The sequence below is a fragment of the Gobio gobio genome, assembly GCF_949357685.1.
Source record: "Gobio gobio genome assembly, chromosome: 1".
In the NCBI taxonomy this organism is placed as follows: Eukaryota; Metazoa; Chordata; class Actinopteri; order Cypriniformes; family Gobionidae; genus Gobio; species Gobio gobio.
Genome location: NC_137097.1, coordinates 45,270,275 through 45,394,760, shown reverse-complemented (window position 1 = coordinate 45,394,760; position 124,486 = coordinate 45,270,275). Strand labels below are relative to the sequence as shown.

Here is a 124,486-nt window from a genome sequence, read left to right as displayed (position 1 = left end):
CGATCATCTCTTCCTTAAGAATAAACATGAATGAACATCTAAGGTGTGTTGAGGATACATTACAACTTACCGTCACGTATCATATGTGGTGTAATCGCTCAGTCAGTGTTTCAACGGCAGAAAGACCTAAATATAACTGCTGTAAACTAAACGGTCATGTAGCATCACATTTACCTCAGGCACCTCAGTGTCCTCAGCTGTTAGTTCACAAGAAAAATCAACTCTTTCACTAAATATATGACCTATATTAGCCGTTATATTCATTATATTCTACTTAACCTGTTAATGATATCTTGATTATTTCATTTATGTTTAAATAAAATGACAGACACTGTGTTTAAATGATTATATTTCAACAACGAATTGGAAAAAAAACTATTTTATAATTAGATTTAGAAGTTATTGCAAAAACTGCCTTATGTGAAGTGTACATGTTTGTGTACTATGTTATTTGAGTGTTGATTATTAGACCTAAAAATACATAGCAAATGAATTTAGGCTAATAGTTTGGGCTCTGTTGTTAACCTTTAATATTAATGTGCAAGTAAGGGCTCCCTATATAGTTTACAGAAATATCTTCAATAAACTTTTAGTTATAATTTAATTAATTTAAGGACAGATACTTTTTTTTTTTCAGTAAACCAATAAAAATAAATTAAAAGCCATTTTGTAAAACTGCTGTACCAAGCCGTCAGTTTTGTGTACCGTTACACCCCTATTCTACAGTTAACATATGGGCTATGGCAGTCTTTGCTTTGATACACTATTATGTTGAAGGCCTACAGAGAAAATAGTTGTATCCTTAAGCAGTTGCACTTGTTCTGAATGCACTTTCTTGTAGTAGTCCTACAGAGAAAATTTTTAAATGCGCTAGACCTAAATGCACTTTGTTTTTATGAGAGAACATTTAATTTAAAAACCTTTCTGTAGGCCTGTACATTATTATTTAATGTACAAATGAGTGGGGTCAAGTTAAACATTTTAGTTTGAATTTTATTTTATACTGTGCATTGTTGCAATGTGCTAAATAAATATTGGCATAACTTGTAATTGATTTATTCTTTGAAACTTTAATATTAATGTATGCAATTGCAATGCCTTGATTTTAGTAAAGTTAGTACACAGTCATAGCCATAAATGCAATGGTACTAATAATTGGCATAATTTCTTTCGGTGTTTCGGTTTTCGGCTTTCGGCCTTGGTTTCCTCTTTTTCGGTTTTGGCCAAGAATTTTCATTTCGGTGCATCCCTAAAGAACAGCTATATTGGTTCCATTTGAAGCCTTTTGTTTATCATGCAGTATTATTTATTTTGGTGATCAGTATCTGCCAATACTGCTTTCAGTGATCAGTAATCTGTGATCTGCCCCAAAAAACATGATTGGAGCACCCTTTATTATTGTTGTTATATAATAATAATTAATAATACATTTCCCCTGTGGTGAAAATCAAGTTTGTAAATGTAGTTTATATGTCTATGTGGGGTTTTTAATATGCTTTAAGGCAAACCATGTGCAAATTCATAAGTCAACACCACCGCTGAACCAAAGACAGTCTCAAAAACACAGTTTGAAACCGCCGGTTTCCTACCATTACAAACATGTAACCAATCCCGTCAATGTGCGGGGCGGGGTTTTTCTTGATGTTCAAAGCACTGCTTTTTAGAAGGCAGCTGTCTGACTCTGGGATGTCAAACGGGATCATGGTTTGTGTAACATTAGCAACACATTATTAGTTGTTTGATACCGTAGTCAAGCCAAAGGCTAATCATAATACATAACGCATTACCATTCTGATACATTGACACAGTTACATATATGGCTGAATTAAACCAAAATATTAAGTTGCGATTATTGTTTACTACAGTTGACAGTGCGTCAGGTAGTTCGGGCTGGTGTGACAGTGGAGGCCGGGACTATTTAGCATATTCACTAATATTGGTTATTATTACATATTTTGATCTACGGAGGACACAAAGGCTTGTGTCAAAGTTCAGCAAAAGCATACTCTGAGCCATTATTGTGACCAAGCAGGTCACTGATGGATGCATTTCAGCTTTTATATCAAATAATTAATCTGCACCATCATGCACTCCAGCACATCAGTTTCACAGGAATCCTGATCTACATGCTGTAAACAGCTCTGCCTCATGAATATTCATCAAGCTCATTACCAAGTGAGGAAACAAACCAGATTGTAGAAATAGAGAAAGAGAGAGAGAGAGAGAGAGAGAGAGAGACAGAGACATTTTTCTGCCCCAAATCATTCTACTAATACAAACATGATTTCCTTCTTTTCTTACCTCTCCTTGCTCTGCAGACTGAAATATACTACTACTAGTCTGTGTTTGAAACATGCAGAATATACTGAGTTTTCTATGATATGAAGGCATGTCTGAATCCACCCCGTCTACTAAGATGCCACCATCTGGACGATTTGTGAAGGCAGCATAGATCTTTGATATCCTATGTGTGTGAGTCAGTTGTTGGTTTAAAAAAGAAAAAAAGGAATAAAAATGGCGTCTGTTGGAGCGGTTAAAAGTAGTAAATTCATTTATGAACATCAATTTTCTATTTTTGTTTTCAACGCTTGATTAAATTTCTACCGACAAAGGAGCATTGAAGTCATTAAATAAATTCCCTTGGAAATTTCTAAAGCTCACTTCAATGTGTTTTAGATCATTACACGTGACACTACGGTGCCTGGGAAAGCAGTCTGGTGCCTTCATTCAAAAATGTTGCCCAACAAGTCAATGACTGTCTGGACAGTAAGGCAACTGCTTTTTTTTTTAACACAGCTTTAAATGTCTTGTACAAATATCTGATTTGTGTGTGTGTGTGTGTGTGTGTGTGTGTGTGTGTGTGTGTGTGTGTGTGTGTGTGTGTGTGTGTGTGTGTGTGTGTGTGTGTGTGTGTGTGTGTCCATTAGTGAGCTAGAATCTAAATCAATGGTTGCTTGAATATCAAACAGCCGCGGCTCGTCTGTATGGGCAAATATTCATCCAAACATAGACCTCTATATACACTGAATTAATAAATGTGTTCAGCATTCTGCAACAAATATTTTTTCAGCAGGATAGGCTATACTAAAATGTAGCGCATGGATTCGGCAGGCATGTATTTATGATACTAGGTGGGGCAAGCCGTTCTCTAAAGGCCTTTGCACAGTGAGTTCTGACATTTTTGCATGCGTTTTTTTGTATTCATGGTCCGAAAAATTCGCCACGCACCGAGACCTTGCACACTGAGTCTGATACGTATTAATGAATGCGTTACGGAAAAAAAAACGGAAAAAAAAACGCAAAACAATACAAAATGCCGTCTTCAAGTAGTGAGTAGGGCTGTAATTTCCCAGTCGACTCGTCGATAATTAGTCGATACGTACTGGCTCAACCAAAATTCTGATTGGTCAATTTTTTTGCCGTGTTCATTTAATCAATTTTGCCGCACCACGTTAATTTCATCAGTGTGCAGATCTACTTGTCCGTGCACGCTGCACTCCACTTTTTCCTATCGGTGACGTCAAGCAACTTAAACGCGCCCGTAAAGCATTCCGGGAAGGCAGCGCTGCACATATTAAAAAGAAGACCACCAATTTCCGTTAATCAATTGATCCTACGGGCACGTGCGCTAGGGCTGTGCTCAGAATATCGATACAACGATACATCGTCATGAACTCCTGACGATGCGTGTATCGATACAGCAGCTGCCGTATCGGTACTGTGCGCTTTTGAATATTGCAAGTGCAAGATATTCAAAATGGAGAAGAGGTTTTCAGTTAATGAATGAACGGAACATTGCAGTGTGCCTCACATCCATTAAATAGCAATACTCTTTGTGCTTTGTTGCTATTGATATAAAATAAAGTCTCAGATTTCAAATTACGTCTATTTTATTACGAAATTCAAAAACAAATACCGTTTGGCGCTGTGGCGTGAGATCACTTTGGCGCAGCTCAGCTCTAGAGAAGCGGCCGCACGCAGCGCACGTGAATGGATCTTTTCTTCCGCCATAATACTTAATATCAGTTACAGCGCAAAATAAACATGAATGAACATCTGAGCGTGTGTTAAAAGACACAGCACAACTTACTGAAACCCGTATCATGTCACATGGACTCGCTCAATCAGTGTTTCAAACGCGGAAATGCATCAGTAAAACAGCTTGTAAAAAATGTCATGTAACGTCACATTTAGCCTACCTCAGAAAAAAAACATATCCAGTGTCCATAAACTCATTAGTCAGCCAGAAAAATTTACTCTAGAGAGGAGCAAGTCTATTGACTGATTGACCAATCAGTATCTTGCACGTGACCTCACGTAAACCTCCAGGCCAAGACGATATCAGTCCACTTCAGCTGTGTGTCTGCATCAGGTCAGTAACTAGTTTGCATGTCTGTTCTTCCTAAGTGGAGTAGCGTATCAATTTAATGAGATTATAAATCCTTTAATTGAAAAATGCTCATGTGAATAATTTCATAGAGTAGTTCTGTTGTGTTTGTTTTATGTTTGTTCTGAGAATAGACATGACTTTGATTTCCTCTTGTACAACTTGTAATATTCTAAAACAACATTCAGACGCAATAAATACTAGGAAATTCTAAGATGGCATTCTATGCGTTTGTCATGTGTAATAAAGTCTGATTCTGTCAAAAGTGTGTCTGATGTGTTCAGCGATTAGAATATAACATTTACAAAACGGTTATTATAAACTAGCGCCAAAACCCAGAATCTGCCCTACCTAAATGAATGGCCGGGAGCCGCTACTTCTATCAAATAGTCCAACAGCCGATTCATACTCCCAATGCTTCCCCTCTGGCAGCCTCCTTTTCTGTCCATCACAAATGGCTTTAAAAAATAATATCCAACCTTCCTTTATACCAGGGGTGGCGAACTCCGGTCCTGGAGGGCCACTGTCCTGCATAGTTTTGCTTCAACCCTAATCAAACACACCTGAACAAGCTAATCATGGTCTGAAGGGTTACTAGAAAGCTAAAAGGCAGGTGAGTTTTATCAGGGTTGGAGCTGAACTCTGCAGGACAGTGGCCCTCCAGGCCCGGAGTTCGCCACCCCTGCTTTATACCATCATCTCATTCTCACAGAAAACAGAAGGTACAAGCTTTTGAACTGAAATGTGTTTAAAAGGACATGAGAAACAAGATATTCCTTCATCTGCAGAAATAAAAGTGAAATCAGATAACCAGATCAACGGAGCCACTTTTTGAAAGTTCATCTCATCATCATTCATCATACATCAGGAATTGGCAACTTCGGTCCTGGAGGGCCACAGTCCTGTAGAGATGAGTTCCGCCACTAATCAAACACACCTGCCTTTAATTTTCAAGCAATCCAGAAGAGTGGTGTGTTCTGGCCCAGAGTGACCATCAAGAGAATATGGAGAATTACCGGTGGGCCGCTCATAAATTGGGCCGGTAGTACAACTTTGATATAAAAGCAGTTTCACGCGGGAGGTGGACAGCGTAAGTGTGTAGTTGATTTTCAATGAGAGACGCAATGAAAGTGGAAAATCGCAGGCATTTCTAAAGGCAAAATCCTTTAATTTGCCTATGCACAGCTCTTATCAAATAATAAATATTATTATGGTGTGTATATAAATATTACGCATGCAGTAAGGCGAGCCACATGACTACTCCTCCTCTGTACTTCACACACACACCCAAGGAAAATGCATGCATGTTACATTATTGCTTGACTGATAATTTAAGTTACTAATCACACAAGCACAGCGCATCAGTTTATGCTATGCACTAAAAAGTGTTGTTTTCTCATGTCACTTGGCAGAGAGCATACATGCTCACTCTCACACTCACACACCAGAGAAAAAGAGTGAATCTGCACAGGCCTATCTATCATGGACAGAACAGATAATAGTTGTAAAATAAAAGTCTAGATGCAAGGTTTATATACAATATGTTCTTTCTTGAATTCTCTGTCAATGTTTTAAAAATGAACATTTTTGTGAGGCAATCAATCCTCCCTACCAAATAAAAAAAAGCCATCAAGACTATATCAAGGTTTATACAGCGGTGTAACAAGACATTTTATAGAGGAGCTTAGTCGAATCTATATACAGCAGTCTGATATTTATTTGAATGTATTAGACTTTTTATGTGTGTGTGCAGTATTTTTCAGCTGTGCCTATTTATAAGTTTAACTGTAGAAAGTTTGCTTAAAAGCTTTAGCATTTTATTTGTTATTTAGCATATTCCTGTTGAAACATGAGTAAAAACAAAAGATTTGGGGGTCTTGGGCATTCAAATCCCGGGCTGAAAATGGACCCTACTCCAGCCCAGGGTGCGTATTTGATTGGGGATGGAACTTATCCCAAATATACCAAAAAACAATATCAGTGGGACATCGAAGGAAAAAAACATACAAGCCCAAGTAAACATTTTATTGGACTTTTTTTTTACAACCGATAAGTCAACTAGAAATAATGGTGGAGGCTGCAACAACAATGTGAAGCAACAAAAAAAATATTACATCACACCTTCAGTGCAAGTAACCTTGACTAAAGTTGCAATTGAACTTCAGAGATTAAAAAAAAAAGAGACAGAGATGGTAAACTACAGTCCAATCTGTTTATGTTTTCAGTGCATTAGGTCTACATGAATACTAATGAGGGCAACAAGAATTCAGAAGGCAAGGAAAGCGTGGGAGACAGGAAGAAACTGTATTCTAGAGTGTCTCTATAAGAAAGATGGAAATATTCATTACAGAGATTGAAATTCAAATACTGGCACAATAAGTCAAAGCACACAGACACATACTCAGATCCAGTTCATACCTTTCTGTGACTTGCATCTAAATATAACCGGACGCTGATGTGTGCACAGACACAGCTCACACACTTGGATGAGGAGCAGGAAAATATTTGAGCAGTTATGGAAGCTCACGCAAGCATTTGCGACCCCAATTTCCATATTCTCATGTAAACGAATTCAATCACCACTACGTGTCCTCAGTGCAACTGTCTATGTGAAAAATTAGCCTATTCTCTCCCCCCCACATCCTGACACCTTCTTCAATCCCATAACTTTAACATGTGCACACTCTAGAACTGGCCCCTCTCTTCATAAACTGTCAAATCTCACGTGTCATCTTACAACAGTTAACCTCGAAAACAACACACTAAATAAAAACCAGGCTTAATTAAACTTCTGAATGACCCACTTCAGCTGAAATACAAGAAAAAGAGAGAGACTATTATCAGTAAGCTCCTACAGTAATGGGTACACGGCATGCTTTCTGTTACCCATAACACCCTACCACTGTTACTCAATGAGGTCTATAATACCTGGGAAAAAATAAATTCGTTAAAATTCATATTCAAACAATTAGGCCGTGGTTTAAAATATTAATGTCTCTATTTCAATCGATTCTCGCTTTGATAAATTTTTGAGATTTAAGAATCGATATCGGTTTATCTTTTGGTCTGCTGTTTTCAGCTGATGAATGAACAGAATTTAGTAGCACACCTCCCAGTGTTTCCTCACGGATTTTTTTCGGGGTGGGGGGGGTGGATAGACCTCCCGAAACTACTAGTGTCACGGAGCGGATATTTGGTGTTGTCAAAGACGCGTCGCGCAGTATAGGCGGTTGATTCTATCGGTGCATTTCTAGAGAGAGCTGAAATGACAAGTGCACATAAATGTGAAGAAAAAAAAAATGTTTATATTTATTTATCAAATCACAACTATTTACTAGGGATGGGCAACAGTGATCGAGTACTCGAGTACTAGAACGTGACAGCGACGATCGATCATGAAAACGATGATCGTTTCTTTTAAAAAAAAACATTTATGCATCATAATCTAGCAGTTATTTTTTATTATTATTTTTTATTATATATTATTTATTATTTTATTATTTTTTATTAGTTATTTAGTCATGTTCATGTTTTCATAGACATGTGATGTTTGTATTTATCAACATTCATTTTCGTAACACTCTAAAAATAGTTTCATATCTCCATGACGGAGACGCCCCGCCCCCCCACACAAGCCCCGCACCCACTTACTCGAGTACTCGTTTTTGAGACCTATCGATGATCGAAATGAGAAATTGACAAAAATTCCCATCCCTACTATTTACAACACAACAGAGTCTGGCTTTGCTTGAGTTGTTTCTCCGGATTTTGTTGCTTTCAAGAAGAAAAGAAAAAAATCTTTTTGAGCCATGTAATCTTAATAAATAAGGTTATGACTCTAAAACTAATATCCTAACTCATACATTTTAAATATTGTTTAAGACAGTCAGTAATAAAATAAGAACAAATAATCAAATTACAAGCAAAAGCGCAAATAAATACAGCAGAACAAACATATACAAATTAAATAAAGAGTTATTTTCATGTAGGTCTAAACTAGATTGTCAGGTACAAAAATAGTAATCAAATGTAAAATATCACTGCATAGTCTGCATAAAATTATGTCACTGCATTTAAATATAGATTAACCTTAATATGTTCCGGCTTTCCGTGTTTTCACTGTTATGTGGTAGGGGACACTATTGCACATCTCCTGAACGAGTACAGAATCTCCTGATCAAAACAGTGGCGAAGAAGCAGAAACGATATCACATGTAAGCAGATGCATATGTAAAATAACGCGATCATCAACATTAAACAGCATATAAATCAAACCTGCCTAATTTTACTGAATGAAATGTCGACCCAGGACAGGAGCTATAGGACTGTGAAGCTTTGGGGGTGTTGATGGACTCTATCTACTCATCTGTGTTTGGATCATTGCTCTGAATCCCATCCGGACATAGTCTTTTATAAAAATGTTATTTTCTCAGATTTATGCTCAAAATGTTGCTTTAACTTTCAACATTCAAGTGTTGATTAAAATAAAGAATGTATGAAACTAGAATAAAACAGAGGGTCTGTTCTTTCTTTTGACATATTGCATGTTCAGATAATAATACAAGACGGTGGTGACTGGCAGATTTCATGTTTACGTTAACGACATAACCGACTATGTTTACGATGATATACGACAAGACAGGCATTTTGATATAATTTTGTGTGAATATTCGCGCGCTGTGAGACACGTGGTCACGCTTATGCGTGTTGTTGCGCTTCGTGAGTACCAAACTGAGAGAGACACTTTCTTCACTCTTTCATGAAATAGTTCAATCAAAGTTTCAATCACAGAAAGACGTCAATTAAACAGCTTGTAATGAGGAATATTTGTGGGTCCTGATAATAAAAAAAATAATATAGTTTTATTATTAATAATAATAATAACAATAAACCCTTTTCTTTATTTTGGCTGAGTTTAGTATCGTGATTTGTATCGAATCGTGACATGAGTGCATCTTTACACCCCTATTTATATTATAGTAATGCATCAAATGGGGTTCCCTGTATATTTTAAAGCATCAGTTGAGATTTTTTTTATCCCCTTGAGAAAATTTGCCATGTATACCTGATACATATCCCAAATAATCAATATCGAATCAAACTACTAATCGAACGCTGCCGGACTCTGACCTGAAGCGCATGCACACCTTTCACTCAGACAGATCGCAACATCAATTTCAGAGATTATTGGGTTTGAATGGTCAAAAATATGTAAAAATGCACGTCCTGGCGAGTATTCAGGTAAACGCAGTCGGATATGTCTTTAGTGAATGTATACAGAGTTGAATGAGAAATCGGATATGTTACAATGAATTTGGTCCTTGCAGCTCTTAAAGGGCCGGACCTAACATTCTGTGTGAAGCAGGGCAGGAACATGCCGGCCAAGTGAGTTTTTAGGGTTTACTTTTTTTTTGATAAAACAATGAATAGTAAGTTCTGTCATATCATTCAATGACTTTTACTGTTTTTTTGCCATGGTATCGATTCAGTATCGGTATTGAGGCATTTTAGTCTGGTATCGCATCAAAGTCCTAATTTAGGTATCGTGACAACACTATTCTATATAAAAAGTACTTGCTGATATTCTCTTTTTTTGTTGGTTTACAAATTTTTACCTTTTTACATTTGTACTCTTTTAGTTTTACATTTTGTCAAGGGCTTGTTTACATTTATACTTTTTTATAGTAGCCTACACTACTGAAGGCCAACGTAAATTAAATGTTTTTAAGTCAAATTGTTGAAAATTATTGTGATAAATTAGTCGATAGATTAATCGATATAAAAATAGTCATTAGTGGCAGCCCTAAATCGAACTGAATAGAAATTGGCACTGAACCGCAAGCTTGTGAATCAAAATCGAATTGTGAAATGTGTGTCAAATACCCACCCCTACAACCAACTACAATAATGATGAAATATTCAACATTTATCAAGAAATACAGAAAGTCAAAACCTGATGCCTTAAAATTAATGCAGCTCCACCTGCCAGTTCACATACTGTTCTGCCAAGTTGTCAGTTTGTTGTGTTCTATACTACTTCCTCTCTCAAGGGCACCAGCTGTCTTTTAGCATACGATTCAGACATTGTAAATATGTGGATGTTCATTGGGTAAATATAAACAAACACTTTATCAAGGACTTATTAAACAAATAACGATCCATGTTTATTCCACCCAAGCAAGCCATTTACTACTGTTAACATTACTGATTATTTAAAAACAACAGCTTTTTAAAAAAATTATAATAACAATCTGAATATTTCAGCACAGCAATCTCTCTCATTCGCAGCCTGCCGCCTGGTCTCGGGTTTGTTCATAAATTACAACTGTTCATCATTCGAGGCAATTTGGTGCGTAATATCTTGGCTTTGATGGAGCTGCTGACTAATTGATGGATTACTTTATTTTCGAATAGCGGAAACTGCCAAGCCGGAGTTGCGGTAGTAAATCTCTCCGCAATGAAAGAAAGCATCACATTTACACTGGACTTTAATCAGCGCCTAATGCAAGAGTTTATTCAGAGACGCACCATCAGCCCCATTTTACACAGCTGATAGTTACGGCAAATAATCTGTCATTTCTGACACACCTGCTGAGCAACCCCTGTCAGACACATCATAATCCATAACAGCCACAGATTTAAGAGTGTTATTAGTGTAAACAAAATTGACATGTAAAGATTCAGAGGGATTTGAGCTGATCAAGAAAAGAAAAATCTAGTAGCATGAATGCTATTTTAAATGCCAGGGAATGCTCAAATGAGCCAACTTTTTAGGGATAAAATCTGCAGAATTATTCAAAATAGATTTAAAGATGCAAATACAAGTGCGCTTCATTGTGCTACTGTATAAAAGGAAATACAATGCAGAACATGAATATAAGTCTAGAATAGACAGACTAGAGCTCTTTAAAATTCTTAAAACAGTGGGAAGTGGGTCAGACTCTTTCAGGTTTCAGGACATATGCTAAAAATGCCAGAATAAATAGGGAAATACAAAAAGTGTGTGCAACAACAGATGGGAGAAGTTTGACATGTTTAAAAAGAACAGTATACTCAGAGGAGTTCCACTATTTCACTTTCATTATTATTTCATCACTGGGTAAAGAACTGGGCATCAGACTGATTAGAAAAACATGTAGAACCGCATTAGCCGAGCATTCTCACACAATCTGTGTCTCCATCTCTCCAACACACTCAAGAATTGCTCTCTGTAACTGTATATGAAGCCACTAGCCAAAAGTGAGAGGGCATTCCTTCTCTATGGGAGATGAACGGCACTGGATTGACAACACAGAGCAAGAATCAAATCAAATGTTGAACTTTATGCAAATTATGAGAAAATATTGTGACATCCATCACTTCATCACATGTTCCTGTGATGTCAAATCTGTATTTTCAGCATCATTAATCCAGTCATCGGTGTCACATGATCCTTCAGAAATCATTCTCATGTTGATTTGACGCTCAAGAAACATTTATTATTATTGCCGTTATTATCATCATCATCATCATCACCACTATCATCAATGTAGCCAGATGTCCGGTTTAATATTTTTATGGTACATTAGATACATTTTTCTAGAATTCTTTGATGAACAGAAAAAAAATGGATTTATTTGAAATAGAACTCTTCAGTGACTTCAACTGAATACGAGTAAACTTTCTTTTTTTACTGACCCAAAACGTATGTTTACATAAAACATAAATATAGATTTTAATTATGAAAGATATCAAACTAACACAATTTCTATATCCAGTAAAAGCAATCAGGTTCCATAATGACAACAACCACCTGAGCTGCACATTTACACCCCCAAAGTGGCAGAGCAGGTGTTTTTGAGCAGATTTCTTCCATGCCAGTTGACATATGGTTAGTCACATTAGATGTGACACAGGTGCGTGTACAACACTGGGGGTTTCTCCAGCTCTGATGTGTTAAAGTGAAGTGTGTTCCTACGAACTCAACATAACATCACATTCTTCCCGATTAAAATGACCAGCTGGGGACCCAGAGCTGATCTGAAACCACCCCCTCAAACCATACATGAGCACCTAGGCACCGTTCCGCTTCACAACCGCCACGGGCACACCAACTTGTCAGCTGTGTGCCTAATTCCTGCAATGCAGCAACCCATTCAACACGTCTGCGTGAACGCGATCCTGAACACGGCTCGGTTTCTGGCAAAGAGCGCCCCTGCATGCGCACAAACACTTCCCACTATCTGGCAGGATGCGGGCGGTGTAGAGGGCGCGTGCGCGGCAAGATCCTTCCATTCACAGGCAATGCGGGATCAGTATTTCGCAGGGCTTGTGTCACTGATACCCAGGCCTCTGCTACAAACATTTACAACAATACTCAAGTACTGCATTGAATATGACAGGGCACCATCACCTAAAACACATCTTTCAAAGCCACTCTGGGCGTATGGCATCACAAATGCCCGTGCAAAACATATTTAGTAAACATAAATAAACTAAACACAACAACCTGAAGCAGGTGGAAGAGCCAGTCTGCTCATTGATAACATGACAGTTGTCAAAAGAATCACTAATATGACTACAAACCCTCAGTCGTTCGTAGATTAAAATGGTTAACTTCCAAGACACCAAAAAGCGTGCTGCTAAAATCACGTTAGATAGCTGATTTTGTGTTATATAAGAGTCATAAAGTAATAAGGCTGGCAAGCGCAACAAGAGGCTAAGCTAGTTAGCACTGCAACAGCAGCCTGAAACAAGCTCAAATATTACCGACACAGATCCTCTAAACGCGCTCTCTTCACTCTTACGAAGCTAATCGAAGGCTAAAACAGAAATACATGACATCCCCTGCTGTGTTGTGGTGTGTTTGTGTTTATACACTTACCTTTTTATGAAGGTAAGCTGTTTTACCGTATCGGATATTTTTCTATGGAGCAGCTTCACGTCCGGGTTAAATGAATGACGGGGGACGGGAGTGCGTACGTTCTCGGGTGCGCGCACTGTGCGGTAGCTGTAAAGCCAGTGTACATCAGAGTTTACATCTGAGTATAATTATTATTTTAAATCACAGAATCATGTAGCCCACTTTGAATATGATCTCACATTATTGTCCCTGTCATCTGTGGATTTCGGGGAAATGTATAAGAGCTGTGTGTGAAATGCCCTTTCATATATTTTTAACTCTTTATAAGTCTTTTTTTTTTTCGCTTTTACGTATTATATAAGACTAAGAGCACCGTATTTGTTATTCTTACTGTTTATCTGTCACAGTTTGTTTTGTTTGTAGTCTATGCTCTGTAATTATTGCATGTAAATCAATGATGGTGACAATTATGCCTATATTTTTAAAGTTGAATTTAATTTAAATTTGATCCCCCTTTATCATGGCCATAACTGCTTTGTGATAAAGTGATTTATCAAATCAATTACTATTTTTCCTTATGTTTATATTATTATTGTTATTATTATTAGTAGTAGTATTATTAATGTATCTATATATTGTTAACTGACGTTTGGATGAACATCTGAATTTCTTTCAATTAACAGATTTTCTAGTTACAGTTGGCAGTGTTTATGAGGGGAAAGATTTATTGCTATGCTTGATTGCATGCAATAATTATCACAAATGAATAAACAAGCAATCTGTCTGTCTCTCTCTCTCACTCTCTCTCTCTCTCTCTCTCTCTCTCTCTCACACACACACACACACACACACACATCTCAGCGTATCATTCTTCCTATTTCACACCCATTGTGTCATTATTTGAAGGTCATTAGTGTGTTTGGCTACAGGTTGTGTGTTTTTCCCCTAATCCTGTGAATTGCATAGGGTGTGTTGTTTAGGTGTTTTTGATGCATGTGTTCTTTTTCCAAACTAGGCTCTAAAGGGAGACATGAACAGCGCCAGCAGATGTTCATGAAAAAAAACAGACTCTGTAAAAAAATAAAATAAATATGAAAAAGAGTTGGAAGGAAGAAAAAGGGAATAATGTTTAAAAACACAAGGGAAATAGAGGAAAAATATGCAGAGCTTCACAAACCATGAACGCCACTGTTTGTTAAACCTAAACAGCAAGATTAAACTCACTATTTGTTGTAGAAGTTTTGCAAATGTGTCTGCTAACTTTTTTTTATTCCTAGAAGTGAATTTTATTTTTAAATATCTTGGCTAAGTAACACACTTTGAATTGCAATATTGTACTCAAATCTATTTTTGACGGTGAAAAAATATAGACATATGGTATGTGCAATTTCAGTTATTCATATATATTATGATATAATTACATGATAAAAGTTTATTTAAAAAGAAAAATACAGGGCTGGATTTGGAAGTGGCCTCGAGACTAATATTAATAATAAAACATTTCTGAATGGCAACTCAACTGTGTCTATCTTAGCTGATGGCAACAAGTTGGCCTTCCCTCATGATCCCATTAACCACAGTAATTGTGTTGAACTAGAGTTCTTGATGTCTGAATCCTGTTTAGAGTTCTCTGTTGTTAATATGTGACACCAATTAAAGCGTGCATTGCCAGTGTAGCCCATCCACAAATGACAGTGTTGACAAGACTTGACATTCTCGCAGCATTAACTGAGGGTGTTTTAATCACGAGTGAAAATCACATGTGAATGCAGAGATCAAACATAAAGTACACAGCTGAAATATTTTCATGCTATCAAGATGAATGTAATAATGTTTTGATATTCACAATATTCAGTCATTTTTATCATTAAGCATCTCTTTGAATCAACATGAATCAAACAGGTCTCCATTTACTTTAATAAATTCCTGCCCCCTGGTCTTATTGTGAGCAAATCATCTGCGCATATTATTCCAAAGAAAACAATATCTGTCTTCTTAGCGTTTCGTAAAAATATAATAACTTGCTTTGTTTTTCAAATGACTTTCCTTTTCAGCTGACATCACCAAGGAGGTCTATAATACTGAGAAAGCTCTCAATTGGCATTCCCATTCATCTCAATGGCAGTTCCTTGGCTGTCTGCCATCTTTGCTCATGGGCACTTAATTCTGGTGAATTTTCTTTTGCCAATCAAACAAACAAAACTCATAAATGTCACATGACTAATCACATTTTTACTTCACTTTCTTTTAAATTACTTCCTGACATGCTACTCTGATTAGTTGACGGCACCACATGAAGGAACATGGTCCCAAAATCATCATTATAGTGACTTTCACAAGCTGTGATATCAACGGCAGCAAGGATAGTAAAAAATATAAATCCATTTCAAGGGAAAATTCACCCAAAAATGAAAAATCTGTCATTAATTGTTTATCTTCAGAACACAAATTAAAGCTTTTTGTACCTCCATTGACATTGACGCTATACCACTTTCAAGCCCCAGAAAGGTAGTAAAGACATCATTAAAGTAAGTTAATTTTGTTTGTTTGTTTAACCTTATTGTTTGTTCAGTTTTCCTGGATAGAAATTCATCTTTTACGCTGGCAATACTATACATCCACAATCTATCACATAATAAAACACATAAAACACATTAGAAAACATGGACACAAGGCCAAGTAAATACCATTACAATATATATCTATACGCATTTAGCATGCATTCTCTCATATGCTTACAGGCACCTACCCGTATAAATATACCTCAATACCTTAATTAAGAATTTGGTTTAACACAGACACCACCAAAGGAACAAACTATCTTTTATATATTCTTTTTAGCCAGCGGTACGCGCAGCCTGCGCCCGAAGGAAGGGCCTCAAAGCAGAAATGGAGCGGATAAGTCTGAGTTTAAAAAGCAATGCAAGTGCTATGTTTGCACAAGACAACCCCTAATTTACCACTTCATTTACCAAATATTAATCTTCAACGCTCATTCACAAGAGCACCACGACGCATGCGTGTTGTGTTGACGCAAGCACGATCGCAATTAACTGGATTTGCAACCAATCATTCCATAATGTGATTATATTCCATAATGGGATTCTATTAATGTGAACGCACGTCAAATTGTGTTGTTGCGACTCGTGATGCTTCAAAAATTGAGGTTAAACTACTGGAGTCACATGGATTACTTTAATTTACCTTTCTGTGGTTTGAAAGTGGTAGTTGCGTATATATATAGGCTGTCAATGGAGGGACAGAAAGCTCTCAGATTCCATTAAAAAGATCTTTATCAAACAATTTAACAAATGTCTTACGGGTTTGGAACGACATGAGGATGAGTAATTAATGACAGAATTGTAATTTTTGTGTGAACTAACCCTTTATAAAACATTTTCAGAGCCCTTTTTGTTTTGCAGACAAAAATAATAAATAAATAAAAATCATCAGAATACAAAGCCACTTCTGAATGACCCCCAATATAGTGTAGTCCTGGCATTACGCAAAAACAGACAAACCTTAACATTACCAAACCTGCTTATTTTCCCCAAACCACTTGTTTCCATTCTGGCATTCATGATCCAATAACAAAAAGGAAAAACTGGGATTCGATCAATTCCCAGTGGACAAAATCAAGTCCCGCCCTACATTTTTTTCTAATTGAATATTCTGTTTCACAGAGAAATATAATCACATTATGGCATGATTGGTTGCAAATCCAGTTTTATGCTGACCGCAAACAACAAGGTTCTTTCTTATTCTCTGTTGGTCACCAGTCCCAGCTACACCATTAAAAGCGACCTTTTGGCACAATGTTATCCATTACTATGTGTGTGTGTGTGTGTGTGTGTGTGTGTGTGTGTGTGTGTGTGTGTGTGTGTGTGTGTGTGTGTGTGTGTGTGTGTGTGTGTGTGTATCAGTGTGTCTACAATTCAGTGTTGTAATGTAATCAAACATAAATAAGCATGAGGAAGTCACAGCTCAACGGGGGAGTGGAGGAGAGAAAATAAAGGCAGTGTAATTAAAGCAGCCGTACCCTCACACATATTAACCAGGGAATATGTGACTGAGTGTATGATTTACACACACCCACCATTTCCAACCCACGTGTCTGTGTATCACTTACCATTCCATTGCCCCATGCAAAAAATAATTAAGCATCTTCAGAGAGGAATTGGGTTACCTGCACATTACAGTGAGAGATGTAAGGCTAGCTCACACTTGGGACCTGGAGGAATGAACACTGGGCGAGATGAAGAAATTAAGGGAAGAGAGGGAGGTAGAGATGAGAAAGATGGCTCATCTCTGATGCATGGCCCCACCTGTGCATATTAGCGCCATCCAGTTACCATGGTAATTTTTCTTCTAGTTTGTCTTTTTATGGACCTTGGTTAGTGACACCTATTTATTTTGAATGACAACAAGGCTGTTATATGCCGTTACAATGCATTGTATATGGTGGTTTTGCAATATACAATTAAAATGTGAGTTTTGTGGCTTCTAGTCCATCGCTGTGTCCCACAAATCGCATACTGTATCGTAGGTATTGGTTTGAAACTCAGTTCAAAACTGTTAAAAAGTATGTTCTATATAGTATGAATGAAATCCGGATGTATTACATTCGCCATATTTACAGTGTCAGTAGCAGCGCTTCACTCCATTCACAATTTCTCTCCCGTGGCCTAGTTGCCTAGTAAAGTGGGATAGTAAAGTGTCCATCGTATGTGCACTTCAGAATCTCACTGGAAAAGTCGGTCATTCGGGTACTTTTAGCCTGTTCAAATAGCCTATATTCAGACATAGGCCTACTGCTCTTTCGGATGCAGTGCATGTCTTGTATGAGGAGGTTATTTTGTGAAAATGACCAAGTGACTGTACATTTTGGCTACATATTAAATAATTAAATAAATAGACATGACATGTTGATTTGACTTAATATTATTTTGTAGATTTAGGCTACCTGTATATGTGTCAAGCAACAGAAGGGACAGAGATGGTGGGTCAAGCAATAAGACTTTATTATTTATTGCAGAGGTTAGTTGGGAAGCGAGAGAAACACAGGTGAGTGGATACAATGTAGATGAGTTCTGGATGTTAGCTGGAGAATGACTTGTGTGTTTGTATGCAGATGCTGAACAGGAGAGGAAGGCCTTCAGATAGATACCGGGAGATGGACGACGGGTAGCGTAGTTCAGGTAAGTACCACGGGATCTGTTGCGTGCAGTCAAGACGAGACCAGACAATGAGGTGAAGGGAATGGTGGTTTATAAAGGGTGTCTTGATGAGGGTGTGCAGATGCAGGTGATTAGAACTCTGGTGACTGGGAACGAGTGGACAGAGTCTGGTGATTAGGGCAATAGATATACATAATTAAGGCTAGATGTCTTATCCGCGCTGCTGGCCAATGGAGGGCGACGTACGCACCTGGCGGCCATCTTGTCACAGTCAGCTCGCTCACTCGTAACATTGTGTTTTAATGGTGCATGTACTTTTTAAATAACCATAACTTGCTAAATTTTCTACCAATTTTCAAACGGTTTGGTTTGTTATAAACGTCAGAGATGTAGTTATGACACTGCATACTTATGAATAATTATTCATAATTTGTTCAAGCATCCATAATTATAGCCACGTTAATAACGTTTGTTATGATGACGCAAGAGTTGCAACCATGGCAGCTGAGAAGGCCATTCTTTGTGTTCTTTTTGAGGAATTTTCTGAGCCTGATGAAATCGATATAAATACGTGTTTAGTACTGCAAAATACGCTCGATGCAGTCACTGCCCTTGCCGTCCAGAATAAAAGAGAACATCCCCATCCCATTTAGTTAACTTGGTAATCAATTCTAATTTAAATAATTTTATTTCTAGTTCTTACTTTTTTAATACCTTGTATTTTCTTTCTCATTTTTATGTAAAGCACTTAATTAACATTGTGTATGAAATTTGGTATATAAATAATATAAACAACTACATCATCATGTTGATTACAGAGATATTAAAGTCACCATTAAATCAAAATTGACAATTCTTATTTTAAATTGCAGTTTATTTTAAATGATTTTTCTTGCACATTTCATTCTTTTTTTCAATTTATGTGCCTTCATAATCCTTTTGCAGCAACATATTTTCTCTTCTCTGATGATGTGATGATGATACTGGTGATACTGATGATACTGGCGTGAGGGCGGGACAATCTGTCACTCACATGACATCACAGCAATTGCAAACCACAACCATCCAACAAATTCCCGCTGGACAAAATCAAGCCCAGTCCTACTTTTTTTTTTCTCATTCGAGAAGTCGTTCACTCTGATATACGTCATAATAGGGAAGAAAATACTTTCACAACTTCTGTTGCAGACTTTAATACAGAAGTCTATTTTTACTATCACTAACTGAGATACAAATACTGCTATATTTGTTTTTGTATGAAACGAGAGAGAGTGTCTGCAATGTTATACGAGAAACATGGAAGTACACTCTAAAAAATGCTGGGTTAAAAATAACCCAAGTTGGGTTGAAAATGGACTAACCCAGCAATTGGGTTGTTTTAACCCAGCAATTGGGTGGTTTAAAGCAAACATTTAACCCAACCGCTAGGTTAAAACAACCCAATTGCTGGGTTAGTCCATTTTCAACCCAACTTGGGTTATTTTTAACCCAGCATTTTTTAGAGTGTAGTCTTGTGTCGTGAGAAATCGGGTCCTCCCTCGAAATCGTGTCTCCATCAACTATCAGTTAACATTAAGTATACACAATGATATTCATTCAAAAAATTGTATACAATTGCTTACCTTATAAAGTTGCCATGGACGACAGCATATTACAAAATATCTGACCACTGAATTCAACTGCAGTCGACCAATCAAAATAGACCTTATTCACAGCTCTTTGATTTTTAACTGAAATGAAAGTGAAGCTGGGAGGGGTAGACATCTCTTCAGTGGGTTGAATTGTTATTTAATGTGTTTTTGGATTGTTCTGTTGACAAAACACTGCAAAAAATATATTTCAAAGGAATTTCAGTAGACAAAAAAAAACACAGACAATATGAGCTGTAGAAAATTATAAGTGATCTATGAGCTTTATACAGCTTTTTACAGTGGATGCCATTGGAAACACGGTAAGTCTATCCCTCACAGCCTCGCTTTCATACCTGTCATGATGTATACAAAAGAGCCGTAATATGCAATCTTAACATGAGACGACCCACTCCATGTAAAATAAAACCGATTTTATTAGGCTACTTTGAGTGTACATGATTTAAAATATAAACTATTTTTAAAAGATACTATTAATTTATTTATGTATAAAACTTTTTAATGAGGAAAATTACTGAGTGGATCTTTAACCAGAGCAAAGTATGAACAACCAGAGAGCGGAACAACCAATTATATCCAAATAATTGGAATATGTTTCTTGGAGGGTTAGTTGATTTATAATTCTAGTATGGTTTGTCAGCTTTGGTCACATGATGACCATGATGTCTTCTCCACCTGTTGGAAAAAGTCTGCAAGCCAAGACAAAACAATCAAACTTACCATGAAGAGGACATCATCCTTGAGAAAATGTACACTCGATGTGTCTCACTGGAATCAAACCTTCTCTAGAAGAAATTTACAGTTGTTTATAATGAATCGTGTTTGATATAAAGGGGATGAACTCAATGTCAGGTGTTTGTTTTATCTCTTCTGCCCCTTTGTGAGTGATTTTATAGCAACAATTACTCTTAGAGAGAGGATGAGTGATAAGTAAAGGAAGTGACATGGTAAATACAATGGATTATGAACACACTAACAGAGAATAGCAGGACATTTAGGGAGGATTTGCCTGTGAGCGTGTGATAACTGCCGTCTTGTTTTTCCCTACTAAAAGTACTAAAAGAAGGGCCGTCGAAGGACATGCTTTTTAAAAAAAAAAAACAGTAAACCAGACGACGTGGCAGAAGGGGGAAGGAGAACAAATAAAAGAGCGAAAGAAAAAACTAATTTGATTACTTGGCTGCACTTTAAAACACAATGGCAGATAATATGAATAATTAATTGTAACAGGTTCTTCTGACGAGGCGCTCGCGGTTTAATTACCGAATGTGTTGTTTGCACAAGCGCGCCGTAGATTAGGGCATTTCAAAGAGAAGAGCTGAAGAGGGCGAGAGAAAGAGAGAGAGAGAACAGACTGAAATAGTAGAAAAGAGGGCTGAAAAGTCTTTGAAAGCTAAACTCAATTGGTTCCACTGTCCGGGTTCTAAGGATTTTGAAACGAATTTGTCGCGACTCTTGTTAACGTGTCTTTATCAACCCTGCTCCAAATGTCAACATGAGTCCAAATGTCAGAGATGTCAAGTTCGGTTGAGGTGAACACTCAAATGCCTTTGTGCCTGCTGGATCAACAGCAGTGTGTACGTGTGCAGTGCTGCTATAATGTGCAAATATGCCTTGTCGTCCACAGAGAACTGGATGTTCACAGAAAATCTGCATAATAATTAGTTAGGGAATAGACAGCAGCCCCTTATCAGTTCTAAGTAAGAGGAACTCAGAAATAAACACACACGTACAGTGACACCAATGCATGCAAACACACAATAACATGCATATAAAATACACCAACAGAGCTAGAGAAGTATTTTCTTAAGCATTGTGTCTTTCACCCACACAATGTATATTAAGTGAAGAATGTGGGCATACCAGCAGATGCCAGTGAAATGTTTCTTCATATGTGTTGTACGCTGGTGCTTGTGCACTCTCTTCCCCTCGCTCTTGACTCTGCTTCTCTGTCCTCCTACCAGATACATGACTGGGTCATAATACTTTTAAGGGGGTCATATAATATTTAGTAAAGTTTTTTGTAAGTTTTAGTTTTTACCCTTTTTTACCAGACTTTTTGTCTGGTTGTTGTTGTTGTTGTTGTTGTTGTTGTTGTTGTTGTTGTTGCTGTGCCTTTAAGACTTATTTGTAAATAGCGTGCCACACTAGTCCTGAAAAGTGAAGCCAAAAGGTGGCTGGATGCATTATAGGTCATAAACCCCGCCCTCTCCATGAAATGTAATGGGACATAAACTAAACAATCAAATTACACATCAAATATTTTTTTTACAAAGAGGGTTTCTGTCATTTTAGGCCGTTTTTATTCACGCTGATGTTAGTTTGTTCGTTCTTGAAATAAATATGGTTTTAGTTAGTTATTTGATGCTATGATTTGGTTCTTTATATTTGATCAAATGTTATTTGACGTTATTTGATGCTATAAAAACGGGGGTGTGACGTCATGATTGACAGCTGAGATTGACAGCTTGTGTGCCTCAGTGAGCCAGAGGTCTCAGATACAACTACAGTGTTTGAGAACAGGTCAAAGTAAAGCCAATAAAGACCATAGGCTGGCATAATGCAAATTTGACACAAACCTACTTAAGTTCGAGAAGTAGAACTGGGATATCTAATGACTTTTAGGCAGTTCAGCATCTGTTCTTTCTTTTGGGGGACAATAACTCCATTTATCATGCACTTTGATCTTTGAAACTTTGCAGACTTGTTACTTTCACAAACAGCTATACACTACACGGAAAGTATATCCAAAACAGCATAATAGAGGCACTTTAACATGAGGCTTATTTTTTACAGACTTTTACTTATTTAAGAGTTAATTTGCTACTCTTGCCTTAAAACATATTTACTGTCAATCTCCAAAAAGGGCAAAAAATACCATTAATGCATGTGTTTATGTGAGCGTAAAAAGTAAGTGTAAATTCTGGAATGTTCTGCTGAAGATGAACCCATCTCCTGTCTTTTGTTCTCTTCTGCCCTGAAAATCAGTATTCTATCTTTCCACACAACGATTAGAATTCCACGAGTGAGACTCTGGAAACAGGCTGCATCCTTCCAGGCAGCTTTCAGATCAAATACCTCAAACACACTTTTCATGTTTCACTGGCTAATTAAGATATTAATAATTGACACTTCTGAGAGTCGACACGGGCTGGAAACTCTGAAATAGCAAACAGGGCATTCATCTGGTAAGTACTGCAGGAACTGACTGAGCTGTTGTAACATATTTATCTCAGACTGTTCAGAATGCCAATACTTCTGAGTGGCGAGTGTTTCTCTTGTTTAGTTAAGCAGTATTGGGATAATAAGACTTGAAGGGTTCTCCTAAAAATGAAAATGTTGTCATAATTTACTCACCTTCATGTTGTTTTAAACTCAATAATATTACAGAATATCCAGAGTTCTCTTTTTCCTTTTGGGTTATTAACTAAAACTATTAAAAACCATTTCCGACAACTTAAAAATTATATATATGAAAATGTTACTTAAAATACATTGAAAACTAGAAATGTTGTCCACCACCATGTCCCTTTAGGAGCTCCGTAATATTTCATTTAAATTTAACATTAATGTTTCTCTTTAAAAATCTCCATATGCTCTCCTTTAATTGTCATTGCTGCTGTGGAGAAACCATTGAGATATTACAGAGATCTCATTTGTGACCCCCCCACCCCCCTCACCCCTATGAAGATGAGGATCTCATCAGCCTGTCATTAGAAAGGGACGTCATGCACACATGGCACTTGCATTTTCTCTCCATATAGGGTAAAATGGACCAACCTACATAAAAAACATTTGAAGATCATAAGACTGTCTTCCAATTGCTGCCTCTAATTGGTTGGAACCTGTGTTCATTTGTTTGTATTCATATTGGTGTAAGTCAGAGCTGTCTTGTAAAAAGAAAAAAACTAAGAGGAGGCCTTTTAAGGATTAAAAGAGTGAGGCAACATTAGAAGCAGACAAGAATAAATATCTATCTAATTTGCCCCTGCAGCAGAGCATTTAACTGGTCGTCTCTAGCACACACACATTTTGTTTCTATCTCACTTTGTTGAGAGCTCTTTTCCACAGAGAGACCACAGAGATGCAGTCCTGTCATGGAACTTTGGCACCATATGGCCTGATGATGCATTTGAACATAGCCAGTAGTTTTTGTTGTTCCACCTTCAATGATACTCTTTCTTTCTCGTGTTTTTCCTGTTCATTTGTTCAGCAGTTTGATTTGTTCACTGAGGTTCTGGCTGCTCCCAGAGGAGATAGGCTCAAGCTAAATAATCTGCTGTGATTATGTGTCTGTTTGTGAGTATGTGCCTGTTTGTGTAAATTTCACCAGAACTTCAGAGCTGGTCATGGGCTATTCAGCTTACCACAGTCATAAAAGTTAACAATAGATGAAGAGAGAAACAAATTAGAGGGGCCACATTACAAGGAATCTACTTTTCCTTGATCTTTTTGAACTAGTTCATTGTACTATAAATAAATTCTGTAACTTTAAGAACTCGGAGCATCAGTGAAAAAAACGAAGCTGCAAAAATGGCTCGTTCTGAACTTTAGATTCTTTAGATTCGCCATTTAAAGGGCGTTTAGTAAAGCAATGCTATTCTGATGCTTTAGATTGGCTCTCTTGTTCGAATTTGCAGCGCAACACATCTGCCAATTATATCAATCCACATTGCTGCTGAAAGCTTTAGGCTAACCTGTCTGAGAGTTGCCAGCATGGCGAGTGATAAAAATGCATTCCAGTGCTGTAAATTTAAAAATCATTTAATCCAGAAATCGGTATTTAACCTCAGAATGATCTCAAAGTAAAAAGAGGTGCTAAAGTATGATTTTGCCGTGGCTGTGCTTTAAAATAAAATTATTATAATCTTAATTCAAGTGATGAAGGATTTTGAAAGTCTGGGTTCGGGCCAAATACCGAGCTCGGAGCCCTCTCCTCGGACAGCACACCAAATACGCATACCCTTTATTCTATCTGACTTATTTGTAAGTGTGAACTACATTTCCAAATTAACCTTTCCAACACTGGCTATTCAGTAGCTTGACCCACCTAATCAGATGAAGCAGGATAGATCCTGTTATTTCTGAATAAAAGTAAATAAAATGCACTTTTGTGTTCTACTCAAAATCAAAAAGTTTAGCATACAGAACGACATGCATAAAAAAAACTGGAATGTACTGTTCCTTTAACATACTTACTTAAACCAGCCGAATAAACTTTGCAAGTTCTGAAGTACATTTTTTGTCACAATTTCAACTGTCAGCGATCTGAAATGTCTGTCATAGATTATGCATTAAAATTTCACACACTGGCAGCCGCAAGTCGATGAAACAAGCACTCGCTCCTCACAACGTTTCGTCAAGGACTGACACCTCAGTTGCGGTTGCATACGATGACACAATGGACCTAGAAAAACTCATCCAGCTTGCCATCTGAGTTTCTCATCATATGCAGGTATGCGCGGAGATCTCCCAGGGTCAGCAGTCCTCCCTACAACACCAAGAAGATAATGTCAGCCTTCCAGAACCAGAACCAACTGGAAACCACTTGTTTATCTCTGGCTGAGCGGCGATGGTGGCTGACCCAGGGCTTCTGTTTATGTTGCGGGGCTTCTGGACATGTCATCACCACATGTCCCATGGATGTCAAGATTTCCTGTGTTAGTTCCACTCCTCTGACTTCTAAAGTCCTCATTGCTGCCTCCAATGCATCTGTTTCATTTACAGCCTGACTCAGGGTCAGTCGGAAACTTAATCTCCGGGGACCCTTGCCACCAGCTTAGACTACCAAAGACCATCAATGAGACAAGTTACCAAGCGCATAACTGGGAAACCTTTGAATGAAGAGAATGTGCACTTCTGAGTGGGACCCATACAGTTAAGATTTGGTCAGTTACATCAGGAGATCCATTTTCTGGTTCTGGAAAATTCCACCGCTTGCATCATATTAGGGTGCCCATGGATAATACAACACCAGCCAGTTCTTTCTTGGGTCTCTGGAGAAGTTCTGAAATGGGGATATCATTGCTTCCCAATGTGTTTTCCTGAACTTCCTCCAAAGTCTCCAACTCCAGTTCAATCTGTGCAAGTTTGCTCCACTTCCATCGATAGTCCCATTAAACAATGATCTATGGAAATTCCTGAATGCTACGCACACTTCGGAGACGTATTTTGCTCTAAGAAAGCTTCCCGGTTACCACCAAACTGGCCGTGGGAATGTGCAATCGACCTCATTTCATGTGATGCCCCACGGTAAAATGTATCCATTGTCCATACCTGAACAGAAGGCCATGGAAGAGTATATCCAGTATCAATAAGGATACATTCGACCTTCAACCTCCCCTGCTGCTTTGAGTTTTTTTATAGAGGCATATGTATAGATGTATAGATTGCAGAGCCCTCAACAAGATCACCATCAAGTTCCAGTATTCACTTCCCCTTGTCCTCTCGGCCTTGGAACATCTCTGTGGTGCCACCGTTATCACTAATGTGAGGGGGATGTATGAAAGACAGCATTTGTGGTGGCTACTGGCCACTTTGAGTACTGCATTATGCCATATGGGCTCGCCAATGCCTAATCTGTATTCCAGGATTTCATGCATGAGGTGCTTCAGGAGTACCTCCACTGGTTCGTACTCGTGTATATTGATGACCTCTTGGTGTACTCCCAGGCCATGGTCAAACATTGGCAGCATGCCACGGAGGTCCTAAAACGACAAAGCTGAATAATGTCAGTTCCATCAGTCTGAAATCCAATTCCTCGGATATAACATCAGCAAGAATGGCATCACGATGGATGAGGGGAAGGCCATTCGTAACTGGCCCACACCCGCTACCAATCACAGTACTGCAAGAGTACACTTGGATTTGCACATTTATCTTGTTGCTTCATCCTGAATTTCAGTAACATTACCAGTCCACTCACCACCCTCCTCAAGGGTAAACCCAAGTCTCTGTCTTGGTCCGCCTCCGGAGTCGAAGCGGTGTTCTCGCAGCAACTTCTTTTCACGCAAACTCAACCTGGCAGAGAGAAACTATGACATCGGGTATCGAGAATTTCTGGCCAACAAGTTACCACTCGAAGAGTGGAATCATTGGATGGAGGGAGCTTTGCACCCAATTCACTATCCTCACAGACCATCAAAATCTGCAATACCTCAGAGAAGCTAAGCGCCTCAAAACCTCTCACTGCTGAAAGATGGCTTCTGGTGGTCAGACATGGCTAAGGACATCCAAAGGTTCGTGCAGGGTTGTACTGAATGTGCCATCTCCAAGTCCCATCGTCATCTGGCAAGCTCCGTCCTCTGCCCATTTTAAATCACCCTTGGTCACACCTAGGGGTGGATTTCATTACTGACCTGCTTCCCTCCGATGCTTACACTTGCATCCTGTTTATAGTAGACCACTTCTCCAAGTCCTGCCGTTTAGTTCCTCTCAAGGGATTACCCACCACAATGGAGACAGCAGAAAGCATGTTCAACTATTTCTTCTGCAACTTTGGCATCCCGGAGGGCATAGTTTCTGAGCGTGGGCCCCAAATTATCTCCAGGATGTGGAGAGCCTTCCTTGCATTCCTGGGTGTGACCGTAGTCTATAATTGGACGTTTCCTGAGAACTTTCTACCATAGCCACCAGGGGCCTCATTTATAAACGTTGCGTACGCACAAAAGAAGGCGTACGCCACTCTCTACGCAATAATTGGTATTTATAAAAAGCAAACTTGACGGGAAAATGTGCGGTCCTTCACGCAAGCTCTGACCCAGGCGTACGCACAAAAACGGGTGAAATGAAAAATGGCGACACTGTCGGCAGATGGAAGAAACACGTGAAAGTGTGTGAAACTGTAGACCGTTGTGTAAAAGAAATGGCAATACTGCCTCTCATAAATAACATGAAGACTTCACAAAGCAAGTCTTACAATTAACAGCCTACACGAACACCCGTTTGATCGATCTGCCGTGTAAAACAAACAAAATCTAACGAAAATAACAACAGAAATGCAAATTAACACATATTTGCAAAAAGAAAAGTGAAATATGTTATGCAATTCATCCTCATAAATAATATGGTAAACAGAACGAAATAATGTACAAAACTGATATTCTCGTCAATGTGTCCATCTGGCGGAGCAGATATAGATGCAATTAGATAGACAGATAGATAGATAATTAGGGAGATATATAGATAGATAAATAGATAGATAGATGTATTAATTGTCCAATGGGGAAAGTTGTTTTCATAGTAAAATTTCTTCATCAGCGACGGAATCATGGTATTCATGCATATGCCTTTAGTTTTATTTTTGATAAAATAACGTATGACGTGTGTCTCAACCATTCAGAAAGCTGCAAGACATTACATTTGCACTGAACTATTTCCCATTTCCACGTAGATTATAACGGACATCTGTAGCTTGTCAGATGCAATTAAATGGATGGAAATAAAATGCCCCATCACAATGCATAATGACACACAATGGCTGATCTTGCGCTCTTAGAAGATGTGGCAAATGGAAGGATTCGGAGTAAACGCATCTTCAGACAGCAAGAAGACTTGCTGGCAAACGAGGACACACTCTGGCGATGGAGCGCTAGACGCTTTTTTGCCTCGACTTTGATGTCCGACCATTTCTTTTTTATTTCGGCCATGGTCCGAGGTTGTGAGGCTACAGCATTTAGGCGTCTGCAACCTTTTGCCACTCAAGTGCCTTTTTGGCATTAGTAATGCCCACACTGTGCCCTCCAAAACAAAAATTTTCTCCTCTTTTCCACCTCACCAAAGATAACTTCTACTTCACATTGAGTGAAGTTACGTTTTTTTAATTTCCTCTCTGTGTTTGCCATGATTTTGCAATCGATGAATATTAACTTGTGGGCGTTTCACAGACTATTTATGGGCAACTATGGGCGTGACATGAAGCCGTAAAAGCTGCGCTACATTTAGAATTGAATGTGATTTATTAAGGGAAAACTGCGTAGGATGTGCGTGCGCACGGTTTTATAAATCCAAATATTTCTTTGCGTACGCACGTCCTATGTTTCATTCGTATGCCCCTTCTGATGCAAAGTTTTATAAATGAGGCCCCTGAACTCTTGGAACCGGTTTCTGGCCCGGTCCGAGTATGCTCAGAATTTTCAGTGTCAACAAAGTACCGGTCTTACCCCGTTCCAGTGCGTACTCACACTTAAGTAACTTACCTTACCTTTCCTCCTCGTCATTGTATCAGTTTCAATGTCCCCAAGCTCTGATCTCCAGTGATTCCTCAATATAACCTGTAAGAAAGATAAAACATTTATTAGACTACTGTATCAGCGATTTCAAAGTGTGTGTGTAGTGCTGTGTGTACCTCTTCTCAAACACTAATCCATTCCTCACCAGTTATTCAATATTCAGCAGTTGTTGTCCACATCATTACCTGATGTGAATAGCCTATACCTGCTATTCTCTCTACATCTGTGAAATAAACTCTGTTCTGTGATACTCACCATCTGAGTCACACTGTCTGTGTTTCCTGACAGTGACCTTATATCTTGCAATTACAAATGAGATGCAAACATTCTGGTCTGTGCAAACACATAAGTTCTACCTATTAGTAGAGATGAGTAAACTACCACACAAACAGCTCAACACTGGACTCATTAAAGATGGCATCAAATTTTTAATTAAACCTCATTAGAGGTAAATGTGCATACGGCGCTACCAGCACTTGTGTGGGTGATTGAGATAGAAATAGTATCAGTATGAAAACTTTAATACAACACCGCCATTTTATCTTTCTTTCTACCATCAACTCACTCTGTCTATCTATAGCGTCTTTGGCCTGTTCATAAGACACTCAACATTTCACACAAAGCTGTGTCCTAGTACTTCATCAGCAAAAACGAAAAGCCCACAGCCTGTTGCAGAACAATATCTATTCATCCATTACATTCATATCTGGGCAAAAAAAAAGTTGTCCATGTTGTGATGGAAATGGGGAGGGAACAGTTTTGAGATGAAAAAGGGATGTATCAAAAAGCTGAGCGGGAAAGCAAGAGCGATGGAAAGAGGAAGAGAGAGAGAGGTTAGCAATGCATGGCCTGGATTTGATGGTCTTAGGTCGGAGCCGTTTCTGCCTTCAAACACAAATGGGGTTTCAATCCCTCTTATTCCCTCTGTAGAGGAGGTCCACTGAGTGGAACGCACACACATACAGCGTCAAGCAGGTCGTGGTGACCTCCAAGCTCCAATACAAACCCTAAATCTTTTGAAACTCACATTTGATTTCTGCACACAGAGAGGGCAAGCAGTACATTTCACCAATTGCGATGCACACACAAATCTACACAAAAAACACAAAACTGACCCAAAACAGAGTATTGCATGGAAATATAAAAAATGTCCAATATAATAGATCACATTGAATTTGTCATGTTTAGCATTTGCGATTTTAAAAAAAAGTAAAAAAAACCCCAGAAGGTAAGAACAAAGACACCAACTATAAAAATACTGCCATCGGATTTTTATAGTTGGTGTTTTTGTTTTTGCCTTCCAGCGTTGATATTTATATAGATGTTGCTCCAGCAAATATTAATTCATTATTTACCTCAAGACGTTAAGCTATGAGCTTTCTTTTAAGGTGAATTTATAAAATGATAATTTTTGTACAGCTTCATAAAGCTTTTGGAGAATAACTCTTGATTCTAGGTAATGTTTTAACCTGTTAATTGAATTACACCTTCCAAAGTACTTGCAACTAATATGTAGCCACGTATGTATATATGGAGAATTTTTCTTTATTTTTAATATTATTAATTATTATCACTTATTACAAACGTAACAAATAAGTTGTTCCCCACAAAGAAGAAATTAATATTCACGTCAATTACACTTTGTCAATTAATATTAATTTCAATGTTAATGTTAATTTGATTAATTTTGGAATTAATATTAATTTAAGTAATTTATATTTATCCTTTTGGGGATAACTTATTGTGTTTATATTTTGTGTCTATATTTTACTGTAACTAGTATTTATTGGACTAGTGAAAGTGTTTTTATTATGTTTACATTTAATTCTCATGTTTCAAAATTTTTATTTGTCCCCTTTAAATGCAAATTAACTGTAGTTAATAAAACGTCTTCACACCCTCTCAGGTCCTGGCATCAATCTCACCCCCAGACTGCTGAATGAAAATCAAAGGTCAAGCATTCGGACTGACTTATCACAGTGTTTGATCTTCATGGACAGACAATAATCTGCAGTCACTCGGCAGAAATGAGCATTGCCGGCTAACAGACAGAGTGGAAATGGAGAAATACAAGCTGATGCGCTTGGCCACTTGCGCACGTTGCTGTGGAAACTCTATTATAGGGAAGGTAATAGAGAGCGACGTTTGTTTGTAAGCTTGGAATTTGTTTAATTACGGAACTGCGAGCAGAGCTGGCTCTCATTTGCATATGTAAATCCAAAGCAGGATTGGATGGAATAATTTTGGCACAGATATGGATATCATTTATCTCTCTCTTTAATATAAGAGAGACATTTTGTATTGTATATTAGTATCTTCTAACATTTTATGACCTATTTGTGTTTTATAAAACACAAGTTTAGTTAAAGGTGTTTTTACATTTAATAACACATAAAATGTCCCTATTAGTAATTAATATAATAAATAGGGAGGATAGGGAGAACAAAAGATCTCAGTTCACCAAAGACCCCTTCCGATTCACTAGAACACTGTTGGGTGAAGCAAAATCTGGAAGGCTGACCAGCCCCAGAGGAGATGTGGAGGCATTCTTGAGGGAGACCCACAATGACACCTCCAGAAACCAGGCCCTGGATGCCAACCCAAACATCAGCAGTATGAAGACCCCGGAAAAAGAGCTCAACATCAGTGAACCATCCTGGAGGGAAGTCCAAGAGGTGGTGAAGAAGGCCAGAACAGGGTCTGCCCCCGGACCAAGCTGTATACCCTACAAGGTATATAAGAAATGCCCAATGCTTCTCCGGAGGCTGTGGAAGCTTTTCTGGAGGATCTGGAGAAAAGGTACCATCCCATCAGGCTGGAAGAAGGCAGAGGGCTGTTTTGTGCCAAAGGAAGAGAACTCCTCAACCATTGACCAATTCAGAACAATCTCACTGCTAAGTGTAGAAGGCAAGATCTTCTTTTCTGTACTGGCTAAGAGGATGACCTCGTACATGACAGAGAATGGATACATCAACACTGCCATCCAAAAAGGTGGAATTCCAGGCTTCTCTGGATGCCTGGAACATACCGGAGTTCTCAGTCAGATGATCCGTGAGGCTAAAGCCAGTAAGGGCAACCTGACTGTTGTCTGGTTGGATTTGGCCAATGCCTATGGATCAATCCCTCACACCCTCATCAATGCAGCACTAGACCACTACCACATCCCGCAGCACATCAAAAGAATGATCACCAGCTACAAGAGGCAAGGTGGGTGCTAACTGTTCTGGGCCACATGGCAACGTGGGCCAGAATGAAGTTTAAACCAAAGAAATCAAGGAGTTTGGTGATCAGGGACGGGAAGTTGACCAACAGGTTTAAGATGCATGTGCAAGGGGAAGTGATTCCATCAATAGAGGAGAATCCAATCAAGTGTCTCGGAAAGTGGTTCGACGACTCACTTACTGATAGGAATAACTTAGCCAGTACGGAAAAGCAGATGGAGGAATGGCTGAGGAGGATCGAAAAATCAGGGCTCCCTGGGAAGTTTAAAGCTTGGCTCTATCAACACGGACTGTTGCCAAGACTCATGTGGCTGCTGACTGTATATGAGGTCCCGATGACATGCGTTGAAGGAGTGGAGAGAAAGATCAATAAGTACCTCCGAAAGTGGTTAGGAATCCCTCCAAGCTTCACTTCAGTAGGCCTCTACATAAGATCAGGGCAGCTCCAACTTCCTCTGTCATCCGTAGTTGAGGAATTCAAAGTTGCAAAGTGCAAAGTCGTAATGACATATAGAGACTCACAGGATGATCAAGTCAGACATGCAGGCGTCATCACAAGATCAGGTCGCAAGTGGGCAGCTGATTCATCTGTTGCACAAGCTGAGAGCATGCTGAAGCTACGTGATGTCATTGGAGCACCCTGCTCAGGAAGACAGGGTCTTGAAACCTCACATTTTCAACAGTGGAGGAAGGCAGGAACCAGTGAAAGAAGAGCCATGATTCAAGAGGAGGTTCGGAACCTGGAAGAGGAAGAACGAAGATCAAGGGCAGTGGACCTAGCTTCTCAGGGGGCCTGGACCAGATGGGATCTTCCCAAGAGGAAGATTACCTGGGCAGACCTATGGAGACTGGAGCCGTTCCGCATCTCCTTCCTGCTGAGGTCAGTGTATGATACACTCCCAACCCCAACAAACTTGCACAAGTGGGGCATGAGAGAGGACCCATTGTGCAAGCTTTGTGGGGAGAGGGGCACCATGGCACACATCTTGGCCGGGTGTAAAAAAGCACTTACTCAGGGAAGGTACAGGTGGCGCCACGATAGGGTGCTCATAACACTCGCTAACACCTTAGAGCAGGAGAGGAAAAAGAGATGCCAGCCTCTTCGGAAAACAACTTCGATCCAGTTTGTAAGGGAGGGGGAAATTCCACCAACCACAGCAACAACAAGAACCAGTCTGCTACAAAAGGCCCAATCATGGGAAATGAAGGTCGACCTGAGAGGAAGGCTGCAATTCCCCCAGTTTGTCCAGACAACCCTGAGGCCGGATGTGGTACTGTGGTCAGAAGAGGGAAAAAAGATCATCCTCATAGAACTTACAGTCCCATGGGAAGAGGGGTGTGAACAGGCCTTTGAAAGAAAGAGTGCCAAATGTCAAGACCTGCTGCACGACTGCAGGGGAAAAGGATGGCAGGCCTGGCTTTTCCCGGCCGAGGTCGGCTGTAGAGGATTCCCTGCTCAGTCAGTGTGGAGAATGCTCACAGCCATTGGAATAACAGGGAAGGAGAGGAAGGCAGCAGCTCGCAGGATGGGGGAGGCAGCGGAAAGAGCCTCTTGCTGGTTATGGAGCAAGAGGGAGGAGTTGAGCTGGAAGCCAGGAGGGGAAGATGGGCAGTGACTTGGCCACCACTGCCGACCCACCATCGGGAGGGTGTTGCGGATAAGGGTCGAAACACCCAATGAACGATGGGTACCGCCTGATGACATCAACCCCTCCTGGCCAAGGCTATATTCACTTAAGGTGAACGAATGGGAGAAGCATTTTCGAATGTATTTGTAATTTAATGATAGGATATATAATTTCCTATATTAATTTAATGTATATATATGGAACTCTCGGTGTGAATTGCCCTGGAAGCCTGTTTGAAAACAGTCACAACTGTTACAATTCTATTTGATGTCAGATTTTCTTTAAAGCTGCAGTCCGTACATTTTTTGGGCTAAAAATTATCCAAAATCAATTTGAGCAAGTACATAACTAGCCAGTGTTCAAAACTATCTCCTTACCATAGCCCGATTCACAATGGTAAGCTTATAATAATGTGTTGAGTGGTACTGGTGGCTTTCTGTGGGAAATACGAGCTTTCGCCGTTCGTCTTTGTGTCATTACATCACGTCTATATACATAAAGAAGGATTCCAGCTAGTGGGCTATCGCATTTGAGGATGCTGCAGGTGGCGGATCATTTATAGCCTTTTCTCACAGCAGCTGGAATAAATTTAACGTATCATTTTGAAGGTGGATTGTAATCCAGAAAGGTCCAAACGACAATTATAAGTGACAACTGGAGATTCACCCGTAGTCACAAGCAAAAGATTAGACTGTACAGAAGTCTACAGAGCTGATGCACATAAAGATGATAAATCCGCAAATAACTGCAATTGCAGGTTTCACACAGAGATGGCGACACTTAGGGACTGCGGGCCCTAATTTAACGATCTGAGCGCATGGTCTTAAAGCGTATGGCGCAGGTGCACTTAGGGCGTGTTGGAATCCACTTTTGCTAGTTTAACAATGGAAAAAACGCTCTGCACACCAGGCGCAAGGTCCAAAAGGGTTGTACCTAGTCTCTTAATGAGTCATGGGTGTGTATTAGGCATAACATGCAATAAACCAATCAGAGTGCATCTCCCATTCCCTTTAAAAGCCATTTGCGCTTGAACCAAGGCGGATTCACTATTTACATGGTGGAATATAGACACCCTCAACATGACGAGTCAGTTTAAATACGTGTGTATTGCCACGATTGGTTATATAAGTAGCAAGTTGAATTCGTCATTACTGCAAATAGGTAATTCTGATACATGCAATGACTATCCATTATGATATGTAAGCATTTTTATCTTTAATAATCTTTTACATTGTAATCCTTTTATTTTGAATATTTGGCATGTTTGTGTGTTGCTGCAAAGTTTCCCCGTGTGTATAATAAGCAGAGTGTACGCGCATTGTGCACCCGCCAATAGGCGCATATTACTAACGCGCCCTTTAAATAACACAAAAAATACTGCGCTATTGACTTTAGACCAGGATTTGGTTGGTCAATGTCGTTTTCAGTTTTCGAGTCAACAATGCGCCTGAATACACCATGTTTCCAGACCAGCACGCCCATGGGCGAAGAGATGGGCACGAGTGCATTTGCTATTTAAACAACGTGCCGCTGGATGTGTAAATGATAACTGCGTCGGGTGTATGATAGGGCCCTGCAGCTTTAAGTGCGGCATGAAGTGCAGAGTGATATCATCAAAATCATTGATCCATATTGGTGGAGACTGTACGCTTTTAACGTTTATATCATCTAAATTAAAATGTTGTCATTGTTTTGGAGCACACTTGCTTATAGATAACAGTAATGGTAACATATTCGATACTATTCTATACTTTATACTAAAAGCCAAAAAACGTCCATTTTGATTTTATGGGATGCACCGGTAAATAATTTATAATAAATACTGCAATATCCATGTTTCGATTTTTAACAATGACTTTAAATACACCTAAAAAAAAAAAAAGGTATCATGATTTACAAACGTGTCTGCATTTCCGCTGACAGTGGGGAAAACCCCAACCCTTAAATTCCATCTTGCACTTTGTCTTTACTCTTTCTCCCTCTCTCTCTCTCTCCATCTGTCTCTCGCTGTATGTGGTTTATATGGAGGATTCATCAACAGTAATTAGCCATCTTGAGGGGTTGACACTCAGCCCTGTTCCTCTGGGACGTTTTTTCCGCACTAGGTTGAAGGGCCTAAACGTGTCACCACACAGGTGTGCACAGGCTTTACCCATGTGTTTGTGTGTGTATATGTGTGTGTTTCTGATTAGTCACATTAGCAGCACTGCATGTTACTAATTCACAAGGACAGACGAAATGCGGCAGCAATATCTCCCCCAGGGCAGTGAGGAAGGCGTGTAGCAGGGTTCAGAACTCAGGTTGTGTTTGCAACATTTTAGGTCGTGAGGCAAAGAAAGCTCCACTCCTACTTGAGCGTTAACCACACCATTGACAGATGTGATGCATCTCTGCAAATATGCCCAGGGGCAGATCTACACAAACACACACAGAAGCACAAACATGCATATGGTTAAGAATCTATTCTGAAAAGAATGTTCACATGGTCTATAGATAGGCCTATAGAAATATTCCTGTATGGGGGGGGGGGTAATACTCAAAATTGTGTACTCAATTTTGTGTACTCAAAACAATAGTACTCAAAAGTGTGACAAACTGCAAAATAGGATTCTTTCAAGTATAAGCCTTTAACACGAGAGTAGAAGAATAAAGTCACTGACAAACAGGGGGACAGTAGAAGTATTTTTACTAAGTACATTTTTTCAAGTATATACTTAATCAGTGTTTTTCTTTGGAAAACTTTTACTTCACAACGTTCCAACGCATAATATATAATGTCATACTTTTTACTGCACTACATTTCATAAATAAAAGTAGTTTTTTTTACCTTTAATACTTAATTACATAAAAATATAGTACTCTCTTACTAAAATTGTAATTACTTTTACTTGAGTAAAAGTACAATACTGCCTTTTAATGTAATTAAGTATTAAATGATATTCAATATGGAAAGTAGTGCAGTAAAAAGTATGACATTATACTTTGGAATGTTGTAAAGTAAAAGTTTTCCAAAGAAAAACACTTTGATAAAGTATAGACACTTGAAAAATGTACTTCAGCAGAGTAAAAATACTCCACTACTGTCCGCCTCTGCTGACAAAACATGTCGCATAACTTTACCTGCCATTCATTTTGAAAGACATATCTACTATGAAATTCATCAGAGATGAAGATCACTAAATTTGACTTGCATTTTATTTTATCATATAGATTAAATTATATATTAAGTAAGAAAAAAAGAAGAATTGCTTCTTTGTGCTAATAGAAAGATGAGGTTAATTTAAAAATATGAATTTATTTCAGTGGAAAAACATTCGACAAAGGTAAAAAGGTCATTTTGCTTTTTATTACCATCAAAACTGCTTGCGATTTCCCTAATTTTCAATAGGTCCTATTAGTATCTAGCAACACTACAAACTAAACGGAATTTAAATTAATGGAACTGGAATTCAATTCTAAATTTAAATCTTTTTTTTAAATTAAATTCTAAATTCAAATTCACATTTGTGATGTGCAAAATAATCTGACTCTGGTGGTAATTTAATTGAGTTGAAAATCAGTTTGAAACCGTGTCCAGTTTTCATATTATTATTATTATAAAATAGAAATACTACTTATTATCATTATAAATGATCATTATATTTTCATCTCATATAGCATTACTCGTTTTGGGTGATAGACAAAATGCAGAGATTGTGAGATTGCACCCTATAACACACAGTAAAAGAACACCTCAGAACATCAACAGATTAATTCCTTGATGCAAAAAAACTTTGATCTTGCAGTTCTGAAACCCGCAATGCTTTGTATCCTGACTTATAGCGTTTATCATATGAATATGAATCACACACGAATACACTCTAACCAAAATGGACACACAACAGACTGACCGCTTGTTTGATGTGAGCAGTAAAATCTCACTTGGACAAGACCACATATACACTTCCACACACACACAATCCATTAACAAGCATCCATTTGTGGCCCCAGGTCTTTTCCTCGTGCTTGTGTTCCTATCTCCCTAACAGATGTACGGATTCATAGCATCACCAGAAGTACCCCCCACCTCTCCTATGTCTTTCCCTCCACACTGAACACCAGTGCTGGGCTGAGACTACAGCTACACATCACCAATTAATCTCCACAGAGGACGTGTCCAAGACCAGATGGTCCTGTCTTTGCTTGTGTGCGGGTGTACGTGTACATGTTTTATTGCATTATTAACAGCTTTCCTATGACCTTGCTGCACTTTGCTATTTTTTCCCCCACCCTGTCTTCTCTATCTGATAGACTCGTGTATGTCTGTAAATCCTCTTGTGGGTGAAGCTGCGTGTTCGCTTCTTGTTGCTTATGTTGAGTGACCTGAAATCACCAGGGTCAAAAAGCATTCCTCCTTCGTTTTCTCTCTATTTCTTGCTCTTTCTCATTCGCTCTCTTGATTTCTAAACCACGCAATGTTTGAAACGGATTAATGAAGAGAAAAAGTTTCAAAAACAGGAGGATGTAGATCACTCCACTGTGCTACAGCAAAAAAAAGAGAATATATCTAGGGATAGTTGACTCAAAAACAACATTTCTTTTCATCATTTATTCACCCTCATGTTGTTCCAAAATTGTATGACTTTCCTGCACTTTCTGTGTAACACAAAATAAACATTATTGGACCCCATTGACTTTCACTGTATGGATAAAAAAACACAGAGACACTTTTCAAAATATCTTCTCTTGTGTTCTGCATTAGAAAAAAAGTCTCACAGGTTTGGAACGACATACGGGTGAGTAAATTATGGCCGATTTTTTATTTTTGGGTGAACTGTTCCTTTAAGCGAGTCAAATAAAGACATGAACATAACAGCAGAATGAGACTTGGTGCTCTGGTGTAAAGGATGACAGGTTACAGGAGAAGGTGATTTCAGAAAGCCCACTCTTTCTCTCTCCCCGTTTCCATTTCTGACACATGGCACGGAGCTCCACAATTCCTAAAATCAATGACCCAATATGTTCAGGCACAGATAACAGATGATAAGAAGATGGGCATAATGGTCCCCACGCAATCGGTGAATGTCCATCACCAGCGTGAATATTAGATGTGAATCAGATGGGGAAGGTGAGCAAGCTGAGAAGGAATCTCGTGGGAATGTCAATTTCCGTTAAAGTAAAGACAATGTGGAAGACAAATGAAGGCAATATCGGGAAATGGAATTAAACTTGTATAAAACGTGGATATGGGAGAATTTGAACATTTGTCACGACTATTGCGCCAGATGCGCCAAAGTTCTTACTGGAGAAAGTGAGGATAAAACGCCTGGAAATAGCACGCCATGGATTCATTTTAGGGATAACTTCCTGACAGCAGGGGCAAACCCATTCAACACCTTTTTTATTTTAAGGTGCGATATTCCTTGAAATCTTTGGGTCTACAAAAGACTTAAATATATTACACAAGTTAGAGCAAAAAGAAGAGAAAGACATCTATATAACATTTAATATATATATACAGGGATACATGTAACTTAGTTACGTATTTAGAATACAGAATTTGAGTAACTGTATTTCATTACAGTTACATTTTAAATGGGTGGTAATCAAATTGCAGTTACATCCGAAAATTATTTTAGATTACCAAAGTGATTTACTTTGATGTTCAAATGAAATAAATGACGTTACAATTCAATGTAAACAACAATTGGTGATTCTCAGGCTCTGACAGTCTGCAAAAGTATCACAAGATACATTTCTGCTCAAGTTTCATACCCCTTGCAGAATTTTAACAAAATTAGAGGGATCATACAAATTCCATGTTACTTTTATTTAGTACTGTCGTGAATAAGCTATTCCACATAATATATGTTTACATGTACTCCACAAGACAAAATGTCAAGTCAAGTCAAGTCAAATTTATTTATATAGCACTTTTTACAATGCAGATTGTTTCAAAGCCGCTTCACAGTGTTAAACAGGAAAATAATGCAACAGAATTTGATTCGGCCGTACAGCCGCTCCGGAAAAAACGGTGATGTCATCAGCTCAGTTCAATTATCATACAGTGACAATGTGGGCATTAGATCAGTAATTTAGTTTATATGATTAATTTAGTTTACTAATTAGATTTATTTGGATATTTAGTTGAAATTTTGTGTCCCCAACTGAGCAAGCCAAGCCAAAGGCGACAGTGGCAAGGAAACCAAAACTCCATCAGGTGGAATAATGGAGAAAAATAAACCTTGGGAGAAACCAGGCTCAGTCGGGGTGCCAGTTCTCCTCTGGCCAATTAACAAACAGCGTATGATTATTATTCTGGCATCTTTACAGGTCAGGGGTCATAATAGATCGGAATATTCGAAAGATCGGAGACGGGTTTATTGAGGATGCCGTATTGATTAAACAATTATTGAATTGCAATATTCGAAAATATATAATACAAAATGACTGAATTTATACACATTGCCACATTAAAAAAATTTACATCTTTGAATCTGAACTGTCTGTCATTACCTGGATGATCCACGACTGTTTTCATGTTTCATGTTAAGTCATTTGTTTAGGTAATTGCGACTTATCTCAATTCTGACTTTTTTTATTGCAATGGCGAGATTATATCTCACAATTCGGACTACTTTTCTGAGAATTGTGAGATATAAAGGGGGGGGGGGGGGCTGACATTTTTTCTCAGAATTGGGACTTTAATTTAAAAAAATTATAAAAAAGGTAATTGCGACTTTTATCTCCCAATTCTCACTTTAAAACATGCAATTGTGAGTTTAAATCTTGCAATTGTGAGGAAAGAAAGACAGAATTGCGAGATAAAAAGTTGCAATTACCTTTTTCATATTTAGTGGTGGAAACAAGCTTCCATATAACACAATGAATTCAAAGCAGAAGTACCTTCAGAAGCTAATAACATGTTTCCCAGAAGACAAAATAAGTACAATTTACCGATTAGATCGATTTACATCCGATTAAAAAGCATCAGGGTTTTTTTTTCTAAGATTGTCTAAATTTTTTGCTTCAAGAACGTTGGTGGAAAACTGATTTTTTTTTTAAATAATATGCAGAGGAAAACCCAGACTTATGTTTGGTGTTACATGCCTTATTATTATTCCAAAGTATTCTAAAGTATTTCGATTAAGTTACAAAACTTGTGTAACGAAATACATTACACATTTCTTTTTAAAGCATGTATTTTGTAATCTGTAGTGAAATACATAAACTAAATAAAAGTAACTTTCCGTTAAGTATAAAAAATATAATATTATTAATTAACAAAAAACAACTTTTTAAAATATATACTTTTTAAGTTGCAATTTTTTCCTGGCATTTAACCTCTGCTGTAGGGATATCACAATACTTATACTTAATACCTCATCTTATACTTTAAACTTGGCTTTGTGTTTATTATGAATATTGTTGGCTCAAATGAAAAATTGCATGTACACCATTTGTAGGCTGCTTTGGATAAAAATGTCTGCTTAATAAATATAAACTTGCAGTTAAACCAACATTGTTGAAACTCATGCAAAACAGCACTAACCAGCATAGGAAAAACAGGAAATTCACAATGGACTGGGCTGGTCTTTTTCATCAGGGGAGTCATCAAAGAGCTCAGGGAACTGTATGATTTTAAAATAAGATCCTAAATCTTGTTTTCCACCAATGTTGAAATGAAATTGTTCACCCCTGCGCTTAAGATGAATGATGAGGGATTCCTTCTAGCTATTAGAAAAGCTTGAAATAGCATGGAATGGCTATTGATATTCAGACCACAACGTTTCACTACAAACCCTGAGTGGAAAGTCACAGGTTCCGTGGTAATCGCCTCGGTTACTGGGCCAGGGCCATTTCCAGGCTCTGATTGTGAGTTTAGTTCCTGTTCTCACAGGTATCTCCCATCCCATTACAAGCTGTCGAGGCGGAAAATGAACATTTTTCCCCCAACAATACTTTTTCCCACATGCAACACTTTCTTCACCCATCTTTCAACACAAAAACCCCTTTACCTCAAATAATACAACAGCCTAAACCGTTTATGTCTTCATTCCATTTCTGTGTTTTACACATTCGGGAAGACATCCATCTACTTGACCACATTCTCAAATGGCTACGAAACATGACTGGCATCATTAAACAATGTGGCCGGTATAATGTTCACTTCTATTGAAGGTTTACGGGCTTTGATCTTGTATATGATCTTCTTAAAGATTAAGACCACATTATTGTGTCTGGTCCATAATCTTTGTAAGTGATTTGTAGCTTGGGATCTCTCATACAGCCATCATTAACATTATTTTATCACTTCACCATAAGTAACACATGATTTTTTTGCATTGCGGAGGAGGAGACAGACATGCAAAAGGCAAACGCTCAAACTCTGTATTCCCCTGGCGCCCACCCAGAATGCACCTAGACTCAGATGTCTTGGTAAATTTTATGTATAAACACTGCGAGTCTGTTATTCCAATACGAAAGCGTGGGTAATTGCCAAGACTATCTAATATTTGTCTTAACACGTTTCCTCACCCCTACAACAGAAAAACAGGAAAGAGAGAATCGCTATGTTTTAATATGACACGATTTTAAAATGCTCGTTATTATCGCCTCAAAACTTGGGCCTAATGACTTGTCTGCTCCAATGCTAAGGTTTCACGTAATTGTCTCTTATACACAAATATGAACAGTGTCGTCTCATTATATCCGACTGGTGTTCTTAAGTTTCAGGCCTGAATGAATTATTCCTCGCCTCTCATCATGACCGTCTTTCACCGATAAGAAATGAGAGTATAAGAAAGTACAAGCTATATTTCTTGTTCCATTGTAAATGGAACAATATTTCTATTTGTAAAACACACTGGAAACCAGAGATAGTAAGTTAAAAATGCACAATGAAAATAAATGTATGACAAAAAATTATAGTTACTAAATTAAAATAGACAATTGGTCAAGAACGTTGGTATCCAGACAGTTGATGGGCCCCACTGACTTGCATAGTTGCATGGTTACCCATATTCGTACAAAATATATTTTGAAGAAAGAAATGAATCTAGGTTTAAGAGCAACTTGAGGGGGAGTTAATGATTACAAAATGATCATGGGTGAACTATCCCTTTAAATTAGCTATACACTATACACCTAGTATGGGGGGGGGGGCACTTGACTTGACCCGAGAAACCTTAGGACTTCTTAATGTCTTCAGAAAGTAATTAGGAGTTCATGATAATAAATAAATGTGCAAAACACCCAATGTAGGGCTAAGTAGTACCTCTTTAATTTGCCTTATTATCTCCAATACCCTTATCGAGAAACATGGATTCGCCTTGACTGCCATACAGACCATATTTCTACAAGGGAATGGAGCAGTCAAGCTCATGATGACTGTTTGCAACACAGAAGCAAGATTGTAATGGATAATTGGCAACACAAAGCCTAATCAAGCATGGGTGATTGCCTGTTTTTTAAAATTCTCGTCCAGTCCTTGTATCAATTTACAACTAAATGGAAAAGGCCTGTTCATTGGAATCAGTAATGTGGGCTCTCTCCTTCTGCCTCCCTCTCTCTCTCTCTCTCTCTCTCTCTCTCTCTCTCTCTCTCGCTCTCTTTCTATGGGTCAGTGGCAATCTTGAGTCCAGGGCTAGATCGAGCGTGGAGACTGAGGGGGTGGTAGTGTATAAAAATATAAAAGGCCTTGCGCTTTGATTCCTGCGAGGACCAGTCAAGAATAATAATGCATTACACCCCACCACCTCGCAAAAGACGCTGAAAGCAGCCACATGTCTCAATGCCCCATTGGAGGCCTTGAAGACTCCCCGCTCAGTGTAATAGCGCCCTCTATGGGCTTTAATGTTAAATGCAACCCAAAATATATAAACACGCTCATTAAACAGACCTGTTTGACTGATGGAGCTGCAGAAAGAGATAAAGAAAGTTTGTCCACAGCATCGGCACAGGTGTTTGATGTCACGGCAGCTGGTGGGGTGGGTCCACCTGTCTTCCACTCGTCCCGCAAACCCCCACCCTCTCTGCTGTCTTCATGGTGACAGATGGAGTCCAGAGGTTCTGATGTATTCTCACCGCTCCTCCCCACGGTCTGTCCCTGCGGTCCATTCTGGCCTGCTCATTTGGACCCTTCACAGTAGCACAGGTTAACTGCTTACAGAGAGGGTCAAGACCGAGTGAATGACAACAGAGATCCTCACGTGATCAATTAAGAAGCGTAAAATTGATTTGTAGTCACAGATAGCACAAGGAAGTGAAATCCTCAAAATGTAAAAGTCTTAAACAGTCAATGAAATGAAAATGATGTTCGCCCAAACCCATGACTTTCTTTCTTCTGTGGAACATAAAGGGAGATGAGAAAGTAAATGATGTCTGAGGTGTTCATTCTGCCAAAAAAAAGCTCCTTTTGTGTTACAGTTATTCAGGTTTGGAACAACATGAAGGTGAGTAAATGATTTTATTTTTTTGGAGGTGATCTATCCCTTTAATATTTCAGTTGCCTTAGTAGATATTAAATGGTGAGTCAATGCTTCTCTTGGGAAAAATTCACATTTGTCTCCTTGACAATGTCTTAAACTAGGCTCAGATTTCCCAAGATACCAAAGTCAATCAAAAGTCAGATATCAATATAAAGCGTGTGTCTCACCAAAATCTCCCAAGAGAATTGTTTTTGTTCTTGAGACATTTGTTGTATAGCACTATACTCCCATGTCAACATTTGTCACATTTATTTCATGATCTAAAAATTAGGTGATCCAATTTGTCAAATGAGAGTTTCTTTGATTTTTTTTTTTTTTTTATATATATATATATATATATATATATACACTACCATTCAAAAGTTTGTGTTCAGGAAATCTTTTTTTTTTTTTCTAATGCTCATCAAGGTTGTATTTATTTGAATGATAAAATGAAACATTTTTACAATTTTAAATAGCTGTTTTCTATTTTTATACATTTTCAAATGTAATTTATTCCTGTGATGCAAAGCTGAATTTTCAGCATCATTACGCCAGTCGTCAGTGTCACATGATCCTTCAGAAATCATCCTAATATGATGATTTGATGCTCCAGAAACATTTCCTATTATTATCAATGTTGAAAACAGTTTTGCTTCTTAAAATATTAATGGAAACCAAGATGCATAGAAAGTTTAGAAAAGTTTTAGAAAAGAACATTTATTCAAAACAAGATTATTTGTAACATTACAAATGCCTTTACTGACATGTTTGATCAATTTAATGCATCCTTGCTGATAAAAAAAAAATATATATATATATATCTTACTGACCCCAAACTTTATATATAAGATTTCACACACACACACACATACTTTACCTTTGGTTTTACAAATTCTGTGCCTGTTCTCAACTATCTGAGACAATACGTTGATACCTAAACAAAACTAAATAGAGACTCCACTAACTTTTATATAAATGATAAAAAAGAGCAACCAAGATTCTAAGAAAAATGTACATTTCTCTGTGTTAGTTTATTTTAAAAAAGCAGGGGTTGTGTAATGGTCTCTGTGTGTGTTTTGCCCTGCAGTAAATTCTACAACAAACTCCACACTGCACAAGTATATTAGATAGTTCCTGTATTGCTCATCCTGTGGGCGACTGGTCCAATCTGACTCTAATCCATGAGAATGGATCTGTCCTAGAGGACCTAATGATGTTAATTTGTTGAAGTTACTGCAAACCGTATGTTGATTTTCACCGATCACGTTCATGTCGGCTAATATCACACATGTGAGGGGAATGAACATCAATAACTGCTGCCTCTATGGGGACAAAACAAGCGCCGACACAGGAGGCAATATAAAGCCCGTAATAAACACGAAAATAAATAAATAAATAATTAGGCAACTCTAAAGGGTCCATGAGACCTACATCTGTCTCATTCCCTGTCAGGGAGTATCTCAGTTCAGAAGTGTTCCAGGTTTTTTGTTTTTTTTAAATCACACGTGTTTGTAAGCACGCGCTTGTTACCAGTATGTCTGAGTTATGACTAAAGGAAGATCTTCCACAACCTCCACGAAAGTGCATCGTTTCGCCTTGCGTCCGTCAACATGGCTCCCGCCGGATCCACAATGGCACATTAAGCAATTCTCACCCGTCCCATAAAATAGACATACTGCAGTTCTGGCTGCAACAGTAGACACTTTCTTCATAAGCGCTGTGGGTTTGCAGCCAAGAGCAGAATACCCTTAACCCCTTTATGACGATAAAACCAGATAGTCAGCCATTTTGGATCAAATGGACTCGATTCTTGAGCATGGACTGATTCAGCCAGCTCAAAGTCTCCCGCTGTGTGGAATGACAGCCTGCGAGACTCAGAATGACCACTGGCTTCGGCAGCAGGGCCATATCACCATGACAACAGTCAAAGGCATTGCAAGGCATGATGGGAGGTCAGCACCAGACTTCTTCCCAGGGGTCCAGAGAAACAGTTGGAGACCAGGCTTTCACGTACCACAGTGCAAAATTAATCCTGTAAAATCGAGATTTAAAATGCATTTTCCGGGGGTTCTTTGTTTTCATTTCACTACATATTGATTTGAACACTGCAATGAACACCATAAGGCCAAAAGTATAGACACATGAGCATCCATTTGTGCTTGCTGAACATTGAATATGTCTATTAAAAACGATCAAAATCTTTGTTATTGTATTATTGTTGTTAGCATTGTTAGTCTATTGTTATTATAATTAATCATTTTATGTACATTTTAGTTATTTATTTTAGGTAAAGGATTAATGTGGAGGAAAATGTATTAGGCTTTTTTGTCAAAGCTTTGGAAAAGAGCTTTTTCTTTTTTTTTAATATCAAAATCATGACGTTTCTTACCAACCCTTAAATGCCATTCTCCTCATTTACCTTCAAATGTCAACAGATCAGTCATCCTATTGACACACCGTTCTCACAAAAAATATCACACCTATCTGATTTAGAAAGAGAAAATGATGCCATAATTACAAAGCCTGCATAGACACGTTGTCAAGATCGTCATCACTCTTTTTTCCTTCTTTCCTCTCTGTGGAATGAGTCAGGGGACTCTCCATCATCAGTGAGTGTGTAATGAATCCATAGAGACACGTTTGGGCAAATAATTGAACCGTTATCATTCACGACTTAATTACACACTAAGGGAGTAGCTATGAAGTATGAACGCCAGCCAACACAGAGAGTAGAGGGATGCAGAAAGAGCAGGAAAAGCAATATGGTCAATCAAGGGATAGGTTTAGCCCCAAAAAATGTAATTCAGTCATCATTTACTCACCCTCACATCCTTCTAAACCTGTATGACTTTAGTGCTTTTTTGGAGAATATTCTGGTTGCAGAAGAGCACCAAAAGAGGCCATTCATGTTTAGTAGAAAAACACTTAGAAAGCAATGGAAAATTAAATGGAAAAAAGTGTGAACCACCCTTAAATGTATCATAAAATGCCTTGTATGTTATATTTCAGGTCTAGCTTTGTGTTTCCATTATGTTCAGTTTAGCTAGTTTCATTTTCATGGACTTTTAGTTTGTCTTCAGTCAACTATTTCCTTTGTTCTAGTTTCCCGCCTATATTCATTTCATTATCTCTGTGTATTTAAGTTCCTCCTTAGGGTATGTTTACACAACACCATTTTCAACTGAAAACTGAAAACGTTTTATGCGTTTTGGTCGTTCATTTACACGACAGCGGTGTTTTGAGGGCCTAAAAACCGCAAGCTTTTGAAAAAGGGGTTCAAAGTGAAAGGTTTTGAAAACGATGCCTTTACCGTCTCCATGTAAACACCAAAAATGTGAATTTGTGAAAACGGTGACATGTTCACTTATGTATATCACATGTTCGCGGGGTGTTACTTTACAAAGCGACAAAGCTGGTTTATGCTGGTCCTGAGCTGGAGCTAGCTTCTTAGGACCAGCACTTGACCAGCTCGTGATCAACTGAGGACCAACATAAACCAGCTCAAACCAGCTGCCATGCTTCAAAACAACAAAAACAAAGTAATTGACTATTACAAAAACAAAGTAATTGACAAAGTAATTGACAAATTGTCTATTTGAATCTTCTTCATCGTCTTTGGACTGAAAATGTGACACTTTGAACGAAGACGAGGAGAAAATTTAAGTATTTATGTAGTAGCTCGGTGAAATCCAAGAGGAAAGACAGAGATGAATGATTCGTTTAAGAATCAAATTGATTTGTTTCTCGAGTCAGTGACTCAATTATCCATTTTTAATGGATAACAGCTTTTGTAAGGGAAGATTATCAGTATCATATCACTTCAGAAGATCTGGTACACAAGTTGTACAAACTGTACTTTTAGGAAACTTTCATGGTTGTTTTACCAGTACATTATTCAATTCATAGTTCACTAGTCAATTCACTAGTCCCTACATTACTACATTCGTCCACTTTAAGGGAGTGAATGAAAATGAGTGAGCGAAGGCTGGGGACACAATCTTCCGGCGAGATATGGGAATTTATTCTGTGCAACATTCACAGTGCATGCCTTTGCAACATGTCGTAGGCCAGTAAGAGCAATGCGTGTAAACCTAATTCCCCTGATCTCAAGAGGTGCTGCTGCGGTCTTTAGCCTCCTTGTTAGAGCGCCCGCCTCCCATGCCGGAGACCACGGTTCCAATCCCGCTCGAAGCAGGTTGAGAAGGACCGGTTACACCTTCTCTAGTGGCTATGTGGCTGTACACTCATTATTAAAGTGCATTATGGGATTGAAAGAGTGCACTTGATAATATCCTCAATGGCTATTTAAGGATTTGGGGGGATGATTTTGGACACTATTAAAGGGTTAGTTCACCCAAAAATGAAACTTCCGTCATTAATTACTCACCCTCATCTTTTTCCAAACCCGTAAGACTTTCGTTCATCTTCGGAACGCAAAAAAAGATCTTTTTGATGATATCTGAGACCTCTCTGACCCCTCCGTAAACAGCCTACACCATTACAACTTTGACGCTTCAAAAAGTTCATAAAGAGATCGTAAAATGAATCCATAAGAATGGAGTGGTTTAGTCCAAATGTTCTGAAGAGACTTGATCGCTTTTCGAGATGAACAGATTTAGTTTTTTCTCATTTACTCACATATAAACATTCAGTGCGTCTGAAATCGAATTCTTTTCTACAATATAGTATGCGAAAAACAGTACACCAACAGAGGAGTATGTCTGAATACATTATTCAGGGAGAGAGTTTATGAATGGAGGTGAAGGGACGCAACTGACGCAGGTAGTTGACAACATGGCGGATGTACTACGTCCGGATTACATTCATACTACACACATTCATACTATATAGAACATATTATTTAACGGTCTCAAAGTTCAAATTCAAATATAGTACCTCAGACAGTACGCGATTTCGGACACAGCTATTGATCAGAAAACATAAACAGAAGCTCAACCGAATTTCAATGACGCGCGAGAACAAACTTGCAGTTACTCATAACACACGAGAATGAACCCCATTGGTTACGCAGCACGTCTAAGCTTTGTTCTTGCGCGTCATTCAAGTTCAGTTGAGTTTCTGTTAATGTTCGCTGATCAATGTTTATATGTGAGTAAAAGCCTAATTTAAATCTGTTTAATGCTGAAAAAGCCACGTGTCAAACTCCGTTCCTGGAGGGCCACTGTTCTGCAGAGTGTAGCTCCAACCATCTCTAAAACACCTGCCTGGAATTTTCTAGTAATCCTGAAGACCTTGATTCAGCTGGTTCAGGTGTGTTTCATTAGGTTTGGAAATAAACTGTGGAGGGGTCAGAGAGCTCTCAGGTTTCATCAACAAGATCATTATTTGCATTCCGAAGATGAACAAAAGTCTAACGGGTTTGGAACGACATTAGGGTGAGTAATTAATGACAGAGTTTTCATTTTTGGGCGAACTAACCCTTTAAGATTTTATTGAGATCTTTTTGTTTTATATTCCACAGAAAAAAAGAAAGTCATAAGGGTTTGGAATGACATAAGGATGAATTTTCATTTTTGCGTGCACTATCCCTGTAATATCGAACAGAGAGTGAGCTAGAGTGAAACAGAGACGATCATGGTCACTAAATATAACGTATGACGCATGTTCATGCCCCCTTAACATCACAAATACTTTGTTAGTGTGCCCCGTGTTCAGGTGAGCAGTGGTGAGGTGGGACTGCTATAGCATGACGCTAATCAGTTGCTGGCAGCACTGGCCAAACGGGTGGTCCAGGTCTGGCACGGCGGTACCACGGCTCGGTTTGAAGTTTAATGATGCCAGCTGCCGGCTCTGCCAGCCTGGAGGCACTAACGATCTGGCAGTGCCAGCACAGAGGCACCTGGACGCTCGGCACGCCACAGCACGGACGGGGAGGTGGGGCCGCAACGAGCCCATGGTGGGGCCGTGTGCCGCGGAGGGGCTCAAGCTCTCTTTGAAGAGTAACCCCCCCCATTTCCATATTTTATTACACACGGCTGAGCGACAGAGCCCCAGCCAGATGTTCTATTTTGAGCTATTTAAATTTTGACCTGCTTTTTCCTGCTTCTGTCTGTGAAGAAGAAGAAAAAGATGTAGGGGTTTCAATCAACAAAAAACGGCACTGATGCCAAGTTAGTCGGAAAGATGCTGGTGTGGATTATTGTACCTTTTTTCCACACAGTCAGTTGATTTTAATCTTGGAACAGACTGACAAAATACAGAGAAATGTAACCCTGTTTAACTCGTCAGTCTGTCCAGATGTCCGTGAAGAGGTGTTTTCACACACATACAAGCATCTTATTTCACAGAGCTATTCACGGAAATTGTTTGATAAATGTGTTTGTTCACTCATGCCCAATTATTTTAAATAGTTTATTGAGTTTTGTTTATTCATATTCAATTTTAAACCTATTTAGTTTGTTGCTTACTCACACCTTCATGAATCATTGAACAGCATATTTCTTCAGTAATTAACATTATTAGCCTAGAGTAGATTTTTATTGCTCAGAGTTTGCTCTTTCATAGCTCCAGATACTTAATTGAGCTCTAAATTAGGCATCAATTTTGTCTCAGACATTTCTAAAAATCCCTTAGGTGAAATAATAATAAACAAAAAAGTAAGAGAACAGAGTTATACAATGAATGCAGATAGGGTAGCTCAGATCATTTGGAGAGTTTGATGAGAAATGTTTGAGTTCATATTGAACATTTGCAGAATCTTGACGAATCTGAGAAAAGTGTGAGACATATTTTAGACAAAGACAGAGATCATGGAGTCTGTAGATGCCACTGTCAAGGAGAAACATTTGGGATAAATAAATATCTAATCGTTTTCAGTTATAAATTCAGTCAAATTAATATCAGTGTTAAATATTAAAGATCAACTGTTAATTGGTTTGACCAATATTTTTGTCACGCATCTACACTGAATGGGATTCCACACCATTTAGAGTTGAATGAGAATTTTTTTTTAATTCAAATTGAAATTTGATCTGTTGGTTTCAAACAGGAAATATAATCTGAATTTAAGGGAGAAAGAATAAAAAATTCAAATAATACCAATAAATGTCATTTTTTTATTAAGAAAAATATTAATGGAAAGACTTGTTTGAACTGCAAATAAATAATTCCTCTTCCTGTCATTCCAATTTACATTCCAACTCAACTTCATGTGGAGTGAGATCAATTCATAATTCAGTTTCATATTTCAGCCAATTTGTCAAATCTGTATTTTGCACAATGGCATGATTTCGAATTTATGGAGCCCTGAAGAGAAAATGCTGGTGTTGGAAATAATAGGTGGGAGAGAAACTTCGAAATGCAAAATGCAATACTTTTGTGCGAGAACACTAAAGTATTGTGATCAAATACAAAGTTTCTCAAGGAAATGTAAAAGTTTGGAAGTTTCATTTAAATGTAATTTTCTCCATACTTAATCAAATATTGGTTCTTAAATATCGGGTCAACCGATAAACTTCTGGTGGGTCTCATACCAATCTGGGTGCATTTCCCAAAAGCGTTGCTAGCCAATTATGGTCACAAGTTCCATCTGTACCAGCATAGTTCAATGATTCAATGTTTCCCGAAACCATAGTTCCAACAAACATCCAAATGCAAAGTTGTGTAGCTGAGCAAAACAAGCATGCAACATGCAGTACATTCTATTCATTCCAAATATATGCAAATTCCATTTTACGTCTTTTAGTTTGTAAAGAGAATTAAAGCAACGTTTTTGAAGAGTGCATATTTTCATATGTGCTCTAGTACTAGTTTTTCGTTATGAATTCACTTTTTTAACTTTAGTTAGTGTGTAATGTTGTTGTTTGAGCATAAACAACATCTGCAAAATTACGACGCTCAAAGTTCAAAGATATTTACCTCTACTTCTATTTACTACTTTACTATTTACTATAAATTTTCTTCAAAGAAATCAGTTTTTAAGGATTACAGCAACAAACGGCTGGTAGGGACTACAATGAGCTTATTCACAGGTTAGTGACATCACTAACCCTAAAATGTACATACACCCCGCCCCTAGGAACATGCAACAAAGTGGGTGAGGCCATGTTGAGCTGCTTTAGAGAAGAGGAAGAGTTGTTGTAGTTAAGCACATTTGGGAGTGTGCTCAAGCTGTTGCATCCTTCTTTTCACATTTATTGCGATACAGTACGTAACACAAATGCAATAGCATGTCATAAAACAGAAGTTTTAACCGTAATTAAACTAAACATTACCTGTTCTATCTTCATGCAGTATAATATTCTCTGGCTCTGATGGCATCTTACAAGAGTTCCCACACATGCGATTTATAGATTATCATGACAGAATATGCTAATCAATGACTTGAAGATCTCTCTACATCAGATACATAAATTCATCAACTAACCGTTCAGAAATGTCCTGTTGCATTCCACGTGTTGTAACTTTTTCTTGAGTCTCTCCATTATTGTCCGACTCCGGTTTGAACATAAAAGGCTGAACAGTTTCAGACATATTCAGCATGTGGCTGCAGATCTGTAGTGCTAACATGAGCTCTTGAAGCTCCGCCCTCTTCTAGAAAGGGCTGGGAGCAGCAGCTCATTTGCATTTAAAGAGACACACACAAAAACAGAGTGTTTTTGTCTTTTTGCTCATGCTCAAAAAGTTATAGCATGTTAAAATTGTGGGGTATTTTAAGCTAAAACATCACATACACACTCTGGGGACATCAGAGGCTTATCTTGTAAAAAGGAGCATTATAGGACATTTTTAATGCTTAAGTGAGATGTTACAGAAAGTAGCATTATACAAACAATAATGTTTATTATTAAAATATTAAAAATGCTTTCATTGTAGTTGAATCATTATTTCGTTATCATTTTTAAAACAGTTAAAAATGGTCCTGCATATCAGTTACCAATCTCTAGTTACAAAAACTCTGAATATCTATTTTGTAGAAATAGATATTAAGTTCAGCTCGCTCACAGTGCCTTTAAACACGCACACGCACACACACACACACACACACACACACACACTGAACTCTGATATCATTCTCAGGCTAATGTCTGCAGGCTAATGTACTGCACCGCCTCACAACTATTAATATGGATTTGATCTTAAGATCACGCAGCCCCCAATACAGCTCTAAACTGCAAGGACACGGATGACCTTTGTAGGAGTGTATGTGAAAGATGGAGGGAGGGGGACAAAGAGAATCTCATTTCCATGAAATACTGTTGTCTTCATGATTCAGCAAAGAAGTAGGCTACTGTCCCTCGAAATATCACATCACGCATGCCATCTCCTCTTTTTCTAATAGCCTATGTCGGACATCTGATGTTCTTTTGATCCAGACTAGGCAGAATACTATGTGCCTGAAACAGAGATAGGTGCTGTCAACATTTGAGGCCATCCATCACTGTAACCCAATCGACTTTAAGTGCTCGCTTTAATCCAATCAGTCACAAGCACACTCGGCTCATAATCCAATCGAAAACAGGGCCATTCCCAGACGACAATCTACTCCACCTGTCAGCACCACTGAGCATGTGTCAGGCGAGGCATCTGATTGGCCTTAGTAGTGTAAGGCTATTGGACAGTGGGTTAGGTCATGTCAAAATTAATGACAAAAAACGAAATCCACTGACAAACCACAACAAGGGGAAAAGCATACATATCTTTTAACCAGCATGTGAAACTAGAAACAATGTGGTTTGGTATCTATACAAACCCTGTATTTATATGCATGTCTGGAAAAAAATGTATCTTTAATATTTCAGGATTTCCACACCTATTGACCAACAAATTTCAATGATTTGTCATTTGTGATTACTTAAATTTTTCCATTTTTTATTGCACTCACAAACAGCAAGTTCTAACTTAGTAATATTTTTTAATACATATTTTAAACCTTTTTAAATATTTTAAATTACCATTTTTATTTTATTAAAACTATTTTACTTGTTGAATCCCCTGATAGTCTTCCATGTTGAAAGGCTGATATTTTGCAAATGGTTCATGCAATAGTTTTTCTCTTGAAACACTGATGTGATGAGTGTATAAATAATACAAAAAAAAAAATCTTGTTAATTATAAATACAGTGCCAATCATCAGAACGTTGCCCCAAGACTCTTTCGTGATAAAATGACAAAACCCAATTAAATGTCTCTTTCAGGAACAGATGTTTTAACATCCTTAAACTAAAGACAAATTGTGTTGATTATATTATACTTGGGTTTGGTTTTGTTCACATAAACAATTTCTAAAAATATGTTTTAACGCTGTGAGGCAGTTGAACGTTGGACTCATGCAGCACAAGTATGCCTTAATTAAATGCACATCGAGGATGAATAAGAGATAATATCATCGTTTCACAACTAATTATGGATAGTAAACATAGTTGATGCTGATGTTTGTTTAATGAACTGTGCCTCGCAAGCTTTGGTGGATACAGAGACTATAAAACTTGTCATTTGATCAATCAGATTTTTTTTTATTATTCATAGCAACTTTAGCTACACTTACAGCTGATGTTTATTCTAAGATAAAGTTCCAGGCAATATAATAAGTTATTTTGTGAGCTGAGAAAACGAAAGCAATTACACATTCTCTGAGAAATATACAATATTTACCCATCTATCCTCCCTTCTCTCATCAAGACAATCAGAATCAACTTAAGCTCAATAAATAGACAAGTACAGACTCAAATAAAATAAAAGTTAAGGAAGACAATAACATAAAACTTCCAGGGAAAATGGTAAGCAAACATTTAATGAGACTGATGTGTTCTTTCTATAAAAAATATGGCACAGTGTGCAGCTGATCACTGAATTTAATAGCTGTAGGCTTACTCTGAGAGTACAATATGAAATTACATGTTAAACGCATGCTAATGTTGACATTTATAGTGTGTAAAAATATGATTTAGTCTAAAGGTAAAGTCTTCAATTTTTCACTTGTTCTCTACCATATTCATTGATGACTAATATTTTATGATATCACTGGACAAAACTGTCAGTCTAAGCAGTAAACAATAATTATATTTTTATACTCTCTGAAGAAAATGTGAAGAATGTTTACCAGCGCAAAATGTGATGCATTAATATGGGTGTTGGAGGTGGTTGCCAGGGTGATGGTATGCAGTTGCTGGGTGGTTGCGAGGTGGCTCAAGTCAAAAGAACTATATTATATGTGATATGTAATATACTGGACTGTAGATATGGCTTATGTTCCTTCTTCGGAGCAAGTTTATGAGATTTTTTTTTTTTTTTTTTCTTTATCATCTGCAAAGCAAAAATAAATCTGATTGCTTGGAAAAGTAATAACATTCGTCTTTCCAACAAAAATACATGAAAAACATATTGAATCATGCCAGACTTCACAAAGTACTTCTCAAAAGTAAAAAATATCAAAACAAATATATATTATATCTATTTTTTGCTAACTAAATGGCTTATTTCCCATTTAGGTCAGCGTGGAAGTATTGGTATTGTACTATTATGAACACACCTGCTATATCGATTCCTCTAAATGCCTTCCATTTACAGATATCGCAAATTGCAGACAGGCAGCACTTCTGTTGATAGTGGCCAGTGTGTGTGACACCGTGAAAAAAAGAGAAGTTTTGACAGAGAGCTAATAATTCCCTCTCATTGTGTGTGACTGTTTCTGTTACAGACCACGCTGATCCCTCGTCTGACCTGCAGTAGATCTTCTTCAGCACACTGACACTTTCTCCCTTCACACACTCATTATATTCTACCTGCAGTTCGATCTGACACAAAGGCCCACATCCACGGGGAGGTCAGAGGTCAGGAAGAAGGAAGTCTGATTTGTGAGGCTGACCCCTGGGGTGACGGACAGCCTGATCCACCAAACATCAGTCTGTTTTATAGTCATCGCTCCTGAATACAGCATGCTGTCACTCAAATGTGACCAATCATGTCTCTACAGGAAACAGGTGCAGGAATAGCATGGAGTGAAGCTCCACACACACACACACACACACAAAAACACACACACACACACACACACACACACACACACACTCAAATATACAGTTTAAATCATTGTTCATTATGTTACATTCAGGAGGGGTCTAAGTTTGCCAAAACCTCTAGGCCTGGTTTCACAGACAGGACTTAGATTAAGCCAGGATCAGGCCTTAGTTCAACTATTTAGCTTTTATAAACTTACCTAATAAAAAAAAAAACCTTACTGGTGTGCATCTTGAGACAAAACAATGGCCACTGACATATTTTAAGATCTGTAAGAGCAAGTTGCTTTCAGTTAAAACAGCTCAAGTATGCATTTTAGTCAGGGACTAGTTTAAGTCTTGTCTGTGAAACCGGGGGCTAATGTTTCATCTCAATTAACGGTCTCAAAAATTCACAATACTGCACAAAAGGTGTCAATCCTTTGCGCGATTGGGTCCGGTGGAGGTTAGAAAAATGGCTGGTCCGGCTTGGTGAACGTGATTTCAATATCTTTGTTGATCCTGGAACAACATTCCAATCAGCCAATCGGATTTGAGGTAGGTTTAGGCTTACAACCAGGGTTAGGTGCTTCTACGTCACCTATAATTACACTCTGGTTTTAGGTAAAAGTTATGGGTAGGGATAGGTTTAGAGATAGGGATTGGACAACATTTTTTCTAGACCAGAATGTTGTTCCAGGATCAACAAAATATGTCGATCCAGGAACATGTCTTACTTCAGTGAGGCAAAATCCTGGTGACCGAAATGGCTTACAGCTCTTTTAACTTTTCTGATTTTCAGCTCGTCTTTTAAATCACAAGGTGGGAACAGTCTCTCATCTCAACAGCCATCGTAACAATTCTTTCATTATCAGCGAAAATGTGAAATAACCTTTGCGAAGGCGGGTGAAGTTTTAAAGCCGCAGGCACGCGAAGGTCTCCTTGACATTTTGCTGCTCATCTTCTCGAACGCTTTCTCCTGTCTGCGGGAAGAGATGTGCGCGCCACCAATGACATTTACCAAAGTCATCAAGCACTGAAAAAAATGATATTAGCGAGGAAGAAACAGCTAAAAGCAGCTTGTTCCATTCCATTCAGGGTACCGGATTTATAAAATAGGCCTAGGCTTATATAAGCAACTGAACTGCAAAGTTTGCATTTGAAACTAAAGTTACACAGTTTCAGATGAGGTATAGATATGATGGAAAGAATCATTTCTCTCTCGCTCTCTAGATAGACTATATATAGGCCTGTATACCATGTGAAATTAAAAAGGACTTAACTCTCCAGAGTTTGTAAATTCATAACCTGAATTCATAAAACCCCAACGCATATTCCTTCCTAAATATAGACATTTTTTCTGAAACAAATAACTAGCCTAATAATGCTATCTCAAACTATAAACAAAAAAGTAGAGTAAACCATGTTAAATGAACAATGTTGCGAGAAATAATTCAAAATCTATAGTTTTGTTAAACATATTTCCCAGATTTGCAGCAAATTAATGCAAGAGTGGAAAAATAGATACAGAATTTGCATCTTTCTTTAGTCGGGTCAGTCCATACACATCAGGTTTTAGCCCCTGTATGCCTCGTGCACTTAAAATAGAAAAAAACTAAGTATAGTATTCTCACAATCCACCTATATTGCCTGGAGGGTTTTCCCACTCGCATATATCCTCCTCCTCGCTTGGAGAAAAACATGGATTACAAAATCATAGAGCCATCTCATCAGAGACTTCCTCTTACATGTTATGTAGGCCTACTGATAGAACATCCTATTCAACCCAAATAATTCTAGTTACCAGTTGTCGTCTTCCTTGCATCTGCTAGAGGGCACTACCGTGCAGCTGCGATGTTTTGCTATCAGCCAGGAAAAGAGAGAGGGGTGTTGATTAGCCTACTATCGTTCATTCACGGAGCAAAGTGAGGAGAGAAGGAAGCCAGTCTTGATTTTCACTTACACTCTCAATTAGCTGCAGCTGCATCACACACAGGACCTCCAAAGTTTAATTCCGGAGGTGTTTTATGGAATTCTCTTCTGGAAAATTGATTGTCGAATCACATTTTTATCTATCTGTGGGGAAAGTCTCAGAAACAGTGACGCAAACACCAACATCATGACACGAAGTTTATAAATGCAGGAAAGCAGTAGTGAGACTAATTATTTTAAGGTCACCATCCATTTTAATTTTGTTATGGAATATTATAAATGATTGATGCACATATTTTACATTCATGTACGAAAGACTTCATTTCAGGCCAACTTTAAAGAAATTACTTTCTAATCTTGCTTTCAGGGGCTTAACTGTCACCAATAGCACCATACAACTAAAATTATTAGGTGAATCTCAATGTAATGTAACTGTTCAAACAGGCAGCAAAAATTCGATTCTTATAAGAATATAAGATACTTATATTCTTATAAGATACTCACTACTTATAAGATATATATATATATATATATATACACACACACATTATACATCTGACTCACGTCTGACTCTGCCTCACGAGTTTAGTAACACGGCTAGCTGACATGATGGACATGGACAAAGGCAACATTTCTCCATGTTAAGACCTCGCTACTCTCAGATGTGGAAGAAAACATTGTGCTCACTACTAGAGCAACCATATAGAAGTGGCTCCTTTGGAAGGTTGCCAAGGTGCCTTAGTGGGCCCCGGACCCTTGAAGTAGAGATGTTGACTTAATTTTACTATGTATTATTTATATATATATATATATATATATATATATATATATATATATATATATATATATATATATATATATATATATATATATATATATATATATACATATTAAAATAATCCAACTTGAGTAAAGTGCTAAAAAAAAGAAAGAAACCTACAATTGAGTTTCTCTCAATAACTATTGTTTATTGAGGAACGTAGTCCTGAAACCTTCTGGAATAGTGTTTAAAGCTGGCAAAAACAAAAATTCACCTAATTTCTTACGTTCATCTGCAATCAAAAATGTTTTAACGGCCCCTATCAAAATCATATCAACAACTGATGTACAGAGCCAAATCCCCACTCTACATTTGTTCTTTTTCAGTAATCCGTTCCACTCAGATGTCCGTCACAATACAGAAGCTCTGTTGCTACTCTAATCATAGTGGATATTGACTACCCTGACTGAACAAACCAGGGGCCTATACCATGAAGCCGGTTTAGCTGGCTAGCCAGATATGTTTAAGCTTAGTTTGTGCCAATCCGGGGTTTTAGGTACCATTAAAGTAGTTTGGCTTTTAGCAGTGTTCATCTCCATAGTAACTTACTCTCCACGGCTAACCTGCTCCAGGGCAGGTTATGTTCTGGATAAGAAATCAAACTGAAATTGGACCAATCAGCTGTGAAGAAAGTGACACGCCTCTGATGCAATAAAGTCACTCCCTCTGTTTCTATCCAAATTAAAGGTCACTATAGCAAATGGGTTTTAAAGACTAAAGCGTCTGGCTTTTAACAATGCTTATTTATAATAATAATACTTTTGAATGATTTAGATATCATTTATGTAATTATACCCTTATATATTTTAGTTAATCAATCATTAATAGGCACTTAGTTAAAATTAATATTAATAGCCTATATAAAGGTCATACAAATAAGCTTTAAAATCAATAAATAAAGTTATAAAAATGACTACATGTGATCTTAAATGTTCAATTCTCTCTATATATCAACTAAACTAACTTCATAACTTTTACTTGCATTGACGTATAAGATATTTCTTTAAGTTATCCTCTTTCATAGACAGCTCTTTTCTTCCTGTCTATTTGTTTAAATTCTTAATATTTTTCAATCATGTAATATTCTGCAGAAGAGAGAAGTGAATCTCAGTTTTACTGACCCACAGCGTGTGATTGGCTGTTCACTACTGATGTCACAGCTAAACTCCTAAACTCAGGATCAAAGCCTGAGTTGACAGAGAAAGCTGATGATCAGCATCATGGGACCAACAAAGCCTGAATAGATTGGTTTGGTTTTGTCAACTCAAAACTAATCCTGTAACCCTGAGTTTGTTAAACTACCATCATGGTACAGGCCACAGATTGAATCGCTTGCAAAATAGCAATATGAACAGTGAATCAAAGATTAGATGTGAAAGCTGAATCAGTTGTGTGCAGTGTGAACATAACCTTCAGGTGCAGTTGCATTAGTGAGATTTCATGTGCAAAAAACGATCCATGTATGGAGCACAACTCATACAGAAGTCGGTTTAAAACCAAGAAGCTTTCTGTTGATCAGCACGGAGAAGCTTGTTCTGAATTTCATACACACACCCAAACAGGTTTTTCAATGTATGTGGGAGAAAACCCTTTATTTATAGTTTCTGACTACAAAGAATGGGAAGAAAATACAAGAATAGATGTTAAAAGGGATCCAGATAAGCAAAGACAACATTTGTGCAATTTAGTCTCTTTGCATAAATTCATTTAGAAACAAGGGCCGTTGAGAAAAAGTGGGCGGACATCTTGTTCTTTAAATTAAGCCTTTGGTCCAGCATTAGCGTCTGGATTCCCAGGATACGTTTAGTAGTCAGGACGGTCCTTCTTCAGCTTGCTGTAGTCCAGGTTCACAGAGTAGAACTTGAAATTACAAAAAAGTGAGAAAACAAAATAAGCAGTTTAACAACATGCACTCGGCAAAAATCCATTAACTCGGCTGCCTGTTTAAGTATTGAACTTGAACTCTACTCCACATCAAATACACATTAAGACACAAGCTTGATTAGATTTGTACCAACTAACGGCACATGTAAAATGAGCTTATGAAGCACTTAATGAATTCAACTCATTAAGATCTGAGATTAGGTCCTGATACGGTCCTTCAGTCACATCCTTTAATAGGATCCCCTTAGGCGCTCCAACAAACAACACCGTTCTCAAGTGCTTTACTAACACCACGCTGGTCAGTTAGATTTCAAACTCAAAATGACTGTCGTTTACTGGATGCTAAACATCTCGAAAAAGTGCTGTCGTCATCAAATTAAATAGAATGTTCTGAATCGAAGCAAAAAGTTTTATTGATTACCAGATTGTCCCCTCAGTTGTCAAAATTGTGTTTACGGTAATGAACACTATGGGGCAAGGTGCGCAGATAATTGTTCTTAAAGGTTCAGGTTGTAGTATTTATGAGGATCTATTGACAAATGCAATATCGCTTTAAGAGCTCAAACAATTAAAGCTGAAGTCGACCAAACAGCACCACGTGCTTAGAACAAACAGAACAATATCATCCACTGGCGTGAACGCCAATATAGTTATCATTATAGTTATCTTTCTTGGTGTGGACAGGCCTTAAAAGGTGCAGTGTGTAATATTTATGAGGATCTATTGACAGAAACGCAATATAATATAAATAACGATATTTTCAGTGGAGTATAATGACCTAACATAATGAACTTTTGTGTGTTTTTATTACCTTAGAATGAGCCATTTCGATCTACATACACCGCGGGTCCCCTTACAGTGAAGTCACCATTTTGTGGCGTCATGTTTCTACAGTAGCCCTAAACGGACAAACTGCTCTACAGAGCGCTAGTCACTCTCTGCTCTCTCCGACAACGACATTGTTGTCCTGTGTCGGCCACCGTAGCTTCTCCATGCACTCCGAAAGGGAGGGATGAGCGGTGGGTGATGCAATTCACAACCTCATCACTAGATGCTGCTAAAATTCACACACTGCACCTTTAAAGCAATTATAATTCTTCAGTACAAAAATGTGCTGTTTGAGCTGTAAAGCTCTTAAACATTTAGCAGGTTCACCTTGTGTTTTTTTTTTTTAATCATGCTAGGGTCATGTTAACGTTTCTTTTTTTTAACATTGAGTTTTTAATGTTTATCCTAATGTAATGCAGGGCTCTACAGTGGGACTGTGAAGAAAATATTTAGATGCAGCGATGTGACCTGATCAAATCTCATAGATAGTTGTATAAAGGCTTCAAAATGAAAACTCTGGAAGCATAAAATCCAAGTAAAAATAGCAAAGGCTGCGATTTAATGCAATGTACATATCACTTTTATATTATTGTATTTATTACTATTGCATGTATGGTCATATTGAATGGATTCTATAAAAAACAAGTCAGGACTCGCACAATGTTCCTGAACTGTCAATTGATAAGCTCGGTTTCCTCATGCCAACTTGTGAATACATTATATTGTAGCACATTAACATTACTCTCACTTAAATGTATGAGTCGAGCCTTGCATTGACTTGTTCAATAGGCTTCCATTCAAAAGTGCTGCACTGTGAGAATGCAACGGTTTCAAACTGAAGGACAACTCCAAATTATTTTCTGTGGTATTCAATAGAAGTCCACAGATGCTGTCGATAGAGCTTGGGTTGGACCCAGAAAAATCTTTTATAGACATGGACAGAGCATGTAATATGTTGAGACGCAAGATGCATAAATGATCATGGCACATGCATCATACCTTGTACTGATCAGTGGGCCCCAGTTTATTCCAGGGCTCTGGGTTGTTCTTTCTGTCCCAGCTGTGGATACGAAGCAAATGAGTGCACAAATAAACATGCATGCATGATAAAACTAAATAGAAAAGTTGAAGTTCTCTCACAATTGATTGGGTCAAGGTATGAAGAAATCGCAAGTTACTATGGCGTTGCGCCGCAACAGCTTGAGGCGGTCTACACTGGACGCGACAAAGCGCTTTGTTCTTTGTGTCAGAAGTAGCACGAGTGCTTGAAGTACGTCAGAATTAGAACGAGGCATCAGTTTATTGTTGGGAATTTGCCGTGTTGCATCCAGTGTAGACAGTTCTGTTAGCTTTTGTTGCACTGCGCCGCTCGTGTCTGGTGTAGACAGTGTTAGATCTTAATAGCAATCGTTCTTCAATTTAAAAAGGAATAAGGCCTTTCAGTTATGTTTTTGTATCCATTGTGAGAGACAGATGATTAATGGATCTTTTATATAACACATGCTTACCAGACATCTGGGTTACGCAAGGCCAGACGAGCCAGATATGTCAGAGACATGGTGCATCCACCGCCAATGAAAATAAATAGCGGGATCAACTATGGTGAGATGACAAAAAAATTATAAAGCAACTGTCACTTCAAGTCAAATGACTTAAGAGTGACGTATTAAAACTTTGAAATCATGGTTGATGACCATCTAGTCTGGTGGTTCCCAACTGTTTTTGCTTCATATTATGTATATCAGTTAGCAACCCCACAATATATTTATTGTCCAAAACCTTATTATAGACCTCCAGGTGAGAACCACAGATCTAGATTATACAGTAATGACTGACATTACTGCTACATAAAACTGGCCACAAATGACAACACAAAAGCCTTAAATAACACAAATACATCTGCTTAAAGAAATCCATGAGCTTCAGAACTTTACATGCAAATGTCTTCTCAGTCTTCAGAAGCTGTAAATGGTTGGATATAAAAGCCAAGACATAAAAACAAGTCATGAAATTAAAATAGAACACGAAGTAAATAGATCTTATAGTTTAAAAGTTAGTGTATTTAGGCCAAACTACTCAGTCTGTCCTCAGTATATCAAGCTCGTCCTTGAGCTCCAGTGGCGTCGCGTGACACGCAGGCCTCTGTGATCGTTTAAATGCGCACATACAATAAAACTCGTTTCAATGGCATTTCATTTCAACTAAATGTAAGGTTCACCTAATTATTCGTATAAAGACTCGGAATAAACATATGCGGTTGGTCCATTACAATGGGAAAGCGTGTTTGTTTACTCGTGACGGTCACGGTCGTGACTGTTTGACACTTTGACACGTTCGTGTTGGCTACCCAATATTAACATTTTGTGAGCTTTATATTTTTATATAGCCGACTGAAAACTTATTCTGGTTTTAATGTTATTAATTGTAAAAATGGTCAATATCTTCAAATGAACGTAAGTGCGTGTATAATATTCATATTTACTCAATAAAATAACTAATTTTAATTTAGAATTTCCATACTTTATGACAGGGATTCATTTTCACTTTTCTAGTCGTTTGTGATCATTTGACAAACATTTATTTAAAAAAAAAAAAATAGATATTTCTAAGAACTTTTACTGTTTTAATAATTTTCATTATTCCACGTCTGGGAACCACAATTTTAAAATTCCTGATATTTCCAGGATTTGCCGTGTAGTTTAAAACCATATTTTACGATTGATTTGTGTTTATTTAGCGGTATAAATAGCTAGACTTGTGGCATGTCTAGCATTCCGCCGCAGAGACGCTAACACGCTAGCGTTAACGTTTGCTCAACTCGCTCTTGCCATCGTCTTTTACAGAATAAATCGTCCAAAATTCATCATTCACTTACGGCAGGATGGCTTCTGAGTTGCCGGCTGACCGTGCCCAGCATTATGATTAATGAGATGATTTAAAATCTCCCAAAAAATTCACAGAAATATAGGACGTGAGCGTGGCTCGTTCGAGATCTCTTGACTAGCAGGACCTCCTCAGCACTGAGAAATAAAGGACACAGTCCGCGGGGATCTTATTGAGTTCGCCTGATTTGCTATTTTATAGTTAGACGAACTTTGTAATCTTATTTCAGTACGTTAATACGTATATCAGTGTAATAATTGGGATGTTGATCAATTAATGATAATAAAAAATGATAAATGAATGATAATAAGATTTTATGCTGAGGTATTTTGTAAAGGCGGTGCCGTGGATACCCATTCGAAGCCGTGGTACTTGTCGCTGAGTCTGATCTACGGTCAGTTTAACACTGTAGTGTTATGTGGAGCGATTTTAGATATCTGATCCCAGATAAGAACTAACTGGGAGAAAGGGAAGGTCGTTCTAGGTCGTAATTGTGTTTTATGTTATTACTAATGAGAAATATAAATTTAAATGGGCAAATTTAACTCACGCATATATTTTTTTTCTCTTTGTCATACAATATTATCTGTAAATAGTTTTAAATTGTTCTCTGAGCACTTTTTAAAGGACTTATTTTTCCTGAGTTGCTCATGAGTTGTGTTGTTGTAAATAATATGTCTGGGTCATATTTCACCTCAGAGATTAAATATAATAATGCAAAATTAAGGTTATTGATGAAACGAGATTTGTGTTAAAATGTTACATTTTGCTATTTTGCATTGTGGCATTATTATTTTCATGACAATCAAGCACATTTGTCCATATTTTGCCTATTAATACTACTATTTTGGCCTGTAAATATAATACACTAGACAACAGGGAATACTTATATATATGAAACGAAGAGTTTAAAATTTTAAAATGACAAGAAATTGTATTGTGCATTTTTTTTCTTAAATGACTTAATCTACCTCATGTTTTGATATTTTTGTCATCCCTGTTGACACAAGCATTAGGCCTACTATATTTTTAATTAGAACCATGTTATATTTTTCACATATGAGCAGTATTTGTCACTCTTTTCACTCGGATTGTTTCAAATTTAGACCCCCCCCCCCCCCCCCATATTGTCATTCAGATGACCAAGAATTTACAAACTTTAGAGGATGATCATGTCAATTAAGGAAAACGTATATTTTTACAAGAGAGATGTTAAAAGAAGGGCTTTGTCCAAAATACAATGTAGGGTTAGAATGGAAAAACGTGGAAGGCCGTTTCAAATATAATTTTAATATTGTTAAAGAAATGAATGCCAGTAACAGGATTGACTTTCCAAAATACAAAATGTTAGTTTACGTGGATTTATGTTTATGATAGCACTTTTCCTGAAAAGGGCAGGTTTTTTTTTTACACAGATTTCTGTACTTTGCTCTGAACTAGCACAACCACTATCACCCTGCTTTTGCTTCTTTATATTCATGGCATGCGTTAAACAAAACCACCTTTAATATTCCATTTACACAGCCTAAAAGCGTTCAGGTTAAAAATGAGAACGAGATTAAAATAACAGAGGGAAAGAGGGAAAAAAAGAGAAAAGCACTTCATCATCGTTTTAGCCAGGACACCCTCAGGGCAGCTTGTTCAAACGGCGAGTGTGGAAATGTAGTTTTGCTGCACTGCCAGTTCTCCTCTGCTGGCTCTTTTAATCAGATTGCCTTCCTGACATCCGGGCGTGTTTGTTTCCCTCCAATTTCATTTTCTGCTTTGAATTGCACATTAACCTTTCCTCAGAGTTCCTGTTAAGCAAACGGCGACTGTTCTCTATTGCGATCACGATTATGAGAGGTGGATGGCTGGCTCTCGTCAGGTACATTTCATCCATTTTAACTGCATCTTCAGCTCCAGTCCATTCAAGTCAACGCGTTCTCTACGACACTGATGTGTTTTCCACCAACTATATCTACCGCAAGACGACGAGCACTTTAAAAGGTGCGATTGAAAACACAAAACACAGATCCACTCATGTCCAGGGTGTGTGTTTAATGTCATTTGGTTGTTTTTCTCTCCCCAAACAGAGCGAAAACATGATGCTGGCAGACACGAGCAGCGTTTTTTGGCAGACGTTCCTCGATGACAGCTGGTCAACAGCATCTTCTTGCAACCTGATTGAGTTTCCCTTTTATTTAAACACCCGTTATGATTCCAAACAGATCCCTTCATAGAGATACAGAGCAGAATTAATCTATAAAATTCCATTTTTATTCTGACACAAGGATAAAGTACAATGCAGATGATATTTTTTTTGTAAAAAATGTCAACTTTCTAAACATTTTCTTTTATGATTTCCAACAAGACGAGACACATGAATATAAATATGACATCTGGTATGAAAAAGCCATGTTTTGACAAATAATTCATCTATACAGGTGTTTGTGCATTACATACACAGAGTAAACACCACACACACACACACTTCCTGGGGAATGCAATGACAATAGTCAGACGTTTAACAGAATTCACCACCTAAATTAAGACTAAAATTAAGGCAGAACTCACCTGTCTGAATCAACATTTCTCAAATTATTTGGAGATGTATATATAAATGTGTCAAAAGTACGAATCGGGGTACTTCAAAAATTCTGTGGTTGCCTCGCTGGAGGGAATCTTCCAGGAAGTACAATCAGCGTGTGCATTTTTCAGACTGCAGTTTTAAATAGGATCTTCAACTTTATCCAACCTTACTCTTTTGATATCGCCTTCTTAGCATTATAGATTATGACTAGGCACAGACACACATTTGCACTGTCCCTCTGTTACCATGGATACCATTTTGAGAGATGATGGGCAAATAGATCCCATTATGAAATGTTCAGATCAGAACATCAGCATAATAACAATATGTTGAGTGCTAAAACGTCATCTCTGAAGTACACCAATGATGGAATTAGTATGGTAAAGCGTTTAAAGAATAAATGCCTATGTTTGTCTCAGGGGTTCAAATGCAGGCAAACACACACACACAGGTTCCAGTCTTCAGTGTGTCGTCTTCTTAGGAGACTTTCCAAATTTGGCATCCAGTCCAAGGCCTGAAATACAGAGCAGAGCCATGGTTGAGCGCATCTGCTTATTATAACCACACAGCTCTGGACTGATTATTAGTACTGCTCAACACAGAACTCAACTTTCACAAGCTCAGATGTACACGGCCAGTAAAAAGTCTAAAAAGTTATGCTTAAATTCTTCAAATTAATTTTTGTGAACAAATATAAAAGTATACCCAAGTTTGAACTTTTTTAAAATGTATATATTTAAATTATATATACTATCGTTCAAAATTTTGGGTCAGTTAGATTAAAAAGAAATGAATACATTTATTCAGCAAGGATGCATTAAAATGAACACAAGTGACAGAATTTTGATCAAAGACTTTTACATTGAAAAAGAAAGATTTTCTTTTGAACTTTCTATTCATCAAAAAATCCTTTATATATATATATATATATGTGTATGCATGTATGCATGTATGCATGTATGCATATATATAAATAAATAATATATATATATATATATATATATATATATATATATATATATATATATATATATATATATATATATATATATATATATATATATATAAATTTTTATATATATATAAAAGAGGCTGAAAATTCTGCTTTGACATCACAGGCACGTTTATATATATATATATATATATATATATATATATATATATATATATATATATAACGTGCCTGTGATGTCAAAGCAGAATTTTCAGCCTCTTCAGTGTCTTATGATCCTTCAGAAATCATTCTAATATGATCATATGTTATGACCTAACCTGCTCAGGAAACATTTATTATTATTATTATCTATGGAGTCAATATAATGCCAGTATTATTGTAAACAAAAATAAAGTATTACAAACAAAAATAAAGAATTGCAAAAGAAAAATAAAGTATTGAGAGTAGGCCTGTCGCAATAATCAATATATCGCACAATACATACACATGACCTCAATCATTTTTTGTGATGCAATATATCGCCCATTATGTTTACATGATAATGAATGTCACCAACATTTTACTCGATTGTGCTGTCATCTTGCATGTTTTCCGTGACGGAGGCGAAAGTGGTTCTCGGGCAGTTCCTTCATACACAGAGCGGTAATCGACAGGTGAAAAAAAGGCACCATTTGAGGCGTTATAGTGTTTTTCTGACAACTACTGACAGTTTTTTTAAGAATAAGCCCAAATGGACTCAATTTCAAAGCCGCATTCCCCTGTTCCGGTGCACATATAAATGTCAACGCAGAATGACGATTGTTAAAGCCGTTTCACAAGTGAAAATGTTTATTTACTATTTATTCAATTTTTTTTATTTAGGATACTATATTTTTTACCCTTAATTTCCATGATTTAAAGAATTAAAAGGTTGTCATTTGAAAGTGTGTAGGTAGCAAGTAGCATAATCTACTTGCATTATTATGCTGTTATATTAGGTATATATTCAGTGGCATAAAATAGTCTTAAAATTACAATAATATCGTTTATCGCAATTATTTCTGGGACGATATATCGTGAAACAAAAAGTGGTTATTGTGACAGGCCTAATTGAGAGAAAAAAATAAGTTTTGCAGATGCTGGCTATTTACAGACAGTTCACGTTAGCCAGTAGTCCACCGCTAATAATAAACACCACTTTAACATGATCTCTAACTTAAGCAAACGCTTTTAAAACACATTTAGTCGTAACAAAACAAAGTCATGCCCATTTTAATGCTAGTAAAAGTGTGATTACAAGAAAACGATCCACCCGCATGCCTCTCAACCATAGTGCCTTCATCTGTGCTGATCTGCGTCTCGAGGAGATGTCACACGGAGGGAGGCATGACCATGTCCGCTGAACACGCCCCAGTTTCTTGACTCCACCCCCACATGTCAAAACAGGGCCATGAAGTGAAACGCAAAGGGGAAGCAGTATTGCAAACTCACACTTGACTGAAACGCAGAATAAAAGGAGCGTTGCAAATGAAAACCCTTTATTTTCCTTTTGCAATTCTTTATTTTTGTTTGCAAAACTTTATTTTCTTTTGCAATAGTTTATTCTTTTGGAAATCTATGTGGCATTTATTGACTCCATAATTATCAATGTCGAAAACAAAAACAGTTGTGCTGCTTTTGTGGAAACAGTGATACCTTTTTTCAGGTTATATATATATATATATATATATTAAAAATAAAACATTCCACAATATTTCTGTTTTTTTTAATCAAATAAATGCAGTTAGAGCTGCACGATTCTAGATAAATTGAGAATCACATTTTTTCGCAAAATAACTAATTTATAATGCAATTTACTAGAGGTTCTGACAAAATGTAATGGCTGTAGTCTATTTTAAATTAATCTTAATTCATCTGAATGAATAAAAAGTTAAACAAAAAAGAAATCGGTTTGAAAGAATGATTCATTGACTCGTTCATAAATACTTCACTTGTTTTGATAAGTGTGTTCGACTTGATCCGACACGGTGCCGACCAATCGGTGTATGACATCAAAGCACAGAGAGCGATTCAAAAGCATACTCGCATCTGCCCTCTGATCGCTCTCATGGTACTTTGATATCATACACTGATCGTTGTGCAGCGCCGCTTCAAGTCCAACACACCTATTACTGGATGAATCAGCGTTTTTGAACAAATCTCTTGAATGAATGATTCAAAGACAAATAATTTTTTAATAAATGTAATCAATACAATCTTTAATTGAAGCACCAAGTTAATTTCAAAAGGAATATCCGAACTATACACTTTTATCCTAGTACTTATGTGATAATATGAATATTTGTAACAGAAATAATCAGGGCAGGACTGGTAATCTGGCATACCTGGCATTTTCCCGGTGGGCCGACGCACTTTGAGGCCGATTTATATATGATATTTGAGGCCGATATAAAAGGTTATTTATATAGGTTTTGCCACGGATTGGCCCATCATGCAGGGACAGGGGCCATTGGTTTGTCTTCTGAATTCACCCTTCGCCGCAAGTTTGATTGTCAGGCGATCTGACCAATCACATCGCTGAATCTGTCGTTTTGTCCGACAAAGCAGTCAGGAGAGTTAGTAGATTAACGTCGGTGGACTTGAACTTGGAAAAACGGTGTGTACTGACGTTTTTCCGCGGTTGAAACAACATTTCTTTTTGTATTCATTCATGTTTATTTCGTGCTTATCAATGAACCACATGGAAGAGATAATCGGTTCACTAGCAGCTTTAACTGAAGCGCTACAGCGATCACGACACATTAAAGAGCCACAAAACGCTATTTATTGTTTACATTTCTTAAAAAAAAAAAAAGACAATTTCTAAGTTGAAACTTTGTTTCATATCAAAAGTAACTTGCTCTGTCCTGTCTGTCTGCGTGTTGTCAGTGTCCTCTTTGCTCCGCAATGTATTTTCTCTTCGTTATAACACGTGTGGCGTGAGAGCGCCATGGCTTGTAGGACATAGCAACAGTAACTAAAGGAGGCGGGTCTTTGCGAACAATTGACAGGCAGGCCAAAGTGAGAGAAGCCTCCCCTCGTCCATATTAGGCGCTGTTTTGATCTCTTTTTTTGAGCGCATGGGAAACTGCAAAAAGCGAATATCCGCACAGCACTGCCGCTGACGAACATGCGCTGCGTTTCTGCTGCTCTATGAAGTGATGAACGGATTTTGTTTTATACATGTGATATGGGTCGTGTGATATGGGAACATTACAGGTTCTGTGGTGAATCTAGCTGAAAACAGCCGCGACCATCTAAATACATGACGAGGTAAATTGGAAAACCTATACACAACCAGTAGCCAGGGCTGGACTGGGGCTAAAATTCGGCCCTGGCAAATCCAGCCCAATCGGCCCATGAGTCCCTCTTGAATGTTTTAACTGGGGTTAGGGCCTTAAATTGGAGTAAATAAATAAATCTAGGACAGGGACAACTAATGATGGATATTATCGAATTTACTGCAAATGCAGATAACAAACGTAATATTGCACTTTTGTCACACAGAAATGCACTTGACAGTAAACCACTGATTTTGAGCTAGGATACATTAAAGTGAATTTACTGCTTTTAAAATCTGTCATCATTTACTCACTCTCATGTCGTTCCAAATCTGTATGACTATCTCTCTTCCATGAAACATAAAAGAAGATATTTTGAAGAATGTTTGTAACAAAGCAGATAGAGCAACTATTGACTAGTATTTTTTTCCTACTATGGTAGTCAATAGTTGCTCTATCTGCTTTGTTACAAACATTCTTCAAAATATCTTCTTTTGTGTTCAGCAGAACAAAAAAACTCATACAGGTTTGGAACAACTTGAGGGTGAGTAAATGATGACAGAATTTTTAATTTTTGGGTGAACTATCCCTTTAATGCATGGGATCCAGGCTTTAAAGCTGTTTTGTTGAATTATAATTTAATTACTCTACACTCTAAAAAAAAGGTTCTATATGGCACCAAAAATGGTTCTTGGCTCGTAATGATAGGGGAACCTTTTTTAGTGCTATATAGCACCAATTTTGGTTTAACTGTAGGTCAGTTTCATTTAACTGGGCATGGTAGTCACAGGTAAAATCATGCTCCTCATTGCCATAGGTATAATATGGTTTCGAAAATAAATAAATAATAATAAACTATTGAATTTGGTTGTGCTAGAGTGACAAGTTTGTAGTTGTGTGTACATTGCTGTTTTGCTGTATTGCTGTTTTCCAATTTACCTCGTGATGTATTTACATGGTCGCGGCTGTTTTCAGCTGATTCACCACAGAATCTTTAATGTTCCCATATCACACGATTGTATAAAACAACATTCGGAGTCAAAGTGCCGGTTCATCACTTCATAGAGCAGCAGAAACGCAGCGCACGTTCGTCGGCGGCAGCGCTATTGCGCCAATATTCGCCTTTTGCAGTTTCATGCGCCCAAATTTTTAAACAGCGTCTAATATGGACACAGTCTATGGAGGAGGGAAGGTCTCTCTCGCTTTGGCCTGTCAATTCAGAAGACAAACCAATGGGCCGCTGTCCCTGCATGATGGGCCACTCCGTGGCAAATAAATAACCTTGTATCGGCCCCAAAGTGCGTCGGCCCACCGGGAAAATGCCCGGTATGCCAGATTACCAGTCCAGCCCTGCCAGTAGCTACACTAGCACCACCACACCTTTATAATAATTTACCTTGCAGGTAAATTAATATATTTTTTATTACAAATTCAATAGTTTATTATTATTTATTTATTTTAGAAACCCATGGTAATGAGGAGCATGGTTTTACCTGTGACTATGATCTTACAGTTAAATGAAACTACAGTTAAACTATAAATAAAATGTCATTGGGGTAATTAAGGGATAATTCAACAAAACATCTTTACAGCCTGGATCCCATGAATTAAGAACAAAACTTTTTGCTTCTTTAAATGTTTTATGAACTTTTTAATAGTTCTAATGAAATTTAACTAAACGTTATTTCAATGAGAGCCTCATGAAAGATAGATATCAGTGTCTTACATAAATTAGGTGTTAATTCGAAAATATTTTTGTTTTTAAAGGGGTAGTTCAACCTAAAATGTGATCATTTACTGACTCTAATGTCATGACAAAACTGAATGAATTTCTTTCTGTGTAACATATGAAAATCATTTGTCTTTTTATTTGTCCGTACAATATTCAATGATAGCCAAACCAAAATGGTTTGGTTGCCAGCATTCTTTAAAATATCTTCTTTTGTGTTTCACAGAAGAGAGTAAGTTAAACAGGTTTGGAACAACTTGAGGGTGAGTAAATGATTATAGAATTTAATAGCAGTAAATTCACTTTAATGCATCCTAGCTCAAAATCAGTTCTTTACTGTCAAGTGCATTTCTGTGAGACAAAAGTGTTTAAATTTGTTAACTGCATTTGCAGTAAATTCAATAATATCCAGCATTATTTGTCCATGTCCTAGTTTTATTTATTTACTCGAATTTAAGGCAAAAACATTCACAGGGGAACTCATGGGCCAGATGGGCTGGGTTTGTCCAGGGCCGAATTTTAGCCTCAGTCCAGCCCTGAAAATAAATGATACTGTGTGGTTGAAAAGAAAAGCTGTTTCATACCTATATATTATATCTGCACTGTCTAGGTCAGTGTCAACGCAGATTTGAATATTCTGCTGTGATTGCACTTGTCAAAGGTTTACTCGACACTTAGGAATGAGTAGTGTGGATGTTTGAATCGAGATCATTATCTTTTAACGATTAATCGTGCAGCTCTAAAATGCAGCCTTAGTGAGCATTAGAGACTTATTTTTTACAATTTAATAGAAATATTCAATACAAGACAAATAAGATAGTTTCACTCACCAACGAAGACGAGGGTGGTGCCAAACCACTGCATAGGGCTGATGACGTTCCCAAAGAGCAGCACAGATCCCAGGATGGTGAAGAACTTCCTTGTCGTTGTGATGATGGAACATGTGAGCGGTCCAAAATACACCACAGTCATGAAGATGAATGTCTAGGGGAAGAGAGATGGAGAGAATAAATGTTTCAACTCTGGATTATCAACTATTATTTACTATTTATGTGTTAGAATGAATTAATGATGGTGTTGTTCTGTTGTATGCAAACAACAAACCCACCTGTCCAAGAGCGCTAGTGATACCGAACAGGACGATATTATAGATGATGCTAGGATAGCGGTCAGTAAATGCCCAAAACTCCCACACCTCCCCGGTCCACAGCACAGCTATGCAGAAAGAGAGAGAGCAAGAGATGTTGTTTCTGTAGTAGATTGTGTGTGTGTGTGTGTGTGTGTATATATGATGCCATAATGAGGTTGGCAAGTGCACGTTCTCGCTCACATACTCTCCAAAGCCAAATTTGACTCTCATTTGGGCTTGGTTACTGTTAATTCTGGACTCTGTATCATTTTGCATTTGCCTAGTTAAAAGAGAAACTTGACAAAAACTATTCATTATTTCTGATAACTTCAGAGAGCACCACAGGACAGCTCTGGTTTCATAATGAGAGGTTTGGAAGGAAGGAAGTTTGCTGCATGTGTGATGAGATTAAAGATTAAAAGTGAGGAACAGATGCCTTTCAGAGCTAAGGCAGAAAGACTGAACAGCTGCTGGAGATCAGCAGGGTTGCTTCTGTCAACCCTCAAATAATAACAACACCTAGACTAATCATAGAGCCAGAGCTCCCCCTGCTGGAGGAAGATATACTGACAATGAGCGCTGGTCTGAAGGAAATACTAACATGATTTATAAACCATGGAGATATACACGTAGTACAATAACTATGGGGGAAAAAAGGAAGGGTACTTCCTTAAGGGTACTTACTTAAAAGGGTGAATGATGCAACAATTTCGTATTAATTTCCCCAGGATTATTGGATAACAGAAAGTTCAAAAGAACATTATTTATTAGAAATTGAAATCTTTTGTAACATTATAAAATGTCTTTACTGTCATTTTTATCAATTGAATGCCTAAATATATTAGTAAAAAAAAAAAACATTTTAAATGTAGTGTATTTATAAAAAAAATTCTCCACAAAGGGACTTCCGTAAACACTTTTGAGTGATAACACAAATTAATAGATAAATACATTTTTTAAATGATGAACTGAATCATGAATCAAACTTAGATGTTTTAACCTCATTATCAAAAATGGCTTGTCTTGATACAAATAAGCCATGAGACAAGGATAAAGTTCCTACAATACAAGTGGCCATCTATAATTTATGCCATCTATAATAACCAGTACCTTTAATTTAACAGGACCCTCTTTTTAACAACTCACCTACTCCCAGGACCAGCGTGGACCACAGGTTGACGTTCAACATCATGTGATTGGCTCCCGTCTGGTACCGCGCCCTCATGTGGTCCTGAGATACACCCGTCAGCCCATCCAGAGTCAGCGAGAGCAACTGTGACCAAAGAAACACACCTTCATCATCATCATCATCATCACACAGAGGACTAGAAATGCTATACAAGGCAGAGAACAGAACAGATTCAAACAGAGACCGACCAGCAGCATCTCTCCAAAGCCAAACGAGTGTTCATCTGATGCGCTGGAGCCTTTGTTGGGTTTGTAGAGGAAGAGGGCGACCCCGGTGACGATTAGAAACACACACAGGTACTTCGCCATGGGATATTTCTTCCTGAGGATTGTGACACCCAGAATCATCACTGTGGAACCAGAGAGACACAAGCACAATGAGAAGACATGACTAATATCATCAATCTGCAGAGGTTTCTGTTGTGTGGTTAAGAAGAATGTGCTTGAAAATAGTTTGCCAAATGGCCAACAAACCAAAAGCCAAAAAAAAAAATGGGGATATACGTTTTCTTTGAACATGTGAGGCAAGCATAAATGTTGTACTCTAAACAAAAATACATCCAGATGTGATGAAAATGACCGCTACATTGGGCCAAAAAATATTGGATACTGAAGTCTCACTCAGGGTTTCTGCAGGTTTTATGAAGGTACATTTAAGGCCAATTAAAGAAAATGTAAGGAATAAATTAAAGGAAACATAACACGTCAATATGTCCAAGCAAACAATGAGTTGTATTAGTGACACATCAAATTTTGAAAATACAATTTCCAACAGATCTCAATAACTTTTTTAATTAATTTGACAAAAAACAGCATAAGATTTGAGACAAGAATTCTTGTGAAAGTGATTTTATGATTAAAACGAACAAATATCTGCCAATGGGTTCATAAAAATCAACAATTCAAATGTAAGTAATGTTCATACCCAATGACAGACGTTTATTCAATTTCCCAGAAAACAAGACTTCATTTTGCATGTCATTAAATGTATCTTGATCTAAGAATGTTTTGAATTTGTACGGGAAAACAAAAATCCTGAGGAAGAACATAATTTTTTGCAGTGCATTCAACTTAATTTTGCAATTAAATGTAGGGCTCTATAAAATCTGTTGTATTTTTTTGTGTGTTTTATAGTTTATTCTGTTTTAATTTTTCTGGACTCTCTGCTTTAATGGTTGGATTAAATTTGATTGACTTTCGTTCATCTTCGGAACACAAATGAAGATATTTTTAATAAAATCTGAGAGATTTCTGTCCCTCCATTGACAGTCTAAGCAACTACCGCTTTGATGCTTCAAAAAGCTCATAAAGAGATCCTAAAACGAATCAAGCGGTTTATTCCAGATGAAAGAAAGTCTTATGGGTTTGGAACGACATTAGGGTGAGTAAATGATGACAGAATTTGTATTTTTGGGTGAACTAACCCTTTAAGTGTACTGACTTACTTTTGATTTATTCCTCCAAAATTTGACAAATTCTGTGACATTCTGCATTATACAGTTGATTCCATTTTTATGAATGGATTCTGCAATTCCGTGCATCGCAGAAATCATAGGGCCCTAATTTAATGCCATGATATTGAATTCAAGACTTTCTGCTCCAATTTAAGAAATTTTTAGGCCTTAAATTGTGGAAGGTCAAATTAAGACTTTTTAAGACTTTAAAGGTGCAGTGTGTAATATTTATGAGGATCTATTGACAGAAATGCAATATGATATACATAACTATGTTTTCAGTGATGTAATGAACCATTATGTTTTTATGATGTGTCACTAAAACACTTAATTTCAGAACATGTTGTTGAGTGTTTGGATTTGGAGACATCACACACCTCTAACTGCGAGTGCAGTAACTCCAGCTTCCAGAGATGAAATGTGGATCGGTCTTCCATTTTATTTTTATTATATTTTATTCATTTTATATTTTATTTTACTGAAAACCCTAAAGACTGGTATGAATATTGCCTGGACTGTTGTCTGTACCTCTCACTGAGAGAAAGCACATGCTATCTGTATGTTTTGGGAAACGTTTTCTTGTCAGTACTAGAGCTCACCAACTCCAACCTTGGAGAGACTGTGTGTCTGTGCATGTGCGCTGTATTCTGTGTTACAGATCAGTTTTGGAGGTGGATTACGGCCATCCTAAGAGATGGGTGGACTTGTTGTTTTGGGCAAGCTGGCGCCTGCTCCAGAATCTGGAAGGTCATTACGTGCCTAATTCCGGGGTGAAAGCGTCAACAAGTGATCTAAGGACACATGAATCTGATTACCGGTAACTGACAATGTGTGGAAATTTACCATGACAGTCCATTTTCTCTGAGCCAATCAGAATCATTCACCTGGCAGTAATGACGTGGCTAGAACTTGATAACAGTATAACGGTTTAGAAATTGTATGTACGATAGGCTGGTAGAGGGAGCGCGGCCTACAAACTCCTTGTGTGACTTGAAGCTGGCTTCTGCTTATGAAACTGCAAACTATTCTTCAGTACATTTCTCTTTAATTAATTACACTCCTGACTCTTGGTCTTCATTTTTCACTACTGGTCCTGGGTCCTAAACTGTGAGCGGTTGCAGTTCAAAACCTCACCGCTAGATGCCGCCAAAATGTACACAGTGCACCTTTAAGACCAGTGGAAACCCTGCTCACTTTAAAATGTCTGAATGTCATTTAATTGGACTTTTTATTATGTTTGATAACCAGTAAGTGTCCACATCATTTTATGCAAATTTGTATTCATTTTATATTATTTGTTTTGCTGAAAAGTGTGCTTGTGCTATTATTTTTAAATGCATGCCATTTGGATTGATAATTGTATCTATTGCAATGACTCTTGTTCCTCATTTAAGTATCCAAATGCATTTTTGGCCCATTTTTGTTTAGTCTCTTGTACACAACTGTTCAAAAGTTTTTGATTTTTTTTTTTTAAAGCTTTTGAAAGTCTAATGCTTACCAAGGACGCATATTATTATTACATTTTGAAATATAATTAGAATTTAAAATAAGTGTTTTCCATTTTAAAATGTAATTTATTCCTGTGATGTCAAAGTTGAATGTTCAGCATCATTACTCCAGTCTTCAGTGTCACATGATCCTTCAGAAATCATTCTAATATTATGATTTGCTGCTTAAGAAACATTTATTATTATTATTATTATCAATATTAATGATGAAAATTAATTCATATTTTTGTAGAAACCGAGAGTTTTTCAGTAACCTTTGATGACTAAAAAGTTCTAAACGACAGCATTTATTTGAAATAGTAAAGATACTTTAAAGATGACTTTGGTAAATATGTATGTTACCTTTGATCAATGTAATGCCTCCAGCTGAATATAAATTAAAGAAATATAAAAAAAAAGAAAATTCTGCTGACCCCAAACTTCTACCTGACCCCAAATGAAACTGCATATCTCTGAAGTCGTGTGTGTTTTGATCATGAACTAACAGTAAAACAAGACCAGCATGTTCTACATTCTTGACTGAAACTTGAGAGCTTTGTTTACATGCTTCAAACTGATAAAGATGTCGTTTTCTCACCTGGAATTGGTTTACAGGACTTTCCCAAAACCTAGAAAGAACAAAGACTCATGAACATGATGTTGTGAGGGACAGAAAGAGAGATACGGGAGTAAAGAGCTGTGCTGACCTGTGTGGGGTAGTTGACATACTGCAAGGCGGAGTTACTGGACACCATGGCGCCAAGGTAAGACAGAGAACACACGCCATAGAGCCAGCTTCTCGTGTGGTCCTGCTTTGAGCCCTCAAAAAACTGAATTACTACGAACATAAAATAGAGAGAATGCAGAATTAATTGCAAGTCGGATTCAAACACATTCAGCAACACATGCAGGCAAATAAGTGGTGCCATAATGTGATACCACCCATTTATTACGTAAAGCACTAAATGATCTCCACAAATGCAATCAGAACATCCGAAGGTTTGACTCACAGAGTCTGGCGAAAGCAGCACTGATGACGCACTGGATGAAGACTAGGGTGGTGGCATAACGAAACTTCTCCTTCTTCCCCGCATGACTGTAGTCCCCTCGCGTGCTGGACCAAAAAGAAGACAGAGGTATTGTGGGATTGAAGGGAACAGCTGTTTGGAACAAGGATACTTAATGATCACTGGCGATAAAAATAACCAACAGTGGCTGGGGAAGAAACTCTTGTTTACCGCAGCAACTAATTTTAGCGCTTGATAATTTTTTTTTTTTAAAGTCTTCATTGACATTGAGGTCAATACATCTGAGAGGTTGACATGTACTGTGTAGATGTAAAATGGTTAAAAACATGGCAAAATAATTTGAAAAGAAAACTAGGACTCAAAAGGAAAATAACTTTGTGTTGGGTTGTGTTACTTAGAGACCTTCTCAAAGTAAAAGGGAAAACCTTCTGACCTGAAACTTAAATGGTTAGTTGACCCACAAATTAAAATTCTGTCATTAGGCGTTTCTCAATGTCAAGGAAGGATCCTCGGAAGCCAGAATTCCGAGGATGCTACGTCATCGACGTCCGAAGGGCTGTTCCAATGTCGAGGATCCTCGGAATTTCAACCAAGGTCTGAGTCCTTCGTTCGAAAAATATGCCATATACAGGAAAGGATGCTTACGAGTAGACTTCGCGCACTTAGCGTTCTCAAATCACCCACAATCCTATGCACGCAGCTTTGCTATCTTGTTCAAAAAATACAAAATATCGGACGTTGGCGGAGTCGGAGCGTTAACGGGGCAATATGCTTTCAAGTGTAAGTATTTACGTTACCAAACATTTGCTATAACCGTAGTAAATATAAGTAAAGTTTAACTTTTAAATGCCAGTACAAATTACAACCGTATTGATATTATACAAATGACGTTATTGATGGCTAACGCACCTTTTCACTGACGTAATGAGGCTGACGTGCACTTGCTAGCCTGTTCCATTTACGTGTTCTCCGAATGCTAAAGAGGAGCCTCGCCTAGCCTCTGAAGGAAGTGACTTGGAAGGACCAGTCCTGCAGAGGAAGGATCCTTGACATTGAGAAACACCTACTAATTCCTCACCCTCATGTCGTTCCAAACCCGTAAGACCTTCGTTCATCTTCGGAACACAAATTAAGATATTTTTGATGAAATCTGAGCCCTCTCTGATCCCTCCATTGACAACAACGTTATTACCACTTTCAAGGTCCAGAAAGGCAGTAAAACATCGTTAAAATAGTCCATGTGACTCCAGTGGTTCAGCCGTAATTTTATGAAGTGACAAGAATACTTTTTGTGCACAAAAAAAACTAAAATGTCAGTCTCCTGCGCTGTTGACATAGTAAACACAGTGCAGCGCTTTTTAGTTCTGACAGTTCCACGTCAGAATGTCGCTCATTATTGGCTAGCTCCTGCGTCAACATCACACGCATGCATCGTTGTGATTACGTGAACAACGTCAGCCAATGGTGAGCCAGCTTTCTGACGTAGAACCTGGAAGCTCTGCACTGTATTACTACATGAACAGCGTAGGAGACTGACATGGAAGAGAAGAGATTGTTGAATAAAGTTGCTGTTTTTGTTCGTTTTATTGCGCACAAGAAGTATTCTCGTCCCTTCATAACATCAAGGGTGAACCACTGGAGTCACATGGACTATTTTAACGATGTCTTTACTACCATTCTGGGGCTTGAAAGTGTTAATAACGCTGCTGCATTTGGGTGGTTCAGAAACCTCTCAGATTTCATCAAAAATATCTTAATTTGTGTTCCGAAGATGAACGAAGGTCTTATGGGTTTGGAACGACATGAGGGTGAGGAATTAATGACAGGATTTTCATTTTTGGGTGAACTAACCCTTTAAAGGGTACTGCAAGTGATTTTATTTATATAAAACAAAATATCCCTACTACCTGACAGATATCACAGAATTTGATCATCACAAATGTTGTTCCAAGTTCCTAAAAACAGTTGTCATTAGAAAAAAAAAAAAAATCGATAGTTTTGCTGGTAATGGAACATCAATACTAAATAGACCAAGAATATAAAATAAATCACCATTTAAAATGTACAATTAACTAAACTAAGAGCTAATATATCACATATCACAAAACATTTAGAATCTTAGATGAAAGGACTTTAAAATTTAGTTTTGTTTAGGGCTGCAAAATGTATCGAAATATAGCAAATGTACATAATCGCAATATGCATATCGCAAGGGTACACAATATCTGAATGATTTTAATAGGCTACTTCAACATTGTGAAAAGTGTATGTTTTAGGTTGACGCATATAGCAGAGAATGGGTACACAACTGTTACTTATGTGACTTGCTTGACGTTAAAAAGAGTTATTAAATGTAATAACTTGTGAAAAACAACTCTGCAGTCTCGTGCTCTCTACTCTCTAAAGTGCGCACAAGCCGTTCTTTTTTTCGTGTCACACACTCGAACAGTCAATACACACACAGTTATGTCAAAATGGCATTCTTAATGAGTATTCAAGTAAACACAGTCAGTTATGCTTTAAGTGTCATTGTCGTTGGTACGCATTTCAATTTTAATAACCATTACGTACTAGGGGTGTAACGATACCCTCATGTCATGATTTGATACGATATTATTGCGATATTCAAAGACATATGGTAAAAGCTTAACAAAAATTTTACTGTTGATTAAAATGCTAAATTTGGTATTACATTGGGAGTGGAAATCAATAGGCTTGGACTTGGTGCTGGTAACCCAATGCACAGGGCAATGGTGACACCAGAATAAAAATATTCATGATTCTGAAGCTGACAAATATTCCCCCATTGCATTATACATTATATTCAGTACTTTTAGTTTACATTTACTGACACTAAAACTCTATAAACTTGATTTTTTTTGTTCTCGCAAAGTAATTTTCATTTTGGGTGAACTATACACAACATATATTGTCACCATCCACAAAACATATTGTTGCATTTTTTTATTGCGATATATTGTGACAAATCTAACTAGTCAGATTTTTACTAGTAGCTAACAATTTGGATAGATATAGTACCAAAAATGGGAATGAATATAAGCACAAATAATCACTAGTAACTAATGCAAACATACTATTCAGGCGTTCCCCTTAGAATTCAACCAGTATGTAATTGCAAAAGAGACTCTTAGATTGCCTACTAGTAATAACACTAATACTACATTATATTATATTTAATCGATAGTAGTGAGTTTAAAGCAGTGGTTCTCAAGTAGGAAACTTCCAGGTAGGACAAAATAAGCCCTGCAATTATTTAAAATGAATTACAGTAAACTGGCAAGTTTATATAATTTTATTACACAACACCAGAAGTACACATCAGCTTAGAAAAGCCTTCAAATATTGTCTTGGACAAAGCTGGAGTCAAAAAAGGTTGAGAAGCACTGGTTTAAAGGATTACAGCTTGCCACATATAGAGAACAATGAAACACTGGGCGATAAATCAGAGCTCTTTTTCTGCGAGGATGACAAGTGAGCGGTTATCAGGCTTAGTATACTCTACTGTCATATACTGTAAGAATGCAGAGTGTCAACCAGCAAGGTGAAATAGCTAAAGGGTCGGACGTTTCCACTCTCTATTTACTATTCCAACCACATGTGCAGAGACTAATTCCGTGCAACAAAGCAAACGTATGATGATTAAACCGTTTTAATTGAAAATAATTCCATAATGCAACAACTTGTTAAATACATCTAGAAAGCTATGAAGGTTCTCTGTTTTATACTCACATTGTCTCCTGCAGTATGCCATAGTAAAAGTAACACACGAACACCCCGCTGAAACAGACGATGAACCGGAGCCGTTCGTTCTGCCAGAGAGACGGTTTGCTCGTTGCCTTCCCGGCGGCCATATCGTCCAGCAGTCTCGGTATGGACACGGACACCGCTCCGCTCCCCGTACCCCGCGCACCTGCGTCCAGATCCACTCTACCGGCGATCGGTAGCCCGGAAATGATAGCTCGCCTCTAGACCCCCCCTTTTCTCTGTACTGATGATGAGGCTCTCCTCCGTCTGATATTACATCTATAGTCTTAAAGCGACGTACAGTAACAACGATATAACACTTATTACAGTCGTATTACTTAGTTTATGTTTTATTTTATTTACAGCTCAGTCATGTAAATGTAACGTTACCGCGCGCTAGCCGCGTCCAAATAGCCGCATCCTGATAATAACGAGTGAGTGAATGCGGTTAAAAATCCGGCGTTTGTTTCCAGATATTGCGAGGAAGCCCCAAAAGCTTAAATAAAGCGGTACTCGATGTGTCGAGTTAAAAGTCTGTTTTAGACATGTAGTGATAATTACTGCTTGAGCAGTCTCTAATAAATGTTTTCATTTGACGCGTCAAATGACACTAGAGGAGAAGGACCCGATGTAATGCCTGGAATCTTTTGATATGCCTGCAATGATAACAGAATTAAAATACAGTATTAAGCCAAGTGCATGCCGTTATTTGTTAACCACGGTGACTTCCCTCCCATCATGGGGATTTCTGTCCACTCTTTGTTTTTGTACACGATTGTACAAAACGTTGCCTGCTACTTTAATTTGGGCATTATATACAACTCCCTATAAATAAATCTCTGGGGCCTTTCTTGAAAATAAGCAGTTAGGATTTTACGTAGTAGTATGTGTATTACTTCAATTGGTCCAAATAAGCAAAAGCCGGCGACATGCAGCGAATCACAGTGCTGGAATCTTTAAGAGGGCGGGGCATAGAGTTTGTCTCGTGTATGTCTCATTCAGCAAATACACTATCAACTAGAATTCCTATTGCAAGTTAAAGAGGTATTCGATTTAAATGCAAATGTAAAAAGTTTTAAAACAAAACAGTAAACACACTCTTATTTCTCTGAGATTTTTTCTCATTTATGACAGCCAAAACGGAATAACATACATTTACAATATATGGGACAAAAAAGGTTTGGTACTGTACTCAACAAAATAATAACAGTAACAATATGAGAACAATGTCATTAAAACAGCACCCTTAAAGAACAAGGTAACGAGCGAGAACTTTAAAAAAAAAAAAACTGAATGGATGATGCCAAGACACAATCCATGTACAAATATGGGATAATAACAGTGCAGTGTCAGCAAACAATAATTTGCTGGAAGTTTCGTTTCTTACGATGTGCACATATTGAACCTGAATGCAGCAAACTTGCTTGTGTCCTGTGTAAAGTGTTTGTATAACTAGCTTGGTGCTCAAATGAACTGAACAATATGACCACTGTGGTAAAAATAGTAGTCAAGTCTGAAGTGAAATTCAGTAAAACATACAGCACACTAATCAAGTGTGTAGCAAAATAACCCCTTAATGGGGTCCTGTCGGTATTCGTGTCTTACACTGGATGTAAGTGTGAGCGGCCCACAATACATGAACACCCCAGAATAAACGAGCAACAATGGCCAATGCATTCTTTCCCTCATTAAATTACAACTGTAAACACAGTTACTCTGGTTCGGTGCATCTCAAAGAATTCATAAAGAAAATACCCCCGTCATATTTCAATCCAAACTCGAAAGATAAAAAAAAAAAAATATGATGTTTATTTTAGGACCTATTTATTTATTTATATATATTATATGTATTTATTTTTACTCTAGTAACTAAATGTACTTAATTGTCCTAAAGAATATGACACATTGCAAAAAAAAAAAAAAAAAAAACAAGCAAACAAAAAAAGTTCTCTTTTGATTGGAGGTAATGTATGACCGGGACATTTTCTTGACAAGCTTTGTAAGATTCACCCTTTTTCTCTCTCTCTGAGCATTTGTTGGCATTCATTGAACACCTACAGTTCAGAGCTCATCTTAATGTCTAAATGCATACATTTTTAACTACTAAATCGACATGCTAGAGCATATTCAAAACAAACCCAGCCTTCAAAAACCCCTGAAAAGATCAGTTGTCAAGACGAAATGCCACTACAACAAACAGCTGATGAGAGACTCTCTGAACTATTAGTCTCTTTCGTGTTTTCTGTAAATACTGAATTAAGAAACTGATCCACAGCCCTGTATAATCATCATGGAGTGGGTCAGGCTTGAAACACATGTTTGATAGTGTGTCCGATAGACAAACATTTAATAATGACCATTTTCTGTTGTGACAGAGCTAAAAATATATTCTTATACAGATGATGAATAGTCATCAATATAGTTCTGTAGAAATTATAGGAAACATACCAATAGGTAATTGCTATAACGTGAAACAAAATGATCACAAGTGCCAAGTGGAGTGTCCTTTAGGTCAAAAGGTCGTCTGCAAATCCCATTGGAGAGAGTCCACCATAGTTTTAGATGACGAAAAGTTCTCCATTTCGTTCTTCCAACATGATTTCTTAAATCTCTTTGCCGATCACAAATCATTTACCGGGTGGATGGCATGAGCTGTTTCTAGAAAAGTTACTTCTCTTTGAGACGCTTTAATGTCAAAGTCTCTGATAATAGGAACAAAGGCACAACATTCTTTTGTTTTGTTTTCTTTTTGCTGTGAATGCCCTTATTCACAGAGAGGTAGTGGTAGGGTCTGGGAGGGCGCCGCTCAAATAACCACCCACACCATGTCCCGGTGTCTGGCAGGGGGCGGCACTTTGAGCGGAACAGCCAGTGACGGGTGAAACAGACAGGCCGCGGAATAACAGGTCCATTGAAGGGAGGAGAGGCTTGAGGAGACTGACAGGGCAGAAGGCGGAGCCACCGTGAGGCGTGAAATTCACCTTGTTAGGATCAGGGCAGGAAGGCTGAAGAGGCGCATTTCCATGACAGGCGAGGCTGAAAAGAAATGATGTTTTGAGAATGGTTTATATTAGGATCGGTTGATGAAATGATTGATTTAATGCAACGAACTGCAGATTAATTAACAGGGTATCTTCAGGGATTTTAAAATCAAATTTAAGTTGTTTTAAGCCCTGCGCAAATGAAATGAATACCGGGATCTATAGTAACATCCAAACAATACCATGATACTTTACAGTTACAGGTAATAATACAGTTTGACAAAAACAAAAAGTTTTATTAAATGATAAACCTCACATTTCAGCCTTTAAACAATGTTTTAAGAAAAGGGATGAGTCAAATTATAAATCATATTTCAATTTTTGGAAAAAAGCATGTTAGCTTCTTTTTTATCCACTGGCTGAATGAAAATGCAATTTCACTCTTTGACAGGTGGTGGAGCTTATGGGACAGCAGAAATATAGCGGTAACCCTGATAACCCCTGTATATTATGCAGCTGCTTTAGAAATGTGATGAATTTGCAGGTATCATGATATAAAATCAGAAGGTAAACAATGTTGTTAATTCATCAAGAGTAGATCAATAAGCAATCGCTTGGCATAAATGCACGGAACTTTCTTCTTTAAGACGAATACAATCAGGGTTATATTAAAAAATGTCCTGGCTAATCCAAGCTTTATAATGGCAGTGAATGGTAGGCCAAAATTTGAAGGGCAAAAAAGTGCATCCAGCCATAATAAAAGTATTCCACACGGCTCTGGGGGGTTAATAAAATATCTAGCTTCCGGCAGACCGCCTTCCATATTCAATTTACGAAGAAATGTTAACGCCTCTCGCAGTTCAAAACGCTTGCGCTACGTCCAACGTCATCGTCGCACCTGTTACGCTTTTTCCATAAGTTGAATACGGGAGGTGGTCTGGCAGATATTTTTACTTTCTAACATGTTAAATAAGGATTTTTTTCTTACAAAAACCCATCGTTTCACTTCATAAGGCCTTTATTTACCCCCCGGAGCCGTGTGGAGTACTTTTATAATGGATGGATGCACTTTTTTGGGCTTCAAATTTTGGGCTACCATTCACTGCCATTATAAAGCTCGGAAGAGCCAGGACATTTTTTATTACAACTCAGATTGGGGTCATTTTATTTTTTGGGTGAACTACCCCTTTAAGATATTTGTAACTTTTTATGGCCTTAAATTTGATACAATGGAATTTAAAGGATTAGTTCACTTCAAAATGAAAATTTCCTGATATTTTACCCCCCACCACCCTTTCAAGATTTTCATGTCTTTCTTTCTTCAGTCGAAAAGAAATTAAGTTTTTTGAGGAAAATATCAGGACATTTCTAAGTGAACTAATCCTTTAAAGAGCACCTATCATGGAATTTTGAAATTTACCTTTCATGTAGTGTGTAACATAGATCTAAGTGAACAAAAACATTCTGTGATAGCTTGAAATATGACAGTGCACCGTATATATAGTTATTTTCTTTCAAAAGTAAGAGTCGACTCGGAGTCATTTTTAAGAATCGTTAGAAGACCGAAGCTTTTTCTCTGACTAGATGACGTCAACTTGTCAAGTTATTTGAATACGATACGCCCACTTATTGCGCTCCAAGACGCCAGTGAAAACTAGAAAACATCATGGCCACGAGACGCTGTGTTCTGAAGTGCGACTCAAAAGCAAACTTTTTTTCATCTGCCCAAGGATGAGCATTTGAAGACTAAGTGGCTTGAAGACAAACCATACATCGTCGCGATTGAGTGTTTATTATTAGTCGTCAAATGTATGTTTCGCGATCTCAGGAAGCTTTTATTATGGACTTTTATTATGGCACATGGTATCTTCTTCGTCTGTCTGTACCATATATGGATTACATGTGCACAGAGCGCCCTCCGGCTGCCAGTATGAATTGAAAACAACACATAAGAGACTCAATCGCTCATGATTAGGCTATTTCTGCCCATTTTGAGGAAGTATTGAATAAAAAATACTCCTCTGTTTAGAAATTTGACACAGACATATGAGAATCTATCAATATGTCTCCTCATCTGCACACTTTTGAACTAAAAGCCCTGAGGGATGTTGATTTGTCGCGAGTCTTCGTGAGGAGAATAGAGGAGTTTTTTTATGAATGAGATCAGCTGAGGCTCATATTACAATCAAACAGTACCGACGCGGTTTTCATATTCATAACTCCTGACACATATTAACAAATTACTGTCATTATAAGACTTTGATGGGCGTTCCGTTTCCGAGAATATCTGCACAGACTATACCAATCACAACTGACTGGGTCATCTGACCAATCACCGCAGATTAGCGTCACGTAAAGGCGGGGTTTTGAAAAGTGAATCACTAAAGGAATCATTTGAGAATCGCTGTCAAAACAGGTAAAAATAAATGCATATTATAAGAAAACTAAAGTCTTTTTTGTCATTGCATGCATGCAAAACTGTTGTTGGGGACTTCTAAAACAATATTTGGAACATTTTAAATGCCATGATAGGTGCTCTTTAAGACTATCAATATCTGCTGACGAAGAGCCCCTAATTCAAGATAATGTAATTTTAATCATTGTGGCAGACAAGAATATTGATTAGACTATTAGAATATTTATTATTTTCTTAACACTATATTAATGGGTTTAATTGACATGCCTCGTTTGTGTTTTTGAACACATACAGCGGTGTGTGTTTGGGCTGAACTTACATGGCCTCTTCAGACACACGCACTCTCTCGCAGCCCTCTGGAGGTTCTCTCTGGAAGACGTACGTCTTGTTGGGACGAGGAGATGAGGATGGTGGCTCAGACATACATAGAGGAGGAGAGGAAGGTGGACAGAGTGTCCCGCACACAACCATATCTAAACACAACACACATATTACGCAATTAACAATTTTACACAGACTTACTGTCATGTGTTGATAAAATATGAATGACATCCCTAAGAGCAAGTTCAGTTAGTGCTATTTTTTAATTGTTAGTGTACATTCTTGCTGAAAATGGCAAAAATAGGCCTACTGTATATATTGGTAGGGTTGGGAATCGTGAGAAATTTTCCGGTTCCGGTTCCGGTTCCGGTTCCGCCTAACGATTCCGGTTCCGATTCCGGTTCCATTAAAAGTATTAAACAAATAGTGGTAAAGGAAAAAGGCACAATACGCAACTCAAACAATCCATTTTGTGTTTATTACTTGCTCTAAAATTTATTTACAGGTTGGCAATGTCAAAAAAGTCCTGTACTGTACATATATTACAGTTTTAATTAAGCCATTCTTGCAACACATTTTTTTTCAAATGAATTTTGTTTCACCTCTGAAATTGTCTTATTACATTTTATCTCTCTGTCTCTGATTAAAACCAAGTTATAAATTATATTTATTAGTTATATTTATTAATTAGTTATATATTAATTTAATAGTAATTCAGTTATTCAGTGAACTTGTAAATAATAAATTGCAATTCAGCATTACAAAGGTAATTGTGCCTAAACGCTCACCTAAACCATGGTGACTCAACGGTTGACACATATATATATATATATGTCCTTTCACTATAAATCTGGTATAAGCCCTGTGGCACTCTGTGCTGTAGCAAATGTTTTGTCAAATTGCTAGTGCAGCCTTTGCATGTTATTAACTTTTCACGTGTTACATTTTGCTTCATTATCATTCATTCTTTGGAAATGAATCCATACTTGTGACTTTCTCTTCGCCATGCTGGTGGTCAACGAGAAAATATGTGACGCAAAACCGTAAATGTGTAGCGCGAGGGCTTTCAGTGCTGAACTGCGTTTCACTCCTGGAAGCGGCAGGCAACGTAATTAATATTCATGATGAGGTGAGCCAGGGTTGCCAGGTTTTCACAACAAAACCCGCGCAATTGCACAATCGTTTCAACCCGCGGACATGAAACACAGCCCGCGGCAACAGTGGAAAACGGGAAAGCGGGAAAATCACGGAGTTGGCAACACTGGCTGTCACTCGCTATGAAAGGATACGCTTCCAGCGCTTCGCACACACATTGCACCAGAACCGTTTTCGGAACCGAAACTTAGCAATTTCGCGCGGTTCTGGTATTTTTCACAAATCAGTTTCGGTTCTGCATAAGAACCGGTTCTCGGTTCCCAACCCTATATATTGGATATACGTAATATACACTATATTACTACTGGACATGTTGCTCGTTGAATCAGCCAAATTAGAGTGACTGACCGGCATCTGTGATGGTGCAGGGAGAGTGAGAGGGGGACAGCTGGGCAGGAGAAGGGTCACTCTGTGAAGCGCTGCTGTACCTCTGAGCTGGGACGGGGGCTCTGTGACCATCTGGTACATCGAGAATCTAAAAACACACAGTGGTTACAGATGATTTTGAGCTGAAATTGTAGGTCAGAAACGCACATACATACAAACACACACTGACTTTGTGCTGTTCCTTTGCCGTTTCAGACACAAAGACTCCCTCCAGCTCCAGGTTCAGTCCTTCCACACTGCGTCTCAGTCTGGGGGCCAATCGGCTCAGTGGAATGAGAGGCATCGTCTGTACACACACACACACACACAAGCACACACACACATTCACATGACAATCAGAAAGGCCAATAAACCAAAATGTCTACAAGTGACAAAGTCTAAAGAAAATTTGTAGCTTTTAATACGTTTTGGAGTTCAGGGAAAATGTCCTGTCTTATTTCCTCCTAAAATTAAAGGGTTAGTTCACCCAAAAATGAAAATTCTGTCATTAATTACTCACCCTCATGTCGTTCGACACCCGTAAGACCTCCGTTCATATTCGGAACACAAATGAAGATATTTTTGTTGAAAGCTGATGGCTGAGAAAGGCTTCAGATAGGCCTCCATTGGCATTCAGTACATTTACACTAACAAGACCCATAAAAGGCACTTAAAATGTTGTTACAAAGTCCATCTCACCACAGTGGCTCTACAATAATTTTACGATGCGACGACAATAGTTTTCGTGCGCAAAAAAAACAACAACGCCTTTATCCAACTTGTTATTGTCTTCCGTGTGTGCCTCCACGACGCATGCGCGAGAATATGACGTAGCACACTTCAGCCCGATTTTGAGAACTACGCCGAGACCTAAAGCACGATCAATGTAGAATTCAACAGCTTAGATACGCGTGTCCGAGCGCCGGATCTGCATCATATTCTCGCGCATGCGTCGTGGAGGCACACACGGAAGACAATAACAAGTTGGATAAAGGCGTTGTTTTGATTTTTTTTTGCGCACAAAAACTATTGTCGTCACATTGTAAAATTATTGTAGAGTCACTGTGGTGAGAAGGACTTTGTAACAACGTTTTTAGTGCCTTTTATGGCTCTTGGGAGTGTAAATGTACTGAATGCCAATGGAGGCCTATCTGAAGCCTTTCTCAGCCATCAGCTTTCAACAAAAATATCTTCATTTGTGTTCCGAATATGAACGGAGGTCTTACGGGTGTCGAACGACATGAGGGTGAGTAATTAATGACAGAATTTTCATTTTTGGGTGAACTAACCCTTTAAGGATTAAAAATATATACAATTTGCATGAACAAAATGAAAAAGTATTTTATGACTATTAAGATTTTCATGACAATTAAATCACATTTCCACCCCGTTTTCTCATTACTTGGATAAATAAATTAATTAATAAATACAGTCTTGTGAAAAAGAAGGACACCCTTTTGAATTCTATGGTTTTAATTATTCGGAGGACATAAAAAATCATCTGGGCCCGTATTCATAAAGAATCTTAATGCAAAGAGTAGCTCCTAGTGACAAAATTCTAAGAAAATTCTTAGAAATGTGGGCGTTTACTCTTAAAATTAACTAAAAAATCCTAGTAAAGAAAAAAGTAATTCAAAAAGCATCTTAACCCTTAAAAGAGGTCTTAAGGTCAAATTTGTTAAGAGCACGGATGAGGACTTTTAAGAGGCTAAAGAGTTTCTTTAGCCGTGGAGAAAATGGCAGAAAGACGAAGAGGGAGAAGAAATGTGTTGCAGACAATGGATGACAGTGACTTAATAAGACTCTATAGATTAGATCGTGCAGGGATCATGTTTGTTGCATTAAACCTAACTTTCAAACCACAAATTAAATAGACATGACAGCAATTAGTGTAATTGTAAAGAGTGGAACAATATTTATAATTCTAAGCCAATCAAATACCTTATAGGAAATTAACAGCGTGGTAAATAATAAAAGGATTTATATACATATATATAATGTGTGGGTGTGAGTGAGAGTGAGAGAGAACGGTAAAATAGGACAATTTGCGCTTGTAATTTCAAAGTGAAGGCTTCGAATAGACCCTATACTTAAAAGCGCTCCTTTTTTCCCCTTTTTGGACAACCAACCAATCACAGTCTTCAAAAGACTGTGTCATACATAGCAACGAGGTCAGCCCCACCTCTTCACTAAGATAAAAGTTTTTGTATTTTCCTTGCTCAGAGTTGCTCTCAGATCGGTCCCGAATAGCTCTTAAGCTAAGACTCCTACGTAAAAGTTTTAGAGTCTTAGAATCTTTATGAATACGGGCCCTGGTCTTTAGCGGGTCTTAAAATTAGGTAAATACAACCTCAGATGAACAACAACACATGACGTATTACACCGTGTCCTTATTTATTTAACAAAAATAAAGCAACAATGGAGACACCATGGGTGACAAACAAGTACACCCATGGTTTAATTGTTTGTAGAACCACCTTTAGCAGCAATAACTTGAAGTAATCATTTCTGTATGACGTTATCAGTCTCTTACATTGTTGTGGAGGAATCTTGACCACCTCTTCTTTACAATGTCACTTAAGTTCATTGAGGTTTGTGGGCATTTGTTTATGCACAGCTCTCTTAATGTCTAGCCACAGGTGTGTGCATATTCTCACCTCTATTTAAATCTACTACTGTACAAAGACAGCCACTGCTACATAACTAGCTGTGTGTGTGTGTGTGTGTGTGTGTGTGTGTGTGTGTGTGTGTGTGTGTGTGTGTGTGTGTGTGTGTGTGTGTGTCATATCGATGGCTGTAGCTCACTGACACCATCTAAGAAAAGCTGCTCTGTTTTTAAATCTCTGTTGCTAGTGAGATGTGGGCCCATTTGAGAGGCTTAGCTCATAATCACAGCTCATAAACAAGCACAACCCTTATGAACAGAATAACTGTTCTGTTGATGTCACTACTGTAAACAAGCTGTACAAGATACATTCTGAAATCGTTTACCTGTGTACTTCCAGGTGTGTGTGTTTGGCTGTTGTGTATGTTTTGGTGCGTGTGGTCACAGTCCATGGCAGGAGTTGCATGTCTGGAGCGTTTTTGTAAGGATTGTCGAAGTTTAGCAACCTGAAGGAGAGAAACATGATGTATCAGATGTAAACGTGCAAAAGAGAGGTGAAACCTAACTGCTATGACCTTTATACTGACCTATAGTAAAGGTTATATTTAATTCTGTTCAAAAGTAGGGGATTCTCTGAGGATATACTTGTAAAAAGCAGCGGAGATACAGCAGAAGTAAAATAAGAGGCTAGAATTACAATTTTAATTGTAACGGTTTATAATTGGATTGTTAGTGCTTGTTATTTTGTCTATTCAAAGATCATTACAATTTCTCAGTCATTATTATCAGACCACCTCTGAAGCAGTCCGTTGATGGCGTTCAAATAGTTCCTTTCCAAATAGTTATTTTTCTCATTAATATTGAATTTAATGGGTTCACTATATGGGTGATATGACCAAAATCTTCAAACATGAATTTAAATATTTTTATATAACATTACCGATCAAAAGTTTGGAGTCAGTAAAATGTTTTCTGAAAGAAATTAATACTTTTATTCTAAGACGCATTCAATTGATCAAAAGTGACAGCAAAAGATATTTATGAAAAAAGTTATTTGTTCATAATATACATTATTCCAAAGCAGCTTTACAGAAAATCATGTTAGTGTTTATAATACCTTAATATCTCAAAAGAGTTCTAATAAAAGCTCATTATTTTAAAGGAACACGCCGACTTTTTGGGACTTTAGCTTATTCACCGTATCCCCCAGAGGTAGATAAGTCCATACATACCATTCTCATCTCTATGCATACCATAACTCTGTCTGACGCACCCACCGCTAACTTAGCTTAGCACAAAGACTGGAGGTAAACGGCTCCAGCTAGCCTACTGCTCAATAAGTGACAAAATAACGCCAACATTTTACTATTTACATGTTGTGATGTGTATAGTTACATCGTGTACTAAGACCGACGGAAAATTAAAAGATGCGATTTTCTAGACCGATATGGCTAGGAACTATACTCTCATTTCCTGTGTAATGATCAAGGAACTTTGCTGCCGTACCATGGGTTCAGTGGTGCAATGATATTATGCAGCACCTGATAATAGTCCCTAGCACGCTCTCTGTGCAAGCAGGTTGTCACGTTGGCTATGCTGATGGAAGTTAGCTTATTTTCAGGCGCTGCGTAATATCGCGTCACTGCACCCATGGTATGAGAATGGATGAGAATGGTATGTATGGACTTATCTAACTCTGGGGGATACTGTGAATAAGCTAAAGTCCCAAAAAGTCGGCGTGTTCCTTTAATGCTGTTCTTTTGATCATTCTATTCATCAAGGAATCCTGGGGGGGAAATTTTTCAATATTAAGCAGCACAATGGTTTTCATAATTGATAACAATAAGAAAAGGTTCTTGAGCAACAAATCATAGAATGATTTCTGAAGACACTGAAGACTGGAGTAATGATGCTGAAAAGTCAGCTTCACATCACAGTAATAAATTACATTTTAAACATATTAAAATAGAAATCAGTAACTTAAAATTAATAAAAATGCAGCCTTAGTGAGCATAAGAGACTTTCAAAAAACTTTTCAAAAACATTTTACAAGAAAATCTTACCAACCCCAACCTTTTAAACGGTAGTGTGTATATTAGGGCTGAACGATACATCGAATTTTCATCGTCATCGCGATATGAACTCACGCGATGAACACATCGCAACAGACAGCCTGACACGATGAATAAAGGAATACAGTTTATTACATGCGCCAATCTGAGTAACGTAGGCTATACTGGATACTTGGATTACTTCCACATTTAATTGCATTTTATAAGTGTAAGAATGCGGCCATAAAATCCTGCTTACTAAACATATATTATAAAATATTTAGCTAACGTCAAATGGGGCCAACGGCTCTTGCTAGTATAAAACAGCGCATAGGAGAATGTAAAGTCGCACGTCAACTAAGCTGGAGCACCGGCGGTGGTCGGCCAAAATCCTTTTTTTTTTTTTTTGTATGTGAAGCTGTTTCACATGAATATGACATGAGTGAAGCACAAAGCTTTAATTACTAAATAAATAATAGGTTCGCAATTAAATGTTACATCACAGCCATGGAAACATATGGATTCATGCCGAACAAGCTTTGTGTGGTGAGCCAAATTTAAGTTTGCTTGCGTTTTGCTATCTGGTCACACGATTTTCCACGAATTTAACAATAGACTTACTCCATTTTATTCTACTGGACATGGAATCTCTTATTTATTTTCCCAAATCCTCATTTACGTCTCTCTCAGGGGATTAAACGTTTCTTTGTTTGATTAGGCTATATTCGCATCATTTACTGTGGTAAAGTAGAATACGGAGTAGGACAGATACATTTTACTTCAAATTTTACTTTATTTAACACAGTTTGTTCTTGCTATTAGACTTGGTCAAGTTTATGTGTAGGCCTATAGCGTAGGCTATTTCATACACGCCGGAGATTTTTAGTTTCGCTTTCTCTCACAGCGCATAATCAAACAAAGCCTAAGTTCTTGACCCTGCGGAAGATAATTTCGTTCTTCACATTTTACTACAAGTAGCCTATCAGTTGGAACATCAGGAGAAAACATGAAGATAATAGAAAACGATGCTTCTTTCCTGCTCGTGCTACAGGCTGTAGTATGTTGTTTCACTGACGGAAGTAGGCCTAATAAAATAAACACGCATGTTTGAGCCTTATATTTTTTATTTTGAAAATGTAGGCAATTTAATATATATATATAAATATATATATATATATATATATATATATATATATATATATATATATATACCTCAATCTCAATTAAATAGCCTACATTTTCAAAATAAAAATTAATAATATATTTAACGAATATATAATGAATTTATATAGGCCTACTATAGCCTATAATATATAGGCCTATATAAAAAAATATAGGTGTGCGTGCGTGCGTGTGTAGCCGCCACCCCTAACCACCGCGCCACTGCAGTTCCACTGAAGTGTTAGATTTCGTTCTCCCTTCTCTTTCTTTAATATGAAATGCTGTTTGAATTTCCAAGATAGAAACGCTTTATTGCCCTGGCTCTGTTGTTCTGGCTCCATCTCTACCTCCATCTCTACCTCTAGCTCCCGCTGCTCCTCTTCCGACTCCATTGTGACTGATCACGCAAACCGTGCATTTTTTCCGTTTTCATATTGGGGCGTTCTCAGAAATGCCATGAGTTGCCATAATTTATTTAGAGAGTAAATAAACTCATGAAACAGAAGTATCGTTAATGTTATCCATTGATTTCAACAATGTAAATGTAGGCCTATTCTAAATATCAACTATTTAAATTGTAACTGTAAAGGAATACAGTTACTCATAATATGTATTCTGAATACGTAATGCCGGTAAATGTATTCCGTTACTGCCCAACACTGAACACAACCTAACATTCACATTTGAATATTTATCGCAATATTAAACAATGTTATCGCACATTGCAGCTTTTCCTCATATCGTGCAGCCCTAGTGTATATCACAATTTAATTTTAAACTGTTTATATATTATATAATCATGTAATAATGGCAATATATGGATACAAATAGAATGGAACTTCATCTCTTTTAATAATTTTTTTTGTTATTTATACCTTTTTTTTTTTAAATCTTTTTTTTAAAAAGTCATTTGAAATCACTGTACAAGGATTTATTCAAATCATTTTATAGAGACTGGAAGGGGAAATATTTCAGTATATCCCAGCTACCAATCCTTGGAATTAATAGATTTAAACAATTATACTGGCTCCAATAAGAAAAAAGACATAATGAGATTTGAATGCAGGCCAATGAACAGTTCTACTTTCTTTTAGTAAAACTTATTTTTGCCTCTAATAGCAAACAACATTTTCCACCCAACATCAAGTACTTACCTCTCGTAGGTGTTCAGCACTACCCCATGATGCTGAGCGTTTATGGCCACCGCCCCCTCTCCGCCCCCGTGTCTCCTCTATCCAGGAACTGGGAGTCTAAGAAAAGAGAGAAAGCAAATGCTCATTTGACTTTCAAAGTGTCTTTATTTTAAAGTTATTGATTTTCAAATACTCACGCCCACAATGGTCTCTCAGCGAGACATCAAAAAAAGCTCATTCAAGATAATCAAAACTTTCACCCTCCCCTTACTGAATACCAACTATCCCAAACACCCTCAGACTTTGCAGAAAGTAATCCAGACCTTTCCACAGAACACAAGACAGCTTATAACACACCCTCCTTTAACGGAGACAAACACAATGCAAAGCAATTCTTTCATGCACCAGTTCGAGCGAAAGCATCCGTTCCTGCGAGTGGTGTGCACCATTTGCCAAGTGTTGACATGTTTTTCTGTATTCAACAAATGGAACTGAAAGCTGCTTCCACACCTCACTGAGTATATTTGAATACGGGACAGAATATGTGACACACCTGGAACACACACATACGCCCAACACACACAGCTGTGCGGAGACGCGCATGATAGAAACCTCAGACACCGCTGCACCACATTTCATAGATGAGGAAGAAAAAAACAAAGGCGTTTGTACTCAAGTGCACTCATACAGACAGACACGTGCATACCGTCATGATATCCTGCTGAGCAGACTCTGGAAAGAAGAGCCCACCTAGTGTACACTATATCGCCGAACACAGAGCGATTTTTCTCCAAGTGACCCAATCACTTAGCTCCATCTCAGAGCTAATCGTAACCCAAAAAGTGTCTCTGTCCCTCTCTTCCCATCTCTGTCAGAGGTCACGAATATCATGTGCGGTTGGGATGCTAATGTAACAACACGTAGTTGGAGTAAGCCATATTAAAACATGTCATCACCTCTGGCCCCTAAGGTGCGAGATTAGAACTAAGCACGTCCGCTCAGTGGCTGGAGGTTTCACATGGCTGAGCGGGGGCAGGGATGCAAGTCGATTTAAATTTAAATTCAGCCCTTATTCCTTTTTGCCTGGACACCCGCTTGCCCGCCCGCCCGCCCACATCAGGCTGTCGTGGGATTAGGCCTATAAACGGACATTCAGTCCGAGGGTCTGTATGCACAGCACGCTAGATGCTGGCTAAAGTTTCAGAAGTCCCCGTCTGCACTCAAGTGGGCATTCGGATCGGGGGTTGGGCAGAGTCGAGAGTGTCTTAAAGGGATCGTTCACCCAAAAATGAAAATTACCCATGATTTACTCACCCTCAAGCCATCCTAGGTGTATATGACATTCTTCTTTCAGATGAATACAGTCAGGGTTATATTTTAAAAAAAAATGTCCTGGCTCTTCCATATCTTTATAATGACAATAAATGGCAGCCCAAAATGTGAAGCCCAAAAAAGTGCATTCATCCATTATAAAAGGACTCCAGACGGCTCTGTGGGTTTAATAAAGGCCTTCTGAAGAGAATCGAAGGGTTTTTGTGTGGAATTTAAGTAAATTATGAGAATTTTCATTTTTGGGTGAACTATCCCTTTAAAACTGTACAATTGCATGTCCACTAAAAAGTGAGCTGCATTTGTTCGTCAATGAAGAAATGGATGACAAAGTGAATATATGAAAGTAGGCTGTGAATGGGGGTTCTGCCTGTGCATTGTGTGTGTGTGGCAGGGGTTGAGAGGGACGGTCACTATGAAGGTCATGTTAAACAAAACCTTTTTTTGGTTGACCGGTTATCAGTGCAAGCATAGCAGATCACCTGCTGAGAGAGACAGCCAGTCTGGATGCAGCATCTACAAGGAAGCGACGGCCATCCAAACAGACACAGCTCTCAGAAATCAGCAAAGCAATGAGGGTTGTCTGATGCAAAGTGTTAGAAATATCTCTAGTCTTAAAAATAAAAGCACATTTCTAAATCTTTGTAGAGTGGTTGCCAGGGTGTTGCTAAGCAGTTTCTAAAACAAATTACACTTATGAGCCAGTTCTTTTAAAAAAAAAACAGTCCAAAAAGATGAGTTATCGGTCCTAATGAGTCTTCACTGTAAGGTTGCACGATAAATCGCACTTTAATCACAATTATTGCTTCTCACAATTAATTAATCATAATCGTCAAGATATTTGCCCATTGGTTGTTCATTCTGAAAGTGTTTTCACCCCATTTGACATTTGCGGTATCTTGCATTGGTAACAAACCTCTACAAGCTTTCATGCTTCGGTTTGCCAGGTGTCAAGTGTTTAAATAACCTTATCTAAGCTTTTTTCTTAAAAGATACATTTTCTGCCCAGTGTTTTACTTGATCTTCCCAAAGTGGCAGCCATCATGATTGATAATTGTGATTATAAATTGAGCAATATAATCTTTATTATCAGTTTAACCATTATCATGCAGCCCCATTTCACTGCATAATTTACAGAATCAAAAAAGTGACAATTTATTTCATATTTAAGCAAAATACACTAATGTTTAAAAGTTTGGAGTTAAAATAGGTCTCTTATGCTCACCAAAGCTGCATTTATTTGAACAAAAATACAGTAAAAACAGTAATATTGTGAAATATTATTACAATTTAAAATAACTGTTTTCTATTTTAATATGTTTTCTAATGTAATTTATTCCTGTGATGGTAAAGCTGCATTTTCAATCAATGCTGAATAAACATGAATTTCTTTGAAAAAAATCTTTTGATCGTTAGAGTGTGTCCAAATTAATCAGAATCTAATCATTTCAAAATGAATCAAGACTGTGACCAAATAAAATCAAAAAGAACAGCCCCAGCAGAGACACTTTCACCTTTTGTGTTTGACTGAATATGGCCAAAGCCGAGCAGGCATGTTGGAGCAGTGCTCCAGGAAACCATATGGAAACCATTTGGAAAAAAACAATATGGCTGCCGTTCCCAGTTGGGTTTTCCTAAACTCCTTCCATTACCAGCCAAACTCTTTCTCCCCAAAGCCAAGATCCTTTATAAGCAACCGCTTGACTTCAGCTTTCTTACACAAACACACCGTCCTGCAGCCATTTAAGAAATATACTTTGCAAACGACACAAGTGTTAAAACAACTGTGCATAATTCTGTACGTGTATCACATAGGGCAGATCAAACCAATGGTTTGTTTTACTCCTCACTGAGTAGTAAAGACTTTTAATAAAGGCTATTAATATCACAGACTGAAATAAAGGTATGGTCCTCCTAAACCTGAAAATGTATCTGTTCATGTGGGAAAGATCACACTAGAGGTTCTCACCTGTGTGGCCTTGTCATTGACGCAGGTAATGGGCTGACATTCTGGATCCCTGGGCCAGTTGCCCTGCAGGTACGGTCCCACCAAAGTGTCCAAAGACAGGGTGCGTCGTAAGGTTGGCTTCGGCGGGCGGCCCTTCGTCTTGCACTCGGCTACAGAGATAGGACAGGGGACACAGAGTGAGAGAATGAAAACTGTGAGATGCGTTTCTTTTGTATAAATAAAGGTAATTCAACAATTTTTTTTTTTTTTTTAAAAAGAGCACATAACTTGGAATACTGTCTCCAACAACGCAACTTGCTGAGATGGATGCTCAATTTGTAGTGTGAATAATAAGCTCATTTTTTATTCATTTGATTGCACTGACAAAAGGTACACCATTTCAACACAAAACAGAAATAAAATGTTTTTCTTTTTTTGCACTACGGTAATGAGAATCAGGTGAAAACCGGAAAAACTGATTTGCTAAAGCTGTGAATTACCATCATAGCCAAAAAGGAGGAGAATGAGATCAGATAACAGCTGTGCCACAGCTCTGACAATTTAATGTGTTTCTGATGATGTTTGTTTGTGCGTGTAATAATCCTCACACATTTTTCCCATAAGTTGGCTTGTAAATCACACAGACCCATTCCCAGCATGAAAGACTTGTTATAAATAGACGCTGTTGTCGTAACGGATGCTGAACATCCTGGTGCTTGCTTAATCAACACACTGTAGACAAGGTTGCTATTAGGCTCTTGCCCAAAATACTCCAGAGGATCAGATTCACATGTACACGAGATCGCTTTCTTCTGTGCATTGATCATGTCATAGAAACTAATAATGGTACACCTGATCTCCGACCTTGTCAGTTGCTTCCTTAATCCATTCACCTCCTCCCAGCCCCTGGGGTCTTTGCAGTGGGTTCGGGAGACTTTTGATGCTGGAAGTTTCCTCATAGGTGTTAAACAAGGCACAAGTTTATCTAGTACAGAGTGTATTCTGTCACTGGGTTTGAGGGTGTGGTATCAAGCAGGTTGGGTGACTATGTGCAGAAGATTGGGACATTGTAAGGTTAAGTATATGTATGGTTAATCTGATATTGTGCAAGAATATACTGTACGTTAAGTGAATCTCACGAGAATATACTGCATAAATAAAACAAAGCCTCTTTTTTGGCAAATTAAGACTTTTTGCACATTTACACTAATGCAAGTAATTACCGTAATGCAAGAAAGAGTAAATGCAAGACATAAATCAATTAATTGCATCAAAAATAAAAGTTAGCATTTAAAGAATTTATGTGTGTGTGTGCTGTGTATAATTATTATGTATATATAAATACACACACACACACACACACGCATGTATTTATTTAAGAAATATTTATATTTGTTTATAATATAAATATATAAACGGTATATACATTAAAATATTTCTTAAATATACACATGTATACATGATTAATTGATTTCAAAGCACTATATATATGTATATGTATATATGTGTGTGTGTGTGTGTGTGTGTGTGTGTGTGTGTGTGTGTGTATTTTTACTTAAAGAAAACAAGGACCATTAAGATTCTGTGCATTGTGACATTTTCATTACAAAAAAAGGAATACTAATTACCATAATGCATTCGGATGTAATGCATACAATTTTAAATCAACATAAATTAAAGGCAGTCCAAAAAAAAATGTAATCTACCATAATGTATACATACTTCAAATATAATTCAATCGTGTTTTGGTTTTTTGCATTGTGGTAATGAGAATTGAGGTAGCAATGTACTTAATTTGCCAAAAAAAGAAAAAATAGGGTTTAAACTGGACTTGGCAGGTTTCGTGAGATCATCTGTGTTTTCTCAATGAGGCTGCACATGTATGTTTCACAGTCCTGATGAGCACTGCCAATGAGCTGCATAGTTCAAAAACCATACCCTTCTCCTTCAAGCACAGTGGACAGGATATAAAAATACACATACTGGCATATGGACTAAATTTACGGCAAACATGCTAACGCTATGAGAACAACCTCTGGCCACCGCTTGTGCTCCTTTGTGTACCCAAAGCATATGCCATGAGAATGTGCTAAATTCAGTGATGGTTAAAGAAGCTTATAAGCATACGTCCTTTAATAAACAGAATACACATGAACAGACCAAGAAAAAACTAAATCTGCTAACTTTGTCCCCCCTGCATTTTCAGCGTAGATTTTTTGGGGAAAACTGCTGAATTCCGCACAAATGACTTCAAGCTGAGAATACTATGCTCAGTCTCATATTGGTATCTGAAAGAAATGCCAGTGAGTCTAAACATTTAATGAACATACAAGCTGTCGTTCGAGTTCTGTGGAAATCTGTGGCTTTCTGCCTCGTCCTGCGTGGGCTAGCGCACATGACTAAGTGACCAGAGGGATTTGATGTTTACCGCCTTGGTAAATCACAATTAAAAAAAACAAAAGTTATTTTGGTCAATCTGTCTCTTTCTGTAGATTCAGAATGTTGTGTGGAAGACCTACTCCTCTCCACCAGCCTTATGCATTGTGAAGATCTAGTTGCACTCAGACAATTCACACATTGTCCTAAAACTAAAGACAAGACTTTCAAAGTATTCTCACCTAGTTGATGAAATGTGGATGTAAAATACCTGAGACAGTCCGACCGACACCTAAGAAAAAAGTCACACTAAAACCAAAGTTTACTAAAAACATTGGTTTAACAATTGTCGCTGAACTACTTATCCCTGCTCTGTCTCTCTCGATCCACCAAGAGGGCCTGAAAAAGTTTAAAGACACTGCTATATGATACTATAATAAAAAAAATAGTTCTGTATAGTAAAATGCCTGAGCAGCACAAAACAAGGAAACAATCTTGTCCAAATTTGACATCCAGGAGTGTAACCGCAGATCACAGGAATGTGACAGTTGCAATTTGTTTTTCTTGATGCTTTACTGCAGATATTTAAGGTGAAGGAAAAACAGACCTCCTGAGAGCTGGACACACACTGTTTATGTGCTGGACATGCCAAAACAGTGATCAGAGGTGAACAAATATTGCAGGCAAACAATAACATCTAAAATAGTCATCAAAAGCGTCTTGGTACGACAGACCTGCTTTGTTTATTGAAGCCCATGCCATGCTTTGTGACCATCTTGGCCACAAAACATGTAGGGGATAAGATGAGGGGTCGTTCAGTGCACTGAGAAACTTCTTGAACACGGTTGCACTGAAGCCATGAAAGGGCAACTAAACCCCAGGACCTCTGCAGATTATCCATTCACAGTATTATTGTTATCGTTTTTATTATTATTATTATACATACCAAATAAGCAGGGTTGGAGTAGATAGGAGTTGATAGGACACTTGGGCATGTTACTAAATAAACAGGGTGTATTTATAAAGCGTTTTTGAGCGTTTCTTGTGGTTTTTACCTGTTTTGGTGTCTTTGCAGCGCGGTGCTGTTCGGTTCTGCAGCTGAAACGGGACCGTGGCTCGGAGGGGCTGCAGTCCTTGATTACCCACCCGGGCCACTCCACTCCGACACGACATTCCCACAGGCGCTTTTGTGCTTTAAAAAGTCCTTAAAAAGTTCCCGAATCTTGCAAACTCCAGCGTTTACCTAAAGCTGATACTCCAGCAAAGGTTCTCGTCCAACTTAGCCGTCAAAAAAGAACGTTTTTATGGAAATATTTTGATTTAGCACACTCGCTAGCTAACTAGTCAGCTACTTTCTTTTGTGATGATAGTGACGTTTTCTAAACTAATTACTTTAACAAAATACGTTATTTTTCACTGTGGAAAAAACCCATACACTTTTATGCACCGTCCTAAACGGTTTATTCCACTTGGCCTAGTAAACTTATAGTTGAGGAGCAGAACTACATTGTATGGGCTGCTGCCAATTCTTCAGTGCAAAATCTGACAACAGCAGCCAACCTACACGCTCGTGTAGGACTCGGAGCAACTGCACAGCGTCTAAACACATGTTTCCACTCTCATTGGCTGATGACAAATACTACTCACGCCTTATTGGTCGTTGGCAGCATCGATCTATTAGGGGTGGGTGTCAAAGTCGACTCTCCCCGCCCACTTCATTACGATTCATACTTTTCAGAGTTCTACCTCCAGCAGTGAGAGAGTGAGTATGGGGTCTCTGCGGGACAAAAGTGGGTGTTTCTAAATGTGTGGGTGTTTTCAAACTGATGGGTGTTTATAAATCATGCAAGGAAAATGATCCCCTACACCCGAGGCCAAGTAGTGCTCGCTGCAGATTTAAAAAAAGTTACAAATAGGTCCAAAAATCGCCATAGAAATGTGACGCTTGGGAGCACAGACTTAAGTTCTCATTTTAAAGAAGACCCATGGCAGGTTATTGTTGAAGTAAAAACGTTTAAAAAGTGAAACCGAGGTAATGATTTATGAACATTACTTTGTATGATTTATATATTTTATGAAATATGCTGAACTCTAAATCTGCTAGAAAATCAAAGCCATAAATCTAAATATGTTTAAAATTTGAGGTTGATATCTCTCTCACACACACACAATTTATTATACACATACAAACCACACTCTGACATCCATACCAACAAGTCACACCCACACAATTATGGCTGCATAATTTATCCAAATGGCTCTATTATGCAGAAGCCGAAAATCATAATAAACAGATTATTTGCTTTATAGGCCAAATCTGAGAAAATGGCACCATTTTGTAAAAAAATAGTACAAATTTTGCCAACAGAATGAAAGCCTATTAACTAAGACTACATCTTTTTATAGTTAAATGGCCCTGGGATTAAAAAAATTGCAGGTTCAATAGGGACATAACCTGAAACTACTTCAAGGAAATCTATTTAAATGTGTTTTTAATAGGGAATTGCATCTCCTTACTTTTTCTTTTAAATCATCACCTGCATTGCAAAGCCATTACAAGCAATATCCACTAGATGTCGAGTTCTCCCAGCAGGAAGTGCTGATATTGTTGTGACTGCGCCGTTTGCCCTGAAGCATTCTGGGATAAGAATGAGATTTATGTGCTTTGAAATATTTAAAGAAACAAGTCTGGGTTAAGATAACATAAGAATCATTTATTACAATTCAAAACTGCAGAGCACTGCCACCACTGCATACCAAAATAGACAATTATATACATACAGAAACTGAAAAAAACACAAGAAATGAAGCGCCACTTAATAAGATAAATATGACAAAATATTTGAATTTAGCTGACAACACTTGAAATGCGTGCTGTCACATTATATAACTGTCAAAGGTGCAAATACAACGGGTCAGCCGAGGCATTTACAGCCTCAATAAAGCGCATTTCACATGCAAATACAGGCAGCGGCTTCTGCCTTCTCTCTCCCTTGGTCTCTTCTCTTTTATTTCCCCATATCTTTTGTTCTAGGTTGATAAGCAGCATAGGAAGAAGGTAATATGTCTAAATCAAAGACTTGTCTGTGGCCAACATAAGACCAGAAGTGCCATTCTATGTTTATGTTCATTTTAGAGGATGAATAACTGCAGAGTCTTGAGTTTTGTGCATTACTTTGATTTGTTTGTGCCTTTGGCGCTGCGAAGCTGCTGTGCCTTTGGGCTCTATTATCTGGCGCAGGAAATGTTACAGACACTCAAACACTGAAGAGTGGAAGAAAAGAGTGAATAATAAATTGGCAAGTAAAGGTAGGAAAATAAGTGAGTGCTGGAGGGTTCGTCATTCATGGATTTTTAAGATTGGATCTTACACTTCACAAATACCAAATTCAGATTAAACACCTTCCCCCATAAAACACAATCAATCTTTTGTTTCAGATCATTGGGAACTTTGGGGAATGTTGGTAGGACAACTGTGATGTCTCTTGGGGAAAGTACAGTTGAGACAGAGAGTGTCCTGTTGGTTGGACTTTGGCGCCCCCTAGCTGGGAGACAAGGCAGGACTTGGCTCTGTGCTGATGTTGACCAAATACTCACTGGATTTGAGACTTGCCAGAGACTTGCAGCTGGGTAGGGAAGCCAAAGAACCACATAGACCGAGCATAGAGGGAGTGTTGTCTTTAGCTGAAGAGAAGAGAAGAGGAGGAGAGGAGAGGAGAGGAGAGGAGAGGAGAGGAGAGGAGAGGAGAGGAGAGGAGAGGAGAGGAGAGGAGAGGAGAGGAGAGGAGAGGAGAGGAGAGGAGAGGAGAGGAGAGGAGAAACATTAATTAGTAATCAGTACTCAGACATGCTTGTATTATGTGTTAATCTGTGTGCTTTTTACCTGCTGACCAGGCGTTTTCTCCATTCTGATTGCCGTCTTCCCTCTGAGAGTCAGAGTTCAAACTCACATCAGCCGAGAGGTCCAAACTGTGAAAACTTCTCCTGAACCCAAACACATAAATTCATGACTAGATAGACTAGGCCGAGTGGTGTAAAAACTTGATGCTACAGGTGACTTCAGGTCGCGAAGGTACGGTGGCCCAGTAGTGCACAACACAACTATATATAAAAAGCAAACATAAGTTCGCAACACAACGAAAACAAGCCACAACACAACGAAAAAGCCACAACACAAATAAATCAAGCCACAACACAACGGAATCAAGCCACAACACAAATAAATCAAGCCACAACACAACGGAAACAAGCCACAACAAAACAAAAAAGCCACAACACAACGAAATCAAGCCACAACACAACGGAAATGCTCCCAACCACTCGGGGGCACTCGGAGCACAGTAAAGTTGCCACTGTTCTATAGAGTCGGCAATCATATAAAGATATCAATACCACAATTAGTTTTAACAGTATGTAGGCTAACCATTGTTTATCGACATGTAATATTAATTAAAAATCACCTAAATGCACTATAGCTGCATATTTATGCTCGAGAATGCTTTGAACCGATACCACGGTGCTAAGGGAACGTCTCCCCAATTCCCCCAAGTGGTTGAAACATATTGACGTATTTGTATGAATTAAAATTACTTTTAATATTTAAAAACAGACATGTTAAAATTCCACAGCTTGATTGTATTGGTAAAATTGACTTAGTAATGCACAACACAACATTGGAATTAGAAAAAAAAAAAAAAGTTAATCTAATTCATACAAATTATATGTTTCAACTTGGTGGAATTGGCAGACGTTCCCTTAGCGCCGTGGCAGCGAATCAAAGCGTTCTCGAGTATAAATATATTTATGCAGCTATAATGCACGTAGGTGATTTTGAATTGATATTTCATGTCGCTATACAATTGCACACTATATCTGTAAGACTGGCGAATCTATAGAACAATGCAAGGAAAACTAACTTTACCGCACTCCGAGAGTCCCCTAGAGGTCGAGAGCATTTCCGTTGCAGGGCTCAACATAAAAAGAAATTCCCACTGGCCCCTGGGGCAGGTAGATGTGAGTTTTGCTGGCCCCTTCTATATTTTTATTGGCCCTGAAAGAAATATAAGGAAAACTTTTCCATTAAGCTGTTTGTATTGTATACATTAGGATTAATCAATACAGCAAATGGAGTACATGAATTAAGAGCTAGAGAGCCCCTGGAGACATGCAAAAATAACCAAATTGTCATTGTAACTATTTTTTTATTGCCTGACCAGTAATGTTAGCACTGTGTTTGCCTATATAATGTGTATCTTTGTTAATTGTTTATCATACTATATATATATATATATATATATATATATATATATATATATATATATATATATATATATATATATATATATATATATATATATATATATATATATATATATATATATACACATATATATATATAACAAAAGATAAACAATTAACAAAGATACACATTATATAAGATATTTTTGGCTTCATTTAGCCGAAGTCACGTGACAAAGGTGTTTTGAATCACGCTTCGGATCGTTCGACTCAAAACATCTGCGCTTCGGATCGTGCAAAGCTTCGGAACTACAGTTTTGCGTCAGCCATCCCTGACGTGCACATGAAACCAAAAGTATAATTTACTCCTCTCGTTTCGGAGCGCGCGCGCTGCCTTTGGAATGACACCCAAATTCACTCATGACACAAGTCAAGCACTCGCACTTTGGATCTATCATTTATGAGCAAAGTTACGGTGATATATTAGCTAGCTAGTTGAGTAACTTACCTTCGACATGCTACATCGGTGAGGTACTGAGAGCCAACGTCTTCGCAATTCTGTATGACGGTATGACGTTTGTTTTGCCTTTGCGGATGGCCAATCACTGGCCCGTGGCCATTCAACTAGCCCGACATACTCTTTTACTGAACCCCGGGCCATCGGGCCATTGCTTATGTCGAGCCCTGCCGCTGTGTTGTGGCTTTGCGTTGTGTTGTGGATTTTTCGTTGTTCTGTGGCTTGATTCCGTTGTGTTGTGGCTTGATTCCGTTATATTTTGGCTTTATTTCTTTGTGTTGCAGCTTTTTCGTTCTGTTGTGGATTTATTTCTTTGTGTTGCGGCTTTTTCGTTGTGTTGTGGTTTGATTTTGTTGTGTTGTGGTTTGATTTTGTTGTGTTGTGGTTTGATTTTGTTGTGTTGTGACTTGATTTCGTTGTGTTGTGGATTTATTTCGTTGTGTTGTGCACTACTGGGCCATCGTACTAAGGTGTTCTGAGTGTTGAGGGTCTTCAAATTTTGACTTACCGACGGAACAGCTTTACGCTTCCTTGGTTGTTGGCGGCTTGTGCAGTTGTCCATTGGTTAATGAGTGGTATAGATAGGCCTTTTCCTAAATGAGAGGACTCAAAAGGAATGATGCCAGTGCTGCAAAACAAACCAGAATAAAGCTAATAAAGCTAAACTGACTTCTTGTTGGCACAAATGCAGAATGTGTGTGCGTGTGTGTGTTCATACAGTTGTGCTTGTAGCTCCAGTATAATGGCCTCCAGTTCTTTCTTCTCTTGTTGACTCTGGACCTGTAGTTCCTCTAGTTTAGCATCTAGCCTCTTGTTCTCAGTTTCTACATTTTTCAGCTGGGACTCCCTCAAGCGCACCAATTCCTCTAAATAACCCTAAAAATACACAGATTCATGGATTAGGATATGAATGGACTATTTCTGTTAACACAAATGAAAACTTAGTGTAAAGAGCTGGCATTTCCTTTTAATGCACAGCTGATAGCTTTGTTTTGGAACATGGCAGCTGTTTTTTGGTTTTCATTAGTTGCCACAGCTACAAACTTAAAGGATTAGTTCACTTTAAAATGAAAATAACTCCATGATTTACTCACCTTCAAGTCATCCTAGGTGAGTATGACTTTATTCTTTCTGATGAACACATCAGAGTTATATTAATAAATATCCTGACGCCAAGCTTTATAATGGCAGTGACGTTGTCCATTGAGTTTGAAGCTGAATTAAGTAAGTTGAATATGGAAGGTGGCCTGGCGGAAGCTAGATATTTTACTTTATAAAGTTTTAAATATGGATATTTTTCTTACACAAATGCATCGCTTCGCTTCAGAAGGCCTTTATTAACCCCCCAGAGCCATTTGGAGTACTTTTAAGATGGATGGATGCACTTTATTGAACTTCAAACTCAATGGACCCTGTCATTGCCATTATAAAGTTTGGAAGCGTCAGGATATTTATTAATATAACTCTGATTGTGTTCATCAGAAAGAAGAAAGTTATATACAACTAGGATGGCTTGAGGGTGAGTAAATCATGGGGTAATTTTCATTTTAAAGTTAAGTTGAACTAGGTCAGCTAAATCACCCAGTGCCTGGAAAGCTTCCAGTACCTTTTGGGCATAGACGATCTTGAATCTTTGCTCCATCTTTCTGCACTTGTTGCTCCAGGTCTCTTCGTCCGTGACCAGAGGAATGTAAGGATGCTCAGCTACGCTCTCATCACTGGCACTGCTGTCCACACTGCGGCGGTCTTCTTCATCACTCAAGTAGTCATAGCTGCATGCCACATCAATTGCCATTATGATATTTTAAAGGGTACTATAAGGTTTAGGCTTTGTGTTTGGTCAGCAAATGAAATGTATTAAAACTTCCTACCTCTGGGTGAACTTAAGGTAAGGTGTGTAGTCGATCACTGCAGGTGTCTTTCCATCCAAAACCTCTCCTTTCAGGCAGAAACTAATGGTAGCAACAAAAAAAAAGACAGTATCATATCACTATTTGGTGCCGCTGGTGGCAAAGAAATGTCCCATTTCAGAAAAAAAAACACATTCACCTTTAAGTAAATGTAATTTGTGAGTTATAATAAATGCAGTGTTTTTACCTAAAGTCAATGGCACTGAGTCCAATTAGCATACCCGTCAGAACAGTAGCCTCCTCCCTTAGCATAATGGCACCATCATCATAAAATCTCCTGAAGTGCAAATATACATTTACAAATGCCTTAAATTACTTTGAATTTATAAAGACAGTTATAAAACACATTGTATAGACAGTGAAGTGTTGTGACCTGGTAGTCCGAGTGTCTCTTAACGCAGTGGCTACATATTCAGACAAACGTTTCTCCATCAAAGCTACACGAATCCAGGCTCGCCCCTGTATGACAACAAGAAAATAAACAGTTAAAGAAAAAGGTTTGGCATGTGAAGCTGGATGACCTAGGCCACGTTCACACATCAGTTTTTGGGATTGACAATTGCATTTCATTATGGGTGTGAGTCTCAATGTCCTGTTCCAATAGCAACTTACAGTACCGTCTTGAATACTGTCTGTCTGTACTGAATGTGCAACGGGAGTCAAGCCCGTATTCTCTTACCAGTGACCAAAGTAATATCATAGATGGCGACATACATAAAACGTATCACTTTTAACACAACAAGAGTCCAATCGAGCCGCGAGTTAATCCGTCAACCCTCATTAACCGACAGCAGCTTTTATATCTGTGTGGAAAGCAGAGCGTGTTGAAAACAAAACGGGAGCAGCACCGGTGGAGAACAGTGACTGGATCTAAAACCTTCAGATGACACACTGCTCATATCTCCATCACTGTAAGTTACAGAAAGCGGAACTACACAAAAACCCGCAACACACGGTAGACATGCATTTGTGTATCGCTGCTCTCTCGCACTGTATGACGTGACAGTTAGATTAGTTGTCCAGTCCGGTTCCGTTCACACAGTGAGGTTTTCTGAGAATGCAGTAATGCATTAAAGACTCAAATACAGGATTGACAACCGTATTCTGCTGTTGTGTGAGCGTGGCCCTAGTTAGTTAAGATGCTTAATTCCGATAGCAGCACATCAGCATCCCATCATAAGGACCAGCATCATAAGATCTGCTAATCATCTCACAGGTAAAGATAGTGTGCTTGAAGCTGAAAGGTTGAAAGTGTCTTGCCTTTGCTCGTGACGTGCTAATGTTCTCGATGCTCTCAATGCTACTGATGCAGTTGTTGTGAACTTTAATGCAGGCCAGACGGATATAGTCCCAAAAACTCCTCTGGCCATCTGAACTGAACCAACCACCTGGACCTGATTAAAAAAAGAAAAATTATAATCACCAAAGATTATTCACCAGTATCACACATTGGGCATTGACAGAAAAAGTTGTGTAAACCTTTGAAACGGTGACTGAGGATGTGCTCCAAAATTGCCGCGAAATTGATGAACTCCTCTGATGAGTCATCAATAGGCTCAGCAGTGTACTTTTCCAACAATGTCTTCACAGAAAACCTGAGAGAGAGAGAGAGAGAGAGAGAGAGAGAGAGAGAGAGAGAGAGAGAGAGAGAGAGAAAGAGTAACAGAGAAAGAAATGCAGTAAAATTGAGTTACGCTAGGTGTGTTACGTAACAGATCCGATTTGGAAACTCCAAATTCATCAAAAACACAAAGCCACACAGTGATGAAACACCACGCTTTCGACAACAGTATGATCAGCATCTCACAGGCACAAAAACTAGCATTTGGTGCAGGCCCGGCTCAATGCTGCCATTCTGACTGATGTAAAGACAGGCGTTTTCGGGAGCGGTGCCACAGTGGACTGCTGAGGTCAATCCCAATTGTCCTGTGTGCTAGACAATGCCCTTTTGATGACATGTTCACGTTATCACTCCTGCCATCACAATCGGAGTCCTTGTGCCCCGGCCAACAACGTTATGCTACTTGTCGGCGTGGCGACTTTTGTCCTTTCGCCTGGGTTCCATTCAAACCTCTATGCCTGTTTTTTTAAAGGAACACTATAGTGAGCGAATCTCCCTCGTATCCTAACACACTCACTTTCTCCACCCACCCACTTGCTGAAATGGTGGTGTGATCTATTTAGGGCTGTCCCGATACAGTGTACAGTTTTCTCCCAGCACAGTCAAACCTGCAAGGCTGGTATGCTAAGACTCTAGCCCACTCAAAGGGGAGAGGAAACAGAGAGAGAATTGAGAGTTCGAAGACCTGACAACCTACATGCCTTCATGGGGAACACCAGTTTTACGGAAGGGAAGACTGCCCTGTCTGTGGGCGGCTCATCAATAGCCCGGGGCAAGACTTCCATCACCATGGGCAAGTCCTCCATCACCCGTGGGGTCACCACTACCTCTATGGGAGAGTCTACCATAACCAGAGGCAAGACCACCATATCCCTGGGCACAGCCAGCTTCAGCCGAGGCAAAACTACAACCTCATTCCGCAAGGCCTTCATGCCCAAGCGCCGGACCAAGTAGATGGAAAGGAGATCTGCAAACGCTGAAACAAAGAGCAAGACTTCAACAGCAAGAAAGAGCATTGAGAAGGACGAGACAACAGATATACAGCAAGAGGACGACTCAAAAGCCTCAAAAGGAAAGGCTTCTCTTTTATTGAGAAAAACCTGCTTTAAAAAAGGGAAAATCAAACTGATGAAAAGCAAGAAGGCCATGTCATGGGGGAAGACAGTTCTTTCAAGGAGCAAGACCAAACTGAGGAAGGGAGAGACTGCGTTTGTGGTGGGTACAACTACAATCACTCATGGAGAGACTACTAGTTCTTTGAGCAAGGCCACTTTAAGTCAAGGGGAGAAGTCTGTCACTGTAGTTAAGACTTCCCTCAAAAGAGGCAAGGAAACGCAATGGAATCTCTACTGGGATTTTCATCTGTGACTTAAAGACACAAATAGAGCAGCAAACAGATTATGTACAGTATATGTGTATGTTACCACAAAGAATGACTTTGAAGTAGAGCGTTCAAGCAGGTTGGATGTCTTGTGAGATGCAAGTGTTTGCCAGCTTGCTCTAGAATTGCACACAAAGGCATTCTAGAGGCAAAATGAAGTGTACCTTAAATTAGCTTGGAACTAAGCTTGATGTCTTTGTCCCTTAAAGAGAATACAGAAGGCTTTAAGATAAAGATTTGTCTGAGAGAACATGTTTAGAGATCAGGCGCTAATCTGGCTTCCACAAAGAGAATATGCATGCATGTGTGAGGGTGTGCACTTCCACAACTGGAATGGCTTTTATTGTCGTTCACATGCAGAAGGGTCTAAGTGGGATAATGATCCAGAATCCAGATCTGAGATTCTGTTTTGCAAGTGGAATTGTATCAGTTAATTGGTACTAACCAAGTCACAGTAAAAAAGTTTTAACTTCAACCATAGTCTTACAAATAAAATGTGCATTGTTAATTCTTTGACTTTAATCTTACATTAATGTAGCATAAATCAACCAGTATTACAATGGATTAAATCAGAATTGTCAATAAATAGACTTTTAAAATGGTGTCTGTCTTTAAAATATTTCAGAGTGTTTATTTTAGTTTACCTTAAGCTAAGCACACACTGTTGCTTGTCAGACTATACAACATCACAATCATATATTAGGGAAAAGCCACTTTTCTTTGGCAAACTGTACAATTGTATTTAAGACTTTGGTCCCACTCGTTCTGTTGACAGCTAGTAGTAAATTTTTTACACTGTCAGAACTTCGTTAGTGCCTATATATGGAACAATGCTTCGGTAATAACTAATTTGACTACACATTTTGGGGGTCTGTAAAGTAGACCACACCCTTGAGTCTCAGCTGTCAATCTGTCTTGGGCTCTGTCAACACGACAACTTTTTCAGAAACCATGTACAGTATAAGTCAAGACATTTCTAGCAGTTCTAGCGAGGCACAATGCCACGGAACTGTGTGATGTCACCCCCGATTGTGTCGCTCAACAATGTGTTCTTCAGTGCCTTGCTTTAGCGACGGTACAATGTGGTCTACTGTCCGCTCTGCCCCCATATAGAACTGAGGCCTCCTACGGCAGCCTCTGTCCATTCACGGCACACAGGGGAGGTATGTGGCCTTGCGGAGCCCACGTTATGCTGCTCAACAAGTGCTTTATGCTGCAGCATGGGGGTTGCTCTCACCACGCTTAGCATTCTTGTCCCATCCCGACACTAGCTGTTTGGACTGTCACACCCAGCCAGGCACTGTCTGTGTGCGTTGGGATGCGTTGCTGCCAGGGCACGCGATGAGCCATCGTAACCTTATCCTGTAGAACCTGGAGAGCACAAGATTCCCAAGGGAGAGTAGAGAAAATTTAACCTTGAACGTGCTCCAGGTCAAATCGTCTAGGCTGGCTGCTGGAGGAGACTTCCTGGAGCTTCTCCACCATCACCTTCGGTTCCACCATGGGTAACACCAGTTTCACAGAGGGCAAGACGGCCCTCAACCTGGGGAGCACATCAATCAAGAGAGACAAGACCAAGATCTTGATGGGAAACTCTTCTATCTCCCGCGGAAAGAGCACAACATCCCTGGGCTCCTCCACCATCACCAGTGGCAAGACAAAGATATCCATGGGTGGTGCCTCTTTCAGCCGAGGCACCAAGACAACGTCCTTCCGAAAAGCTTTTTTGCCCAAGAGGAAAACTCTCTAACGGCGAGTAAGTCAAAATCTATGGGGAGGGTGCAGGGTGCTGGGAGTGGTATGGGGGGGACAGTTTCACCAAGCTGGGAACAACGAAAACATAAGCAAATATCACCAACAGCTGAGGAAACATCATCATCACAACGGACCTTCTGTGGAGATAATTTATTGCATCTTGCAAAATTTTTTGCCATACAAAATTTTTTTTGCTTTTGGACCAAGTCTCTTTTTTTGTTTTCATTTCTCTGGAATACATCCCAGATACAGGTTAGTAGCTAATGAATCCAGCTCCAAAGGATGATGGTTATGCCCTAGACTATTATTTGTAGCAATAATAGAATTACTTATTCAACACATAGCAATTTCTTAATAGGTGATAATTTACACCTCTCATTATGTTATATTGATATTCCAAGGTTCTACAAGAATAACAGATCTGATCTGATAACTGACAACACAATTCGATTTGAATTCCTTGAACATTATAAACATTCTTGAGTCTAGATTTTCTCCTTGGTTCTATGGCTCACCCAAGATGTGTTTTCCACAAGGGCAGGGCAATCCCACACTCTGAGAACAATGCTAATCATTGCAGGAGGACAACTTCCAACACCAGCCAACCAAATAATTTGATTGCACACTATGCCTGGTCACATATGAAGATGTGCAAGTCTCTGAAGGTTGTCAGGGTGAGAGCTGAAATGCTAATGGAGGAATGTGGCAGCAAGATCGTCTTGGTACGATTTGACACTGAAAAACAAACGTGCAGCCACTTAACAAATGGCTTTTGTGTTCTTGGTCTCGCCCACTTTGGTAACAGACCAAGGTGATCAGACCCTTCAATGAAATATTATTTCATTGCACTTGCTCTTAAGATTTTTGTAAGTTTTTTCCAAGGCACATTTGACTACACGCTATCTGAATTACCTCTAATTCTCTCAGGGTTCTGGATTGTTCTCAGCTTTTAAAAGCTTACAGACTACTGATTATAAATCTAGATTGTCTTTGTACCTCCTACTTTCTTGTTATGCTTTGGTCCCTCTTTCCCATACTCTTTCTATCAATCATCTCTATTTTCATGTTTCATGTCCCTCCTCTCCCATTCTTTGTTACGTCTCCATCCCACTCTCAATTTTGAACTTTTTAATATACTTCTTCACCCCCCTTACCTCACCCTTCTTGTAGGCAGTACCAGCATTGTCTGCTAATTCACAATATGCCCCCCCCCCCAAATAAAAAAACCCAACCCCCTTTTTATCAAATTCAAATTCAGATAACAAAACAAGTTGCGTATTAGAACTGGAGGATAGGATAGTTAAATGGGTTAGGTATGTGTTGACTGAGAAGCTAAGTAAGTGATAACGACTGATCGTATAATTGTGCTTTCAGCCCGATTGCTCTGAGTTAGAAGTTTATCATGAAAGAACCAGTCAGAGGTCTCTGAGCTGGTGCCATGTTTGGTAACAAATGTGATTTTGACATGTTCTTACGAAATCAGATGGTCAGAGAACTACGCTGAACTGAAAATATGCCAATTGATACCCAATTCCCTCGCTTTAAGAAACGTCTCTGCATAACACTGATCTCCAAAACCTTTAAAGAAATTTAGAAAAGTAACACCATCAACAACCTCCAAAGCATTTTCATGAGAACTATGTCCCATAAGTTCTAAGTGCCATACGACATCATCCAGTGACTTCTTGTATATCATTTCAGATCAAAAGTCATATATAAAACTAAAGCTGTTGATTGTACTGATACATAGACTGACGCTGAATTCAAATGCTCATCCTTGCAGAGATCTTGAATCCTCGGAGTCCACACCTTTACATTACTTGCTTCAGCTGTCTGGAAAACTTTTACAAGGAGAAAAGCAAAACGGGCCATTCCATTTTATTGGAAAGTCAAGACATGGGGACATCAACAAGAGCCATTCTTTGACCGCTGGAACTCTTACCTTTCGACTTTGAACTGGGAGGCAGTCACCATGCCCTATTTTACACTTCATAAACCCTCACAATGATGATGTTACTGTTACAAATCTTATGGTCTGTAGTACTGAGCTCTTGCTTTATATATGACAACAATGTTTGGAAGGTTCTTCTATCCAAAACAACTTACAGTGCATTCAATGTATTTTCACAACCAACCAACAAACCTGTAAACGTATCATGAGTGCCCTTATAATGAAACCTTTATTTAGCCCCTCTGAAACTGACCTTTGTTTAGTCTGAGTGTAAAAACTGAAAAAGTAGAAAACTGAAACTGTGTAAAGTAAACTGTGTGACTGTCTATAGTTATGTCAGTGATCCAAACTGTATATGTGTAACCATTGTAAAAGAGGCAGCAGAAATGCAACATCCTTAATGCTTTTGATCTTAGTGCAGAAGGAACTTTGAGATAAGTGGGTGGGTTATGGGGAGTGAAACTAATAATGTGTCTGTTGGTCAAAACTCTTCTCCACAATGTCAACAGCTCTCAGTTTCAGCAAAGGTGCTTCAGATAAATATATCGGTTAGATCTGCTCCTGATTTCCAGCTTAGCTGGCCAAAATCAAATATTTCCCTGACCGTTTAGAATTTCAACCTGGTATAAAGTTGGCTAAAGACTAAGCAGCAACTTTCATCAAGGGGCATCGTATTGTGGACTGAGAGACGTGACAATGGGGGTGAGGGTTTCAGGATTGAGAGTGAAGGAAATGAAATGTCTCCTGATCTCAATGTACCAGAGAAATATAACAGTCATGACAGAGACACGGGAGGTTTTAGCTACTCTGAGCTACGTGTCCCTGAGAGCATCAAGTAATCTGAGCTAATCATGATCCAATTTAATTAAGCACTATTTGAGATTTCTTTGCTAGCAACCATTAATGAAGATTCAAAAATCGTTTTTTCTTTTCTTGTCAAGTTCTTCGTCCTGTGTGTCTTGTTGTTAAATGTTAAAAACAACTCTGGCGTGGCCATACAAGGGACGTGGGTAGCAGAGAAAGGCCCCTGCCCTTTTCAACAAAAGCGTCTTTGTGTTTATAATAATCTGTGAGGTCTGAAGTCCATTTTTGTAATTCTTTCTTGTTCATTTTTCCACCATGCATTAGCGTGCTATGTTTCATTAGCGTGTTTCATGTGTTTAACAGTTCATTATGCCATCCAGATGGTAGAACCGTGGAAAGTTTGGTTCTAACCACAGTGCTGTATGCTTAATAAATATGTGCTGACATTAATGAAGGTCTTTTTTTCTTGGAGATCAATTTCAGAATTAGGACTAGAATCCATATTCTGCAGGCAAAGAGATGGGGATGATGATGTCACAACAGCTTGCCATATCACAATCATCTCTTTGACTGTGTTTCCATTACGACAACACAATGGTGCTGCTGTCCCAACAGGAGCGACAGTGTTCTGTGTCCATTCAGCAACTGTACATGGCCTATGCCTGGGGCGCCCCCAAACATGAATTATTCAGCATCCACTTAATGTGCTGTACCAATTGGCCGGTAAAGAGCAGCTCTGCAGTCCCACACAGCCCTGCAGAACAGAATGCAGTGATGGAATTCTATGTGCCTCATAAGCTTCGGCCATGACTCACCAACGCACGTTGCACAGTGTGCTGGGACAAAATGTGCTCATAGTATTGCAAGCAAACAACATAGGGCTGAGACTGTCCAATCTATGGATGCAAGGACTGATGCGCCATAAAGTCAAGATCCTTATGATGTGAATCTCCTGATAAGGACTAAAAAACAGAATAACTTTCAATATCTGATTTGATAGAGCTGGAATCAGACAACAATATTCATTTAATAAACTGGCATGATGAATGAATGATGCAATCGAAACAAAGTTGACATTACATTAATTCTAGTGAGATTTGGCGATCAATAAAATAACACAGAGGAAATTGTATGTATACACTATTTAAAAATTGTAACTCAGAGTGAGTACATATTCAGTATTCATATCCAGTAAATGTAAGGGGAATCAATTCAATACCATTTAATATTTGGCTAACACCTCAAGCCAAGTTACATCAGCAGAAAGTTGTTTCAGATAAAGAGATGAAGTTATTCGATTTTGATTTATGAATAACAGTCAATGGACCAATTGTTCGCAAAAAGAACAGGAACGTGGATTAAGAAATTAAATAACTTTGATAGACTTTAATAGAAATATAAAGAGTATATGCTAATTATTTTTTGTAGCCCTTATTTGAGAAACCCCATCAACAATACAAACAAATTCATCCATTTTTACCAAACTCATTCTTGTGAAAGGCTCTGTGAGGTTGAAGGTCATAGTGTGGTTTAAGCATATCGCGTCCATGGCATGAAATGGGCAGGTGGATGTAATGACGTCATGGATGCTGGAACGAAATAAGGCACCGACGTCCTCAAGGGCCTCATCTTTAATATCAAGCGTTTACGCAAGAATGTAAATCAGGTCCTACACATGTCCTAGTAAATAAAAATAAAATAATAATAATAATAATCGAAATAATAGGTAATGACATATTATCTAAATGAAAACACGTTTGGTGTCGTGAAAAGCGGTTCAGTGTGTCATGCAATAAACTAGCTACCTGCAGACGGTGATGAGATTCTTGCGCTCCACGCCGGCATTTCTAGAAGACGATTTTTTCGACGTTAGACCCATAGCCATTGCGGTCTGGAGACACCCTGACTTCATGAATCGGCGCAGGCTGCATCGAGCCTCTAGTTTCCCGGCGCGGATCAAACCCCTCCCTTCTTCCGCCGAGCTGCTGCTGTATATGGAGGAATGCCCACTCCTGCTGAGGAGACCGGGACTGAGGGACGACAGGGGTACGCAAATACAACATCTTGCAACTTTAAACATTTCAGTTTTTCCTAAAAATGTGGGATTAGATATTGAGAAATGACTGTTCGCTAATAGAGATTGCGTAAATATGAGACTCGCATCACAATAAGATGAGGCTCAGTGGGTCAATCAGGAATTCATAGAATATCTGAACATATTATTAAAGCCTTTATAATTTTCATAAACATGGAGAGCAAAATAAATCAGAAAACTTCCTACAACAGAATGCTGTGCAGCTGTTCACATTAATCACATAAACAATACAATTAAAGTACGACCCCATTTCCATAAGTTGGGACATTTTGTAAAATGCAATAAAATCAAGACTGAGATTTAAAGGAACTGTATGTAAGAATTGTATTTCATTTAATCATAAAATGGCCCTGATATGTCACTAGACATTAAGAAATCATGTTAATTTCAAATACTTATATCACTGACAACAGTTGTCCGGCCAGGATATTGTCATTTTAAAAGTGAAGTTGCAGCCCTCAACTGATGTTGATGTTGACATGTTGTGTTTTGGCCTGAAGCGCCACCCTCCTCCTATCTACCAATCACGAAGTCAGTAGTGTTTCGGCATCCGGGTTGCCAGCTCTGCTCTAGTTACCACAGTTGCAGCTACAAACTTTTTGGATAAAAAATGTCTAAGGAGGGGGAGAGGGGATACACCGCTCTACAGTAATTTGAAAGTGATTGCAGTACCAGTTTTCGCCACAATCCTACAAACAGTTCCTTTAATTCTCTTCCAACTTTATTTAACAGATGAAAGTTCAAAGAAAAGATTGCTAATGTTCTCACTGACCAACTTAATTGTAATTTGTAAATATACCCACAAGAAAAAATACTATTATATTATAGTAAAATTACTCTAGTAAATACTATAGGCCTAGTATTTTTAAACCGTACTATAGTAAATATACTACAGTAAATTAACAAAGTATAGTAAATACTATAATATACTACAATATACTGTAGTATCTTTACTATAGAATGGTTCAAAAACACTATAGTATTTACTAGAGTAATTTTACTATAATATACTATAGTATTTTTTCATGTGGGTATAGACATTTAGATTTTGATGGCTGCAACACATTCGAAAAAGTTGGAACAGAGGCTCATTTACCATGGTGAATGTCACATCATCTTTCCTTTTAAGTGCACTTTTTAAATGTTTGTGAATTGAGGATACTAATTGTTGTAGTTTTGCCTGTGACATTTTTGCCCAATCTCGCCTGATACAAGACAGCTGCTTAACAGTCTATGGTCATCAATGTCTGATTCTCCATTTCAGGATGGCCATTCATTTTCAATAAGAGACAGATCTGGACTGCAGGCAGACAGTCAATCACATCACTTCTATGGTGTGTCAAGTGTCTAGAAACCACTCTTGATTTATCAGATGTGCAGAATGATGCCTGGCATTGCCTTGCTTCCCAGGAAATATGTCATATAGATGGCAGTATATGGTGAATTCAGGATGATTGGGACACTTTTTGCCATTGAGTGTAAGTGTATGTATGTTGTAAGTGTATGTTGAGTGTATGTAAGTATGTATGTAAGTATGACTTGGAAAAAGTGTCCCAATCACCCTGAATTCATCATATGTCCTTGTAGTCGGTACAATCCCAATACATGGCAACTCACACATTTGCAAGTCACCCATGCGGTCTGCACTAATGCACCCTCATACCATGACAGACGATTGCTTTTGTACCTGTTGCTGATCAAAATGTGTGGGTGGTCCTTTTTGTCTTTGGGACTGATAACTCAATGTCCATTTTCCCCAAAAACAAGCTGAAACATGGACTCGTCTGACCGCAGCACACATTTACACTGTGTTTTGGATCATCTGAGATGAGCTTGGGCCCATAAAACTCGCCAGCATCTCTGCATAGATCTGATGTATAGCTTTTTCCTTTCCTTGCGTAAAAGAAATTCAATTTGCGTCTCTTGATGCAGTGGCAGATTGTGTTAAGTGACAACGGATTTCCAAAGTACTTCCGATCCCATGTGGCTATATTTAACACAGCAGCACGATGGTTTCTCATGCAATGCCATGATTACCATTTGAGGGCTCAAAGGTCAAGCACATTCAACAGAGGTTTCCTGCCTTGCCCTACATGTACTGAGATTTCTCTAGATTACCTGAATCTTTTCACATTATGTATGCTAGAGGCTGAAAGACCTATTTTTTGTATTCTTGCATTGAGAAATTTGATTTCGTAATTTTGACATGATTCTGGACTTCACTTGCAAAAACTGAGCCTTTGGTTGATACTCCATTTATACCCAAACAAGATACCCTCACCTATTACAAACTCACCTGCTTATTGTGGACTGTTTCAGAACTGTTTAACTTGGATATAATTAAAATGTCACAACGTTTCTAGAAATGGGGTAGTATATCAGACAAATACATGATAATTGGGTTGCTCTTTTGTTAAAACTAAGCCTTTAAACATTGTAGCCTACCAACCAGTTTGTTTTTGTTCCGCAAGACATGCATAAAAAAAGTCTACTTGTGTTACAGATGAGGTAAGCAGTTCTGTATAAAATTACATGGCCATTAGATGATTCAGCTACTAAAAATCAATCAGCTGCTTTTATTACACCAGAGTCTAGACAATATTATAACGCGAGTGTAAAATGGCCACCAAGGGGCGCCATTTGCCATACTTTTCAGACCTTCACAGGTCACGCAGTCGCACCTGTACCAGTCCCTCCTTCACGAGATGAGAAGAGGTTCAGCCAGCTGAACCAGAGTGATTTAAAATCAAACATAAATCTAGATTCCGTTTTACCATTATGCCTATTTGGAGTATTACTTGCTGGAGATCTTTAGAATTGGTCATATGGGCTGATTTAGGCTACGATTGGGTTACATTTAAATGATAGTTAAATACTTTAGCCTATTATTATTTAATTTTTTTTCTCTGAGTTATACTAAGTCTCTTTTACAAAATTACCAATAAAACATAAAAGTAAACTAAATGTATAGCAAACTTTTAGAGCTGTAAATGACTTGGCTAAATGCGATCAAAGACACATTTCAGTCAGTCGGTCTGACTCGTATCCAGTCAGTAGATAAGAACGCGCGAGAAGAAACCTCTTTTTCGAACCTCGCTCATTTGCTGAAATAGACCACCATTTTCATTTTTTTTTACAGCACATTTAACATAACATTTAGGCCAGGGGCGTAGCCATCATTTCAAAAGTGAGGGGGACAGAATGTCAAGCGATATCAGTTTTTTCTGACCTTCGTCTAATTGACTGGTTTTATTTTTAATGTTAAATCTTTTTGCTTAATTGGCTTAATATGCTATTTATGTTAAAGCAATAAAAGATGTAGATGCAGATGTTCAGTACTTTATATTTCACATGGTATTGTATATGTACTATATTGTTTACATATTTCAAATTGTTTTTGTGTACGTAGTATGTACATGCCACACAGTAATGGATACTTGCACATTCTCACTCCTCTTTATTCTTTTCAATTCTATAGTCCACGTTTTAGAAAGGAAATTAAAAAAGTCACTCAAACCACTCTATTGCAAATAAACTGTGTATTGAACTCAACTGACAAACATGTCACAATAAGGAGACCTTATATCAGTAGAACAATAAGATGCAATAAACATTTAGTGTAATTTACTTTATGCTTTCTGGCTGGTTTGTTCAAAAGCAGCATATTATTTACACAGAGTTAAAGCTAACATATATCTCAGTATTTTAAGCTGCCTACTTGAAACTGCCAAAAGTGTTTCTGCGACGTTCCTTCCCATCTATGAACTGCTGAGCAATCATCTCCCTATCTATACTGTCCAGTTTGTCACTGTGGATGTGACACACAGCAACACTGTTTAGACGAGACTGTGTCATTGTGCTTCGGAGCCAGGTTTTT

At 38.1% G+C, this 124,486-nt stretch overlaps 5 protein-coding genes across 6 annotated transcripts in view; all 5 read right to left on the bottom strand.

The window, feature by feature from the left end:
* spop (speckle type BTB/POZ protein) overlaps window positions 1-13,342 on the bottom strand; it is a 111,878-nt gene extending 98,536 nt beyond the window's left edge. The window contains exon 1 of one of the 2 annotated variants that reach the window (XM_079825262.1): window positions 13,251-13,342. The gene's annotated coding sequence lies outside the window, so the exon portion shown is untranslated. The remainder of the gene's footprint in view (window positions 1-13,250) is intronic. The other variant, XM_079825261.1, reaches the window with a different exon arrangement.
* A 47,509-nt stretch (window positions 13,343-60,851) lies between these two features.
* Window positions 60,852-65,041, bottom strand: ndufa4a (NDUFA4 mitochondrial complex associated a). Its single transcript, XM_079822654.1, has 4 exons — window positions 64,882-65,041; window positions 63,515-63,603; window positions 63,006-63,066; window positions 60,852-61,154 (listed from the first exon to the last, which is right to left on the bottom strand). The coding sequence occupies exons 1-4, from the start codon at window positions 64,921-64,923 to the stop codon at window positions 61,098-61,100; spliced, it is 249 nt and encodes an 82-aa protein (XP_079678780.1). The 5' UTR covers window positions 64,924-65,041; the 3' UTR covers window positions 60,852-61,097.
* Window positions 65,042-66,159: 1,118 nt separating this feature from the next.
* Window positions 66,160-84,233, bottom strand: slc35b1 (solute carrier family 35 member B1). The gene is made up of 9 exons (XM_079828066.1): window positions 83,481-84,233; window positions 79,713-79,816; window positions 79,410-79,540; window positions 79,301-79,331; window positions 75,951-76,111; window positions 75,720-75,846; window positions 74,553-74,659; window positions 74,275-74,428; window positions 66,160-67,975 (listed from the first exon to the last, which is right to left on the bottom strand). The coding sequence occupies exons 1-9, from the start codon at window positions 83,600-83,602 to the stop codon at window positions 67,923-67,925; spliced, it is 990 nt and encodes a 329-aa protein (XP_079684192.1). The 5' UTR covers window positions 83,603-84,233; the 3' UTR covers window positions 66,160-67,922.
* A 1,121-nt stretch (window positions 84,234-85,354) lies between these two features.
* fam117aa (family with sequence similarity 117 member Aa) lies at window positions 85,355-104,909 on the bottom strand. The gene is made up of 8 exons (XM_079828429.1): window positions 104,393-104,909; window positions 100,983-101,131; window positions 97,706-97,801; window positions 93,726-93,845; window positions 90,925-91,041; window positions 90,717-90,843; window positions 89,212-89,365; window positions 85,355-86,531 (listed from the first exon to the last, which is right to left on the bottom strand). Exons 1-8 carry the CDS (start codon window positions 104,508-104,510, stop codon window positions 86,264-86,266), a joined length of 1,149 nt encoding a protein of 382 aa, XP_079684555.1. The 5' UTR covers window positions 104,511-104,909; the 3' UTR covers window positions 85,355-86,263.
* Window positions 104,910-106,027: 1,118 nt separating this feature from the next.
* On the bottom strand, window positions 106,028-120,504 carry rundc3aa (RUN domain containing 3Aa). The gene is made up of 11 exons (XM_079828050.1): window positions 120,320-120,504; window positions 112,482-112,597; window positions 112,263-112,396; window positions 111,376-111,461; window positions 111,190-111,279; window positions 110,964-111,044; window positions 110,699-110,864; window positions 109,811-109,968; window positions 109,601-109,720; window positions 107,221-107,321; window positions 106,028-107,021 (listed from the first exon to the last, which is right to left on the bottom strand). Exons 1-11 carry the CDS (start codon window positions 120,424-120,426, stop codon window positions 106,879-106,881), a joined length of 1,302 nt encoding a protein of 433 aa, XP_079684176.1. The 5' UTR covers window positions 120,427-120,504; the 3' UTR covers window positions 106,028-106,878.
* Window positions 120,505-124,486: the final 3,982 nt, after the last annotated feature.

What these genes read in the sequence shown, in the direction of transcription:
- rundc3aa (XM_079828050.1), bottom strand. Translation starts at nt 120,426, where the DNA reads ATGAAGTCAGGGTGTCTCCAGACCGCAATGGCTATGGGTCTAACGTCG. An exon ending in CCTCAGTCACCGTTTCAAAG is followed by an intron (nt 112,397 to 112,481) that starts GTTTACACAACT and finishes TTTTTTAATCAG; the next exon opens with GTCCAGGTGGTTGGTTCAGT. An exon ending in AGATCGTCTATGCCCAAAAG is followed by an intron (nt 109,969 to 110,698) that starts GTACTGGAAGCT and finishes GTGTATTTTTAG; the next exon opens with GGTTATTTAGAGGAATTGGT.
- fam117aa (XM_079828429.1), bottom strand. Translation starts at nt 104,510, where the DNA reads ATGTCGTGTCGGAGTGGAGTGGCCCGGGTGGGTAATCAAGGACTGCAG. An exon ending in CTGCAAAGACACCAAAACAG is followed by an intron (nt 101,132 to 104,392) that starts GTAAAAACCACA and finishes CTATCTCTGTAG; the next exon opens with CCGAGTGCAAGACGAAGGGC. An exon ending in ACACACCTGGAAGTACACAG is followed by an intron (nt 91,042 to 93,725) that starts GTAAACGATTTC and finishes GTGTGTGTACAG; the next exon opens with ACGATGCCTCTCATTCCACT.
- slc35b1 (XM_079828066.1), bottom strand. Translation starts at nt 83,602, where the DNA reads ATGGCCGCCGGGAAGGCAACGAGCAAACCGTCTCTCTGGCAGAACGAA. An exon ending in GTCCTGTAAACCAATTCCAG is followed by an intron (nt 76,112 to 79,300) that starts GTGAGAAAACGA and finishes CTGGTTCCACAG; the next exon opens with TGATGATTCTGGGTGTCACA. An exon ending in TCACTAGCGCTCTTGGACAG is followed by an intron (nt 74,429 to 74,552) that starts GTGGGTTTGTTG and finishes CTCTTCCCCTAG; the next exon opens with ACATTCATCTTCATGACTGT.
- ndufa4a (XM_079822654.1), bottom strand. Translation starts at nt 64,923, where the DNA reads ATGCTGGGCACGGTCAGCCGGCAACTCAGAAGCCATCCTGCC. An exon ending in TTGCGTAACCCAGATGTCTG is followed by an intron (nt 63,067 to 63,514) that starts GTAAGCATGTGT and finishes TCGTATCCACAG; the next exon opens with CTGGGACAGAAAGAACAACC. An exon ending in GGCCCACTGATCAGTACAAG is followed by an intron (nt 61,155 to 63,005) that starts GTATGATGCATG and finishes TGTAATTTCAAG; the next exon opens with TTCTACTCTGTGAACCTGGA.